This window comes from Battus philenor, unplaced genomic scaffold, assembly GCF_028537555.1.
Source record: "Battus philenor isolate CCGP_79_NKW_IND1 unplaced genomic scaffold, ilBatPhil1.0.hap1 SCAF_3, whole genome shotgun sequence".
NCBI lineage: Eukaryota > Metazoa > Arthropoda > Insecta > Lepidoptera > Papilionidae > Battus > Battus philenor.
In genome coordinates, this window is record NW_027181693.1 from 8,194,095 (window position 1) to 8,316,159 (window position 122,065).

The 122,065-nt window shown below is 31.8% G+C and overlaps 9 protein-coding genes and 3 non-coding genes across 14 annotated transcripts; 6 read left to right on the forward strand and 6 right to left on the reverse strand.

The window, feature by feature from the left end:
• Positions 1–5,753: 5,753 nt before the first annotated feature.
• TRNAW-CCA (transfer RNA tryptophan (anticodon CCA)) lies at positions 5,754–5,825 on the reverse strand. The gene has a single exon. It is a non-coding gene; the product is annotated as a tRNA-Trp (tRNA).
• Positions 5,826–6,581: 756 nt separating this feature from the next.
• Positions 6,582–6,654, forward strand: TRNAR-CCU (transfer RNA arginine (anticodon CCU)). Its single transcript has one exon. It is a non-coding gene; the product is annotated as a tRNA-Arg (tRNA).
• Positions 6,655–7,288: 634 nt separating this feature from the next.
• LOC137926687 (uncharacterized) lies at positions 7,289–16,940 on the reverse strand. The gene is made up of 12 exons (XM_068770363.1): positions 16,845–16,940; positions 15,616–15,790; positions 14,898–15,185; positions 14,252–14,559; positions 13,086–13,271; positions 12,321–12,611; positions 11,620–11,737; positions 10,472–10,611; positions 9,746–10,035; positions 9,460–9,672; positions 8,143–8,332; positions 7,289–7,446 (listed from the first exon to the last, which is right to left on the reverse strand). Exons 1-12 carry the CDS (start codon positions 16,879–16,881, stop codon positions 7,289–7,291), a joined length of 2,394 nt encoding a protein of 797 aa, XP_068626464.1. The 5' UTR covers positions 16,882–16,940.
• Positions 7,999–8,072, forward strand: TRNAT-AGU (transfer RNA threonine (anticodon AGU)). The gene has a single exon. It is a non-coding gene; the product is annotated as a tRNA-Thr (tRNA).
• A 464-nt stretch (positions 16,941–17,404) lies between the features above and the next one.
• On the reverse strand, positions 17,405–20,086 carry PIG-U (phosphatidylinositol glycan anchor biosynthesis class U). Its single transcript, XM_068770534.1, has 3 exons — positions 19,145–20,086; positions 18,377–18,648; positions 17,405–18,288 (listed from the first exon to the last, which is right to left on the reverse strand). Exons 1-3 carry the CDS (start codon positions 19,942–19,944, stop codon positions 18,035–18,037), a joined length of 1,326 nt encoding a protein of 441 aa, XP_068626635.1. The 5' UTR covers positions 19,945–20,086; the 3' UTR covers positions 17,405–18,034.
• A 1,368-nt stretch (positions 20,087–21,454) lies between these two features.
• Positions 21,455–28,192, reverse strand: LOC137926845 (circadian clock-controlled protein daywake-like). The gene is made up of 6 exons (XM_068770564.1): positions 27,941–28,192; positions 26,349–26,518; positions 23,322–23,392; positions 22,754–22,893; positions 22,213–22,362; positions 21,455–21,757 (listed from the first exon to the last, which is right to left on the reverse strand). Exons 1-6 carry the CDS (start codon positions 28,014–28,016, stop codon positions 21,600–21,602), a joined length of 765 nt encoding a protein of 254 aa, XP_068626665.1. The 5' UTR covers positions 28,017–28,192; the 3' UTR covers positions 21,455–21,599.
• Positions 28,193–39,103: 10,911 nt separating this feature from the next.
• On the forward strand, positions 39,104–51,552 carry l(2)k05911 (lethal (2) k05911). The gene is made up of 12 exons (XM_068770347.1): positions 39,104–39,339; positions 45,187–45,266; positions 45,822–46,004; positions 46,424–46,545; positions 46,722–46,876; positions 47,046–47,134; positions 47,242–47,331; positions 48,269–48,441; positions 48,969–49,104; positions 49,647–49,785; positions 50,539–50,684; positions 51,188–51,552. The coding sequence occupies exons 1-12, from the start codon at positions 39,204–39,206 to the stop codon at positions 51,344–51,346; spliced, it is 1,608 nt and encodes a 535-aa protein (XP_068626448.1). The 5' UTR covers positions 39,104–39,203; the 3' UTR covers positions 51,347–51,552.
• A 107-nt stretch (positions 51,553–51,659) lies between these two features.
• Positions 51,660–56,154, reverse strand: gwl (serine/threonine-protein kinase greatwall). Of its 2 annotated transcripts, none has more exons than XM_068770476.1 (12): positions 55,978–56,154; positions 55,597–55,845; positions 55,067–55,295; positions 54,831–54,968; positions 54,599–54,723; positions 54,309–54,511; positions 53,959–54,168; positions 53,631–53,850; positions 52,927–53,087; positions 52,357–52,481; positions 51,913–52,125; positions 51,660–51,793 (listed from the first exon to the last, which is right to left on the reverse strand). In XM_068770476.1, exons 1-12 carry the CDS (start codon positions 56,074–56,076, stop codon positions 51,747–51,749), a joined length of 2,019 nt encoding a protein of 672 aa, XP_068626577.1. In that variant the 5' UTR covers positions 56,077–56,154; the 3' UTR covers positions 51,660–51,746. The 2 variants fall into 2 exon arrangements, with proteins under 2 accessions (XP_068626577.1, XP_068626576.1); XM_068770475.1 differs by having other exon boundaries at positions 54,798–54,968.
• A 1,843-nt stretch (positions 56,155–57,997) lies between these two features.
• On the reverse strand, positions 57,998–59,178 carry LOC137926778 (uncharacterized). Its single transcript, XM_068770477.1, has 3 exons — positions 59,050–59,178; positions 58,185–58,424; positions 57,998–58,099 (listed from the first exon to the last, which is right to left on the reverse strand). The coding sequence occupies exons 1-3, from the start codon at positions 59,176–59,178 to the stop codon at positions 57,998–58,000; spliced, it is 471 nt and encodes a 156-aa protein (XP_068626578.1).
• Positions 59,179–60,069: 891 nt separating this feature from the next.
• Spf45 (splicing factor 45) lies at positions 60,070–64,005 on the forward strand. Of its 2 annotated transcripts, XM_068770349.1 has the most exons (8): positions 60,070–60,143; positions 60,272–60,432; positions 60,514–60,694; positions 60,862–60,983; positions 61,241–61,444; positions 62,686–62,836; positions 63,183–63,280; positions 63,704–64,005. In XM_068770349.1, the coding sequence occupies exons 2-8, from the start codon at positions 60,277–60,279 to the stop codon at positions 63,974–63,976; spliced, it is 1,185 nt and encodes a 394-aa protein (XP_068626450.1). In that variant the 5' UTR covers positions 60,070–60,143; positions 60,272–60,276; the 3' UTR covers positions 63,977–64,005. The 2 variants fall into 2 exon arrangements, with proteins under 2 accessions (XP_068626450.1, XP_068626449.1); XM_068770348.1 differs by having other exon boundaries at positions 60,094–60,432.
• Positions 64,006–66,732: 2,727 nt separating this feature from the next.
• LOC137926793 (gamma-interferon-inducible-lysosomal thiol reductase-like) lies at positions 66,733–68,455 on the forward strand. The gene is made up of 4 exons (XM_068770494.1): positions 66,733–66,983; positions 67,058–67,246; positions 67,773–67,946; positions 68,197–68,455. Exons 1-4 carry the CDS (start codon positions 66,870–66,872, stop codon positions 68,434–68,436), a joined length of 717 nt encoding a protein of 238 aa, XP_068626595.1. The 5' UTR covers positions 66,733–66,869; the 3' UTR covers positions 68,437–68,455.
• Positions 68,456–80,280: 11,825 nt separating this feature from the next.
• LOC137926585 (general odorant-binding protein 83a-like) lies at positions 80,281–86,793 on the forward strand. The gene is made up of 6 exons (XM_068770251.1): positions 80,281–80,352; positions 83,965–84,040; positions 85,438–85,526; positions 85,606–85,708; positions 85,779–85,849; positions 86,723–86,793. The coding sequence occupies exons 1-6, from the start codon at positions 80,284–80,286 to the stop codon at positions 86,738–86,740; spliced, it is 426 nt and encodes a 141-aa protein (XP_068626352.1). The 5' UTR covers positions 80,281–80,283; the 3' UTR covers positions 86,741–86,793.
• Positions 86,794–122,065: the final 35,272 nt, after the last annotated feature.

The following is a 122,065-nucleotide window of genomic DNA, read 5'->3' on the forward strand; positions in this document are numbered from 1 at the left end:
ATATTTTAAGGTATATTTGGAACACACATACATTTAAGTTGAAAGTTGCCATTATGGGGAAATCAATCTGATTCTAGTTTCCACTAAATTTGGTTCTTCTGGCATTTTCTTATGACTACTGGGTACTATTAAAAAACCAACGTGGATAATAAATAACAAAAGTTAATGAGTATGCAACTATTTTAGAAGAAAAACACAGAAACATCGTGACAAAATATTTTTTTTTATTTGCCGACCTGCAGTTATGTATTATTTACAGAATATATTTTAGTAAATTAAAAATGTCTATAATAACCGCATGTAATATATTTAAATTTACTTTTATTTGCATTGACACAGTTTTTGTTTAAATAACGAACATGTTAGTTACTATGCGGTTTACGGATAAAAATAATCACGTGTACATATATACGTATAAGTGTGTGTCAAAAACCTTGTTTCTGAATCAACGTATAAACCTGTTTATAACAGGCATATCTTAATTATTCTATTCGATTATTGGATGTAAAGAATCAAGGACGTTGACAATCAATATCATATATTCACATAACTTTCACCGTATTATATAACTTAAATAGTTTAATTTAGTGAAAAAATAACAAACTTCTCTTCAAAGAAAAACGTAGGTGAACTCAAATCATTAATTAATTTTATGTAAAATTTATTTAATTGCATAAGCAGATATTCAATCTATACATCGTACTATGACTAATAGGCCTTACCATATAAAATATAATTTTTTTTCACTGTCCTTTTCATTTTCGTTCTCTACTATCATTTTTCACATAATCTATCGTTCCATTCTTTCTTTCCACAATTCATTCTATCTTTCTCTTTCGTTTTAATTCTTATTCATACATCGCCTTCTTATTTTTCTATTTTACAATTTTGTTTACATTATTTCACATATTTTATTACAGTTTTATGCTTACTCTATGACACTATTTTACTTGTTTATTTTTGTAACATGCTTAACTATTACTTTACAAAAACAGAGAAACGATTCCCTACTTTTGGCATCTTCTAACACAGAGGCGACGTTTCCTTCTTTTATTTTTACGCCCTACCGGCATTCGGAGTTGACCCGGAGTCCTCCGAATGCGGGTGAGTGGACTACCATGTGGACCACGGTCTGGTCCACGCTCGGTTCACAGAAACACGAAGGCTCCTCCTTGAGCTTAAACCGGTGAAAGTACTCGGAGAACCCTCCGTGCCCCGTGAAGAGCTGGACCAAAACCGGGTCCACCTCGATATTGCGGAGCACGCGATAGGCTGAGACGGCGCCCGTAAAGAATTTCCGCGTTGACGATGCCGTCGTACCTTCCATATACCTCCTATCCCATTTGTCAAGTCCTCATAGACCGGTCTTCTTTTGCACTTCAAGGCCGCGTCCTTAGCCAGTTGATCCGACCTCTCATTCGCCTCCGTCCCCGCGTGCGCTCTCACCCACTATAATCTTACATACTTAGCTGCTTCTCTTACTTTCATAATATTCTGTTTCACTCTTAACGCTAAGGGATGGAGGGTGTCAGATCTTGCGACTGTTTGGAGAGCGGACCGCGAGTCGCGTCGGCCTGTCTTATAGATGGATGTCCAACTACGCTTACCGGTTTGTGAGTAGTGGGCAGGCCACTGCCACTTCAACTTGCTAATCCGATGAGCTATGACGGTTACTTGCATTCGTTTACGGATTTTGCATACTTGATATGATTTCATAAAGAAATCCGGAGCTTAGTGATCGTGACATTGCCTGTTATTGGTAAACATATCAGACAATTTTCTGGGTAATTGTTATCGGTATCGTTAATATGTTAGCGGATGGCTTTTCTTTAAAAAAAAGTTGTAACAGCATAAGGAGCTCGCTATGAACTTTGCTTGATTGAGAAGACATCAAGTTAAAAATAGTAATCATAAGAATGTTATAATTACTGTCATTAAAACCAATTATTACTGAAACAACAACAGTTTCGCCTTCAAATCTACTGGTTCTAATCGACTTGTTCCAGCATCAAGGACGTCTGTGTTTAGCAAAAACACACAATCGAGAATAATCGCACGTGCGTTCAATTGTAGCGACGATTGGCGCCTCGTTAACAACGATGGACTTTATACGTGACTATAAGACTGCAGTCGCTCTCGTTGGATTATTTACATGTGTTTAGGTCGAATGAGGACGCCATTCTTGTTTATTACGAATGGACGATTGCATATGTTATGCCTTTAAAGGAAGTTACATCTGAAAATATTTACTCTCATTATCATCACTTTAACCGCAGGACCCGCACTGAGGACATAGATTGCCATAGGACCGGTTGGAAGCAACCTGCGTCTAGAGTTTTCCGACGACTGTATCAACAAGTTATATAATAAATGTAACACCGGATCTCCTATCAAAACAACTTGAAAAACAATATCAGTAATAATAGTTTTAATTAATAATAAATTGAAAATTGCGTTGAAATTACAGTAATTACAAGAAAACTTGGAATATAATATGTGCTAACTTATTATAAATACAAAACAACACCATGTAAACAAATAAATAAATATTTTATTGAAGCGCAGTAGTGACAATGTTTAATATTAATTTATTATTTAACGCCATACTTCATTGCAAACTAACAAAAAATTGGCATTGCAAGATAAACCTTAAAGATATATAAAAAAGCAAGATAAATAAAAAAAAAAACATATTACGATGTGCAATTCTTCGAACTAATGATTTTTTATTTTGATTACAGACTACAATGGTGTTTTTAACCATTGTATTATGTATTCTGTTTAGCCTGTAATCTTCGACAGATAGTGACATGCCTCTTTTAAAAAATCACAAAACCAAAATAATAAAATACGACATTGCAAATCGTTACAAGAGTGACACGATAAAAATTACTAGTTAAGATTGCAATGTAAAGTGCCAATTGAATACATTGACATCACTCCTCCATTTAGCACTGTCAGATTTGGTCAGTTGGAGCCGGGCTCATGTGGCTGGGTGTTAATTCAACTTATTAACATTTTACGCATGGTGACGTATTACAAATATTTTTTTTTCAAGAATAAGCTTGCACAGGTTTTGTACCGCGAAAGGTTGTAATTTAACATCCACGAAATGTCGTGCTGTTAAATATTTACATATAGTTTATAATATTCAACTGAACTGGCATTATTCTTTTGTGTTGTGTGACGGATCTCACGCACGCCAGCTAGAATGAGGGTCAATTGGACCGAAAAGTTCACAAAAAAACTTAATTGACTATAATCAAAACATATTGGGTGGTGGCTCGATCATTTGCGTCAACATTCGTATTAACGTCATCAAACAACTTGTAAGAAGCACTAATTGAGCGAGAATATGAAGGTTGAAATAAATAAACGTCGCAAACTGAAACTAGAAACAAAGTGTTATAGATAAGAAGTAACGACTTCCCCTTTTGGTTTTATATAGAAGATTTTTGAAAAGATAGTCTTTTGGCGGAAATTTAAAATATGTTATCTATCAGTTCAAGGCAAAATCGTAAGCTTAACTAGAATTTTTTGTCATAGAATGACATTAGTTATTTTTTTTAGTTTGATTAAATTGAATGGCAGCAAAAGCAATTACTAATATAAAATCGATTTGAAAAATTAAAAATTTTAAATAGGTTTATTTGCCGCTTAAAATTAGTACATGACCCGTTCCGGAAAAAGAACTGAAAATGCAGAAGATAATGATAGTTACGCGAACAGAACGAAGAAGGTTGCAGTCAGTGTAGTTTCATAAACTCTTTTCTTGTATTCGTAGTTATAGCTTGTTGATCTCTCCCTAGAAACCATCTAGGAAAATACAAGAGCGTGTGATTGGTGCAAACGAGGTTCTGAGTAAGGTTATGCTGGCTTCACTCATATTATTGGACCTAGTATCCCTAACAAGCTGAATACACTGTTCCATTCGTTATTTTTTTTAATATGTCAAATTATAAAAATAAGCAAAACGTCCATAAAGCACATGCTTTAAGAGGTCATACACTACGTGATATGTTTCCTCTATTATTTTTTAATATTCTTTTTATTCTCCAAGTATGATGTTCGCAACTTATCCTTAGTCCTGTATCCGCATGTTTAATAATTTTTTTGTTCGCGTTAAATGGGTTTATGACGTATTTTAATACTTAAGACAAAACATACCACAGCTCTATCTTTGCGATGATCTGCCGTTTTAATAATGGTTAATGAATGTAATTATGCATTTATTTATTACAGTTTAATATCGCGGGCAATTAATGGGTTTTGAATTTCAATGAATTGTTTGTCAGTTATTTTCCTTTATTGCAACAAATGTATTAATATTAATTTAATAAACAGATTCAACTTAGCAGGGATTCTAACAGACTACAGGAAAATGGGTTGCATAACTAAATTTACTCTTTATATACGGAACCTGTTGGCCAAAATTTTAAATTTTAGATTTATTTTATACATGTGTCAATACTCTTGAAATCTAAGAATAATTTGAAAATTACGTAAAATCCAATGACAAAATCGCTCAAAATAAAACGTGACAATTTTCATAAATAGCAGAGGCCCAAAACTGCTAAGTAATCTAACAAGCACACCTTGTTTATAAAATGTTTTTTGCATCGGTCTTCAATCATCATATTCCGACCTCGATGTACAACACAAAGAAACCTCCGCTCGCACACAAACAAGAATGGAAGGTGTGTTCCTGTACGTGCACGTAACTGGTTGTAGTTATGCAGAAAATCACACAGGCGCAGCTTGCGTGCGTGTGCATGTTCAAGAATGCGATTCATTTGAAAAGGCGCCAGTGTACACGTATGCCAGTCACCTGACCGTCTCGCCGTTAAAGTTCTCAACAACGAAACGACGTTAGCGACATAAAGAGTAATTAATTTGTAATCTTTGAGGCTTGTTCTTTAAGATTCAATACGCTAGTTACAAGTATAATGCAAAATTTTAACCCGGTCAGGATAAAATTGTAATAATATCCTGTGTAACATAAGAATATATGTTATTTTATCTTTCCTTATACGTCGTTGCCAAATAAAACATGTAAATGGTAACGGTAAAAAATTTTTGACGTACTCAAAATATGATAGTTACAGCCACTCCTTTCCGATGATTATTGGGATTTTTAAAAATTTAATTATCATTGAAATTGATTAGATAAACTATATGCCTAATAATGTCTTACGTCGCAGTTTCTTTGGCCAGAAAGAAAAATATTAATATTTTATGTCTAAAGTGAAAACGGCGTTCATTAAAATATTTATAATGTTTAATGTTTTTAAGCGTGAATTAAAAATGATGATCTATTCTAAAATATGGACACAAAAATATTGAATATATAAGACGTAAAGGGTATATGCCGCACTGAATCACTAAGATCATGTCAATTTAGACTCAGACAAAATGTTACGTCGGAATAACCTTCCACGATTTTTCATTATTAAGAAGCTTAACGAGTGCAAGAAGCATTACTGCATGCTTTTGAAAATGGATCTAAAACCCCTCGCAGATTAGCTTTGTTAAAAGGCACATATTCCTCATTTAGTTAAGTAAACAAACAATTACATAGTTACGTCTAAGGACGACGGAAGAATGGCGTTTTAAACAACCACATCTGTATAACAACGAATATTTCAAAGTCCTTAACAATTTGCGGTTAGTTAAAATTTAAGAGAGTTTTAAACATATATGTAGATTTTCCGCTGCATCTAAAAATAAACTAAGTAAATGAAAAAAATGAGATTTGACCCCGACGTGATTTGAACACGCAACCTTCTGATCTGGAGTCAGACGCGCTACCGTTGCGCCACGGAGTCGTTGCCGTTGAAGGCGAAATGATAATATTTGTAGTAATTTAAGTATATAATAATATATTATGATAAATCTAAATATAAATTAATTATATCAATGAATTATCAACCCATAAACTTTCTACATATGTAATATCAAAACTTCTTCTATTTTAAAAGTTAATAAAGCGCCCTCTACAATACAAATAATAGACTAACTTCTAGAAAAATCTTAGTATGAAATACTCTGACATAGATGGCACGTTCCTTTCTATAGTTAAATTTATATTCACTTCCAATTTTTTAATTAAAATATCGATTAATTCACAGGTAAATGTTTTTTAATACTGTCGTCTTATTATATTTTTATTAATTTTATTTATTATTTATATGTTATTATTTATTCATTATTTTTTTGTACTGTATATACATAAATTAAAAATTAGACTAAGTCTGATAAAATGTAAATTTATATTAACAAAGTCTATTTTCAATAATTACAATCGGCATGGTTAAATATTTTTAAAACGCACATTAGCATCATGTAAAACGATTCGAAAAAAAAGGAAAATAAATGAACTAAAGAATTTCTAGTCTCTACTAAAACATTAAATATTCATTATTTACATTGGTAATAAATGTATTCAATATTTTTGTAATATGTTGGATTTTGCGATCTCTGATATTAATAACGATACACATAAAATTATAACATATTTAAATCATTTTAATTGAATGGAAAAGTTATTGTTTAAAAATTGTAATTACAACTTTCACTATATCGCCCCTGTGGCCTAATGGATAAGGCATCGGCCTCCTAAGCCGGGGATTGTGGGTTCGAGTCCCACCAGGGGTACGATTATAATGTATTTTTTGTAATATTCTATTTTGAAAAGAATCATGTTTGTTCTGTAGTTTTGAACAAATTACAACCCTTTATAACCGCAGAACCTTCAAACGTTATTTTCTTACTATTGCAAAAATGCATACTTTACCTTTGCCGGGTTCCTTTCCATGAAGAGTTTAAGCGGTTGTATTCACATTTGTCCAATATATTTAGAGGCAGTCAGTTACTGGGGCATGTAATGGATTATTGCATATATCCTTTTATTAGCAATGGGGGAACTTGGCAAACTTAGCTTTTAAAAAATTAGTTTTATTCTTAGTTGCCACCATAAAAGATAAATTTAAAAAGAACTATAAATATATATATATACATACATACACATATATATAGACACACACATATATATGTATATATATATGTGTTCACCTTTATATATATATATATATATATATATATATATATATATCTAATGCTTATGACATTAGAATGGAATTTTTTAAACTATACACACAAACAGCGGTGCAGGTCACGCGAAGCGTGCAAGGGACACGCATATAAAAGTGACAGAAATTGTTATATTAATCTCCTTTATATACAAATATATTTAGGCAATAAAAACAGTCACAATCTTTAAGTATTTTTTTTAATAATTCAAATACAAAATTGAGATCATAAGAGAAAGTCCTAAATGTACTTTCCAAAAAGGCGACATTGCGGCTCCAGACCCAAGCAGCGGCAAACAGCGCAAACCCGAATGCCGGACGTTGTAGCCTACTTGATTGGGCAGCCGACAGTCCGAATCTGAAAGATAATTAAACGTTATCATCTTAACTAGATTATGCTGTATAATATAATACATGTTTGTTTTATCCATAATAGTTCGTAGAAACATACATAAAAAGTAGAAAATTAATATTAACTTTACCAACTGTCTCCCACACGCTTTTTGTCCGTACTGTCTTTTGTGGATGTTTTTTCAAAAAGTCCATTTTAAATAATTTTTAACACGTAAAAATATAGTGTTTAACTTTTATGCCTATAAGAGCCTCTACTATAACAACATGATATTTTTAAATGATCATCCCTCAACCCCTCTGCGAGCGGAATTAAGTAAAATCTGTTATTAGTTGACATCCACTCGACGAAAGTAGTTTCAAGTCTTTAAGCTTTATGAAGCCTTATGTATTGACTCATCACAATTTCCAAAAACATGTTTGAATATTGTGATCAGTCAATACGTAGGTGAAAATCTGTTACCTATGTGTATATAGATAGTTAGATAAATTATAAAAATAATTGATGATAATAAGCAATGATTATTATAAATTTATAAAATTCACAACGTATTCCAGCGGCGCCGTGGCTTAGTTGGTTAAAGCGCCTGTCTAGTAAACAGGAGATCGGGGGTTCGAATCCCCCCGGGGCCTAGTTGCACAACCATTTTTTTGATATTTTTTTCATATTATATTAATAATAAAATAATATCAAAATTCTCACGTGCACAATAATTTAATGTAGATAATGACGTCACTTCAAAATGTGCAGGCGGACAAAAATCTGGCGAAGGACACGGAGTGGTAACATTAAAAGTGTAAACATCTCGTTCGCTTATGGCTTGACATCCTCTGGACGCATCAGCACCACGCCACGTGCAAACCAATATTCTGCCGTGATTTTGGTTTAGAAACTAAAATTAAGCGTTATAATAATTTCCTCTTAACATTATAGAATATCTAAATATCAAGGTTAACAACATCAATAATATAAGTTTCCTGGTGACGTAAGGTTACGTCTTAAGTAATGTTTTTGCATTTCAAATTTATCATCTTGAATAAAATTAACCTAAATTTATATTTTTTTATTTACACAAATGATAAATATACTTAAATATCTACTATGGACATAGCTGCATAATACTGTTCAGTTACTTTAAAATATTTTATCGTTATAATCTAATTTTGAGAACAGCGACATCTAGTCATAATTATTATTAATAATTTAACGTTTTATGTCTTTAGTTAAAACTCGTTACAAGATGGTACTAAAGTACATCGATTAAAATTTAATTAAAATATTAAAATGAAACTTATATAGTACCTTATTTAACGTCTAGAAAGTCTACTTTCTATTAAAATCAGCTGAAATTTTTACTATAAAACGCCATTAAAATATAAACAAAATAACTGGTTGAAATAAATTTTAAAATGTATACACAATTTTCTACTTGAAGCAGTACCTCAGTCTATACTAATATTTATCTTATTTTAAAGCTACCGATATATTTTTAACATAAATATCAGGAAACGTAATATAAAATAAATCCATTTAAAAAAATTTTATCCTTAGTTATTTATTACAAAATAAAATTTATTATACGTTGGTATACTAAAAAGATTTTAAGAATGGTTCTATTAAATGTATTATTATCGGTTCTTAGATTGATAATATAAAATTCAAATTTACGTCATTACTCTTTTCATGCACGTTGATATTTTTCTCACATTTATTTTCACAAATTGGAGCCATTTTAACAGCTGAACATATTTTTGTTGTACCATTTTAAATCGGCCTCAGACAGAAGAAAATCACTATAGAATTCGATTAGCTTTGGGCGATAAAGCCCTAAGTATATCGTCTTTCTGTTAACATTTAGTTTAACGACATAAAGTGTGGTCGCTTTTCATTTATTATAAAAAGTAAATGAAAAACATCGTAGAATACGGTTAGAAGATACTGAAGAAGCGGCGGATTGATTTTGGGAATTTTAAAACTTTGAGTATCACCTCTTGTGTTGTCATAACTTGCTATTCTTACCTGGACTTGAATGCGAGTTCGCTGCCTCAAATAAAATGGATGAATGCGATATCTCTGTCTCCGTCCAGGCAATACTGCGTCTTCATATAGAATTTGTTCAAACACTGTTCCATTAAAAGAACATTGAGCTCCTATAATTTTTTTTTCAATGTCAAATTTACGAAGAAATTTGTCCATTGAGAGAATAACGTCTCGTACACACGTCGAACTCAACTGAATAAAAAGGAATGAAATATTAATATAAATTTTTAATTATGTCAACCGACACAAAACAAAATAACATTACCGTTATAAACATTTCAGAATAATCCAGGTATTCGTTGTTGATATTCTGAAAATTTGTCAAATCGTTTGCAGCGTAAACAAAATAAGCGTCAAAATAGGTAGACCTCAATGAATGCATAAGTTCTTTCGATCTTTCTTGTTCGTTGCCAGAAGGTTGGTCGCTTGGACTTATTACCAAAACAACTGTATTTCTTCCAGCACTAACTTTGTCATCTATGTCCTGGAGTGTACGGTTCAGTAAATGCTGGCTTACGCTTGTTATTACGTTTGGTAAATTGAGACGGTTGGGCCCTGAAATAATTATTTATTTAAACAAAGATTTAAATTGCGCATTTTTATAATGTTGACTAAAATATCCTTATTAAAAAGGATACCTAAGATTTAAGCAAAAGTTATAAATTATATGTTTACAAGAGAATAGTTGAGTATCCGTGATGCTAGCGGACACTTTATTATACTAGATGTATTGAAATATTTATTTATTTACTCTCTTTACACACATTGTGTAATGGTAGACTGACATTCTCCACCAATCTCAAAAAAGTTTATTATTTTTTATTCAGTAATTTATAATTATGCTCTTGTAAAGCCTCATTTATTGACAATGGTTACTTGACCACACAAAACACCCAAGTATTCCTCCGTTTGTTTAATAGGCAGTAGAATCATAAGCTTATTATTATTTAATAGGTGTCATTTTGGTGTTTATCCTGTTACTTTAACTTACATTCACCAGTGAAGTTATTTATGTGGTCGAAAAAGGTTGTTATCTCACTGGAAGGCGGCGCAATCCATCGCCCTGTGTTGCCGTGAAGTAAAGCCATCGTACTACGTTGTGGGCCAATTTCTAGTGCGTTGCTTAGCCATCTACAGAAAAATAAATTGTCTGTTTTTTTAAATGACATGTATCTTCTTCTTTTCAGTCGATAGATGATTAATGCAAGGCATAGACCTCCTCCAAAGATATCTATGGGGGATATACCATGATCTTCACATTTGGCAGGCGGGTTGACGATCGCAGTGTGATAATACGGTACGCAGAGAACGTTGCGGCCCATCCTCAGGAAAGTTGTGAGTAGTGGCAATCTTGTAGAATTAGGCACAAAGTGTAAATTATATAATATTACATTGCAGAAATCGAATCCACAACTTACTATTGCAAGTCTTAATCCTCTACAGTAGGACTACCACTACTTGTCATATATATGTATATATGATGCCACACTGTTAATTTGTGGATATAGTGAAATTAAACTAGGTAATAATTTGGTTTAGGTTTATAAACTTTCTTCTTTACAATTATGTACGGTATACCATTACTTTTTATATTTTATTTTTCAACGAAGGGACCTTTAGATACTTCGCAAGGAAAGTTGCGTGTCACAAGTTCTCTTAATCTTCGTGACTACTACGAGGTCGTCAAGTATAGACGACAGTCATATAAGATTAAACTCGTAAGTAAAAGCTGTTTCCAGCCCAGGTCTTTAGCTTCGTCGTCAACCATAATTTGACCCCTTAATTCGTCACAATTCTTAAAGCTTATCTATAGTTACACTACAGACAAATAAGGGTACGGAATACGGCCGCTCGCGGTACCGACAATCCTTTTGCTCTTCTAACTCACCTCCGCTGAAGTTAAAACAGTATTAAGTTCTTACATTGTAATACCCGTAGTCAATTAACACATTTACAGCATACTCTATTGAGCCCACTCGGAGTGAATAATTCGTGCCGCCCACCGCGTGCGTCTATGGAGTGACTACTACTACGGCTAGTGAGTTGCAGACAGTCGATAGACCATGAATCCTAATGGAGTCATTTATCATTTATTCAATATTTTTCCGTAAGAATATATTTTTAGTCATCAATACTTACGACATGAATTGTTCGACATCATATCCCTTCCAAGAGCCATCCGTTGTGACTATTAAGTCTAATTCAGGAATATTGTGTGTCGGTACACAATCGCTGTGATACCTCCTGAGGACGGAAGCTAAAAATGTCAATAAAATATGTAATATAATAATTCGGAAATATATGTTAAGACATTATGAAAGTTCTTAAAGGCAGCATAAAATTAACATTTTATCTACAAAATCACTTTTCTAATTGATAGTACAGGATGTGCCTTAAATAAACAACAACTTATATTTCACTAACATTTCTTAGGAATAGAAGTATTTGCAAGTCACACGTAGTAAGTGAAGTAATCAATTATAAAATATATATATATATACCTTTAGGGTAATTAGGAAAATTTAAATTTTTTAGACAATAGATATAACAGGTAAGCAGGTTCTGGAACCTGGTACTACAAGGAAACAAAGGTTAAATAATAGTTAATGTATGCAGCAATGTCTCACAAGTTGACAATTTAATACAAAACAAATGTCATTCATCGCATTCAGATGTAACACTTTTATATGTTTATCAAAGATACAATACTAAAACCTAGTATTTAAGCATGTTCACTCTGTTATTTTATGTTAAAAATGTTTTATTGAATTTCTTTAAAACTGTATGAGAGAATGAGTGTTTCTTTATTGTTTAAAAAGTTTTCTTAATGTTAAACTTACGGACGTAATTCATAAAAGCTGTGACAACGGCTTCACTCATCCTTCGCATTTCATCTAGCGGCATGTAAACGGTGATCTGCGTTAGAGACAGGATATGAGCAAACTTTAATGTCTCGTCCATCAGAATTGAGCTGTCGACGACATCGTTGTACAGTGTGAGCCTGTTGCATGCACGCACTGTGGGCTCGAACGATACGCCTTCGTTGGAATAGTACATATCTAGAACTTGGGACAGTCTCAAAGACTGCCTCTGCTCTAACCACGAAGGTAGATACTTCGCTAATATTAAACCTATAAAGTGATAAGTTGATAAATTTATTAACATACCAATAAATTTTAAGATAGCACAGGAGTCTGGTAAATATCAGGATTTTTAAGACTACACAGGTCAAATAACCATAACCATTACTATTTTATATTATAAACGGTTAAGAATTTACACAAATAATCCAAAAGTCAATTAGTCTTATATTATATTATTAGATGATTTACATTTTTGTTGTATCTTTTGTATTTAATACTATACAACAACAAAATTTCATGGCTAACAGTTTTAAATTTACATGTGTAAGTATGTATAACCAGATATAAATTATTAAACGAAGAATTTTTTAGAACAATTTACGTAATATGTCCTACATAATGTATTTATTTTACATTTAAAACACTCCGTAGTTACTTTCTTCTATGCAGAATAAGGAAAAAATACATTTGCAAGGAAAAATAATGTATTTTTTAAAACCATTAATATAGAAATATATATACCATCAATGCCTGATAAAATTTCTGCATCTGTGAAATGCCAGTCAATGACACTGCTGTTCTGGGGTAAAAGGTAATAATCCCGCGGTAATATTGTGTCATTCCATCTGTTGTTGCTGCCTATCACCATTCGTTGCGATGACGCGCCTACCCTTGGTCCTTGGTTAACTACCACCTCTGCTAAATCTCCTAAAAAGATTATTAAGATTCATTAAACGGAATATATTTTTTAAGATAATAACACTCTCCTCAAGTATATAGTGGAAAACAGTAGGAACATGTTAAAAACGGTGTTCAACTGAATATCGGACTGTCATCATAAAACAGATATATCGAAAAATTATTCGACATTTTAAATTTTGTAGTCAGATCATTTATACTATTCAAGAGCAAAGGCATTTTCATTCTATTCTATATAATGTGACTGTTATATTATCATCATAATGATCCTTAGACTAGGACGTCAACTGCTGGACTTAGGCCTAACCCGTAGTAAAGGCCTGCATCCAACGTCTTCCGACAACCTTTATAATAATCTATTGACATTATGGGGGGACATTCTACGCTGCGCTTGTTGGTCCGTGGTTTACGAAAATATTGTTGACAACAATTTTCGTGTAATTTTAATTATGTTATAATATTATATTATTAATATTATGTAACAGTGTTGACAATGCTCATTGCCCCACAGTTTTGCAACTTTACAAAAATATTAACGCGTCATTAGATAATAATGCACTTCTATTCCTTTCACATGTTAATAAATAATAATCTTTGTTACTCTTTGATATGAGACCAATATATAAATTGTTGTAATTTTAATGTTCACAACAAACAAAAATCGACTACAAGGAATTCTTTTTATTTTAAAAATTGTATCGCTTTACATTTTATTTATTTTACTAACTCGGTTTTTAAACGTAAGTGCCCACATAATTCTTAATGAACTAATCTACGAATACAAGCTATTGTAGACTAAACTTTCATTGAAATTGCTTGAAGAAAATTTCAAGAACTTGACTAAACATTGTAAAACCTGTGATACCAAAAGCATGGCGTTTTCCAGGCAATAAATATTTGGATTTATTTTTTTTTTAAATATCACTGCAAAAGTAAAAATAACCTTAGAAAAATCATTATCCTTTTAAATGATTTCAAACGTGACATACCCACGAGCGTTGCAACCATAATGTTGCTGATATTGAAATGGTCGGTTACGGTTTGCATTCCTTCAATGTTACTTCTTTCATTCTCTACAGTTGTTGATTTTAACTTCTGATTTTCCCAATCTTCTATGGCATCTTCGATCATTGCCTGCGATACTTCTGTTTTGTAAACGTCAGTTCTAAATATATCGGTAATCGATACTCGCTGCTGCTCTAATGATGCTGTTACTGCAGCTACCAAAGTACCAGGCGATGCGGGTCCCCAATCAGTTTGAATGATTCCGTCTTCTATAGGACAACGGCTGTAAATTCTGAGTATAAAAAATGACTTATAAAAATTTGTTTATCTGCAATCTAATATTACCAAACAAATTCGTCGAGTCACTGTTTAAAATTCTCATGTTTAGGTTAATTTGCTCGATTAATAATTAACAGATATGCGACACGAACAATATTACTCTTCTATATATTTTTCTATTTAAGTAATCGATATTCCAGTACAGATACTATTTTTCTAATAGATCTCATGGCATACCGAGCCGATGATGGATTATTACCTATAATCTTAAAGTAATTGACGATTTACAAGTGCGTATAAATGCCTATTTGAATGAAAATATTCTCGACTTGAATTTGAATTCAAACTAACCTGGTAGAACTCTGCGTTATCATACCCTGCCTCTGTTCTGCAGACAATGGGCACGTCAGATTTTCATCTCCTCTTTCCCATGGTTGGACGGCTGAACTTAGCATCTTATGCAATAAACACTTTTCTATTATTGACAGACTCTCATCCATTTCTAAAAAATTTTGGCTTGGCAGAAATAGATCCATAAGCAGTTTATATTTGTGAAAGTGAAAAGCTGAGGCTCTGAACGGTAGTACAAATTCATTTTCTATCGGATTTGTTGCCTGTTCAATGCCGTCCAAACGGAATCTAAAAATAATAAACATTATTCTAAAAAGCAAAGGGAAAATTGGGCATCTATAATAGAATAGTTAAAAAGACAAGAATATAATTTTTATTTAGAAATATTGTATTTACATACTCAAATTTTTACAAGTTTACATAGAAATTAGTTGACTACTTTATGCGACATTTAGCATCATCATAATTTTAACCGCAGTATGCTCTCTGCCAGATATAGTTCTCTCCTGTAGATTCCCAATAAGACCAGTTAGAAGGCTGCATCAGCGTCTTATGACGATCCTAACAAGGTCGTCTGTCCCCCTTGTGGACGGACGTCTTTCACTGCGCTAGCCACTACATGGCCAATTCCAAAACCTTAAGGCCCCAGCAGCAGTCTGTTTTGTACACATGTGGCTTGTATCTAAATAAACGTCTTTACAATCAAATACATACGTACCTTCTTAACAAAGAAGCACTAAACAATCTCATGTCAAGACGAGCAGAAAGTTCTAAACGTCTCAATATTGACAAGAACACGTCCATACGACGTGGAGCATTTAATAGAGGTCCCCCATTACGATAACAAGCAACCAAGTGGAATGGTATACTCGACAATATTTCTGCTTCAGCAGCTTATTCAAAAAAGAGAAGTAAAAGATTGTTTATGTCATACACAAACATCTACGAATCTCACGAGCTTATTAAAATTAAGAGTAAAACAATCTGAGAAATAGATTATGGCTCCGATTTAAATAACAATTAAATAGTATAATTCAATTTCAAGTTCTGATTTTCCTAGTGATTGGAATTATTAATGATATCTGTAACTAAAATTGCACGATAAGAAAAAAAACAACTCATTTCCTCTAAAACGAAATAGGTCTAAGGCCAGATGATATTCTATTACCCTGAAAATAAATCAGATATGAACTAAACTTATAAATTAATGTAACACAACTAATACACTTTTTATTACGTACACACCTTACTACAGCACAGTTCAACATAAGTAAAATTCAAATTGTGCGATGAAGCGTAAATTCGTATACTTATTAGTTAAAGAACATTTTGGGAAAATGTATTCCACATTAGCAGTTATATAAGTACATAAATAAGTTGGCTGCATTTAATTGTGTTGAAAACACAAGTTTGGAACAAAATTTTTGGATAAATAGACATGTCTTGGGTAGAGGTAACTCAACTCTAGTCTGACTTTAGCTCAGAAATATTTTAAAGCTTATTGGTAGTTTATTACTATAATATTTTTCGTAGGTTCTATTGATAATGATTACAATACGTGTTGCTGCGTGCATGCTGCTGCGCTCTTAAGAGCCAAAACTTTTTTATTGCATGCATAATACTAAACTCTCATGAAATTCACGCATATTTTATACCATAATTGTAACTGTAAATTTCTCAAACAGAATCCTTGACTCGTAAACTATTGTTTTTTAATTGACCTATTACATACCATTATTATATTTAATAACCGTAATTAAATAGTTTATGGAAATTTTTAGTAACCGTATCAATGAATCACAATTATAAATAAAACATATAGTGATAGAGGTTAATTTCTTTGACTGTTTGTTAATTTACTAAAAACTGGCACTGAAAATAATAATTCTTGTTTACATACATCAATAACAATAAAAGTTAGGCAGTTCTTGGCCATTATATACTCACAATATAATATAACAAGTAATAATAATATTGTCTTCATTTTAGTAACTGATTTTTTTCCTATTCAACGTGCTTACAGTTAAAACAACACAGTATGTTTTGAGAATCGGGGAGTGCCTGATAGCTGATAGATAAGATAATGAATCACTAGTAAGTAGGGCGTTATATGCCTTTTTAATTATGAAGTTAAATTATTAAAATTATGTCTAATTTTTTGTGCAATCTATGTATATCTAATGTAATCATGTGAATATTCCGTTTAATATAATAATTCTGGATGGCTTACTGGTAAAGAACTCTTGTTAACTGTATCCAATTATTTATATAAAAATAGTAATTATTCTAGAGAAACCCAAGATAATAATATTTGTTAGTAAGACTTCAAAATTTTTATTAGAGCCCTGTTTGCAATACCAATTAAAATTTGTTTTTTCTATACATTATTTCATAAATTAATGAAGCTGATTGTTTTATATAACTAGAAGGAAGAAATTAAAATCCAAAAGTTTATAAAATTAATTATGTTTATAGACAATTACATCTTTTTAATTAACCTTTTACAATATGGCTTTAATTATATCAACACTTGTGCATTTATATAAATATAGATTTATACATTACAAGATGTTTAAAAATATTCCTCACAACTTCATCTGTGACATTTTTAACAGATGCATACAAATTTTACACTTGGAAGAAAACTTAACCATGTCAATAGAATCATTTTACAATATCAAATAATTTCATGTACATTTGTCTTGATTATTGTTTTGTAGACATTGTTGAAGCACATTATTAGCAATCTAATACAAAATATCCATTTTTATTTGGTACTTATTAAAGCAAAACAATTATGTAACATTTTAGTAACTATAGTAACACATATTTCTGTAATGAACATATTTACAGATGTTAATAAGTATTTAAGTAAACATTGATAAAAGATATGTACAGTCATCAAATTTCAACATTATTTCAAAATCAAATTAGATTTAAATTATGCTTTTATTGTCAGTTGAGATTTAATTTTAAATAAAATATTCCATGTCATTTCCAACACTATTTATGTTTGTGTAACAAAAATATAATATGTATGTAATACAAACCTAAAATATTATATTACTGTTAATTACATTAAGAAATGAAAATTATATCTAGATTGTTCTATAATAAATGCAAGAAACAATTGCAGACTATCGTAACACTAACTTTGCAGGTTTTCCATCAATCTGCCTAGATGAACCATTCTTCAAAGTAAATTCTCTTTTTATATATGCAAATAATAAATCTGTTATTAGAAAAATTTGTGCAGTTGCAAATGAAAGAGTTACCCCAAAGAAAAAGTTTGCATTTGCTGAACCGGAGTAAATCCATAGGTGCCATACAGTTGGTCCAAGTGCAGATGTTATGATGAAGGCGCACCCTACGATAAATTTCTGTTGCATAACTGAAAAACCAGAAAAAAGAATGTCATTTATATTATAACACAGTGTAAACATAATAAATGTGATAAATAACAACAAGAGACTACATACATGTGAACAGATGCTTCCACATTGGCAGCAAAGCCAAATAAAATCCCACATCGCCAATGCAGGGATATGACCTGAATATGGCTGACAATGCAATTAAAACAGTCGCCAGCAGTACAGGCTCATTCTTAAATCTTAAAGTGAGTGGCACAATGTACAGTGCTAATGCATTTATCTGGAATGCACACACAAACAGAAGTCTGAAATGTTCAAACATCTCGGTGAAGAAATACCAAAATAAACCAATGTTAGGCTTTAAGTCTGGCACGGCTAATCTGAAAGGAAAAAATATTTAAGTTAAAATAGTACAATAGAAATAATTCATGTTATATATTAATCTATTTCAATTATACATATTACATGTTTTCTGAATTATTGTAATGAGTTTTTTTAATAATTCAAATAATTTATTTTATTACAATATAATTTAAGAAGCATGCTGCTTTAATGTACACATATGGAAGAATATCTACTGAAATCTTTTGAAAGAAAAAGTTAATTTAGCAAAATTGTTAAACATGTTTACTATTTTTAAACAAATTTTGTTGACTGAAATGTAAAAGACATGTTTTATTTCAGCCATTCACATATTAGTAGTTTTAGAGAAATAAAATGAAATAATGTCAGTCTAAAAAAATTGTTTATTTCAAAATCAGGATGATTTTCTTTACCAATTATTTGTCATCTTTCTAATAACTTATTAAGGATAGCCAATGTAACTCACAATGGCATTGTGAACAATAGTAAATACATGCAATAAAACATTCTTACATGAAACCATAAGTATTGTAGACATATTTATAAGATCCATCCATTATGAATGCTGAAATGTATATCAGAAAACCCCAAGACAGCACAAAAATCAATAATGTCCTTATATATGAACATTTAGTACACCCTTTGTTGATCTCTGCTAATAATATAGCAATTGGAACAATTAAAAGAACTGGGTACAGTGCCTGGTGAGTGGCAAGAGCAATAAATATACAAGCTAGAATTTGATGTCCACTGGTAGCACCCCATAATGAGGCTGCAACTAACATATTTTGAATAACTGTTGTAGTCATACCAATACAGTTCAATACAGAGTAAGGATTGTAAAGATAAACTGACAAGACATAATTAGGAATTTCATCCATATTAGAATTACTTATAAGCATTGATTTACTGTCTTCATTAACATGATCCTTAATTTTTTCTTGTGAATTCTTGAACATTTTTATGAATGATTTAGATGTTTTGTACAGAAGAAGACCTGTCATAAGGTCAAAAATTGTAAATAAAAGAGGCATGATATAAGGAATTTTTTTCATAACGAAGTGAATAAAAATTAGCATCAATGGGGATTCATGAAAAGAGTCTCCCTCATATGGATTGATATCATTATCATATAGATATACCCCTTCGATTAACCTCTTCCAGGAATTCAAAGGAGTAGCGATTTCGACCCGGTTTGCTATTGTCTGCCAATAATCCAAATGAATAAGCCAGTATCTTAGTAAGCCGGCAACCAAATACTTAAACATAAGAGCCATTGGATGTTTTTTAGATTGCATTATCACAAAATACATTTGTAAATTTCAAAGGATATATCCGTCAAAAGGCTCGGATACCACGTCAGGCCATTATTAAGTTTATAAAATATCAGAATTGATGCGCTGTATTAACACTAAATTGTGACAGTTTCTCAACAATATTATGTTGATACTGGGCAGAATCGATAACGATATTTATGAACATAACTTTTCTCTATGAATCTCGCTTTGGATGAGTATTGCCATTATTTTCTGTGAGACTGAAACAAAATTATATTTTTAGAAGTAGTAATGATAATAAGCAAAATGTATGCAATTTAAGTACTAATTTTAATATCAAGTTTAGTTATAGTAATATGATCCAGCAGTATAGATACCAATATCGCGCAAGAGTATTATTTTTGAAAATACCATAACTACACTATGATTTAATTAATTTGTACAAACGTTCTGCGAAGAGATATTCCAAAGTACTAATAATTGTGCAATATGAACCTCATGGATTCTCTGATTTTGTATTTTAAGTCTGTGTAAAACAGCGTTTTATCGTTACGGTGCATCACTTAGAAATCATCATCTACTATCACGTAACTTTGTCACTTTAAAATTATCTATAGCCTGAAGAAATTGATTATCATCTATAAAAAAAATAATTGTAAATGTTTTCTAATATTAATTTTTTATTGAAATTAAGAGTTCGTTTTATTTTTGTCAACAATGATTTGTTTAGTAGCGTTTAGCGTTTAGTTTAGTTTGCGTTCACTTTTTCTTCTCTTTTTCGTATATTTAGTAATCTCGAATTATTTTTAAGGGATGGCACCACTCGTATTTTCTTTAACTCAAACTACTTGAGTATATATATTCAAGACATATAGAAGATAAATAGTAATTATTTTCAACGGTATCAAGAGTAAACGAACAAATGAGAGGTATTAACAGTTATAATACTTTTATATTTTTACGCATTATTAACATTCGATCTGTCCTTCTTTGTCATGTCACTCAAAACTATTCATATTTGTTTAAAATTATAAAGCTTACAATTCAAGCCTTTTAAATGCAAGCTAGTCGACAATATGTTGTGCAACTCAACTAACGAATTTACTTGGGTTAACGAAAACTTAATGGACTGAGCCCGTCAACTATTTAAGTAAAGCATGTTACTAGCTTAAAATAATACGACTAGCCCATCCCTGATTTTCATTGACTTCAATTTTTAATCGATGATCATACCTATCATGTCTGGAAAGTTTTTTTTCGCTTAAACATGTGGTATATAAGAACAATATGGCATATAAGAACATTTACCTAGATGGATCACAGAGCACCCAATAAAAATAAAGCCAAATATTTGAAATTTAATTTTGGTAAATAAATAGGAAGAACTTAACTACTAATCCGAAGAAAAACTATAATAACGAATCATTAATATTATTCATATGTGTTATGTTATAAAATTTTGTTTTAATTCAAACACATTTGTATAAAAATCTACGATTACGAATAATATTATAAATTAAACATGTCTGAAGTATAGTACTTTTATTTACATTAGATACTTTTCAAGTGTAACAATTAATTATTTATAAATATTTATGATTCACAATTAAATTATATTTCCTTTAACCATTAACATTAAGGACAATTATGAACAATTTTCACATATTCTTCAAAAACAACAAACACTAAATTTAAGATTTTACGGGAAATAATTTATCGTATGGTGCTTTGAGGAAGATTTTGTTGGCGATACGTGTCCCGATCCTGTTCCAATTGCTTTGTGCCATCGGCAACAGTTCACGATACAGGAACCTCCAATTTTCATTAGTAACACGAATCGCAAGTTCAGCTGAAAAAATAAAATAATGGATATACATTTTTAAAATTGAAGTGTAATAAATAGATTTAATTTTATTGAATTATTTTTACAACTATAACATGGTATTTATGCCATCGGTACCTTTTTATACGGATATCATACAGACTACATCTAAAATCATGAAGGCTGGTTTTAGATTTTTGATTTGATTTTAAATTCAATTATCTAAATAATTAATTTAAGCGTTACAAGTATTGTTAATGAACTTGAATTGAATGTTATTGAAAAAGGTGTAATTAATTTATTGATTGACATGAAATATAAAAATAAGGTTTGTATTTTTTTTACAAGCAAACTTGGATAATTAAATACCTCTTTGTTGCATTTGACATGGATACACGATACACTTAAATGAAATTGAGAAAAAATGTTTTTCTTTTTCTAACGACTTTGTTCTGTATATTATGAAATTGATTTTTTCTTACTTAATTCCCTGCTATCCGGGTTTTCGTTAGTAAGACGAGTAACCATGTTGCCAACGTCGGGTCTCATATAGAAATCTGTGATTCGCACATAAGTATCGCCGTCAATTTTTTCAGGTGTCCCGTCCAGTTTCCAAGTGTAAGTTAAGTCGGCTGCAAATAAGTTAAGTTCTGCAATATTATTCAGTAACAATAATTATGTTTTATATGATCAATGAGTCATATTTTATTTTACATTTATAGCTCGTACTAGTTTATTTCAATAGATTTTCCTGTTATGTCCCAATAAAAAAAGTATGATAAGATCACCGAGATAAAGGCTAAGCCCGAATAATATATATTATAAAGAAATAATTTTTTGCAATGACCCCTACACGAACACAATTAAAACAATAAAACATTCTTTTGTTAAATAAACCTAAATAATATATATGATTTAGGTTTACTTGGCAAAATTGTGTATATTGAACACAAACAGCATCACAACTATAACTAATAACAGAATTTAATTTTTTATACAGATAATCGTTAATAATTAACTAACACATAGTTGTGTTAAATTCTCCGGTCGCATTGATCCGTAAATCACTGTAACTGCCTCCTCCGCTGTAGCGACCTATGCTATATATTTGTTTTGTAAACATGTCAATTTCCATATGGAAGCTATCGTCGTCTGCTCGAAGCCTGTAAATAACGAAAAAATAAATTAATGAAATATGGTTCAAAAATTATATATTTCCGTAATTTCATTTCATAATTTCCATAATATAATTTTACATTTTCCTTGTAGTTGTTTTTCCATTTGTTACGCTAGTACGTCAAACTCTTATTAGATAGACGCCTCTTTTGTTTATTATATCATTATCGTTATTATTTTAGCCGTAGTACATCCGTTGCTAGACGTAGGTCTCCCCACAAACTTAAAAAAAATATCTGCTAGCGGCTTGCATTCAACCTTTTCCAAAGACCTTAACAACGCCATGTATCCACTTTGTAGAAGTTCTGTGCGCTATTGTTACAATGTAAAATTATTATTTACATTGGGAATATTACAAGGCCTATTAAACGAATATTAATACTTTTCGCCTTAAATTTTTTTACAATATACTAACCTTACGTCTTTCACCGTTGAGTCTGTAACTCCTCCTACGTAAATATCGCTTACAACAATTTTTGCACTTATCTGAAAAATGGAATGGAAAAGTTACATTAAAATAAAAAAAAGCCATAATTGAAGAGTCGCCGTTGACCCATAACCTTTTAAATGCGAGTAATGATTAATTCGAACAAGAATTTAATTTGAACAAGAATTAATATTAATATAAATCTAAAATTTGCTAACTCTGTAATGGTGATGTAAGTATGTAGATCTATAATGAAAATTTAAAAACTACACATAGAATAGCATACCCGGTAGTAGTTAAAACGGGCATCTATTAGCAAAGCTGCTTATATAACAAGAATGCAAACTTGTTTTGGAGAAGTTAACATTCATTCTATGCTAATATTTATGATTACATCTGATATAGTTAAGTGATTAATTAAAATGAAACATGAATTAGGTCAATTTTTATGATACTAATGTGTTTAATTATTGATAACCAACGAAAATTATTTAGCAAAACTGCCGCGTAACTAGAGTTTATTAAGGAAGAATTTTTATAGGAAAGAATGAACCTTACGGATAAGTCAAGAATAATAAATGCTATTAACATGCGGAACAATATTTATAATGTAATTTTTCCTGGCTTGTTTTACAAAAAACTTGATTGCTGCGAAGGTAATTTAGATAATACTTACCTATGTTTCTATTTTTGCAAATTAAAAAGTTTCGACGTTATAATTTCATTCCTCAAACGTATTTTTATTAAGTTTTTAATGGTTAAAACGATCTATTCTGTATGCGATATTTATGCAGTTGGAATCGCAGACCGTGCGGTTTCCCAGTCACGATGTTGCAGTGGCAGAGAGAGTTTCCCGTCTAACAACTTTTTAGAGTAATGATTCTTATGTAACTCTTCGTTAATAATTTTGTTAACACTTTGGTATTCGACGCATCAGTGATGGGTCGAGAGTCATTTAAATTCTTTCCTGGATGTAGGGATTTCGCGCAACTGCTTCTGTTACGAAAACCTTACGGCCGAGACCTTGTCGATGTTCAAAGACTTCCGAAAACATTAAGCTGATTTAAAACAGTTAACGTGAAATTTCATAACTTTCAATAGGAAAAGTTTAATCTTACTGTGACGTAACCAAGAGCGAGTAATCATGAAATTTCAAAAACTTTTGAAACTTTGTTGCACTCATACATTTTTGTCAAATGAGGTTTGAGCGTTTTCGCACAGTAAATCCTACTTTTTAAGCGACGCAGCTCAATTTCACTTAAACGGCCACGTCAACAAGCAAACTGGAGGTACTGGTCTCCAAGAACCCGTAACTCTCGACTGGAACATCAAAAACCGTTGCATTGCCTCAAAGTAACTGTGAGCCTTATCCGCAAATAGGATAATTGAACCATGTTTTACATCGAAAATTCTCGTGGCCAGGCAACGAATGTAAGTAGTGAGAATTATTGAAGCATGACTACGAATTTTCTTTTGCCGACCCTGTAAGCTCGTCTATCGTATTCATCACCCACTTTATTTCAACAGGATGGTGTAACTGCACATATGGCTATAGCTTTGATAAATTGGCTTCGTGACGCTTCCTCCTAAAAACTGATCGGTCGCTTTGCGAATATTCCGTGGCCGCCGAGGTCATCCGACTTAATCATACAATGGATTTTTTTATTAAGCTACTTCATAGAGAGAATTTATAATAGATAGCTATTCCTCGGAATCATGTTAATTTAAAAGAATATATATTACTCACATTTGGATCATTCCAGCTTTAAAAATTTAATCCGCATTCACATTCTATCGTTCAATGCTTTTATTAAAACTATACGTAAAATATCACATTTTTATTTGAGTTTCAAAACATAAATCTACCATCAGGCACTCTGTATTTGCGTAATCATGTAACTCAATGACGATGATGTTGATGAAGTTAAATCATGTGACTATAATTACAATTTAATTCATGGTTTAGTTACATTGTGTGCAATGGCCAGGATTACAAAAAATAAGTAGGAATATTCTACATAGGTGGCTTTATTTACGCGAAAGAAAAAAAATCTTTTTACCAAAGCTGCTGTGCTTGTGGTATGCTAAACAGCAAAATTACAGAGAATAGTCAATATCAATGATTATTCGCCATTCCCAATTTTTCCTATCCGCGCTTATGCTTTTGACATTTACTCATCGTGATAATTAAAACAATTAAAAAAGAATGTCTTTACACATAACAGGTAATTGTTGCAGACATTTCTTCTTTTATGGGATTTAGAAGCATATCGTTCGTTTTTCAAATCAGATTTATGTTAAAGAGCAGTAAATTAGTATTCAAAATGTAATCTCTCTAATCTCATACTGATAAGTAATCAAAAAAACTATTACTATATTGTATGTTCAAATATTTAAGTTACAAAATTAAAAGTTGATTTTTGTATAACAGACATTACACAACCAACTAAAATGAAACTTTCATCAAGATAGGCACATGACAATGCATGTAATTTTTAATCGTTGCTAACATGTATGCAGTTGATTTAATTGCTTTTATATAATCTGTGAGCCCGGAAATGCTTTGTATTGGTGCAATATTGTATATAGGTTTCATTTTTATTTTTATCTATGAAATCCAAACTATTAAAACCACATCCACCTATAATTCTTCAAGGATTTTTCCTTCGTATTTGTTGGATTTTTTTAATGATTTGCATCGTGCGGAAACAAAGGTAGAGGATAAATGTAACTTATAACATGTCTAACACAGTATAATCTTTAATTTTATTGTTAATTTATATAACGCTAAGATGTAAATTAATTTTTTAAATATATTTGTATGTAAACATGTAATGGGCAAGAAAATGTTATACTAATATTAGGATGATAGGTTTAAGCAAGTATTTTTGGACGTATGTGTAAACAAATTCAAGTTTGTTAGGTAATTGTTATTACCGTAGTGCATCGTAGAAACCTATATGTTTGCAACCAGTTTTAGAATTCTTTATATATTGTTATAGAAAAAATACTTACCTGATTATTATTATACTCCATTTTCAATTCTTTTTGATGATAAGGATCAATAGGAGGTAACCCTAACTCTTTAATACCGTCTTTCATAGCTACGAGACCTTTACGAACGGCTTCCACCAAACAATCGTTAACCTCGGGAGAATTTCGGTTGCAGACAGGTATGTATTGCCCTGTAATAAAAATACACGATTGAATTTAATTTACATTCCCCAAATAAAGGTTGTATTCTAAATATATTTATGTAAAAGTTTTCTAGTTTAAAAACAGTGTGTTTAATGTTTATAGCACTTTATTCAGTTCTCTATTATAGAATAACTAATATTTTAAATAAATGGTCTTGCCTTGTCTTTCAGATTTACATTATAAAAAATATACTTATACTTGGATTCAAATATTAAGGTGATAAAACATAATAATGCCTAGATTAAAAATTCAAAATTTTTCACTTCAGTTTTTAATGTGACATTTCAACAAAATTAAAATTTAATTACACAAAGTTAAATTTAAACAAAATCACAATTAGATCATAAATAGTGAGTGATATAATGATATAATGGTCTAAGAAAGTAATGAAACAAACAGAAACTGCTAATGTGACTCGTACATTTTGCTGCTTATTTAAAACGATGACGATACTAAAGTTAAAACTATTCTTGTTTTGCATTATTACTATTTTATGTGCTTTTTATATTGGCAATGAAGGCACTTAAATTTACCTATATTTATTGTGATAACTTTATGTAAAGTTCAAAGGTAAATATTAAACTGAATGTATTTAACTACGTTGATTTTATAAATATATAAAGTTAAAAATTAAAATACCTAAAAGAGATAACATCTGACCGTTAAGTTATATTAAAGTTAAAATTAGTCACGTCATTAAAAATAACATATATTTAAATATTATAAATTAGAGATAGTAAAAGAAAGACAACGTCAACTGTTTCTAAAAACGGTATGACGGCTATCGAAACTTAAGCCGTCATCCGAATATAAAACAAATTATAGTAATAACTAATAGGTAATAATAATTCCCATATTCTTTATTTTCTGAATTACATTTTTAGAATTTGCATTTTAGAATTTTAGAATTTTTTCACGCGATTATTATATGAGCGAACTTATACTTTCTAGTTAAAATGGAAGAAAGGAAATGTGATATTATTTTTTTTTCATAGTTTAATAAAATCTTATTTTATAATCGTTTCACACTTTACTAACACTGAAGTATTTTTTGCTTGAGGGGATTTATTTTAAAAGTTTTTTTTTTCCGATAAAAATATTTAAAATGAACAGAACCATTTGTTAAGAATATATTTAAAATAATCGAATGTTTTTTTAATATTCATTGCTTGAATGGTATAATACCATGATTTAAGAAAATTTATATAGTGTTTTGAAAAATTTTAATCTTAGTTTATGTAATGCATCTTTGTACTTAAATAATGGTTTTTGTAAATATATGATGTTGACTTGTAATTCCATTAACTATAAAAAATATTAATTTTTATACATAAAAAGTGACACTTAAAAATGAAATTGCTGTATTTTATGTTTAATTTATTTATTAGAATAGAAACAAAATTACTCACCAATATCAACCGCTCCATAACTTCTTTTTGTCACTGCTACAAGCAAACAAATTGCAAAAAAAACTGATTTAAACATGATTAGTTTTGTGTTAATTTATATGGTAACTATTTAAAATGTTGATATTTTGGATGCGGATAAAGACAACCAATGCATTACAATCCCTCGAGCCAATTGCAAGAGAATTTGCTCAAGCAAGCAAGAGGTGTGGGTCGTCCACAGATCTGAGATTGCATAAACACAAGTCGCGTTCAATGTCGTCTACTCGTTATGATATACTTATGTCCATAAACTTAAACATTTTATATACGTAAACAAACCTTTTTTTTATGTTACCCAAATTATGTATTCTTATGAAGATCGCCCAATTATAAATACATTTTGTTTCTTAGTTTTGCCTAATGTAATGTTTTTGTTGCTTCTAGGGTATTGAAGAAGCCTTGAGTTTTTTAATAACATATGATTTACTACTTTTTTGTTCATAAAAGAGAATATATTTAAAACGAACAAGGTTTTTCATTTATCGTAGCTGAGGTTCAAGGACAAATCAAATGTTCTTTATTATTTTTAATGTGTGTGCAAGAATTAACTTATTTTACGTTACGCTTACAAAATAGCTACCTTGGACGGATAGTAACCTATTTTTTTTGTAGATTGGTACTATAACAAAGTCTCATTGAGCTGATTGTCGTAGGAAAAATAGAGGGAAAAAGACCAAGAGGGTGATCATCAACTCGAGGGGCGGATTCGGTGCATGGGCAATGGCAATAACAGAATCACTCAGAAAAGCAGGTCCTAAAGACTTATTGAGCTTGACCAAGGCTTGTAAGGAAGGTCGCGACCTTCAGCAATGAAGATAAATAACCAAGGAAAAGGATGTAAGAAACCTAATGTTACAATTTTTTATACAACGATACAGGTTGATTAACATAATTAATGAAACAATGATAAAACATTAATTAATGAAACATATTTCAGAGTAATCACATTAGGTAAGATAGAGTGTGATTGGAATTAGGGGTAAAATCTTTAAAGTCTTTTACTAACAAATGTGAAGCTTATACATTCATCCGTTTAAAGCTTTTCCACCTATAACCAATTTGTATAGTTTGTGAACCATGTCTGAGTCAACATTTCCCTCATCGAACATCAATCTATATATCAAAGAGCCACTAGGAATGATATAACACCTAATGAAATGTTTCTTAATCATTTACGCCTTTTTTCAATATCACGAATGTTTCACGGCTAAGACAATAAAATGATAACTCGTTTGTTTTAATTTTGCATGAATATTCTTTAAATAAAAAGAGCGCAAGGTCTCTTTTTTGTGGTCGTTTTATAATTCCTGCGGTAATGGAGTGTTAATAACCATAACGCATAATATACTGTATGTAAAATATATTTTTAAATATTCATAACCTTTAATTTATGAATTTAATGTATACGTATTCAAGTAAAGTTAAATATCTGTTAAAGTACTGAAAAAACCTGTAAGTAAATTTAGTGAAAAAAAATATAAGACTGTCTAATTAAGTATTTTTAAATTCTTTATGTGCCATGCCCCATCTTAAGCTTTCTAAAATTCTTGCGCCCGCCTTTGTAAGATATATTTTTTATATTAAAGCGAAAGGGTTAAACTCGTATTATGTCCACATTCATATTATTATTTATATAGTATTTGAGAGAAATTATATTTAATAATTATTTTTTGAAAAACTTCTTTTCTATAGATGCCTACTGCAAGGCATAAGCCTCTCCCAAAATCACCGCGATATCCGGTCTTGTGCTGCTCGCATCCAGCGACTTCCCGCGTACTTAATTATGCAGTCGGTACACCCAGTGGTACGTCTACCCACCCAACGTCCACAGACAAGTGGTCGCCATTCGAGAACTTTTCGGGTTCAACGGCCATCGGACGCACGAGTGATGAGCCCCGCTCGCACTTCAGACGAACCACTCTTCGGGCCACATCCTGGTTCTTCTGTGGATCTTCACATTTCTGATTCGATTTCGTAGCGAAGCCCATCGTAAGCTACCAAGTCTCGGATCCGTACGTCATCGGAAAACTTGCAGTTAGATTAAATAATAAAATAAGAGAACATGAATATAGGAAAGCCGTTTAAAATTTATTGATTCAGAAATCCAAAGGAAACTCAACTATATCATTATTTTCTACTTTCCTGGTACTGAGAAGTGTGGTTCAAATAATAGAAAATAATTAGAGCACGTTAGTAGCAGTATTGTACTATTAACGTAACGCGTAATATATCACTAGGCATATAAGTTAAGAAAATCATAAGGAAAGTAATGAAATCTTGAAATGGAAAAAAATAGTAATCGTTTGCAAAATTCGAGGTTTTTCCTTATTCTTTAGTAAACATGGTCATTGATATGGAGGTTAAAGAAATAATTTATTTATATTTTAGCCGTGTTTGCACAGAGTACTGTATTGAAAATATTTAAGGCGTTTTCTGTTGTTTATTCTACACTCTGTGAACGAAAGAAAGTCATTTAGATTTAGTTTAAGCAAGTTTATTCACTTAATCTATCCGAGAGAAACAATAACAATTAATTTCTATACATATGATAATTGTAAGCCCCACTGCATCGGATGGCAGTTAACTGTAGCAACAATAAACAGACATGCACAGAACTGATTGCGGCTGGGTTCGAATGGTTATGAACTGGAGACTTTAGATGATAAGCGCAGCGAAGAATGTTCATTCACAAGGTGGACCGACAACTTTGAAGGCTAAATAAATAAACAAACAAAATCGACAAAAATAGAAATAGGTATATGAACAAATTGTAACAACTGTCAACAACAATCAAATAATGTGGCGACAAAAAGAAAGGCGACGTGTCTAAGCTCTGTGAATAAAAGAAACAAAATGTAAGAAATTGTAGTGTAAAAAAGGATAAAGTAAATAAAAAGAGTGATGAAAAATTATTTGTAAACTACTTCCCTGTTTTAACAATAACATAAGGGGAACTTGAGACCTCCAAAAATAGGAGCCAAAAAAAACCTTGTTGGCGATCTAGCAGTTACAGGTGCAGGTACAACCACGGAACCAATATGAAAACAGTTATCAAAGTATATAAGTATTTTCAAGATTAGAGTAACTACTGAGATTGTTGAGCTAGTTGGTAGTATCACAAGTTAATCAGAGCAGATGTAGTATACATGTTATGAAAACCCGAGTAATACTGTACTTCCATATCTGCCTACTTGTAATGCTACCGAAACCGCAGGATCGCGCCCAAAGCATCTTATGGCGCAGTAAAGCAATTTTGGTAGTACTATGCCTGCCGTACCCGTCGGCAAGATGTTATTTTAGCCAGGTTATCCCTAGTAATGACAGCAACATTGCTGGAGTTTCTTTCGACTTTTTTAAAAGCGTATCAACTTCATTCATTTTCCTTTTATGGAACCTAAGTGCTTGGCGGCTTCCTAATTTAGTAGAATTTTTATTAGAACCAAGCCACGGTTCCCGAGCGCGCACTCCAGTTTAGTAGTAAAGTATTGCAAAGAAGTTGTGGCTACCACAGTATAAACTACATACAGTCACATAACCGATATCCTCGTGGGTCTCTCTAAAGTCTTACTTGGCACGCGATCTGCCTTTAAGAACGTCGTCGCAACAAAACACCGCCTTGACAAACTGCAAATACCATTTGGGCAGAGTAGTTCAGCTCTAAAAACGTCTATACATACACTCTGTATGTAACAGGCGTGCAGTTAATTTTTATTTGTTTATTATACACGTCAGGATACATTTAAATAGTTTCATTATAATCATTTCACTCAACAATGTTTTATATTTGTTGGCTACATAATTAAGCGGTAAACCATTTTAAAATAATTTACGCACGTTAAACATTTGGACCAATTTCTTTATCCCAACATTTTCTATCTAATCAGCGCGCCTACGAGAAATTATAAACTAAACGGTGGTAAAGTTGCAATATTTTTACAATGTTGTCATATCAAGCAAAGATAGAGGATGAATTAAATATTTTTTTAATAATGAACGCTCGTAACTTTATTGCTTTCATAAATAGCAACTGTGTTACTGAAAAGGAGTTATGGAGTTTACAATTTTTTGAATACTAATCTTGACAAAATAGGTAAGTGTTTTGTAGTAAAGATATGAATACATTAACTAAAAAGCAATTTTAAGGCAATTATTTATCTTTGTGTTTTAGTGACAAAAGAGTCGGATTTGAACTGAACAAATGTTGAATAATAATTTCTATTTTATAAGGTATTAACGTTGTTTTTATCCCAGCACTTTATTTGAAATTATTGATTATGTATTTATTTGTCAAATTAAGCCTAACGTTTTCAGAAAACTCTTTGTTTTAGATATTTTCATTCACTGTCTTTGGTGGTATTTTTAAAATATGTGAAGGCCAGATCGCTTACACAACCACAAACTACATTAATAAGAAGTGCTTATAAAAGCTTAGTTTTTTTAACGCATACTTATGAAGTAAATAATGTTACAATTTTTAAAGTTTAGGCATTTCTGACTCAATTTTACATATGAAATTTTGGATAAGTAATAAAAAACGCCTCAGTAGTTACAGACAGTCTTAACAGTTTGAACCTCTAAATAGACTTCAGATACCTGCTACCTGCCAAAAGCACTATTTTTGTGGGAGCAAATCCTACATGAATTAGTCCTCTTCTGTGGGGACAAAGGGTTATACTGGATATATACCGAACAAAACCCATCGGTCATCTTCGGCGCCTCGTGTCCAAGCTATAGCAAAGTTGTAGTTCAGTTTCCTTTGTCAAGAGCGCAAGGCTTTGCAACATTAGTAGGGTCTTTAAAGAAAAAACGACTTTTTATAATGTTAATGTCCGCGAGGAATTGTTTTAATTCGTTACACACATTTTAGATATGATAGGTCCGATAAAGGTTGCTATCAATCTATAATACATAGGAAAAAAAACTTGGCATACCTGAGTGACTTCGGATCTTTTAAAGATGGCCTAATTAAAATAAAAAAAATCATAAAATAGAACTCTGTTAATATTTTGACGTTATTAACATTATTCTATCATTATTCTGTCATCACATTTTTTACAAATTGGCGCCAAAAGTGTGTTTCAATGTAATTTTGAATTTAACACGTCAAAATTCGTTTAGTTTTACGATTTTTTTGATTTTTGTTTCGGTCTCAGACAGCAACAAAGTCACGATTGATATCGGTTAATTTTGGTGATGAAGCTCCATCACGTACTAGAACTTACAACTGGTTTAACAAGTTCAAGCATCGTTATATTTATCTCATAGGTGATCCGAGTGAAGGATCTGCTTCAACAGCAGCTACTGAAAATAACATCTAGTTTTGCGGCACATGACGAATATAAGCCATTGAACGATAAACTAGCTTTTAAATTTTTGTTTATGTCATCTGAAAAAGTTATATTTATAATTGAATTAAGATATTAATACGTAACTCTTTTACAGAAAGTGGTTCGTGGTTAATATTGGTCTATATGCATTGTACACAAAACGGGCTTAAAAAAATAAACGATTTACAGCTTTTGATTTCATTTTAGACAATTTTTTTGTGTAGTTATACGTGTTTCTTCGCCTTTTTTATTTCTACGTAATTGTATATGCATGTTTATAGCAGGAATGTTATGCTATTGGAAAATTTTCTTGGCTACATTAGCTACAATCAAACGTCTAGTGGAATAAAACAGCTTTAAATTGCTGCAGCTTTGAACCACAATTTTGCTTAAATTTTGATTGACTTGATCATTCATATTGATATTTAAATAAAACTTCTTTCGAGTACGGTGCGAAAAAAATCATTAGGAGAAAATAACTTTAGGTTTTAAAATGATGTGATGAGTTCATATACTAAGGTTTTTTTTATCCAATAGTATTTAAAAATACTACAGCATGTAATGTAGGACTTAGCTGTTCTTCAATATTTTTATATAACTTATGTTGAACAAGGAATTACAGACGTAGTTTAACAGACATTAGACTCAATATCAAACTTAAATATCTCAGGTGATGACTAGCACTTCCGCGCACACTATATGCTATCGCAGTATTTGTCAAAGATTGTCATTAAAATGAGTCTTTTTTCGTTTCAGAGGGTGGTTGATTATAATATCATCCTTAATATTTTTTTTGCTTAAGATTTTCTCATAGAGTTTTAATATTGTTGATATATATTTTTTTCTATTCAACCAGAATAGGTATGTGCCACGGCAAATCGACGCAATCACATGTTCATATACATGTTATTAGACCGTCTGATAGCGATCATTGGATTGACATAACGGTATCGTTGAAGATTAATGATGATAGAGTCTTTCGTGTTTAAATTTGCTCTTCTTGTTTGCGTCGCTTTATAAAATGCGGAGTTAACGTACCGATATAGTTTTTGTATATAATTCTTTAGGTATGTTTGTAATTATTAACTTCTTGTGTATGTAATATTTAATGAAACACACTTATGGATTAAAACCTGTTAGACAAAAACCTAAGTATTTTAAATTGATATTGAACTCGTTGTTATGGTCGTTTTTAGCATTAGCTTATATTAATAGATGCCATAAGATATATTTTGTCACGTAGCGATGCATGAACAAATCATTTATAACAACGATTATATTAGATTAGTATTTATTGTTTGCAATATTATTCTTGCCAACGTTATAGGCGCCAAATATAAAAATTAATTTTATTAGTGTGCATTCGTTTGTCCAGTGTTATTTGAAATAAGTTTCTTAGTAAATAACTGAATTGCAGTTTGTTAGTAGCATATTTAATGATTAAAACTAGTTTTTTTGTTTTTAAATGTCATGTAGTCCTGAATGATTTTCATGTGTACACATGCTTTTTCGAATCCTAACAACGTATTGTTTGCAACCAAAAATTGGACTTACGAAAGAAAATATAAAAGATATAAAACATGTATTTGATTCATCGACATAAAATAGGTCAGCTGGTTTATGATAACTTTATTTGCATTTTTATTTCCTTCTTTAAGGCGGTACGATGTTTACCTTATTTACATAAAAAGTTTAAAAAATCTTTTCTAACGAAGTTTTTTACATTTTCATTTTATGTTGGACAATATTATAGCCCTTACAAATTTTAATTACGTTATGATTTTAAATAAATATTTTAAATCAATACGTGATAACCAAAACATGTTGGCCTCTTCTAGTTATATTATTCACAGATGTGTTGTACTAAACGCAATGCTTACTACTTTTAAAATTAATGAGTCTCTTTATTTACTAAGGTCATCCACCTCAAGTTAGGTTGCTTTGTGGTTTCGTATTCAGTATGACTGTGATTACGGTATTTTATCAATCACATTCGTATCTCTGTAACCGCAACAACCTAGTACGAAAAGATATAAAACTGAAGGGATTAATGCAAGATAAAAGTTTACTTTGAGGAAAAAAGCTTCTTAAAACTTTCATTACTTTGCAAAAATTACTCTTGGCCAGAAAAAGTTATTTTTGCAAGGTAAAAAGTAGTTAAAAAATCTTCTATATATACGATTCATTTAGAATGTGTTTAAGAGATGGGCTGGACGTAAAGGTACTAAAACAAAGTTTGCAAATCAAATAACAAAGTAAAATGGCTAATGGTCAACATGTAAAACAAGCTTAAGAAGGCAAAGAAAAAAAGGCTGATCGACTTATAGAATACAGCAGAAGATGACTGGATAATCGAGGTCACAATATGCGAAAAGTGGTTAACGATAAGAAGGTTTTTTCAGGCATAATCTAGAATTCAATCTTGCATACGCTCGCAGAATGCCCGGCATGGCAGTTGGAGCAGGGGTCCTGATGGACGAGATCAGACCGAATTTTTCGTTGGCCGCAGTTGTGTTGACGATCCTAGGAGAGTTCATCAACATTGTTCATCAGCTTGGAAGGCCTTTGCCTCCTTTGTGAGATACACAGTCCAAAAGGAAGCAGAAGAACGGGATCGGCAGAAAATAGATCCCGCATGGAGACTACGCCGTTTTAGAAACATCGAGCATCGTGACGGTCCGGAAAATGATGACGATATCACAAACGAGGCCTTCGAAATCGCGAGTGCTTAAAGTGGGGGCTCTAAACTCACACTAGCTTCAGCAATTGTTAAGCCGATGATGGTGATTGAACCTTTGTTGTGTGCTCCGGTAGTTACCCTGGATGGAATTTTTGTGGGTAGAAATAACTTATATACCAGATGGCTCTGCGGGAGGTTAGGGTTAGAGCAGGGAAGTTAAATTTGAAGGCAAAAAGATTTCGCTCCCGAAACAAAAAAAAATATCTCAAGAATGACTGAAACCGGCAAGAATTAAATTGGACTCAATAAATAAGTAGACAAATAAAACTATTGCGATCCGATGTTTTTAAGAAATAGCAACAATATTAAAAGTTAAATCGACCAGCTGCAAAGCTGGTATAGCTATCATCGCGGTGTTTCTTACTGTCTCATGAAAAGCACTAAAACTTAAATTTAAGAATTCTGTGAACTAAACCGGACTAACGGCGAATAATACGAGTTCTGCATAAACACAAGCGTTATCTTCTGTCACATATCCGAACATTATTTTATGATACAAATTAGATACAGTTGAGTATTTAAGTACTCAAGAGGAAATTTAAACATTACAAGTAATTGTTCGATATCACGTCGAAAATTTCCAAGTTGATGTATACACAATTTATTAATAATTTATACAAATTTATCATGGTAGTTACTTGTACATAAAAATTTGAATGTAATATGTTTGATTATGCAATTTTTTTTCGACTCTAAAAGTTGAATTGTTATTAAAGAATTGATGATTCATAACCATTGCTCATAGGTCACTTATAAATATCGAATCAATCTAAATCTTTCTTAGTAACCATTAAGCTGTATTAGGACGGGCATGTGACATTTTATGTACCTTTTTGCCATTTACATCTGTCTGGTAAGATTTTGAGATTAAATATTATTTCTTTCTTTGATACTACTCTGAGAAAAAATGTGTAAACGTGTCCTTTGATATAGTAAATATATCTATTTCTAATGATGTACTATTGTAGGTACGTAGATTTAACCACAAACCTAAAAAGAAAAGTCAATGAGGAAAATTTACTACTTAGATAGATTAATACCTGGTTAGGCTAGGTTAACAAACTTGAGGTCTTAGATCATGCGGAACATGGTCCTGGATGGAGTTTTTATCTTTCTCTTTTCATTTTTTATTTGCTGAAAGTTTGCACCGATAAAGATATCTCGTTGAATGTTTCAACATTATAGTACATATGTTTTTTGTGCCTAGTGAATCTAGCTAGGTAAAAATTCTGTTGAACTGCACCATTGAAGCTATTATTGTGATACTAATTTCTTTTCGATCTAGTTATCACTTTAGCTTACAGCTACTTTAGCCACACAAAAAGACTAAAGCCCGTTTATGTACAATAAAAAAGAGGCAAGTTACTTAAAATGTAAAGTTCTTAATTTAAACGTAACTGAATTTAAGACCAGATTCAAAGTCAATTTATAGTTTTATTAATTCATTTCTTTTGTTTTTAATAAATTTTTTTTGTTTAATAATGTGTAAGATGACAAATCTATTATCAATGTTCATGTATCAACATAATGAATGTAAAATTAAAAGATGGATAACAGTATAAATAAAAATATATGAAAAAGATTGTCAAAATTATTTCATCTTAACATATCGCTAATATTTATTTCCTTTATTTTTATGGAAGCATAATCGCACCCTAAGTTGTTTACCTGCTGCGCATTCATTTCGAAAGGTCCGAAAAACCCAAAACAAAATTTCCATCTCTTTATTAAAACAAAATTAGGGTCCCACAAGTGACAAAATAATATCTTGCATTTTATACAAAATATTTTACGTGTAAACAAATTAAGTAATTAGCTTTCTCCAATATTATTACACGAACAAACACACTGAATTTGTAAAAAATAATCAGTATTATTAATTACAATAGCATTCTTCCCAATAAGCCGATAAAGAAAAATAATGCAAATTGAAATTGAAGTAATATATTTTCTTTTTCTTGCCGAATGAAACGTATTATTTATAACCATGTTAATACAAGTAGTGGTGAGAAATATTTATTTGTTAAATAATAAAATGTAGATAAAGCTACTTTAGGGATTATTTTGAACTTTCTTCATAGTTAATATGAAAGTTTTGTCTTTCAGTAACTGAGATTGTATACAGCATGGCTACCTAAATCTTTTAAAGTCATTAAATTTTTACAATTTAAACCATAAAACACTTTATTTTATGAATAGTAAAGGTTTTATAACAAAACAAAATTTATTTCAAGTAAGAATATTCTTTTGTTGGATGATATTTACAATATACAATACATAAACAAAAAACTCTATTAATTATACACATAAAGGTTGCATTATTTGTTCTGAGTGATTTAAATGTTGTAAATATTGCACAACCTAAATGCGCACTCTGGTTGATTAATGTCCAAAAGAAATAATATCTGGACTGGTTATAATTTGTCATTCAAAATTCTTAAAGAGATGTTTTTTATACGTATCCCGTAAAATTAGGTAATATTTATTTTTCTTAAATAAATATTACCTAATTATGTACCTAATTATTAGACTCAATAATAAAAATAAAAAACATACCATACCATCCTAGATAAAAATATTAGTATAATAACTATTCGATTTTTTTTAAACTTACTTACTTGTGCAGATATTTTTCCATATTTACATGTTCAGCAATCAGATCATAGTGTGACAGTTTTGATAAAAAGTTTCTCGATTTCATTAAAAACCCTTCAATTTGCTGAGTCAAGGACCTCTTCGCGTGTTTCATTATTCATTTCTTAAGGTAGGAATGCAAAGTGGTTTATTGATCTCCAAAATAAGTTATGGTATTTCTTTTATGCTCTTACGACGCCGTGTGAACTTTGCAATATTAAGGACTATCAATCTGTGATCAACTTTTTTGGTGTGGCGAATGTCATGTTTTATAACGCTCTAATATAATTGTTCGCAAATGCCAGCGTCATACAAAAAAGAAAAGAAAAAATGTTCTGTTATCTTTGAAACCTAATGTAGAGCGTCTTTTGAAAATATTATAAAGGCGCAGAATCAAGATTCCAAACCATTTTGCGAAGAGACTCCTTGCAGGACGTACATCCTTACGTCGCGCGCAGAATTTTTTTTCAATTATTTGAGACGCGTTAAACTTCTGTGAATGTTTTAGATTTTTTGAGCAAAAATGTTAATTAAAATTAAATCAATAGTAGTTTGGTTTGCAATCACAGCTACGGTTTACAGTAGTGCTTTTGATAAAATAAACGAATTTTCGGAAACCGACGGCGCGTTTTACACTGAAGATGCGGTCATTATTAACGGTAAGAAAATTAAAACTAATTACAATAATATGACATCTTCTATGGAGATTTCGTTTTGATTAATAATTGAAGAAATACATGTATCATTAAATTGTAAAAGTAATATTTTTATATTTTTTTAAATATTTTAATGCAATATTTAATAATATTAAAAGTTATAAATTGATACGTCGAAATACACCGACACCGGCTAACCACAGGCCAGAAAAATATTAAGCATTCCCACCGTGCGCTATCAAAACAATGCCTTACATGTGAATATGAGGTTATGGGGCTAGAGAAAGTAACAATTTTGCATTGAGATGTCCGAAAAAGGAACAAGAAACATTGAAATGAGTAGTTGTTGTTAATTTTAAGTCAAAAACAGATTCACTTTTCATAGCTGTGAATTCGTTTTCATGCAAAAAATCTTTATATTTTATTGTCCACAAAAATTCTGATCGTTAAAGTAGGTGGTCATCAACCCGGGCCGTATTTGTTGGTCGTGATGATGTCGACAAGATCGATTCAATGCAAATGTCCAAACGCCTACACGCAAACGAGAGCCACATCAAGTATTGTCCCGTCGACTCTAACCGTTCTCTAATAGTACCCGCTTGTTACATTTTTTGCGGCTCATACCAAAGGCGTTAATTAGATCAAGTCGCACTTGACTGTTCCAGTCGATACCGCTGACATTTCCTTACAATGAAGTCTGAACCCGGAATCCAGAACACAATTTATTCTATTTATTACTTACACAACTTGTTTACATTGAAAAATATAAATGTTCGCAGGCTGAAAATGTGTAAACTACATACTTAATGCTAATCAATACACATATAAAAGCAACTTAATCTCTAAAAAAAATTGTTAAAAAATAATCAATTTCTTAACATTACCTGCAGGTATGCGCGGTTGTCCGTAATATAATATAAGTTATAATATCTTTTTAATCTTAATGTCTTTAGTTTCAATAAGCATTTATTTTAGGTTTAGGTATGGAAATGAATACTCATCTCTGTATGAGCGGCATTCCTGAGCATCTTTTTTGAAATCATATGCTTACCAAATCATTCCTACTAATGTTTTACGTGTAACAAAACCACTGAAAGGAGAAATATCTCGTCTATTATACTACTTCTCGCAATAATTATTGCGAGAAGTAGTTACTGAATTTTACCAATGTAATTAAGTTAGTAAAATTTAGTAAAAATATTTATAGTAGGTTTCATATTCCAAAAACAACAACTAAAGGGATTATAAATACGTTTTGCATTAATAATTTTTATTTTAACTTCTAACGTATATTACGTTGGAAGTTAAAATAAAAATTATTGATGCAATGTTTTATATCTTTAATTATTATAAAACAATTTAATGGTTCTTTCATTTCATTGTATAAGTTATACTTTTTAGAAGGGGTAAAGTTTTAATTGACAGGAACAAATAACGTATAATGACATTCAAAAAGCTATACGTAAAGTCAGACATTTGATCGATAGAGCAGTTTCTTTTTATAAAGTTGATATTATACATAAAATTATCTACAAAAAAATAATAATAATATGAACAATAATTTGCCATGTAGTATATTATAAATGTATTGTTATTATATTCTAACGGCTACTGCTTGTTAACAGTCAGAAATAAATGTTTTAGCATTAATGTAAAAAAGGAATAACATGATTTTGTTAAAAGTTATAATTTACTCTTTTAAAAATGTAAACAGATAATGCATTGGCTGGCCACTGTTGTGATCGTTAAAACTTAAACTGGTGTAAAGAGTAAAATTCTGAAATATACTATTTTTTGTACAGATTAAATTGTTGCATTTATTTATGTTTACCAAATATTATCATAACGATAAACAAAATTCTCTATATGTATAAATTTCCATTTTTTATTAAACGTTTATACTTTTTAATAACAATAATCTCTTTTCCATTGTTCATTATTTGTTCCTTTGAGAGATAATTCAGCCAATACATAAAAGACGAGTTAGAAGTGCCACCGATTTCGAAGAAATTGAATTATATTTGAACTTTAAAATCGGGAAGATTGTTTAGAAAACTTTGACATTTACTATAATCAGTATTTTGTATCTTATATTACCACTATATGTGTTTATATACAATGAAATATAAAATGTACTAAGTATCAATACTAAAACAATAAATAACAATTACTTGTATAAAACTTTAAACTAACACAATAGTGAACTACTGAACATGTACTTAATATGTTTAAAATTGATGTCTGCTCTAGACTAAATATATTGACGAAGCCTTTATAATATAGCTAAAGTTATCGAGTAAACTATTTTTAACGAGATAAAATCCAAGAAAATATCAAGCTTTAAGTGTATGCAAAATGTTCATGCCTATATATCATTTGACGTTATTTTGACATTGTCCCGCCCATCAGGTTATTAAAGTATTCAACGCTACAGGCTTACGCCTAAAGTTTATTATCCTATATACATTTTTTGTTTGACGCACAAAGCAATGCACTTCTTAAAAGTTGATCCTAGGAATTTTTAATACCAGTACATCATTAGCGTCGTCTGAAATCCGATTTAATAACTATGAAGTGTGGGTTGCAATTTGTATGCAGTAGTCTCTTTCTCAAAGACTGGTTTTTTAGCTTACTTATTTTTACGTTTTATGAATTCATTTTGCTATTGTTCTGATGACGTTAATGACAATGATATTTTTCTTTATTTATTACTTTTATTAATGTTAATCATAATATTTATGATGCAAAAAATTGTAGCTAATTTCGTACAATACGAACCAGTATATACATTATACATTTATCCATAATTATCGATTGTAACTTCACAAAAGCGATTTTTAAATAGATTATACGTGTACAGTTATTCGTGTTTGCGGTAAATTACAGCGGCAAAATAAATGTATAACATTTTTAGAATATAATTACAGTATTTTTCTATATTTTGTCGAACAGTCGTTGTTCCAAGAAAAATAAAAGACGCGTTCAAAAACTGGAGTTATCTTCTAACTTACTCGACATGATAGAACAATTATACGTATTATTACACGGTATCTCAGAACAATCCAGCAACGAAATAATTGGATTATTTGTTTATTTTTATACAACGAGCTCGATTTATTCTTACATTTTTAGTCTTCACTAATAGTCTACTTGGGAGACCAGGGCTCGTTTCTCAAACTTGCGTATTTCAAGAACAGTCGAGAGCTTATTCGCTATCGTCGGATAAGTCGACTTCACTATTTGCAAAACTGCAGTTGCACCTAGTATTGTCAATATCCTCTTATGATTCCTGGAATTTAATGTTACTTAAACATAATATTCAATACTCATCATGGTCATTAAGAAATGGTATGGACTACAGAACACATCGGATCGGTTGCGAATTCTGTAAGCTGACAGCTTCGTGCATTACAGTGCTATCAAAACCGTTGTTATTGTGCCTTAATAAGACGCGGCGGGGTGGAGCCTGAGAAAAAAAGAGCATCAGGGTGGCGCCGCGATCGCTGTTGATGGCGGACTGTGGCATACATTTCAAGGCTGATTGCAAATTGTTGAAAGTGGAACAAAAATAATCAGGTTCTACTATCGTTCTGACTTAGTTTTGTGAACTTAATGTTAAAGAGATATATGACTACGACATTATTTAGTAGTAGTAAAATTTCTGACTTACTTTGGCAGAAAGCGACCAAACGTGTAAAGATTTACAGAATACCAAAGTTACAATTTGAGTCGCAATGACGGTGTAATGGATTTTGCTGCTTTATTTAACGGAAGATCATATAGATAAAGCAATTACGGCGAATTGGGCGCGCTCTATAAGATGATAAACATTTTTCCATAGAGAAAAACAGCGCGTACCGCTTAAAACTCGCGAACTCTACTCAAAAAGTGATTTCTTGAAAGGGTGATATTCAATAGCCACCACTGAATTGATTTAAAACCACTCAAAAAACTGTTGTGGAACTTTTATTTAAAAGTATTGTCTACGAGATTTTAATAAGATATTCTTTTATATGTTTAGAAATTAAATATGACTCCGGAGAAATTTCTTAACAAGTCTTCGATATCTCCCGCAAAAGGTTTAAAGTGCCATCAACAAATGGTTGTTTACGTAGTGTTATGTTTAAAAAATAAAATCTAGCTTTTTGTGCGTTTTGGTTTTCAAAAATCAAATAATGAGTATTATCAATATTTTAACAGTGTTCTTATTAGTTGGATAATTCTGAGAAACCATGTATATCATTATTTGGGCTTACCCCATTGATTTCCAATAAGACCTGTCGAAAATCGCCTGCGTCCAGCTTCGTCCAACAACCTTAGCGTGGTCGCTTTGTCTTATCGACCGTTCATAAGAATCAAAAATATTTTAATGAACTACAAAACTACTGTTTTTATGATAAAATATTCTACTAGAATTGAATATATGATAACATGCCTTTACACGTTAATCATTACCAAGTCATAAATCAAAAATTATCATGAACTATATAAACGGTTAACTAATATTACTATTGAATGTATAAAAGTACTTCAACGCTTTAAATATGAAAAAATATTAAGTCTATGTGTGAGTATAATGATCTTTAAATGGAACTGTGACTAATGTTAAAGAAATTTATTCTCGTCGGACATGTTTAATATTTATTGCCTCGCATTTTTATGTCAATTATACGTGACTTTCACATAGACCAAAATAATTTAAATAGATACCGGGTGCCAATGCGATGATTTTATACAAAACGGTAACCGTTATGCAGCAATCAAAATAACTTGTGTATATGTTGAGACCATTGAATTTTAGACGCCGGTAGAATAATCAATAAGTGTCGCTTTATAGTACTATACACGGCCGTTGTATCAGATACGTTTAGTAATAAGCAGGTAAATGTATGCAGGAATTCCATGCAAATGTAAATACGGCTTTTAACACCTGTGTGTTGTAGGTCCACATTTGTGTTTTTGTTAATGGTTTTTTACAAAATAAGATGTTTTTGGGCAACGATTTAGATGTAAAATGCAAAGCTATCTACACGATTTTATAAATAACAATGCAATAGTATCAACTGTTATTATAAATTAATATATATTTAAGTTATCGGGAATACACGAGTACTGTATTTGAGTGACTAAAATGAGTTTGTTGGCAATTAACTTGAAGTTGACTTACATATGTTTTTCGCTTGATATTAAAATGTTTCATTAGAAATAATAAAGTCATAATATGATTTTGAAGAATATATCACGTATATTTATTAAACATATTGTTTTTTTGTTATACAAAAAATTTAAAATTTTGCAGTTAAGGTGTATTCTTGATGTACTTTAATGTATACCAGTTTAATCATTTTACACTGTAACATCTGTAATTTTTTTTTAAATCAAATGAAAATATAATAGATAGCTATTGGATTTTACTATCGATGATTGAAGTCATCGTTTATTACTAGGCTTGATTGTTCAGGTTCAGGAATAAAGGATGTTTCACATAATATGGGTATCACATAGTATTGCAGGTTTATGTCTTCAAATAAGTGAATATAAAAAAATTGATCGTTTTGAAGAAACAACTAATTTCCTACTTTTTTATCGGTTATTGATTGATATCAATGCTTCATTTTATATTACTTTTTGTATGAAAGATTGCAAAATACAACAGGGATTTTCAATAAGTAGAATTCTCTTACCGAATTTAAGTATATTGTAGTATTAGCGTTATGTACCAAAATAACAAGTGTACAATGATTGTGTCCTATATTTTTGTTTTATTATTTTAAGATGTTGATTTTATTATTTTAAGATTTATAAATGATATGTAGAAAATAAATAACTTGTTTGGCCAATTCATTTTAGCGGCAACGTCGCGTGTGCGACGTGAGGCAGTAAATAATACCAGAGAAGCGAGACAGGCCCTTTTATTGCAGTCTAGGCTGGTAAGTTTGATAATCATTTCATCTAGTTACAATTTTAAATTCTTTTAGTAAAATTAGTGTTTATGTATGTGTATATATATATATATATATATTTAAATATATATAAATAAATATGTATATATATATATATATATATATATATATATATATATATATATATATATATTATTGAGTCAAGAAATATGCTACTCAAGGCCTATTTTTTAAAGATCCAATAACAAAATTCTAAAAAAGGATCTAATAACAAAATAAAGCGATATAGTATTTACTAACACATATACGGTATTTTAAATGAACGAAGTACTCGAAATAACTTACAAGAAATCATAATAACCATCACAATAAGAACTATAGTTAATTTACCTGCGTAGTTTCGATGTTGATAATTGACAGATGTTGAGATTTATGTATCCAGGAAGACCAAACATTCAATTTTGATTTTGTTTTATACCAGAAGTTCTTATTGTCAAGATAAGATTGTTCTTGTTACTCATGTATTTTATTTTGCTTTTTTGCCTCAATGACAATAAATATACATTTTGACCCAAATATCAGGCACAAACCAATGACGATGGTGCTTTTGGATTCAATTGTGAAACAAATATGGGAAAAACCGGAACATGTAAGAGTTTTCGTGATTGTTACCCACTTTTCAAAGTTGTTGATCTGTCAGGGTGGGACGGATGGGTGATGGGACATTACGACACTTGTAGTTACGTCAACTCTAACAACATGGAGGTAAGTTGTTTTTATTCATTTCTATCCCTACAATTAAAAAATTTCAAAGTCATAGATCAAATTCCGACACTTATGACGGCCGCTTGTGTCATTTCTAAGCATTTGCTCTAAATAAAACTTTCAAGTGACGGACATCTCCGTCTCATGACCAATAGTAATGAACACCAATATGGTAAATTTCAATATGAATAGTAAATAAAACAATATATTAAATCTGTACTATGTAAAGGTATTTTTTGCCTTTACAGTTCAATCTCACATCGCAAACGAAACAAAATAAAGCTACTTGCTTGATTACACGAAAAGTTGCTCGCCTTGTACGGGAATCTTGACACTTATTTTTTCCGTACAACTATTGGAGCTTAATGTGGTAGGATTTATAACATTTAAAAATCGAAATGATACGTGTCTTGCTTTAGGTATTCGGTGTCTGTTGCACCGAGCCGGTGGGCACGCCCCCACAGCAGGAGCCAGATGTCCAGCGACTTGGAGTATTACCTCAACTGATACCAGAACACGCACGGCTTGCGCATTTAACCGGGTACGGAAAATTTTTGAACATTTCGCAGCAATTTTATTAATTACTATTTCATATAAAAATGCGTAAATCCTTTTCATGTTATATTAAACCTACTTCTCATTTTCTTTACACAGTACAGTTATACATTCTAAGCAAACAGTTTTTGAATCTATTAACGGCGATATATCATGTTGTAGGTTTCCAGGACGTATTGTATCAACAGTATCAGAGCAATGGTCATTTGGAGACCCTAATCGAGTCCGACAAATACCTGAAAACTGGCCGCCGACCATCCCGCCTTTGCCGACTCACCCACCTGATCACTCCGCACCTACACACCCTCCTTCTTTAGGTACATATTAATATTATTATTAGGAATGGTAAATACCCCTTTGAAGACAAAGTATAAATAAAGTAATATTTTCACATGTTACTTAGATTTTAGCAATTTATTAATGTTATACCAAATTTAAAATATTTGCTATTTGTGTAGGAGAACTAACAATACGCTTGATTTACAGTCGCAGGTAATGTAGAACCTACAAGACCAAGTACAAGCAAACCGACAACAACATGGGGCACAAAGCCTCCAGCTAGCACTACGAAGCAGGTAAAATTACTTAAGAAATATTAAAACAAAAATCAATATTTTTATACGATGTACTGGTTAATCTCGTAACATCGACAACAGTTTTTGAAAAGTATTTCTTATTTCAGACCTGGCCACCTATTTATCCTACTCAACCTTCCAGACCAACTGGTCAACCTGCTGTGGATAGTTCCTGTGGTATCAAAAATGGACCACAGGTAATTCTAGTTATTTTTTGGATTCGAGGGAAATTTTCTGTAACCCTGAAACCAGATGGTTAGAAGACAGGCTTGAATGGGATTTTTATCACCTTTGTATGCCTTTATATGTCTATATATGTATAAGCGAGAACTTGTTATAAACCATTTCACATAATTATTAGCTGTTACTTTTCCAAAGTGTAAATAATGATACCTGCTACGCACCTTCGAATATGAAATTACACAGGATATAAACAGGTTCTCAACGCCTCCTTATCTGCCGACCTCTGCTCCCCTCTATCACAGGCTAGGACACATGAGCACTAAACTGCCAAATTTCCTTATACTACATATTTAAAACAAAACCTTATGTTATACACCAGAGGTGGCCAAACTACGGCTCGCGAGCCACATATGGCTCTTTGAACGACTATTTTTGGCTCCGATTAACTGTCCAATTATTTTAATATTTAATACTATGTAACCTATGACAGGTCTTGGGGAATCGAAGCAAATTACTGGTGTGAATAATAATTATTATTATTCCAACCATAAAATTAGCGAAATTCAAATACTGATCATAATTGACTAACCAGCATCTTAAGTATTATTAGGAGTAAACATATACGTGTGCCATTAATATTTAGTATTTTTGTCATATAATTTCAATAAATATATTTTTGTAAAAAAAAAATTTCGATCGCGTGTTAGATTACGGCTTCGGACACATTTCAAACTTCGAACTATGGCACGAACTATCAAGGAGCATGGCCACCCCTGCTATATACTAATTTACAAATTAATCAAATTATTTTTCAATTATATTTTTGTATATTCATACAAAAATATTCAAATTAAAATTAAAATTTTCAAATTTCAAAAAAATTCAATATTCAAATTCAACAAATGTATTCAAACAAAAACATTTTTCAATAAAAATATTTTTCGTTTGCAGACTTACGGAAGTACTTCAGAGTTACAGGACGAGGAAAGAATTGTGGGTGGACATAACGCAGAATTAAACGAATGGCCATGGATCGTCGCGCTTTTTAATGGAGGCCGACAGTTCTGTGGTGGCTCCATCTTTGATGATAGGCACGTTCTCACAGCGGCGCATTGTGTTGCCCAGTAAGTGTACCAAAATAAAAGGTTACCAATTCTAAATACACATTGACATTAAATGCCGTTCGAAACAAAAATTAACACATATATGCGAAGTTGATCACATTGCCTTACTAAAGGAAATGTGTTCCCAGCAGTGAATGACACCAGGTTCTCTCATAATTCACAGTAAAACCAGAATCAGGTGATTGTGCAGATAGTAGCTAACACAAGAAAATAATTAAAATTATCTGTTGTTTCAAGCGTTTGGTTTGAAATAAAAGTGCAATTTATTGTTCAAGATCTGCCACAGCTTTCTATTTGTCGGTACGTACGCCACGAGCGTTGACGGCAGACCGACGGAACGAGCAGTACAGAGGTTTCGGTAGTACTACCGTCACTACCTACCCTATAACCCGATTTCGGCATTGATTTATGTGATCATCTTTTTTGGAAAATTAAATAACCATTTAATATATCGAGGATAAATGAAATAAAATATTAGACTTCAAGTGTTATTTACAAATAAGGACGATCACTAATTTTATTCCCAGCATGACGTCATGGGACGTGGCACGTCTCACTGCACGCCTCGGCGACCACAACATTCGCACTAACACAGAGACTCAACACGTAGAAAAGAAAATTAAGCGAGTTGTGAGGCACAGAGGTTTCAACATGCAGACATTGGTAAATCTTTAACATTTTCAATTCTTAACATTTTGAATTTAGTGATAAAACACTAAGACATTATTAGAAACATTTCGAAATGGTATAGAAGACATGTTTTCTTACAAATCCTGACATGTTATTGAAAGAATGTCCAATAAACTTTCTCAGAGAAATTTTCATACAACAATGTTCTACGATATGCTCTGTAATTGTTCAGTCTATAATGATTTAGGGTAAATACACACCAAATTTCGTGTTTTTACACTAAAATTTTATAGAAATAATGACAGACGAAAGACGTCGCAGTATCTATGTTCTTTTCGGACTATTTAAATTAAACCAGGAAGTAACCGCTCCACTTATGTTGCACCATATAACAATTTTAACATATTGCATAATTTCGAGCGCTAGGGTTAAGATAAGTTTAGTAATTTTTAATCAAATTTTTTTCTATACATATGTTCAAATTTTAAAATAGTTATAATAGTTAATACCTTCTTTGCTAGATAAAAATGTGTGGGTAGACGACAATTAATAAATGTTGCAACTTGTTTTTTTAGTACAATGATGTTGCGATACTTACCTTAGACCAGCCAGTCGCATTCTCAAAAGCTATTAGACCAATATGCTTGCCTGGCGGTAATCGGGCCTACGCAGGGCAAATGGCCACTGTAATTGGTTGGGGCAGTTTGCGAGAAAGTAAGTATCCGATATAACAGTGTCTTCTATAATATGCATAACGTTAACGGACAAAAATTGCTTGCAAGCAACGCTTGTGAACATTTAAAAGTAATTTACTCAGTCACGGCTAAATTACCTGTTTTTGCCAACAGCTACGATAGTTTCACGAAGTTCATTTATTCAAGAGATAAGTAGCTGTGAATATCAGCCATCAATACATTGATAGGAGTCGATCGAAAAAATCACAAAAAATTTAATAATATGGATTCTACATTTTTAACAACAAAATTGGCTATCATGATCGTGGCATATTATACCATTACCATTAAATGTCTTTCCACGATTTAAGCAAGTGTCCAATGGCTTCCCACGATTTTAGCTATTGTTTTCCGACGATTTCTTGACATGCGGTTACTGGTCTATACTCCAGAACCGTAAGGCTCCAGCGGCCATCTGTTCTGCTCGCTACTTAATGTACACTCTGTCACATCACGGTCACTTTTATTCGTCTGTAATCTCTTCTCTCTTCTTGCCTACGAGCGATTACCAACTAAGCCCGAAATAAAAGACTACATTTCTGTTAATTGGTAGTTTCCATGTCATTGTTAAGCTCTGGTAACTAATGCAAAATAAACTATTTCAAAGAACTATACCGGTTTAATCACAGCCATGGATGTTCCGCCTCTACCTTAGTGAATGTTTTGGTGTAGTTTAAAATAAATTATTTTATATATCCACCTTGAAAATTATTTAAAATAAATTATTTTCAAGGTGGACCACAGCCATCAGTTCTACAAGAAGTAACAATCCCAATATGGCAAAACTCCGATTGCCGTTTGAAATATGGATCTGCGGCACCTGGTGGAATTGTCGAACACATGATTTGCGCTGGCAAAGCTAGCATGGACTCCTGTAGCGTAAGTATTAACTATCATTGCACTTTTTGCAATTTTTTTTTGAATAAGTCATTTAAGAAAAGAACTCTGAATTCCAATTAACTTTAATAAATGCCCACTCCATGTATTTGGGATACCGTAAAAGAATGCTAACAATGGACTATATATCTAATGTCTTAGGTATATTTTGATCTGTTTGTATAAATAAAATAGGCAGATATTGAAATCTTATACTATAATGTATTATTAACTCTTAGCTAGTTTTCTTGTTTTGCATACATACTCATTCTCACTCCTTCACATTATTATCGATGTTAACTTTCGTGACGATATTTTTTTTAATATTTTAGTTTTTGCGTTTAATAATTTTTATTGTGTTAATAAACCTTTTGCCTCTATGTTCCTATGTGGTGATAGAGCTACAGAAGTTAACAATTACCTACCAATCTGTAAGGTGTTACATTTCCATGTTACCCTTACACTAGATATAATATTTGCCATAAAATATGTTTTTATTTTGGCAGGGTGATAGTGGCGGCCCATTGATGGTAAATGAAGGCGGTCGCTGGACCCAAGTGGGAGTAGTCTCTTGGGGCATTGGTTGTGGAAAAGGACAATACCCAGGAGTATACACACGCGTTACAGCGTTCTTACCTTGGATACAGAAGAATTCTAAAAATTAAACAACACACCCACGATTACAGTTTAACACGAAAAAACGTCTAATGGAATGTATAATCAATTATTTTGAAAAAGACAACGCTTATTTCTTGTCTTTATTAATAAATTGATTAATTCAATCTGAAAATAGGCATGTAAGTAAAAATTCCTGAACATGTGCCAAATAGAATAAGTTTCGTAAATAAATGATTGACTTGTATTTTTCTTCATTGACAATTATAAAAAACACACAACATATCTCCACTCTTGTCTTTCTACAACTATGAATTAATATACTGTAAAATATCTTATTAAATATCATTTATTAACCGTAAAACAAACAATAGTAAAATCATAAGTTAATATTAATTTTGGAACAAGAATTTATTACTAATGAACTAGACTTTCATACTTCATTTATTTTTACATGTCAAAATTAGAGACATGTAAATTTTGCAAGATGTTGCGCGCTGAAAAATAAAATTATATTGAGAGTTAATTATGTGAAAAATCGCAAACTTAATACAAAGTTACGGGATCGGCAATGAATATTAAAATACGAAGATTAGCAGTAACTGATTTTTAACACCTTGAAAATATCCAGTATCATGGAGATCGTCTGGAGTGGGCACAAACGGTGGTTGTGTATCTAGTTGATTATCCCAATCGACGTTGCGGAATAACGCCATGAGGCGAACATCTCCAGCTACAGGCCGTTCAGAGGGTTCCATAGTAAGGAGTGCTTCTATTGCACCTATTGCCTCATTCGATAGAGCTTCGTCTGCTTCTGGCCATTCAATATCTGTGTTTGAAATCAACTTTCAAATATAAAATCACATTTAAACCCTACCCAGATGTTATTATGCTATGTTAGAACCTAGTTTTTTAATCACAAAATCAAACAGTTAACTAACTTACAGTTTAGCCTTAAAAAAATATATATTTTTTAGTATAATGACCATTGCAACAAGTGAAAATAAAGAAAATAAATAAATAATTAAAAAATAGTTAACAATAGAAGTAATCGACCCACTTCTTGATAATATGTTATTAAATACTGCCTGAGGTGTTTCATCATTAAAAGGTGGTACTCCAGTCATAAATTCATAGAGGCAAACTCCTAAAGCCCACCAGTCTACCGGAGGACCGTGGCCTTTCCTGAAAATCATATTCAATATTAAATACTGCTAAAAACGGATTATGGCTAAAAAAATCAGATATAAGTCTCTTAATGTAATTCTTGTTTTACATAAGACGGTTCCCCAATGCTGGGGGTCATGAACAAGATATGATTTTTTGTTTTCAGTAACAAGCACCATCTGAAATAAAAAGAGCATGCCAACACACAACAAGTACATGCCTCCTATAGTTGAAATTTTTTCAGTAAAAAATCAGGTAATATTTTTTTAAAGGAACACAAAATCATCAATGGTTAAATACAAATCAATATATATGAACCAGTTTTTAACTCTCATTTTACATAAGACAGTTCCACAAAGTTGGGGGTCATGGCAATGATACAATTTTTGGTTTCAATACCAAGCCAAGTACATGGTGTCCTGGTCTCAAATGATATTAAGGTCTCTGAACCTAAAAAACTTACTTTAAAAGTAGTTCAGGTGCTAAATAGTCAGGAGTGCCCAGGATTCTTTGGTCTGATATTTGATTACCTCGTCTTACACTCTTAGGTGTTCTGTATGGTGTATGGGCTGTGATTATTGGTGTTTTACAAATATCAGTTGGTGATAGTTTATTAGCCTCACCCTACAAAAGAAATGTCTTTTCAATATGAGTATATTAGCAATTTATTTATTAAGAATTGCCAACACAATTAACAATATTACATACAAAAACAAAGCAATTAAAAATACAAGATTAATTACAATTTCAACCATTTTAAAATGTAGCAACAACATGCACTAGATAAACAAAAAAAGAGTTTTTGAAAATTTAAATCTGATCAAAAATTAATCTATTTACCTACATATCTACTATTATTTAAAAGTTAGTGGGTAATTATGATTTTTTACTATAATTATTTACTATCTTTAATGTATTAATTTTAGAATGTGCATAACATTAATATCTTCTAAGTCATTTTGTTTCCACAAAGATAAGAGATTATAGTAAATATTTCAACTATTTATTTTTGTACACAATTGTTTATAGAGAGCTGATAGCTGATATATATGTATATGCAATAAAAATGTTTTATTACAAGAACTATACAGAGGATCACCTGAAAATAATATAATCACAGACACTTTTAATATACTTATAAATGTTTTACAAAAAATGTATATTTACCTTACTTAATCTCCTCATAGGTAATATCTCTAAGCTAGTAGAAACATGTTTACTGAATGTAAAGGATTTTTCCTTGTTACTAGATAAAGGTTCATCAACAGGCAGATTAAAACGTGTAGCTTTTTGCTGTTTTTTACAACCCTGTGACTTACTGTTGGATACGGGTGTTGAAAATATAACACCTACATTAAAGTGGTGACTGTCATTTTGAGAAACCCATCTATAAATATAGGAAAATGGTAATATAAATAATAGATATTTAAGAGTACATTAACAATTTTTATAAGCCATAGATATCTGAAATAAGGAAGAGCAGTTTCAAACTAACCTTTTTTTTAAAACACCTTTTATAGGATTTTTTTTTCTTTCAGGTGTAGGGTGAATTGATATTCTTTTGGGTGTATTTTGACTAAGTTCTAGGGCCATTATTTCTTGAGTAAGACCGCTATGGTTTTCTATATTATCTAAAAGACTGGTAACACCAGTTGGTGTATCTCCTTCACAGTCCAGAATTCTCTTCCTCTTTTTTGCACGAAAGCTAAAGCAATGAGTGATCAAAAAATATTAAATTTTAAGTTTCTTCTCTATGGAATAATAACAACATATTGTTTATAAATATGTCTAAATAATATTAAGAACATTTTAAATATGGAATCTTTGCAATAGGAAAAAAAATACCTAGGTATCCTTTTTAAAGATTTTCCTCTACATAGTGGAGAAGTTGATTGGTCATGCTGGGAATCAGTTAGCACTGAAGAACTTGTTGAAGAACCATTATTACTGCTTAAGTCTGTTGACTTATTACTCTTTGAGTTTGTACTGTTTTTAGAACTTTCACAAGTGTGATAGGAACTTAATGAGTCTGAACCAGAATTTTCACACTAGAAAAAAATTAAACATTCGTTAAAAGATTGGTTCTGCAAAAGCTAAAAATGTAAAGTACATAATATTAATTGTTAAATACTTGCACTAATATCATCTAAGTTAATACTTTCAGCACTCAGGAATGGGTGGATCCCTGATAACTGTGAATGGTCCACCAATGGCAAACTTTCTAATCCAGAGGCCCCATCCAATGGGTCCTTCAGTTTACCTGTGATTAAGACAGATTAGTCTCATAAATATTTCATACAGCGTTTAGGCAATACTGAAATAATATATTCATACTAGTCTCCCTAAGTTCATCAAGAAGGTTCTCACAAGCATCAGCAACAGAGTTGGATATGCTTTCTCCTCCTCCTGAACCAAAAGACAAATGGGATGTTAATGACAGCAGTTGACCAGGTGTTCGCATGTTTATACTAGGTGTATTATTGACAAAATCTGATATTTCCAAATCTGAAAAAATATAACTTATAAATTAGAATTTACAGACAAAGAGAACCATTCATATGGTTTTCTCTCAATATATGAATGTGAATAAAATGTATATATACCTCTGTGAATTTCAATTTTAGATAAACCAAAATCAGTGAGCTTTACGTGACCAGTCTTTGATATTAACATATTGTCTGGTTTTAAATCTCTGTGTACAATGTTATGTTTATGCAAATAGTCCAAAGCAAGAGTTACTTCCGCTGCATAGAATACTGCCATAGATTCTTCTAAAAATCCATAAACCCCCAAGAGGGATTTTAAATCACCACCAACCATATACTCCATAACCTATATAAATATATATAACATTTGAATTATTATGTAAGATAATAGATATAATTAAGTACATGTTATTATCAACCTACCAATAAAATTATTAACTCTTTTAATAAAAATATCACTTCTATATCATCTACATTAGGGACTTTAACTTAAAATGCAAAGAAAATATCATTTTACTCAGTACATAACAACTATGTTATTCACCAAGTGTGTACTTGAGGCTTTTAATCAATGTACTGTCTTACTAAATTCCCAAGAAATAATTATAAAATTAGAATTTTGATTGTAGTAGCTTAAAAAGTCTTACCAAGTATACAGAGGACATTGACTGCAATGAATAAAATAAATGAACACAGAAAGGACTTCTTGATAACGCCAATGCATTTCGCTCAGTAACAACTTGCGTGACCATATTTTTATTTATCATGTCCGACTTCTTCATTACTTTTATGGCAAACATTTGGTCTTTATTACACTTTTTGTGAGCGAGAAATACTTTGCCAAAAGCTCCACGACTTATAGGTTTTACTATGGTAAAATCATTGATGTCAGGTGCCTAGTAAAATTAAGCAGAAATTTATTTTTATTTTAATTCATATACTTATTTCAGATAAAGCTCCAAAAATATTCCTTATAATCAAAGTTCGTTTTGATTAATACCACCTTTTCACCTTAATTTTTTCCCCACCTTATTTTTATTTTCATCCTGGATATTTGCATTGATCTTTTCTAATATAGTATGTCGAAAAGAATTATTATCGCCAATTTTTAAATCATTTGAAGTCATGGTTTAAAGTTGCTGAAAATGATTGTACTAAAACATTTTTAACTTTTGTCGACTCAATAACCCTTCGATAGTTTTGAACTTTTCAACTGTTACTTTATGTCAACGTCAAATCAACAATTATCTCTTTGTTTTGACGTTTAACTTTTCGTTAGTTACTTGTTAAACTGTCTGCGAAAGCTAAGATATACGAAAACAAGCGATTAAAAGTAAAATAAATTTCACTTCTTATATTTTACACAAGAATTAACACTGAGAATTATCACAAGAATAATTGGCATTATAACGAACTAGAGAAAAACGATGAAATTTAATTTTAAGTTGGCGCCAATATACCAAAATAAATTATATAATGATCTTTCGCTGTACATTACATAATTTCAGCGTCAGTATATATATATATGAAACGTGAAAATTTGCTTTACAGCCTCAGAGCAATAAGTCACTATAGACTACGGTTAACTTTTGTTGATAAACTTCACCTTGTTACTATTTACAACTAGTTTAACAATCAATCTCAAACGAGGTCGTTCCATGTAATTTTAGAGATGATCCGCATGAAAGCCATTCTTAAACAGCGGTTACGGCCGTTAACAATGAAGTTGTACCCCTGTTGTGTTGGTCAAATTCGAATAAGCTTGAGTATTTGTGTGAATCAAATTAAAAATATTTTAACACGTTTATTTATGAATCAGAAAATTGCGCTGGATGAAAATATTATATATTGACCGAAGCTCAAAAACCCCGTTCCATTAGTACTGTGAAATTAAATTGAAACAAAAAAAAAGTAGGAAAAAAAGGATCGTCTCGTTCTTTGAATGGACGGGCTAATACACTATTTTAGATGGTTAGTATGCTGTTAGTTTCGCAGCTTTCACAGCTTCGTCACATAAGAAATGCCGATTCCGGTTCCGCACATAAAACAAAAACCCTTACGCAATACATCGGTGTCTAAAAGGTGTGTGTATTGTATATATCGTATGTAGCTGTTTTTACGTAATAATTAATTATAGCAAAGCTAAGGACCCGTTGTAATTGTATGATAAAACAGTACTGGGCGGACCCCTCCTGACTGCCCTCCGTATATGATGACTGCCACGGAACGCCATTTGTGTACCTGTGATGTTTGTGACGTACCGAGCTGGAGAGTAATATAACCGGTGTAACTGCAGTATTATTTTTTGCGCGTGCAGTATTATGCTGGACAGACTATTATGTAACAATTGTTCTTCAAAAATAAAGAAACAGTAACAGCTAATTGTTATACTAGCATTTACTGGCTTGATATTTTGGAAAAGTTTGAGAGCAATGTTCATGCAGGATTCCTCTTCGGAGAGAAGACAACAGTTGACACATGCCAAACAAATTATCGAGTATTTGGCTATGGCTGGTATTAGAATTGTAGGGTTGTCATTTTAACAGCATCAATCTGGTGCAAATCTTATCTATACAATTATAAAAGAAAAAAATCAATGAAAAGAGTTTCCAGACGCTGAAGAAGTTATAGTTGCGTCCGACAACGTCAAGTTGACAGTTTTATTAATGGTATTCTAAAAACTTCCAGTATCTCCCCGCTCGTAAAATATTAAAAACATTATTTCTTGTCTGGTTGTTGCGCCCGCATTTGTTCGCAAGATTTAAAAAATCTTTTCAAAATTATTTAACTGTTAAGCTTCAAATGCGGTTTTTAAAATACAGCAAAAGCTCCATCATCATGTTATTGATGATTTAGTTTTGCTTCGACTTTAGAAAATCAATCAAATAAATCAAGAGGCAATGAATACTCCTTTCATAAAAAATAATTTACAGTTTACGCAGATTATGCTACACACCGACATTTGGTTTACATGCTAAATTACTTTATGGCATACAGGAATCAATAAAATAATGTTGTTCTAAATATACGTTTCTATTTGCCAACAAGTTATTCGGGAACTCTACAAAATTCTATGTATTCATTGAATGCTTGGACGATTGGTGAACATACCAGAGATTGCCGGGGATTATTTTCGTAGCATTGTAATATCTAGACAATTAAAATTGTTTATTTTACAAGTGTGAATTACTATGCCCTCAATTTCTATACATTATAATAACGTAACATGGTATACCTTTGCTCGCCAATTAAAGCAAGGTTTAATTTTTTTAATCTTATCGTCAGTAACTGTAGGTTGGTTGTACAATTTATTTGCATTTTCGATAGTTTTTTCGTATTCCGTTTCAATAATTTTGGATATAATTTGATGTTCTGTTTTTAAAGTTTCAATTCTCCCTGACCAATATTTTTGCTCTTCGTCTTGAATTTTTTTGGAAGAGATTGCATCCTCAAATGTTAGATCATTGGCACATTCCTTTGGAATTAAATTCATGAGAAATTAATTAGATACTCTATATTAACCTTAAAATACCATGGAAATAACGCCTAAAATTTCCTACGAAATATTACTACCATACCATCTTTTGTGCGATGTGTTTTTAAAATTATTTAATGTGTTTAATTATATTAACATTTCTCTACAGTTCTTCCTTTAAGTAGTAACTGGCCAATTTTTATTTCTCAATACAAAAAGTTCTTAAACTAAGAATTCTTTGTGTGTTTAACAAATCCATGTTGTAAAAATTTCATGGGTTCGCAATAAGAATGGGATTTCTTTTGGTCTAATTAAAAAATCAGTAATGTCATATTCGACAGCAATAAAACATGATTCAGTTTTATGAATATTATCAGTAGTTTTTTAACAAGTAGTATGTTTTTTTATAGGAAAACCTTGGATTTTTAGGGAAATGGATCTTAAAATCGGAAAGTAAGTAAAGTAAAAGAAAAGCCTATGAACATAGGTACAGTAGAAGTGGCAAAAGTTTTAGTTAACTATTAAAATGACTTGTATATGCAAAATTCCAATTCATTCGAGGAAGTAAACTTTATCTAATAATACATTTTAAATATCTAATCAAATACCGTATGTATTTACTCACTGTTTCTAAATCATTAATACCAAAACTGTTTTGGTCTTCAATCGACTTTTCAATCAAAAGTGCCGGATTAATTTCAAAAGTGTTATTAAAACTGATTCGTCGTGTATCTTTGCTTATAAGAGTTCCCATTGCTTTTAAATAAAAAAAATGCTGAATTTACTTAAAAATACATTTAAAATTTATTATTAATTTGTTTTATGTCAAAGTGAAAATTTTCTCTTGGTTTTATGTTTTTTAAGCGTGGCCAGATGTTTTAAAATAAACATTTTCACATAACATAAACATGTTATGTGTTAATGTAAAGTGTCCTAAATAGCTTAAAAAAAGTTTGCTTTCGTTTTAAATATCATAAATATATATTTATGAAAAACTTCTTTTGATATTTCTAAATTTTTAAAAGAAAACTTAAATGGTATTACCAAGATATTTTTCGGACATTGAATAATTGATTATATGTTTTTTCTTTATTTCCTTAAAGATTGACTGCCATATAATACTTTTAGTGTAACTTATGTCATTGATGATTCTATACAGCACTTAGGAAACAAAATGATACCTACGTTAAAATTAGATGGTTCTGTGGATAGTAAATTTATTACGATTCAATGTTAAAATAATAAAGTAAAAAGAATATAAAATGATTTTAAATAGGACGAAGAATACTTTTTAAATGCTATCGAAAAACTAATAAATGCTTTCCATTTTTCATTTACGTGAATAAATATAATATTTTATTGAATGCAGACATAGTGTAGGTATTTCCGTTTTCAAACATTTGGATAATGTTTTATAGTTTTGCATACCAATTACATTTTTTACAATTGTGTAAGAAAAATATTCCAATAATTGCTAGGGTGGTCTATCTATCCAGTTTGATTTTTGCATTCAAAGCTGTACTAAAATTTTTATCTAAAGTACAAAAATTTTATAATAATTAATAATTGTATATGTTATTATTAATAATTAAATATTCATTTGGCAGAGAAGTTATTACGTTGTCTGTGTGTCAATAATAAAAATGAAATTGTCACCGTGTGACAGATGCCGTGATTTTATTAAGACAAATGCTGTAAATTACATTAGCCCGGATTAAAGTTAGTTATTTAAATGTAAAATGTCCTGAGCGAGTAAAAATGAATAGTTTGAAATCGCCGCCTAATAAATTATCCTAACTGCCACTGGAACAATGATCTCATGATTAATAACTTTGCCCACATTTCAGTCATCATGTCTTTATACGACGATTTAGATACCATAAAAGCTCGTACTACAGAAAAAGTCGCGGGGTGGTCATCGGGAATTAAGTTGCTACAATCACAGCTACAATTGAAAAAAGCTGCCGTTACACAACCAAAAAGAGAAGCTTTACGGCGTTCGACACAGGTACTTCTATGTACATTCGGGTACAACTAGGTTGTAATAGTACTATTTTAATTTTTTATTTTTAACAATCGATCTGCCTAGGTGCTTACACCAGTGATAGATTTAAAGAGCAAGCAAAAAGATGATGAAGAGTCTAATTCAAATAGTCCAAATTCTCAATCTAAAGCCTTTACACCTTCATTAAATGTTACTGATTTTGATTGGAATGTGGCGAATGAGTATGATCCAATGTGGCCTAATGATTATGAAAAAGTAGCTAAAGGTAAGATTATTTCATTATTTCTTGCAGTCAATTTTAATTGATTTTAAAAGTATTTCTTATCACTTTTGCTGTCTTATATGTGCAACTATTTCTTGTTTGTCATTACATAAATTTTATCTAACAATCAATATTAAAATATGTTTACATGTAATTTTTTTTATTATTAGAAATGCAGGCTAAAAGATTGCAGCTTGATGGAGGAGATAGAAATGAGAGATTAGAACGAAAACGTAAATCAAGGTTTGGTGATGAAGATGACACAATTCCAGAAAAGACACTCATTCCATTTGTAAATATAACATTTTATTTAGCATATGTTTAATATAATCAGCTTAAAATGCACTGGAGCTCTATTACTTACTTAGTTTACTTCTCTTTTCTTCAGTATCAACTTAAACCTACTCAATTTATGTCAAGTACATAATTTAAACTATTTAGTTTTAAAATTTATCTCCAGATTTGTTAATTTATTTAGATACTCGATTAAATAACCTATAATTTAATGATACACATTCATTTTTATCAATGAAATTATATACTTTCTAGCAACCAGAGGAAGAAGAGGCCGAGGAAATAACAAAAAGAGCTGCTGGTGCAGCTATTGCACCTCCACCATCATTAACCGTTGAAACATCATCACCACCATCACCTCCTTCTGCACCAGCCTCGGCTGCTTCAGTGGGTTTCTCTATAGGTGGCTATGGGACCAGTTCAGTTGCTGCTAAAATTATGGCTAAATATGGTTTTAAGGTAAAGTATAGATAGCACTCTATTTGAAGAGAGACTAGTTGAATTGCTAACCAACAGTAGCAATGTTATTAACGTTATATAGGGTGTCTGGTGGCAGATTTATGTTTTCAAACTAATATAAAAAATTAACATAAGTAGTAACAATTTGATATATAGTTTCAGTAATAGCATTGAACAATATAATAGAATTGCAGATTTCATTTTTAAAGAATATGTCATTCAAATATCTTGTCAAGTTACACACACCATTCAAAAAAAGGCCTGGTGCTCTGTGCTACACTCGGCAGTAAAGTGAGCCTGAGCAAATTCATCATAGCTTTGACCGTATATACAGTCAAAATAACCTGCTGGAATGATGTGTATGATGAGTGTGATGTATGAGCTCGCAGATTTGGAAAATTGGTATCTGTTATCTATAATAATTCATTGTATTGAAATTTACTCATCTGGCCCCACGCTTTTTCGAAAAAATAGCCCAAAGAAACCATTTGTGAGTGGCCACATCCAAGAGTTCCCCTGGGGAAATGCAATGGTTTTTAATGTTTCAGTTGAGAGACGGGTTCTCTGTGATTGGTAATGGCAATTTTGTTTTTTGACATGCTTTCCACCAGTTGAATGTTTTAGGGAGTCCTTGAAAATTGACTGGGCACTGGCCATAGGGTGTTAATAGCCGAAGCTGTTGTGCAGAATTGTTGCTTCCAGGAATTAATTAAATTTACACTAGGTTGATTACTTTTCCATTGAATACTGAAGAGTGAACAAAATTGTTGACAAGCAGTTCATAAGAATCAAACCATTGCAATACTGTGACTAAGAAATCTTCACTGTCAGTAATTCCAATGACACAACCCTCTTCCCCTCCATTTATTACTCTTTGAAATAATCATATTTAAAAAAATATATCTGCCAAAAGACATCCTTTCTAACAAGGTAGCAGAAAAATTTCTGCTTCAATACATATAATAACATATATAAAAATAAATTACCTTACCTTACCAGGCTCCTCTTGAGGCCTCCAAAATTAGTTACTATAAAGAAGACTAGATAAAGCACCTCCCACTGCGCTTCATTCGTCACTTTAAGCCTAGTGTCCATGATAAAGAAATAAGCCCTGTATAAATTATATTTAAATAAGATCTCAATAACAAATAATTAATTTTCTTTTCAACATTTTACCCCTATGTATCTTTGTAAAATAGCTATTTATTTGTAACAATATGATATTAACTTACAAATTATAGGAAGGTCAAGGCCTAGGAAAAAAAGAACAAGGAATGTCAGTAGCTTTGCAAGTTGAGAAAACTTCCAAAAGAGGAGGCCGAATTATCCATGAAAGAGATGGTAATGTTATGCCTCCTCCTGGTTTTAACATGCTTCCGCCTCCTGGGCCTGGTAAGTTTTAATAATAATTTATTTTCTCAGTTTGTTTTGGTCATTGACTACATATTTGTAGAGCTGCTAAAAGGTTTTTATTAATATTTAATTGCATATAGAAATATTAACTATAAGTTTATATCTTATTAATACCTTACCGATTAATAACATTTATTATTGCCATTCCAGGTGACTATCTATAGTGAATGGACAGTAATTTGCCAGTTCTGTGTATTCTTTAATACAATTTGTTTTTATGGACTAAATTTCTATTATTATTCCAAAATTTTAACATAAAATTTATTCTGCTTGGTAAAACCCATTATGTATTATGTAAATGTAATAAATGACAAATTTTTTACAGATTCACCAAATGCTTCCTCAAATTCACCCCAAATGTTAAAATCAGAGCCTTCAATTACAGAAATTATGAAATCACCGAGTAAAGTAGTTTTATTAAGGGTAGGTAATGTTTTTCATTAAATTTATGTGAAGCAATTATTTTCATACATACCTCTTGGCCTTTAGCAATGGGCGACAAGAAATGAAAACCAATTATAATTTCCTGCTTATCTAAATTACAAATACTGTTTCCAGTACTTAATTCTAAATTTATAGTCAAATCACCTATAGTGCCTAAAAATGCCTCTAAAAGGCTCTAATCTCAAATTTCAGCTCATATTTACTTATTCTATTATTTTATATATTCTCATAAATGATGATATGTGAGAGAAATAATGCTACAAAAATATAATATTTTACTACCCTTACTCAGCATCTATAACACATATTTTGCTTAAATTGCGAGAGAATGTCTAGTGTTAATTCCCCATTTACGCTTCATGTGTTGCATGTAAAAAAATTAAATAACCACTTGTTTTGCAGAATATGGTAGGTCCTGGGGATGTTGATGACGAATTAGAGCCTGAAGTAAAAGACGAATGCAACACCAAGTATGGAGATGTTATTAAAGTGTTGATTTTTGAAATGCCCAATGCACCCAATGATGAGGCTGTAAGAATATTTGTTGAATTCAAAAGAATAGAGAGTGCTATTAAAGCAGTTGTAGATTTAAATGGAAGATTTTTTGGTGGGCGACAAGTAAAAGCGGGATTCTATGACATGGAGAAATTTAATACCTTACAATTAACTGAGTAACATAAGTGTGATATAATAAATTTAAGATTAATAAAGTTCGTTTTCTTTCATTTCCATATTTGTTTTAAAAAATTCTGCGCTGCCTGTATTGACTCGCTTTATTTTATTAAAGTAATAAAAGTAAGTATAAAGCATCTTTATTTTTTAAAGAAACAACCGCAATTCGTAAATTTTAATTTTTCGACAAATATTGCAGTCATTTTGGGTATATATCAAATGTAGGTATTTTTTTTATTTTCTTTACTCATTCCCCTATCTTTGGGAAGGACAGAGTCGTTTTTAGTCTTATTAATTTTAATTTTCAGTCCTTTTCATTTTCGTTCTCTACTATCATTCTTCACATAATCTATCGTTCCATTCTTTCTTTCCACAATTCATTCACTTTTCTCTTTCGTTCTAATTCTCATTCGTATATCGCCTTCTTATTTCTCTATTTTACAATTTTGTTTACATTATTTTCATTTTTATTACAGTTTTATGCTTACTCTATTACACTGTTTTAATTGTAAATTTTTGTAACATGTTTAACTATTACTTTACAAAAACTAAGAAACGATTCTCTACTTTTGGCATCTTCTAACATAGAGGCGATGTTTTCCTCATTTATTTTTACACCCAACCAGCAATCGGATTCGAGCCGGAGTCCTCCGAATGCGGGACAGTGAGCTACCAGGTGGACCACGGTCTGGTCCACGCCCGGTTCACAGAAGCACGAGGTGTCCTCCTTGAGCTAAATGTAGGTATAAATATATTTCAAAAATTTTTTCTTAAAATTGTGGATCGGAACCATAAACAATTTAATTAAGTAATAAATATACTGCCAGCCTATTATAGAAATAAAAAAATATATTTGATTTGTTGTACTATTTTAAGAACCCAGAATGACTACATCTAAATTAAAGAGTTGTTAAGAAATTAATGAGAATGTTATTTTAATCAAATAATACATCATTTCCTTCGAGCACTTAATGTCGTTTATACGAGGGTGGATTGAAAAGTACTCGGCCTAACACAGATCTATTCAATTCTAAAAATCAAATCTATCCACATTATTCAGTTCAGTTCAGACTAGTTCATTGTGTGAAGTTCGAAACGTGTGCGATAATTAGTTGTAATTTTATAAATTTATTAACAAAGTAATCGGACATAATTTCCGCGAATGGAGCAAATCGAGCAGCGTGCCGTCATTAAGTACCTCCATAAGAAGGGGCTATTATCAAAAGCCATCCATGATGACATGATCAGTACATTAGGCGATTGTGCTGTCATATTCATCCGTCAAAAAATGGATAGCAGAATTTAAGCGTGGTAGAGAGAGTGTGAAAGATGAACCCCGCTCTGGAAGGCCTTCGACGTCAACTACTAATGAAAATATTAAAAAAGTACTCGATTTAATAACGGGAGACCGCAGATTAAAAATTAGAGAGATAGCCGAGATTATAGGCATCTCTTATGAACGAACTCAAAACATCATTGTCAACGAGTTGGGTTTCCACAAGGTGTCTGCGAGGTGGGTTCCGCGACTGCCTTCAGTTGAACAAAAAAGGATGCGATTGACTATTTCACGCGACTGTTTGGAGTTATTTGAAGCCGATGCAGATGATTTTTTGAATCGTTTTGTTACTATGGACGAAACATGGGTTCATTACTGTACACCGGAAACAAAACAACAATCAAAACAGTGGAGAAGACCTGGTTCACCACCCCCTAAAAAGGCTAAGTCGATTTTGTCGGCAAATAAGGTGATGGCTTCAGTATTCTGGGACTCGAAAGGTGTGATTTATGATTGATTATCTTGAAAGGGGTCAGACTATAAACTCTGATTACTACTGCACCTTACTACGTCGTTTACGAGAAGAAATAAAAGAAAAACGTCGAGGAATGCTCAGAAGAAAAGTCCTGTTTCATCAAGATAACGCCCGTGTTCACACGTCAGTACAGTCAATGGCTGAAATTCACAACTGTGGCTTTGAACTGTTACCGCATCCGCCGTATTCACCTGATCTGGCACCATCAGACTTCTTTCTGTTCCCTAACCTAAAAAAGCACTTGGGAGGTCAAAGATTTTCGAAAACGACGAGGTCAAAGCAGCTGTAGACGCATATTTTGACTCTAAGGAAGAATCATTTTTTTTCAACGGTCTAAATGCTTGGAAGGGGAGGTGGCAAAAGTGTATTGAACTTGATAGTGATTATGTAGAAAAATAAAAATATAATTGATTTAGTATGTGTTTATTTTCTTGGTTAGGCCGAGTACTTTTCAATCCACCCTCGTAGCTATCGTTCTAATAATACCAAATTGACATAATGAATACTGTAGGTAAATAAAGTTTTGACGATTTAGTCCCTGGAGTTTACTGAGTTAAGAACCCTGGCCTTAAAGTTAAAAAGCTTATAGGCACCTATATTATATGTCTCTCAGATATGAACAAAGACTATAGGTATGAATAGGGGTTGGAGCCTTCCTAGAAAATTCCCACTAATAAATCTATAATCTTTTTGAGAAATGTTACAAATAAATATTAGATAATTTTAATAAAAGGTCTATGGATCAGCAATATAGCGTAACTTTGTAAAATTAAGATGTTTATTTTTAAGTAAAAGTAGTAAGAAATGCATTCGTGCAGAAAATGGTATCTGTTAGATAAATATTAATAAATTGCAGTTTGAACTACTTCTTGTCCTTTACGTAACTGGTAATAATCAACTAGCACTGTCACTTCGAGATATATTTTTTTATCATTGACATATGATTTATCCGCGTCTGCGTAAATGATGTTAACTATTTTGATATTTAAAGTTATTTTAAACTAGAGCAATCTAAAATACTATAAAGATCATTATGTTATAATTGATCTCTTTGTACTTAATATATTTTATAAAAAAATTACCAAATGGCTTTTTATCTTTGTACAAGGTATCGATTAATTGTATTGCTAATGCTAATACTCATTATGTGGCAAATTATGAGGTTAATTCCTGATAAACCAACGTCGCTTACGTCCGGGGTAAACAGAAATACCTTTTTATTTTTCGTTTGTAATCAATGAACGGGTTTATATTACATTGTTTTTATTTTTAGGCAGATAATATAGTTGCATTGGAAGATGATAAATATAATAAACATAAGCAGGATAAAATAAAAGTGCGTGTATATTATGAAGCTCTATGTCCAGATTCAAAACATTTTTTTATTAAACACTTGAGTCCAGTCGCCGAGAAATTATTAGAGTTTGTTGATGTTGCATTAGTTCCTTATGGAAAAGCTAGTGTGAGTATATTTATAATTAAATCAATGTGATATGTTATAAATAATCTCGAACTCTGAGACAATTCTATACACATTTAAGATTCCCAGCAATCTAGAAACTTTAAATTGATCTTGATATATATGTAGATAAATCTATAAGGATTTAATGTGAAATATATTTGGTATTATGGTAAGACCACATTGATTTTTAGGGAAGTTAATACCAGATAAGTGCTATTTGTTTATGTATGGTAAATGGTTAACAAATTGATGCAATAAAATTTATTGATAAAGTTTTTGATTATGGTTTTGACTTTCAGGGTTATTGCTCTATTTGTTATCATAGATGTCACATAATGCTATTAAATGTTTTTTACACTATGATAACTACAATAAACACTGCAAGTAATAATTAATATTTAATTATGAAACCATTTGTACTACATTGTTTGCATATGATTCATATGTTATGATGCTCTATTATGATAAAACTTAGGAATATGAAAATGCAAGGCAAAAAGGTAATTCAATAATTTTTATATTACAGACTAAAGTAGAAAATGGAAAATATTATTTCATGTGTCAACATGGAGAAGAAGAATGTTATGCTAACAAAATACACTCCTGTTCTATTGAAACATTAGGAAATATAAGCTTGTCTATAAAGTTCACCGAGTGTATGATAATGGACAATATGGATGCTGATGGGGCTCTTGAAAGGGTAATGCAAACATTCTTTTTTCAAAACATCAATATGGTTTTAGTACTCAATCAATCAAAAATATGAAATGGTAATAATGCACAAATAATGACAGTTTTTAGGTACTTCATAACAACTAATACAGATTTTTCTAGTGCTGTAAAATATTGTTACTGTAAAAACCTAATTTGTTTGATAAAAATTAAAATTTATACTTTTTTAAATATCAGATGTTGAAAAAATTGTTAATTACATGTTGATATAATTTCAGTGTGCCAACCAAATGAAGATTGATCCAAAACCAATAACTGAATGTGCATTGAATGAACATGGTTCAGCATTACTAAAGAAACATGGAGATGACACCAATATCATAAAGCCAACTTTTATTCCTACTATAACTTTAAATGGCTCTAGGGGTAATCAACCAGCTATTTTAAAGAATTTCTTGTTAGAAATCTGTAAACTAATTGATATGCCATTGCCTCCTCCATGTTTGCAAAAAAAGTAAATCATGTGTTTTTATATTATCATTGCTTAATTTATTTTAACTATCATTATATTTATTTTTAAAATACAGAGAAAGACGGTGGTATTTGTTATAAATTTTTTCAATGAATTGAGATATAATAAAGAGATAAAAAGGTGTACTGTAAAATGTAGGAAAGATTATTATCACCCTTGTTTTAAGGTAAAACAAATAGTTTTATAGACAACTCATATTTAAATGTTAATAATAATAAATGCTCAAAAGATCGATAAAGTGTACAATAAATTTATCTAAAATAAATAATACTTAAGTAATGGTAACAAGACACCTGATGCTTGCATATCATATTATTTTTAACTATCTATATTAGTCTTTATACATTATTAGTCACAATAAAGCTCATGGTTACAAAAATATAATATCATTCTAATTCTTGTCAAATGATACTATTCATGTTGTTTGTAGAACAGAAAGAAGTTAACTCCAATTATTCGGTACTAATTTATTTCCTATGTTATTGAAATTTAGAAATTTGTTTTACACATTTCAAACTTTTTTACTAGGAATTCACAACTTTGACAATACAATGCATTATTTACATAATGGTGAGTACATAATTCACGGATTCGGAAAGTGGTTGCTTACGTCGAGCCTTTTTAGAAGGCTGAAGCTCACCCATAGAACAATGGAGAGGGCTATGCTCTGAGTTCCGCTGTAAGATCGAAACAGAAATGAGATCTGCAAAAGAACCAAGTTCACCAATGTGGCTTGAAGAATAGCTCGTCTGGCAGTAGGCGGGGCACGTCGCTCGTGCAGCCGATAGCCGTTGGAGCCAAAAGAGTTATAACAACGGGTGGAAGCAACGTGGGTAGGCAACCCAATAGGTGAACCGACTACATAGTTGTGGGAAGTCGCTAAAAGTACATGATAGCCTTAAGTTTCACCAAGTTGTTCCACTAAGGTTATTCAATTCCACATTGTGTTTAGTTTTGTGTACTTAATATGAATGGTAATGTCAAATCAAATATAATTTTTTGTAGTAAGAAACAGCATAAATCAAGACTGATTTTGATTAAAATTTTACTAGCATTGCATTATTTAGAATACTAATATACATGTAGAGTTAAAGACACATATTACAAAAACTAATTAAAATCATACTACTAACTGTAAATAAATATGCAATAGGGTTTATTGCTTGATTGTTAAAAACATTAATTATTCTAAAAAGGTTATTTATTTATCTATTTCAGCTATTTTAAAAACTTATAATATTTATACATATTTGATTTATTCTGTAACTTTGATGTTGTATGTCACTGTGATTAACTATAATGATCCAAAGTTGTAACATTTGGTTTTGGTTGTGTTTAAAATACAAAAATGTAGTGTAATGTGTTTTTTTAGTATGATAAAATTATCAATATTACAATAAATGTTTCATAAAACACCATTTTTATGTGTTAATGTTGATGGAATTTTTGGGTAAAGGTAATAAATTTCAAATGCTAAAATTTTTTACTAATTATTTACTCATTATTTTTTAAAGAACAAAATTATTAAAGCCGAAATTAAAAGGTTAGTAGTACAAAACGTGTTAATAATTCGTTAGTTGCTTATTCAAAATATAAAATGAGATTGAATGATTTGTTAATTACATTCTATTTTACAATGTGAATAAAGTATGTGGAATAAACTACATAGTAATGTTTAGTCTTAACAAATATTTTGTTAATTAAATTTAGCATTTTTTTTAAATGATCATATGTTAAGTAAATAGCCTATGAATGTTTTATTGTGTGGCTGTTATTGTAGTTTTTTTGTTGTCTAATCTATAAATATCTAATCTATAAATATTCTAAGATTTACTTAGCTAATCTTGCCAAAATATTTTTTTATTGCTTGTTTGTATAAAATTCTATCAACGAATATATGATTGAGTTATATTTTTTGTAAAACCTGCAATATATGGATAAAGAGAAAATTATGTTTCTTTTAAACATTCTGGATAAGTTCTACACGAGTACTACATGGTGTAACATTGTTACCTTGTTGCCCAGTGTTAATTAGTTGCTATTTTGGAAGAGGCTTGACCTCTATGGAATTAGTACAAAGCCCAGTTTTTCGTTAACCGTTGAAGTATATTCAAAATAATCAATTTAACATCAATAATTTATTCAATTTGAAACATGAGAATTAATTTATGAATCCCCAGACTGATAATATTTCAGGATCTTGTTGAGTTTCATATCTGATAACGTAAGTACGGTTCTTTTGCTCTGAGGGGCGTTCATTACTTGCTGTCAATATTTCAAGACACTGAATCTAGATTTACTCCACGCCATATTAGGCAACGACCTTATTGCCAGCTTTTCTTTTATTAAGAGAAACGAGCTGTTAGGGAGTGAAGAAGTAAGTTAGGAAAAAGTAATGTTGCAAAAATAACTTGTGGAGTGCTAGAGAAGATTAGATTTTCTCATGAATTGATGACCTGAACATCGGAGGAGGTTACCGGACCTTCTTACAAACCCCATTACATTAGCTATGGCGGCGGGGTTATGATTCAATCTGCGTGAAATTTATTATAATGAATGAGGAGTTTAAGCTTTACTTTAAGTCGCCGACACTTAATGTTACGTTGTTAAAACCGCAGTAGTGTGTAAAACCGTTCTGGTAACTTCGATATTACTTGTCAAAAAAAGATAAATATTGATCCTAAAGGAATTATAAAATGAGCCGAGGACATTAGTTGCATTTTCCGATTAGTTTTTTTACCTGAATGTTATTGGTAGGTTTATGCGTTTCTCTACATTGTATATATTTTTGTCAAGATGGCATTTTAGTAAGTATATGCTACTTGACGTTTTCCTGACATACAATGATAATTTTGATGAGATAATTTTCTTAGAGTCCTCTAGATGGAGCTTAAAACCATCTGTGTTAGCTTTTTTATCAGTACATAAGTTACAAATGTACATTTCAAATTTCAATAGAAAGTAGCCTAAAGGTTGAGTCCGCTATTTATTGAAAATAGTTACAAGAATAGAATCCAAGATTACTTATATCTCTATATGTATACAATATATTCATCTTGTGGCAATAAAAGATTTTAAAATCGCTTTTGATGTACTTTTTAACAATAGTTTATGATGGAAGTTGTATGGTATAATATTATAGTTAAAAGATTTATTGATAGTTGGGATATACCAACCGACAATAAGTCTTCTGAAATACTGTAGGAGCAACAATATGCCATCGTCAGTGGCGTATCGAACAGAGGAATCCCACACCGGATAAAGCAACGATACTACCTCATACTCAGCGAATTTACAGACGTCACCCATTCGTTTTCATTCAAAGAAATACCTAGGCATCAATTTGAACATTACATCGAGATAACAGGCCCACCGCTCCATGCAAAAGCTAGATCCATGTCACCACACCGTTACTAAGCTGTCAAAAAATAATTTCAGAGAATGATGCAACAAGAATAAGCCGCCCCCGCAAGAGCCCATGGTCAAGCTCACTCGTCGTCGAAAGTGACAGTTGTGCCGATTTCTCTCGTTTATTCCAATTTTTATTACCATCATCATCTCAGTCGATAAACGCCAACTAGAAGAAATAGGCCTCCCCAAAACATAGCCCCGCTGATAGGTCATAGCAAAGTATAGCATAGTACGGCATAGCATATCACGGCAAAGCACGGCATATATGGCAGCTGACCGGAGAGAAGTAGTAACTACTCAGTTAATTAAACAAAAATTAAATTTTCCTGTTATGTTAAATCAACATTTGAAAATTATGTTACATAAAATATATTTGTAAATATTTGGACAGTAACATTTAATTCATAGGTGTGAATTTTATAACAGTAATCTCCTCTGAATTTAATTATAACTGTTCTGAAAAATAATAAAAGTGCTACGTCACCAACCATTTTGGTATACATATTATATTGTTGATAAAGGTAAATTATAGTTTTAAAATTAAAATTATTTATAATTTAATTACTTACATTTAACGGACGGAAGTAAACATACTGATATTCTTCGGACCGGCCCCTAGAACTAATGGCTAATTAGAACCTGAGGTGAATCACTATTTCGGTAAAGGCACGCATGCAAGGGGAAGTTTGCTAGAGTATAAATTAGCGCAAATTGACTAACTAAATTTTCTGTTACAAACAGCTAGTTGGAACCCATCTGTTGAAAAGTAATATCAAAATACTCGATGAAAGCTCTTTTACATTCTGCGTATTGTTGAACATATAAAAATAAATCTGCACAAATTAAATGATTGATAACTATCGCCATTAATGCCGATGTGTTTTGTATACTTTGTACAGTACATTTTACTATCCAAAAGAGTTCACAGTGTTGCAATTTTAAAGATTTCCAAAAACTTTGTGGATTTTTGAAATAGATATATATTCATACATACTACCATATGTATCACTTAAAAATCTAGTTCACGGGCCTTTCCGCTCCGTGAACTCAGTACTGATGAAGCTGTAAAAGCCTTAGGGCTAACAGCATTAACATCTTCAGAAACAATACAATACAATCACTAACGACATTATCTTCAATGTTACGCGGTTATGCGTGCTAAGTGCTACATTAATCACTGAGACTATCGTTCTTAACGTAAATAAGAACCGAAATTAGCATCTCTCCTCATAGAGCTCTGGTAGAATGTAAACAAGAGTCTTCAGTCAATTCAATTTAAAGCTCAGTTTGACAACACCAATTTGCTCCCGTATAAATGGCTACCTTTGCTCTAAAAACCGTTTCAAACACAACAATAAATCTTCACTGAAATCACGGTCTAATTTCGTAAAAGCCCTGTCTCGCTTTGCTAATTAATATGAATGGCATTTGCATCCGGCTTTTTCTCGCGTAGACCATTTCCAACTATTGTTTTGCAAAGATCCTCACAATTTATTCCTATTTTTACTCGACTGCATCGCGACGGGATGGTTATTGAGAACAATAAAACATCTGCTTTTTTTGGTTACGCTAAGATGAAAAAAATCTTTTGTATTTTAAGCCAGAAAAATTAAAATATCAATTTTTGTGCTATACAATATACTATACCATTATCTATATTGAAACAGTTATATGCTTACATTGCTAGTTTAAACAACTCTGCTTTTGATTAAAAACATCTACTGTGATATAATATTTTAAAAAGGATTATTCTATTTATAATTGAATTAGTTGAGGTTTTAGTAAAAATATTTATTAAAGTTAACTATTAAACAAATATTAAATACTTTTCTACGAGAGAAAATTTTTTTTCAGACCTAAAATCTTATAGAATACAGAAACTATAGATGGTTTTATAACAAATTAATACAAAAGTGATTTTACTGAAATTGTTCAATATTTGAAAGTACTTAGCAAGTTTATAGGAATTATACCCATTAGCCTCAAAAAAGCGTAAAAACCTACTGGTCGAATCGAATACAAAAAATAAATCCTTTTAGAAACAGTCTGTTGGATACATTTTGCAAGTTTTCCATTTGGAGTATTGCTGTGTTATTAATTTATTTTCTAACAGCGCGATATTTTAATCAAAGCGTTATACATTCGTTCCATACCGAAAATAGAATAAGCGCGATACTTAAATTTCCATTGTGTGTTGGTTATATTTGTAAGAGCTTTATAGGGATGAATTTGTAGCTGATTTATCTGCAAAAAGCTTCAAAGTTTTTACACCTATCTACAATTACCTTGTATAAATTGATTACTCTGAAACTCTATTTGAATACGCTACGCAATTAGTTCTGGTAATAAAAAGTTGACAGTGTCAGAGTATAAACAAAAATTAATTTTAATATGTAGTTATCTGAATGTTTTAAAGGCTTTATTTAATTATTATTAGGTAATAATCTGACTTTTTAAACAATTACTCATTACATTATGTATTATTTCTGAAATCATTGATTTTTGGATAGGGTTTACCCTACATTAATTGATAGCAAGTAACAATCTAGTTCACGGACCCTTCCGCTCCGTGAACTCAGTACCGATGAAGCTGTAAAAGCCTTAGGGCTAACAGCATTAACATTTTCAGAAAAAATACAAATAAACATTCACCCACTATAGGTTTCACCTCTATAACCAATTCACCTATATAACACAGAACCGTCTTCATGAGCTAATAAAGAACACGAGTTATCGTTTTGTATTTAGTGTAATTGAATTAAGTGATAAAATACATTTACGTATTTTTGTCCAAAACTAGCAAAAACGCTGTAACGGCTTTTGTAATTTTTGTCATTCTATTTTCCAAAAAAATTAATGACAACGTTAGCTTGCTTTGCCGTCCCATCCCATATTTACCTAGATGCTACAAATATTGTTATTTAGTTGGTATAAATATTTAGCTTACCTTTTATTTAAGTAATGCAGCTAATAGTTACTGAATTATTTACTCTTACTTGAATAACAATAAGTCATGAAGTGAGTAAATTATTCAGCAGGCTCAGCATAATTTCCAAGAGTACAAATTAAAAACAATACATATACACAAAACAAAATATATATGTATACATATATATATGTATGTATATATATATATATATATATATATATATATATATATAATATATGTATACATATATAAAACTGTACGGATTTGGTTAATTCTCAATAATAAAAGGCTAGATTATTAGAAAAACTAAAGTTACGAAAATTAACACCGTGAAATCACGTCACATTCTCTTTGTCTTCTAGCATACATTTTATTGGAATGGTATTTGAATATACTTTTATAACAAGTTATTTTAGTTTATCATAGTTTATAGTTATTCCATATAAGATCTCAGTTACTAAATATAGGCCTCTAAAGATTTCTCCGTAGGTGTCTAATGAAACTGGTAGGTTGGAAGTGACCTGTATCCATCGACGCCCGGCGACCTAAAAATAAGTCTGTACAAGGTGCTCTTTATCCTTTAATAAATAATGACAAACAATAATTAATGATATAGAAGATTTAAAAAAATGAATGATGTATTTATTAAAAATGAATCAACGATATTTTGTTAAACATAATTACGACATATTCGGTTCTCGCGTGGTGACCCAGACCGGTAGACGCAACACGGCATGCCCACCACATCGATAACATTGTTTAGGTCCCGGGAAGTCGCTGGTTGCGGACCTGTCAACGTGGCAATCCTTCGCGGAGATCTACGCCTTTGTAGTGGGCGTCTATCGGCTGATATGAAAAGGTTTAAATTCATTACAGAAATAAAATAGGCAATTATAAGTAATTAAAGTGAAGCATCGATTCATGGACACTGGTTAAATTTAATTAAGAAATTAAAAAAAAAAAAAAACAGAATTATAATACCTTATTAAAAGAAATGATGTAAATATATTAGTAGATAATCAAAATCAAATAGTTGATCGTGAAAGCTAACAGGCACCGTTTTTAATATCTAATTCGGGAAAAGTGTTTGCACATAATTCACCTATATATACTTGTAGGTAAGGTGTACTGTCTGTCGGCGGAGCGCGAGCCGTGTACTCTCATTAAAACTTTCCTCAGGCTGGGCTTGCACGTGTTTTTAATTTTTATCGAGAGCACTCGTCGTTAGCGGAGGCGAGCGATGCGCGGCGCGGGGCTCTGCGGCTTTGGGTGCTTTGATTGCGGTAATGACGTCTCTCAGTCCCGCTTTCCTCTCCACTCATTTCTACTCACTATCTTCGAATAATTATTTCTTTACAAATTAATGCGTATCTTTTTAATTACTCGACTTCATGACGTGTTTTATGAAACACTTGTGACATAAATTACATATGTCGAAAAAAAAACTATTATGCAGCAAAGTCATTAAAGACAAATCCTAAATTTTTAATTTTGATATATATTACTTTTTTACTTAAAAATATTTCAACCTCTTACGATTGTTTATTACTTTAATTTGTTGCAAAAGTATAAAAAATGTGAAACATGGAACTAAAAGCTAATTTTCATGACATAAGAACAAGTTTAGATAAGTACATAGATTTTGATTTTCACTCTGATGTTTATTTACAAATTTATGCCTTGCTGCCTTGATGCCGTCGCTTCTGCTTTGTCGGCTAAGAGTAAATTCTTTATGGAAAGTTGCTCTATCTAAGTTATCTAATAGACTTTTACTAAAAAATCTTTATTAGTACGTGGAATCACTGTTTTGTATGATACCTTCGTTTCGCCAGATACTCCTTTTATGTTTTTCTAAGGTCTGGTTTTTAGTAAACAGGTACGTAGCACGTAATATGTAATACAGGACCAACACTGTTGTAGTTTCAAGATTTTCGAAGAAAAGTATATACATTGATCACTGGTAGCCCAGCGGTAGAGGACTGAGTCTTGCGAGTGTAAGCCGTGGGTTCGATTCTTGGTATGCTATCTTACACAATTCACATTTTGTGCATAAATTATATAGATAAGGAAGAGGATAGGCAGCAGCATCCTCAGCGTACCATAATACCACAGTGCGATCGCCAGCTCGTCTGGCCGGTACATCCTCACTTAGATATCTTTGGAGGAGGCCTATGACGTGCATTGGACTATCAAACTAATAAATCAATCGGCTGAAAAGATAGATACTCATCTTTCTTGGTGTATAACAACAATTTTGTATTGTAATATTGAACGTCTTAATTTACCGTAAATTTTTTTAATGATTAATCTAATATATATTTTTAAAGTTTGAAGCAATATTTACGTTACTATCTACTACTGTATTAATAATATTTTAAATCAGACCACAAAAAACCCGGTGTAAATTTGTTGTGGGCTTTTCAGATCAGGGCGCGTTTGGAACTCTCGTAGGTTTGGTCTACACTGAAGGCTGCCAATATATGGGAGCTTAATCTGATTCAAATTTCTATCATCATGGTCACTAAAAATGATCCTGTGTCGGTTATAATATTTTAGCGTATCGTACGTGATATAGCTGTATGTGTCGAGCGGCAACCGATAATCATTTGTCGATTGCCTTTCATTTTCCCATATTTTGCCTCGATATCCAGACGTGTTCTTTTATATTTTATTCTATTTAAATTTATCTAAAAGATTTTTATTCGAACCTTGTAGACTATTTGGAAACAATATGAATAAATATTTAATTTAAAGGTCAGATATTCTGGATTATAATGGAATAAATATAACCCACTCTACAACCTTACTAAATACTTATTATGTTTGGGCTTTTAATACGTAAAAGTTTATAGAATACCAACCGTCGGGATGTCAACTAGTAAAGGCCATAGTCAAAATGTCTATCCCTCTGATGTAATGGATAAAGCGTGTGTTTACGTCCAAAGGAGTACCTAACTTGACCTTTTACTCCAAGGCATAGTAAAACAATAAAAGTATTGTTAAATATACGTATATATGTATATATGTTGAGAACCGATGCATCAGACAGCAACGCACCAAATCCGCTCAACACGGTGATTGGCTACGCGAGCCTGTTTGCTGACGCAAAAGACTCTAATGGATTTTTCATGTCGATTGAACACGGTATAGGTACGCGTGCGAGATTACCAAAACGTTTAATACATATTTCATAGAAATAAATCTAAATCATTTTGTTACCACTTTTTCAACGTCGATGTTGTTCTTTGATTATACAATATAATTATTTTCTTATTTCTAATATAATAAACAAGCACTATAATAAATTTACATGTTTACTTAAATTTGAATTGCTGCTCCTTGCATCAATAAATATAAAGTTATCATAAAGCTAATTATAGCTATAATTATTTAAGCTCATCTTTGCTATAATTTATTTAACACATTCGTATCTTGATTTATTATAAAGAAGAATTGCTTTCTATAAGTTAATATAATTATGGTCGGGGCTGTTGTACGCTTACTATAAGCAAACATTTTTAATTTTGTACTTTGTTAAATTAAAGTAATATAAACTTTAGTATTAATGTGGATGTATTTACAAAAAATAAATAAAATTTAAGGGCTTTGCAAAGTGTATGGATTAGCTATGATTGTATTAACCCTCTTGCGTAAGTTTTAATTTTGTGTTTATGATCAAATACTGCATTTTATAACATTAATCGAACATATTACCTGGTATATAATATAGCGTTATAAATAGATTAACTACGAAACAACTTCTCCTATAACTATAAGTGGCGTAAGACGCCGACCAATGTGCTTTACCAGTGGTGACTTGAAAAATGTGGTCTCTTCTTCTTCGGACCTCATTGGTAATTTCACTGTCGTTCAACGAACCATAGAGCAGACCAACCTTTCGATTTCTTCACAAGATTGATCAGAAATTAGTAGATTCGTATTTTAATCAAAGTCACTGACATAGCCAAGGCATGATGGCGCAAGGCGTAGCGCGCAGAGCCGATGGCCACTGAAGCCTGAAGGTTTTAGAGTGAAGATCACGGACTGGCAAACGCAGTGCCTCCGTTGTCTGTTTATCTTGTAGAGAGACGTGAGGACGTTTCTCTACAAGGTGAACAGATGACCTTGTTAAGGTGAGTCATATGTTCAGCCGCAGACGTCCTATGATAACGATGATGATGATGACTGAATCATGAATGTCAAATAGATTCATGTAATCTTTTTTTATTTTGGTATCTCTAAAAATATCCAAATCCGATTATCAGGCATTGCTTATGGGTTGAGTTATTTGATTTGCTGTCAGGTAACTATTAATTATCGTTAAAGCTGATGTGGGTTCTGACGTATAAGGATTCGTTAGGGGAGTAAAATTTTGACGTTGATGAAATAACTAATTACCATTTAGATAACAATAGGATGTTTATTAATAGTAAATATTCAGAAAACAAATATAAAAAACTTGCACGTAAAATCTGCTTAAATTTAATAAACGTGTGAATCATATCTATTGAAATGCGGTATTATAAGTAAAAAAAAAGTTACTATATATTTTTAGTTTTAGATGGAGTATTTGCAAAAGTACAAACGCTTTAAAGGGGGCAGGAACTAATCATGTCGGGCTCGTATCAACCTCAAGATGTAACATCTTTGCTGCTGTGAACTATTGGCAAGGAAACGTTTTTGCAAGCACTCGCCACGTCTACTCGTTAAGACTCTTCTCCCTACTCGTTCTTTTCAGGTCTCTTTAACCCAATGTGAGAAAAGTACTCTCTGATTCTGCCACTTAGAAGGCAAGGGCGCTAAGAGAGTTATAACTCACGCGTGGTCTTTTAGCTCCTGCTATTAATAGTACCTATCCTATCACATTACCACCATTTTATTCCATTTCAACACCAGCCGCCGCAACTGTGGTCCGATACCGATAATACGAGACGAGTTGAAAGTATATCGTATTGTACTTGTTACTCATATATTCCAAAATCTATGCTATGACCACATTCTTACCGTGGGAGTGGAAACATAGCGGGGACATGTATTCCTCCTCTCCGCGGCTTACGTAGGAGCTTATTGAACCCACTCTATCTCAGGCAAATCTTCGGCGGCCATGGTTCGGTCACATTCCTTTTTATTTTACCAAGAGTGACAACGTCATGACTAATTAATTCCTACCTGCTAAAATCATTCATTATTTTCGATTAAGATCTAAAATGATATAAACGTAATGTTATATTAATGATATGGTATTGGATCATTATTGTCTATAATTTTATGGTGTAATTATACTCCCGTGTACGGTTTCCTGCTAATTCATGCACTTAGGACTCATCCCGTGATTATAGCTTGTGATGCAAGAGAACCACAATGTCTCATTAATGTCTTAATTGTCACCTTAAACTGACTACATCAATTAACAGTTTTCGTATCGAGTTACGTCACGTAATATAAGCTTTAATTCGAATGGTAAGAACATTAGAACAAAGGCAGCGAGTCGCCATGTCCACAGCGACACTGCCAGTTTTTTGTATTTTTATTGCTATTGTTCACTGTGGAAAAGAAAAACTTGTAAGAATTTTATTTTTCGCACATAGTCTTAATTAATCGTTTTTAGTTTTTGTGACTAATAAATTTTATTATAATAATTTTGAACACAGTATAATATTTTGGCTGTGATTTATAATGATATGTAAGTGACAAAAGTGTACATGTGTAGACATAAATATAATTAATAAGAAACTGGAACTGACATAAACCTCTTAAAACGGCGGCATGAAATATGTAATACTATGTAACTTATAATTTGATTTATAGTAATATATTAAATTTGGCTAACCAGAGGCACATAGTAACTCTTAAATAAAGTAAATTTTTCACAAAAAGGAAATGTGTCGCGTACTCTTTGAAATGTTTCTGTTAGAAGTGTGAGTTAGGTGAGGGTTGATAGATGAGTGGCGGCAAGGGAATATAAGCAAGACATTATTACTCATGGTAGTCTCTGAACACTATAAGCATAACATATAGTATTTACCGTTTCCGTTTTCAAATTTATTAGTTTGTAAAGATTTACAATTAACGGGAAACTAGACTTTCGTCGAGGGCTAAAACAATCTACTGTGGGGTACCACAGGGTAGTATTATTGGTCTACATTTTTTTGGCGTACACGAATGATATTCCGAAAGTCACAAATAGTCTAGTAATTTTATTTACTGTTGATAGTACTGCTCCTACATTTAAAAACAGTATCAGCCTTACTTTGGAACATGACTTTAATGAATCTGTCTAAATCTAGAAACAATAATAGAATGGCTTAAAAGTAATATCTTTATTAATTAATTGAAAGAAAATGGTTTTTACGAACTTTTTACATCACCGAAATATTAATGGTATAAACCTAACTGTTAAGTATAATGACGAAGTTATTACTAAGATGACTAACTTTTAGGAAATCCACCTTGATTTCAATATGATTTAAAAGACGCGTAAAAAAAAATTTTTAATTCTCTTTTGTTATTACTATATTTGACATTTTTTACGAAATAAATGATTTGGCTTGATACATTAATTATTTATTGCATATAATTTAATTTACTGTTTATAAGAGCATTAAAATTTCACAGATATATCAAGAACATGTTATATTACAAAACGATTTAACTTTTATTTTGAGATAGTTGTAAAACTACTGAGTTCTCAGCACATTTTTTGTGCCGTGTTTTTTCGTGCGTAATTATAATGAATTGCATAGGGCTGGGATCTTTTATTATTTAGTTTTGCACATTAACTGGGTTTTACACTGAGATTGATATAGCGACATTTCAAATTTTATGACATATAGTATAAATCTTGCTATTGCTATGACAAATTAAAAGTTGACATAATTTTAAAAGCTTAATTAACTAAATGTTATATTGAATTAAAATACTATAGATAACTTGTTATTAAAAAGCAATGGCGCTAATTTTCTCCAAAATTTAATACATGTGCAAAGAATATTCTTAGACGACAATGGAGACAAGCTCACGACGTTCAAATTAATATTTAACGTTATGATACAACTTGATGCGCATTGGGTTGGTCCCCATGGAATCTCGACTTAATAATTTTTCTTTGAGAATGTTATCTCATTTTTAATATTGAAGCGACTGCTTTCCCCTCGCGCTTTTCACAAAGGTAACGTATGTAGATCATGGTTAGGCAGACTAAGGGACTGAATAATGAAACTACCTTGAATAGACGTACGAATCATTTTTAGGGGTTCTAAGCGGGACTATCTCGAGTTTTTCTTTCCTTTTTGGCGAGATTAAATAAGAAATTTGTTAGCGCAGTGCGATTTTATGTTATGATTTTTAACAATTGGTATTTCGTTATGTTATTATTACGTTTATAAATCTTTCTTGTTTTAAAAACAAAATTTAGTTATAAAAAGTATGAGAGATATCGAATGGTTAGAAAGACAAATATATTGGACGTTCACGGCTGCGATTGCTGTCACCAGCTATTCTTTTTGGAATATTAATATTATTAATAAACAAACTTTTACTTTTTAGCCCAGCTATATGTCTTATTATTTTATTTTATTACATCTTTCTTAAAATTTATTAATTTAATATGGTAAATTTAGCATTAGCAATACCATTTTGTTTTTTTTTAAGATGTAGGAGTGGTCGTGGTACGGTAGCTTCTTGTGCTTCGGTAGTTCGTCGGTTGTATCTTGTTCGTCGATTGCTTCTTGTTCGTCGGTCGCTTCTTGATCTTCAGTTGCTTCTTCCTCTGTTGACCGCACCTCCGCTAGCCCTTATAATGAGCGCGGAGACTCTCAACAGCGCGATGCAGATTTTCGTTGCGTCTACTGTGGCGCCATCTGTCATGTATCTGTTTCACTGCCGCCGCCGCCATGCGATTGACGGTCACGTGGGTAAGAGCTTGGTGTTTGAGTGGCGCGCGATATGCACGCCACAAAGATATTTAAAGATATACCTTGAGCAGATAAAAGATTAGAGGTTTATCACTTTTCTTTTATGTCATAATAAATAAAACTTCATTTTATAATCTGACATGCATGCATGTTTAATTATAATTAGAACAATTAGATAAAAACTATTTTTCCTACTTTGTATTAATATTATTTCAGTGTTATATTATATCACAGTGTTATATATTACATCATATCAGTTGAATCATTGTATTTATACCATTAATTTTTGAAGTGTTATAAATGTATTAGTTTAGCTGGTCCCTTTATTTAAATAGAGATTAGGAGTTTTTACATTTGATTATATTAGGGAAGCCAGTCCAGAAGAGAGGGAGTAGTGACAATAAAAAAAATAGTTAAGTTGCCATGCAAGCATAGTTGTGGATGTCACATAACCTTCAGATATGTTTGTAAAAAGTGTTGTATGACGCACTACTTACTGTGATCAAAAATAAGGTGAAATGGATAATTAAAAATCCGGCGCATTCGGAAGCCAGGTAATTTTTTTGTCCTAGGTTGGTAGGAGTATCCATAACATTTGTCAGGCTTCTATTTGTCAAAACGATTACTACCGAATTACACGTATTTCTGTTAAATGTTTCAACTTTTTGAACGTGTGAAGTCTCAATAAAAAATTCAAATAAACTAATTCACCTTACTATTTAATCACCGCATTAAATTAGGATCGCACTTGGTAGAGATCGTACTGAAAACTAATAAAACTATCTCTTCCAGAGTCTTTTGTATATTACATTATTTACTTTATAAAAAGACATTTTCGTACTATTGTATATGCAATAACATATACGTTTATTTTATAATACATTTTTACATAATATTTATGTTTATATAAACATTCATATATTTTTATATACATACGATATATATTATTATATACAGACGAATACGTCTCCCGCTCGTTTTGCACATTTAATGAGCGCCTCAACCTCAACCTTGCTGGTGCGATTTTGTAAACTGAAAAATGCTGACCTCTAATCGGCGAATGTAATATTCGGACCAAATTTAAAGTCAACCTTAGTTATGGCTCCAGTAAAATTGGGATGAGATTGTTCATACGTTAAAATCTTATTTATGTACATAAATAGATTTTAATAGGTATTATAAAAAAATGCGCCTTATGATAGCAAAGTAACATATTTTACTCAATGTTATAAAATATTTTCCTATTTTTATGTATTTACAGGAGCTGAGTGATGAGATCAACGAAATAATCCAACATGTTCACAACGAATGCGTCGCTAAAACCGGAGTCGCCGAGGGTAAGATCACTAAAGAAAATTTTATTTCCGTTTACCTTTGTTCTATACTCGCATGCGAATGACGTTGAAACATTCGGCGCGGCTACAGTGTTAGGATTTTTTTAGATAGATCGTGTATTTATTTCACTGATATTTAAAAGATTTTTACTACATTTATAAGATTTATTTTAATTTGTAAATGTTCATCATAATCATGAATTTTATTTAGTGCAACAATTTTATTTGATTCATATTCGACAGTTCTATTAGGATATTATAATAAGCGACTACGACCGGGTAGACGCGACGTAGGGGTTTACTCTACTAGGTGGACCGACGACATATCGTTACGATCTCTGAGAGAGGCCTGTGCCTTACATTGGACATCTATCCGCTGACATTATAATGATGATTAAGAAGTAACGCCCCTTAACCCTTAAATGCATAATAATGAAAAAGTGTGTACAGTAAAAGTATGTATATATTTATATATATATATATATATATATATATGTGTGTGTGTATACATATATATAACACTATGCTATATATAGTGTTGTATATCTGCAACATAAGGTTTCTATTTTTCCCTGCATTGTAGTGTACTGCAAGATATATATTTTTTAAATTTATGTCATGCATTTAAGGGTGAAGCCCCCCTTTCCTTTAAACAGTTAACAAGTGGCGTCATCGTTTCAACGTATTTTTTTATTTTTACCACGTGCCACTTAAACATTCTGTTTGTCTTTTCACTTAAAATTATGTATATTTAGAATAACTGTAAATACGCTCCTAATAACGTCGTGACGACCGGAACATGTCGAATCTGTTATGTTGTTATTGTGGTAAGAGATTCAACACTCTCCGATACTTTCTAGTAAACTTTATATTTGTATATAGTATCAGTAGTATTTAAATCCGTCGTTTCAATAAGCCCGACGTATTTTAAAACATTATTCAGGCTCTGGTAAATCGCAGGGCCAACATATCTTTTTTATTGTATATATACTTTGTTTCATGTCTTATTAATTTGGTTACTTTTAATATACTTCGGTTTAACTATACGCAAATAGGATTGTTATAAAAAGTTAATAATGGGTTAATACACTGAATTTGTTATTTTTTAGTTCTTAATAGTAACTTATTATAGCGCAATTCAACGTTTGTCATGACGTATTTTTTTAAGTATTTATTAACATAATTAGAATTTAATTATGTATATCTTCACCTACTTCAAATGTTAAAGCAAATTTCATTCATTAACATTTTTTCTTGTAATTTACATAAATCACTTTGATAATTTTTCTTATACACAAACAGGTTTATGTCGCCTCTACATGTTTCAGATTACCTTTACTTGTGAAAACATGTCTCTTATTTACGTATATTTAGAAGTCTTTATTCTTGCTTGCCCCCAGAGGATATAACGAATTGTGAAAACGGCATATTTAAGGAGGACCCGAAATTGAAGAGTTACATGTATTGCTTGCTGGAGGAGGCGAGCCTGGTGAGTCGATAACCTCTTTCTCATATTCTGATTTAATCATATAATGATCATTAAAAACTTTTACTGATATTATTTCTAGATTGATGACGACGGTAACATAGATTACGATATGATGGTGAGCTTGATCCCCGACCAGTATTTTGACAGAGTCCACAAAATGATTTTTTCGTGCAAGCATTTGGGTAATTATTACTTTATTGCTTATCTGTACACTTAAATCCCAGTCGAATTTATTGACATATTGTTTTTCAGATACGCCCGATAAAGATAAACATCAAAGAATATTTGAGGTGCATAAATGTTCATATGAAAAGGATCCTGACGTAATTATATTATTAATTAACTATTAATTATTTTTGTGTTAAGACTTATGACATATTTTCGACAAAATTATTAAAGGCGTCTAATTTCCAAAAAAATTATATGAGCTTAATTAGCTTGTATGCGGTGTAAAAACTTAAAGGGGTGACTTTTAGTACTATTTCCTATCAACCACAAAGCGCATCACTGCATAAAGTGATCACTCTGAAATATATAACATTAATTTTTTTTAGGAATGCGTCATCTTTCTTCTGGCAGTACAAAATCTGCAAGAAAAAATAATAAAGAATAATTGATTTTAATATACAGTACTCCGAATTTTGAAGTCTCTTTTTCTTACTAATCATTACGTTTTTTATTGTTTCTGAAACCATAGATTTTTGGATAGTGTGTATCATACGTTAATTGAGATAATAATCTATACATTCACCGTTTTCAAGCTTTTAAACCTATAACTTATCATCCTGTGTATTAATGAAAATTTACACAAGAGCAAAGTTTGTTCGACAATTTGCAGCAGTGTAGCACAATGGGAAAATGAATATCTTTAACCAACAGCAACAAGTCCCATTTCGAAGTACTGTATCTTTTAATTGGTTAATATTCAGATTCAGTTGTGCAAATAATTCACTATATGGTTTGATGGATACGATAATTGAAAAGAGAAATATCAATAAAATTTCTCACTAAAATGCGTTTTTGATGTACACAACGGTGTAGTATTAAAACCTCTTACTAAATGGTGTATCAATGAAAAATGTGATTTTTTAATATATTTAGTATTTTAACAGATATTAACGAACGCCCTGAATGTGTGTACTTTGTAAGTTTTGTCAGTTTTTAATATATTTTAATAATGTGCTATCTTGTTCCAGTTCTATTTCTTATTCTAAGGATGCAACTTAGCTGATTGAGGGAGATAAGTAATGATACGAAATAAATTTTCATAAGCAATAGTTGACTTTAATTAAAAAAAAATCTAATTTCCATGTTCCAAATACGATTACGTTGTGTATAAAAATAAATATCGTATTATTTGTACGGTAAAAATGACAAGAACTTACGTAAATTGTGCTATTAATTTCCTTTGTGGTATTCTAACGCAACAATATACTTTGTGCAATATTTACAAATTGAACTTCAAATAGCATCTTCAAAGAAATCTCTTGGTGATACTTAACCTACCTTGAAAAAACAGTAAGTACTTATAAATAACGACGTAATTTGGCGTTAGCCGCGGGCACTCTGCTCGTCTACTTTTTATGAAATTTCACCCAAGTTTATTCAGATTTTGAAAGAAGTAAAATGCTAAAGAATTAATTTGCTTCACGAAAAATAATTTCAGCGAGCAATATAAATGAGTTCGAATGTTATAACGTATAATTGTGATCTTTAGTGAAATGAAATTCAAAGAAACTCCCTCTCCGAGTAATAATTCTAAAAATCCAGTTTTTGTTTGCTTTTGTTACTTGAGTGGGCACTTAGGAAAGCTACAATATTGAAGTTAGAAATTAATGTACATTACTCCATTTAAATAGGCGAGTTAGGCCGGATTCTTTTCACAATATGAGTTGAGTATTGTTCTTTGTACGTAGTAATTTATTTCTTAGTATCTTTCTTACTGCAGATAATTTAAAATATACACTAATTTTATTAATGCAATATATTAAATAGTTTACCATAGTTTCTTGACGAGTTTCCATCATTTGCAAACATTAAGAACAATTAAGTATTAACCATTATTAAAATCAGTGGAAATGCGAATGATTAACAACGTTTCATTCCTAATATGAAAAGTAATAATGAACCTTGAAGTTGAAGGGACTCGAACATAAAGATTCAAATTACAATATAAGACCATGTTATTTAACAGCAAAATGACATTCAAAAGACGGAAAAACCGAGGGTCGGAACATCTGCACATAAAGAGGCAATTTGGAGATTGCCAGGGGCGCGCAACCGCCGTTGAGAATTGTACTCAATGTATTCAAAAAAAATTTAAAGAAAAACGGAGGAAATATGACGTGGAATTCATTGCGGTAAAATAAACAGGAGTGGCTTGTTACTGTGGACAGTAACCGCACCGGGACGAAAGAATCTCCGCTGTTTCCTTCTTAATTGTGTGCAAGAACATTTTTATAGGACAGGAGCACACGAATACAACAGGTCGCGAATAGGGCGCTCTCTCGGCTGTAAATGAAACATCCATACTGTTAAAGAATTGTGACAGAACTTATACATACAGAATGATTGGCTATGCTGTAAAAGCTTTAGAGGGGTGAATACATACACACACACACAGCTCATTTATTAGCAAAAAGCTTTAAAGCTTTTACATCTATTTCCAATCATCCCGTATAAATTGATCGCTCTTAAATATAGCATATTAATATTTTTTTCTATTAGAACGGGGCAGGTCGATGCCGCCTGGCGCTACAATGTCTGCAGGGACTGATAGTAAACAATAATTAATTTCAATTTGTAATAATCCGAATTGTAAAAACCTTTTTCTTACTTACGTTACTTATTAGTTTTGAGACTATTGATTTTTGGATCGGTTTTACCTTACATGAATTAATAGTAAATGAGTTATATATTTACTCCTTTACAGCTTTTGGTTTAAAACCAATCAAATTGTCGAAAACCTGTATAGACGTAATAGTTTAAAAAGTGTTATTTCTGCCCGTAAATTATTTTTTAAACATTTAAATTGCATAATGACTTGTAAAACTTGAAATTTAATGTCTACTATGTAAATACGTAAATTATTTGATACAATAAATTTACAACTGATGATATCACTGTATCTGAACCATTCTTACGTGACCAGAGGCGCGTGAACGTGTTTTGCAGTTGAGAGAAAAAAAAAACCTGTGCACGTATTTATTCTTTCTCAGGTAGGCAAATCAAAGCCAGTTATGATCTAGTGAAACTATAGAGACTATTTATAATCATGTATTTTACCTAAACGCAATAGTAGCGACTTCCTCGCTATTAGCGTCCGAATTTAAACCGACGTTTGAATTTGAATTCAAATGACTCTCGCTATGAGTGAAAAATCAAGAATTGTTGAAGAATTATTTATTAGTAGTGGCAGTGGGGCCAGTCACATCCGTTAACATCATAACCGTCGGCCAATGAGGCCTAAAGGTTTTCAAGTGGAAACCACGATCCGGTAGACGCAGCGTGGGTAGGACTATCATATAGTGGACCGACGACAGAGTTAAGGCCACGTTAAGGCACTAGACGCGAGCAGCCCAAGACTTAGGTCATAATTCAGATCTTTGGGGAACGCTTTATCTTGTGGGGATCTATCGGTTGACATGAAATTTAACTAAACAAAAATTGTGGCCGAAGAGGTCAGCAATAGTAGTTGTCACATGAATGTGCACACATTAACTAAATTTAATTAAGCTGTTATATTTGTGCAAATAATAAATCACAAAAGAATTTGGAAAAATTGATGACAAATAACGCAATGTCTTGTGTCCGACGTAAGACGACGTATATGAAAGTGTGCGCTTACTGCTCAATGTTATTATTTTTGAATATAGATATTGAAATCAACAAATATAATATAATAATTTTTGAATTTATTCATTCGTGTTGTGTTTCCCCTTAGTATTTAAAGTATAATAGTATTATCGAATTTTAAATTAAGCTAATTGAATTCTCGCTAAATATTACGTAAATGTTGTTTACGCTAGTAAAATATAAATGGTATAAAAACTTACTTAAGAAAAACAACTAATGATAAATAATAGTACAGAAGCAGTTAATTTAACTACCCAGAGGTAGCTTGAAAGCAGGCTGCGGATGTCGCAATTTGGCACCAAGCCGCAGTAATGACGTCCGACTTGTGGCTAGCTGGACGGCCGCGTACGTGCATTCGCTGCGCCAACTTCGATAATCTTTGCTTACTTTTTAATACAACACGATAATCTTAAATTTTATTTGAGTGCGTTTAAAATTTGTTTTATGTTCGCCTGTATTATTTTTTTTATTTGTAAGATCTACCTGCTAAACCTTTGAGTATACTTAAATATTTGAAGGGAATTAAAAAAATTAATCTAGTTATCAAAATATCTTCATACAAGTAGATATTAACAAACGCTTTTGAAAACTGTTTTTTAACGGACCGTCATCAAATTCTTGGATGCTGATAAGATTTATTTAACAATTTTTAAAGTTAAAACTAAGAAAAGGAATATATCATATTGTGAAATTTTACTATAATATGAATATTATTATTATTAAGTTTGACAAAAACTTTGTTGATTAAATTATATTTTCAATATCTGAGACGCAATTTATATGTTAATACAAGAGACGGGGCTACGTCGTTGCTACGAAGTGCTACAGAAGTACTTGTAGATTTCGCATGGTCAACGTGCAGTTGCGGGACCTTCTCTTAAATTATGTTGTGAGGTTAACTTAACTAACAATAATACAATCAATAATAACAGGGGTTTTATTATTTCTTAAATAATTCAATCCATTAATTATTTTAATATTTGAAATATAATGATAACTGAAATAAAATAAACAATAAATAAAAATGGTTCAAAAAATGTTTCAGCGTTGTTATATTTTTAGGTTAGTAATTATTAAATTGTTTTTCCTTTCTTTTTGTTTTTAAGTACCTGTTCACATATTTTAAATTTTTATTAATTAATTAGTTTTTCTTAAATGTTTTATCATCATTTCATGTGTTATCGTCCTTTCTTTTCTGTACGTTATTATTTACGTTTCTTCTCTTTGTTTTTTTAGGAACATGCAATACTCTAATGAAAGTATTTTCAATAAACAACTGGCTATATTTGGGATTTATAAATTAGTGTGCATATCATTCACCGTTGTCATCACGCGTACGTCCATTGAGTATAAAACTAGTTATGATGTATTCGTAATTTATTCGTTAAAGCGAAACAATTTATTGGCATGGAGCACGTTCGTGAAACAAGCCAATTATCCAAACAAATTGAGTTAGCGTCTGCTCGTGCCCGTCACAGTCACCCGCTTCATAGTTCTCTTCAAAGGCACCGTGCTGCTACTTCGGCAAGGTGTTTGTTTTGGAGGCGCGCTGCAAAATGAATATTGATGACTTTATGGGGGCCGGAGATGATTCGCTAAAAAATTAGCTTCTTTTCATCGTTTTATTGCTTTATGACGTTCGCAGTGAAAGCGACCGTGATGAAGACTAATATCGGCGTTAATTATACTTTGTGTGACTATAAGAGAAAAGATCTATCACCGCCATTAAGTTGTATACGCAACAATGGCTTAATGGTTTAATTATTCAAGTAATATGATAATATTTGTGTAAAACATTTGTTTTTACGCTTTTACTTTGTTATATATAACACAAATATATGAAGTTCTACTTTATATAAATAATTAAATATATGTAATCAATATAATCCAACGGACTGGCAGGTTTAAGTGACAGTGGGTAGGGCATATAACGCGAAGAACAAATGGCCACTAGGCGTTAAGGTTAAAGAGTAGCGACCACGGATCGACAAGCGAATCGCAGGATGTCCACACATCAGGTAGACAGATGACTTTGTTTAGGTGGTCGGAATCTATAGGGAAGGTTTGTTTGTCCCATTTGCCATAGGTCGTCCACTGATGGGCCTCTATGCCTACGGCCAAAATTACGATGATGTTGAATAGTCCATTAAATTAATTGTCTGGCGGTAAATTAATTTAAATCAAAGAACGACTGCTTGGTCGCAATATTTCTACCCGTTATTAAAATCAACGAATCATTTAAAAAAATATCTTTGCATTAAATTTACCCGTAATAATATAAGATTTTTTTTTTATAAATAACTAATAATGTTTTTTTTTAAATGTTAGTCAATGCATGTAATAATGGAATGTCGGAGGCGGACACTCGCTGACGCGTGTCATCTTGGCGAGCTGTCCGGAAGATACAATTTATATGCAAATTGAACACAAGATACAAGCCAATGATACCGCCGCCAGTCGCCAGAGAGCGACGCACCCCGTTTGTATTAACACTTCTAAAATTACTTTCGCACGCTGAGTTCCGTACATATTGTTTTTCGTATATTTCTTTTGACTTCAACGTGACGACAGAGAAAATTGCGCTGTACATTTTGATATACTTCTATTTGACGTGTGATAAATGGTTAAAATATTTATTTACTTGTGTTCACAGCAAAGAAAGTTTTTTTTTGTTAATGACATCTGTGGATATAGAATAATTAATTATAGGTATGAAAGATTTAAGGAGTGAACGTATAAAACTTCTTTGCTCTTAATATAAGTTATACCATAAAATCCAAGAGTCAATGGTTTAAGAAATAATAAATAACGTATTGATAACAGCAAGAATAAGCGTTTCAAAATTCGGATTACTGCCTATAGAAATTATCTAGTGTTTACTATGTGCTCCAGCAGACTTAGTACTGCTAAAAGTTATAAGGTTGTTGCATCCCAATAGAAAGAAAATTAATATAACAATTTTCAGAGTTACCTAGGTTACCTTACGTAGAGTGATTTAAAATAGGTTTAAAAATGAGAAACTTTTTGTTGATAAATGATTTATATTTAAAGCTTTTACATCAATTATTTATAATAAACCTAATCACCTCATCATGTATATGTTGTAAAAAAAAAATTATGTGGCGTTGTAATTTTCTCATCTACGTAAATGAAATATTATTTTTGTATTTTATGAAATTTTTCTGCTATATGAAATAAATAACGAGTTTATTTTAAAGGAATTGCAATACTCTAAACCACCTGCCGTATATTTAAATTTTCTTTACCGTTTTTCATTTATGGAGGGTAAATAATAGAGTATGACTGTGTTAGCTTTTACCTTACGGCGCTTTCAAAGTACTCGAGGTATTTCATTTTCATTCTAAGTGTTTTTTTGTGATATTTGCATCTCATGTCTTATTTATTAATAAGTGTAGTGGTGTGTTCAGAATAAATTATTAAACGGTTATCTAAATTACAGAATAATATAAACCACTATATAGGCAAACGATGATTATGCGGTTGGATTATCATTACCAACATTCCAGTACAAGGAATTCTACTGCTGGTTTAAGGGAAGTTTTCCTTCTTAGAACCCGAACCAGATGTTGTATAGCAACCGAAGAATAACAAAAAAATGTAGTTACTTCTATTAATTAGTTTAAGTGAATTTAAGTAATTGTTAGTACATAAGGCACGCGTCTAGTTACAGTGATTGCATCTTCATTCAGATGTCGCCTTCTCCAAATGCTTTTCGAAATAGCTCATTTGATTAGCATTGAAATGGATGAGGCATTTCGAAATAAATAAAGTTACTAAACATCTGATTATGAATTATTATTCCTAACAGTTGTTTTTATATCAGTGTAAATACTTAACAGCTGTCGGTACGATAATACAAAACGCGGTTTTGATTTTAAACTTATATTTATGTTTACAGAACAAAAAAGTATCCTTGACACTGCTAATTTGGGATACCAAAAAATTTGTTTAATGACATCACAGTGTGTGTAATTATTAAAAAGTGAAATTAATCTTTATACCTGTATCAACCTGTATTAAGACCTGTATCAAGATGTTATACCAACATGATTTGTGCTGAATTAATATTATTTGAATTACGAAAAAAATATTAAAAAACGTATTCAGAAATACCTTATCCTCTTTTCGGGGCTTCAGTGTTATGGCGACGGCGACCGCTGGCTAAGCCAATTAGTGTCCACTTGGGTAAACACCGGCTCGTTAGCGGAGTTGTGTGTTTTATTCAATTCAATTTGCCGACTTCACTACCGCTTATTAATAGGACATGGTTCCTTTTAGTTTATCAAGATTCGGAATGATTTTAATAACTCATCCAGAAAGGAGAAAACAATATAACGCGTAAGTAAGTAAACGTCAATCATACAACTTCATGTTAAATGTGAATTCTCGACACGAGTTTATATAGTATATATTAACAAGAGAACGCAAGGCAGGCAGAACAAGCTTACTGTCTAAATACATAACAGATAGGAGTCGGATGTAAGATAGGGTTTATCAGCATCAATAAACACACCCTTTAGCCGTAGTGACAACATTTTATTTAAGTTAATATATTAGACTTATATTAGATAAGTCATAATTGAGAGGACAGGACCAAGCTCGGGATCCGCTCACAAGCGACAGCCCAGGGCGCAGAACAGGTGACTCCTGGAGATTTTGAAGTGATGACCACGAAGTGGTATGCGCAAAGTAGGACATCTACCCACAAGTTGGAAAGACGACCTTGTTAGGTTCATCAGAAGACATAACGCAGCTCGCTAATAACTGGTCTTTTTAGAAATCAAATAAAAAAAAGAAATGTAGTTGATGACGGTGAAGATAATTTATTTACTAAGAAAAGCCTATTCATATTATATTTCATCGGCGGAACGAATTCATTTTTTCCTGTTTCTATATAAAAAATTATCTCTTATACTTTATTTTTTGGTCTCATGTATTTATTGTTAATACCGTAAAAAAAGAGGTTTGTAAAGAAACTAAAATAAAATAAGATTGTTATTTACACGCATTTGTTTTACTACGGTTAATGTTTTCCACCATTTGTATATAACGGCTCAGTTCATTTAACCTTAAAGCAATACTTCTGGTTTGATTTATCACTACTTAATTTGCTTAAAGTTTAATTAAATTTTTGTGTGGAAACATTTTGTTTATTAATAAGGCATTTAAACGGCTGTTTAAAGATCAATATGACTAGCGCATTTTAAACGCAGCGGGCGATTCTGAACAAATTTGTAGAAAAATATTAATATTATGTTGCGTATGATTACCCTACAACAATGACACTTTGTTATAAGTACAGATAGATCACAGATATAATAGAACACCAAATATTTGAAATATCGCAATAATTTTCGGGAATCTTTGTTTTCAATGAAATAGACAATTAATAACGAACATTGATAAGAGATAGCGCGTAATTAAACACGTGTCCGATGTCTCGATAGAAAGAATGTGACGACCGCCGCGGTAATTCATTCTGTGACTTGCAAGTAAAATGCGCGGTTTATTACCACTTACTAATTTCTTGAAATTATAAATTATTTTGAATTGCCATTACGTTATCTAATAAAGAGACATGCACTATTGTATCCAATTCTTATTATCCATACAATTTATTTAAGTGTTAAAGTTATTCTCTGCCCTTTGTTCAATAACTAATGTTCAACCAGAATATACTTGTTTTATTAATTAAATGAAAAGACAAGTTAATAATATATATCCCGGGAAGAGATCATTTGCAAGACATCATTTGCCGTACATAGACCTCCTCCCAGAGATTTCCAACAAGACCTGTAATTAGTGGTTAGCATCCAGCGTCTGCAAACGACTTTTACTGGGTCGCTTGTCCATCTTGCGGGTGTTTCTCCTACGCTGCATTACTACTAATACTCTAAATCCTTCAAGCCCTGCGGTCTATATTGCTCCAGGGCCATAACGGTCTCTATTCTGCTATGTGTGTGTGTATGTAGCCATTATCATTTGAATTAGCCCATCCACTGAGCAATGTCCGTTACACTCATTCGCGTATGGATTTCTTTATTCCAAACCGTAGAAAAGTTCTGACTGTATTCATCTCCATCGCTCGTTGAGCAACTGTGAGCTTGTCATTTACCCTGAGTGAAAAATCACATTTCAGTGCTGTTTCATTTTGAGTCGTCTAAATAGTTTATTGTAAGCAATATCTCATAAAAATACATAGCGAAAATGCATCTTAATGTCCGAGTAGCGTAAGATTGCGTTCGATGCAATCCTAAAATTGTTCCTAAAGAATAGCAAATAATTAATATATTATATGTAAGGAATCTATAATATAAAATTAATCATCGCAATCTACGTTAAAAAGCTGAATGCTATAACTCAATTTCAGGATAAATAAAGACGATTAATTTTCATATATTTACGCATTATTTTCAGTGAAAAATACTACAGTTTGTCAGTAATAAAACATAAAGACCTTTTTCGTATCTAACCAGCACGTAGCTTTTATTGAGTAGAAAATTATATGCAAAATCACGGCGGAAGTCACGGTCCGACGTAGAGGTAAAGGGGAGGTATAATTAATGTTGCAGCTACCGGGACCTTTTTTTTGTACTACCGCGTTGATAAATATGCTAACGGATTGCCTCTTAGTGAGCAGATGGATCCTTGGAACTAATTTATTGTAATGAACAGGTTTAACACTTCAATTCTTAATTTTTCTTAGGAGAAAACGGTTTTTATGGATTTCTGCTTTAAGAAACCGGTAGTATGCTATTAGTTGTGATATTCTCAGCCATTCATAGAGAGCAGTATTTGTCTTTTAAGAGAGTCATTCCCTTTAGTTTAATAATTCCATATTAACAGCTCGACTAGTCAGTTTTACAGCAAAGTGGCATCAACAGTGTCTAAAAATGGCAACGGCGTGTTTTGGAATAAAGTATTTTCATAACAGAAAGAACAAGGTACACATTTCTGTGATTTTTTACAAGGTTAATAATCTGTAATGATAACTGCTTAACAGTTACAGATTCAGGTTTATTTTATTGCGTTACAATAGGTAAGATATTCAGACGTTCCGTTTGGTTTAAAAATAACGTACAACAGAATGGACTTCATATCACGCAACTTTGCCTTATCACAGTGGTATAACTAACAGCAAAAACTTGATCTCGTCATCTAGTTAAAAAAACTAGTAAAGATATGCAACATGCTAAGCCTTGTTTCCCTTAATCACTTACCGGCTCTGAGAAAAGAATTAAAGCCGTATATTAATTCGGCCATTGATAGAAGAGCTAGTAAACAAAATTAAAATTTGTCAAAACGGAATAGACAAAAGCACACTAGCAGTTAAAAGGAAAGATCTAATAAAATCAAAAAATATCAAAAGCAAAACAAATTTGCAAAATTCATCTACAACTTTTATACAATTAAAGTTGAGATGAACAGAGCACATGATAACAGAGAAGAAGAATATTAACACGAATATTAAAAGCGTGATATCCACGAGACCGCAAAAGAGGTAGAGGTAGACAGGATCACAGATAGGAGGATGACATTATAAAAATAGCGGATCCAACAATTATGCACATAGTTCATAGCAACACAACGAATGGAAAGCTTTAGAGTAGGCCTTTGTCGGCAGCCAAGTTCAAATGATTTACGACCGTTTGCCGATATTTATATTACCTAATTGTTATTAAGGCGTTTTTAACTATAAAGGCCATTCTATTTATTTATTTTATGTTTATCATACCCGATACATTGGAGTTTTGGGCGTCTCGGGCAGAGATCAAATATGTGCAATCATCATCATTGTCGACGTACAACTTCCGCGTCTACTACTAGATACCAGTCTTATTGGGAATTTATGAGGGGCCTTTTCATAAACCGGTTGGAGGTGACATTAACTCGACTACTAACTTTACTTTATTTGCTAACTGACTAGGAAATCTATGTTTCTTTGTAATGCTTTTGTCGGCTGCGTAATTTCTAGTGGCAATTTACGTTGATGTCATTAAACTTGTGACTGCACAAGCAGTAGAAAGGGTAAAGAGTTTGTCTGTCAGAGGACAGAAACCACAAGCGTCTCCATCAATTTATGACGTGTAAACTCGAAAGGGTGCCGTCTTACAATGCTCTCACATCGATATCCTTTACATATATAATTAATTGAAATAAAACTAATTATATTAACAATATGTATTTATGCACGTATAAAACAATAATTTATTCAGATTACAATGCTCGCTGTTTTATTACGTGTCACCTAACATGATATTCAATATCTAGAAAATAATATGGGTTAAGTAATCCATTGATTCGTGTTTCTGTCCAGTTCTCGCCGACAGAAACTTAAGACTATTAGATATATATAGAGTCCTATATTCTGTCTTCATGTAGTTTTCTGTTAGTGAAATGTATTCTCTTTCCTTTTCCAAAAATTCTGTCGCAGATAGTTTCCCTTAATAGGAAAGTTTAGCGTAGCCGTTTGAAAAACGTGGTGCGTTCAAAATGAGTATTTTACCAAAGACGCGACAAGTGCACCCTCTTAATCACTTAAATCATTAAATTTATTACAATTCATAGCATTTATTTCCAAGTTTTAATGGATTAGGTTTTATATAAAATGGTAACAAATATTAATATATTTTTTATAAATATGCGATGTGAAATAGCTAATAAGATTAATAATACAACACGTTTTTGTTACCAGTATGTAATAAAAGCTGCGCGGTAAAACTAAAAGAGCGCCGCAAGCCACCATTGTTTCATTAAATTAATTACCACTTGAGCCCCTTTTGTTTCCACAGGATGTTTAGTTCACTAAAACTTTCTTGAGCACCTTCATGTAAAAATAATGCACTTGGTGGTATTGCTTTAACAGAACTGGCATTATTTATATTATGTGGCAATTAATTTTTAATGGTCAATATTACGTTCCGTGTACATTTTTTGTTACAATTTAGTTTTTATTTACTTTACAAAGTAAAATTAAATAAAATGATATAGTTTTTGAAAATTTAACTCGACCTAATAGTACAATTACGTAGACGAGAAAAAGTGCATTAATTTTGAGTGTAGATAAAATGATGTTATACATGCGATTGGTTATAGGTGTAAAAGCTTTAAAGAGGGTAAGGCTCATTTGCTGTCATTAAATCTATGGTACTCATGGTGTTTATAGTATCTTATCTAAAATCAATGGTTACAAATATAATAAATACGTAATTCGCAAATAGCCCTTTAAATATTTGGATTTCTACATATTAAAATTAATTGTAGTTAGCTATTTGTCCCTGTAGACTTTATAATAAAATGGAAATAAAATAAATTAATGCAATATATTTCAGATTGATCACTTTTTACAGGATGATTGAAAATACCCTTTAAAAATTTCAAACTTATGCTCAATTACCTATATAATTATGTTTTTGTTGTTAAAAATGTCATTTTAATGAAAATAATTAACATAAAAACTAAATAAAACTGTTGAAATGTCTAATAACGGGTTCGCTGGGTTAAAAAATAGACGAGACAACTTAGAAAGTAAACCAAGAGATACTTACTAGTTTAGTTATAGACGCAGAGTGGCGAGGCGACGAAGCGATGCGACGCGGCTTGAGGATGCCCTAACAAGTAAACTGTCCCCGACTTGCAGTGAATAATAACGTACAAAATCCTCCGACGACAGTGCCTCAACAAACAGTAACGACACTCGGAACTTACTTTATCTTTGAACAAGCACTACCGTAAAATGCGAGTACTGGAAACTATCATTTTATACCGGAACCGAAATAATTTGTCATTATAAAAGCTTATTTTGTTTGTAATATTTATGCAGAAATTTTGTGAGAGATTTTTCTCATAAATTTTAGTGGGAGCTCCATTATCATTATTAAAATTATATTTAGACATTAGTAATATGATTAAAATGCATTTTTTTTCTTTTTACATATGTTACGATATTTGGGATACGGACGTTAGTATTAATTACCTAATTATTTATATAATTCGTTTAGCTTACAGTTGTCACAATTTTACATAATGATATTAAAAGTAATTATCATTTTAGCATAATTACATAATCAATTACAAGTTACCACAGAACGCAAACAGTATAAAAACAATAGAAGAAAATAAAAATTAAACGTCTCGTAGCTTAATATTAACTTAAGTGCAATATGCGAAAGTGTAGTGTCTGTTTCAAGGCTTCTTAATAAAGTTCAATTTAGGTGGTTACAAGTCATTTTATTGCGTGTTATCTATTTATAAAATTTCTTTCCCTTTTTTATTGGTTTGCAGGATTTTAAGATTAATTAATTTTGTTGAGATCTTATTAGGTTTTTATGCACTTGTGTATATAGTACATTACATAAACAGGTGTTTTATTTTGTATATTTTGCGCACAATTTGCGGATTTCGGATCCTCGAGCAAAGACTCATAGCGTCGACATCAAATCGAAACCACAATGTGAGTAGGTAATTAATGTTACTTATTGCACTTGGTGCTTTCGACTCATTGTTAGACTTTACAAAGCATTAAAATGCATCATCTTGTTAGTCGATAAACGCCCACTTCAAGGCATAGGCCTCGTGCCTGCATCCAGCGATTTTCAGTTATATCGTCGTTCCACAAAGTGAGGTTTTATCTACGCCATCTGTACCGCCCCGTGGTCACTATTCGACCAAGAAACACGGGTCGAAATGTTATGATATACAATCATTAATTATTAAATACAAATATAATAGATCATGCAATTTTAAATTTTTAAACTCTCCCGGTTTAATTGAAGAATTATATTTTGTGGACAGGATTGTATGCGGCCGAAGACGTCGCCTAAAACTACAATAATATCGAGTCTCATTATAAACAATAATTTTTTATTTCATCACTATTATTTCAGCCATAGGAGCTCCACTGCTAGAAATAAGTCTCTCCTAGGGATTTCCAATGGAACTGGTCTAAAGTGGCCTGCATCCAATATTTATATATAAAATGCATTCAAATATTTCTAAATTCAATCATTATAATTTAGTTATTCAAATTACCTAAAATTACAGGATACGTTTAAAAGATTAAAATATTAATAGATGAATTTTAAAATTTAAATATTAGAATACAATACGCACATGCTTATTTTAGTTTTACAAGAATTTCGTTCATACGAGAAGTACAAGTTGCGCAGAGTTTTTCAAAAGTTTTCTTTACTTATTTGAGGACGGTCGGAGCGAGCGTCGAACTCCCTAACTCGTGTTATTGAATTTAATGTACCCCCCGCCGTACTCGCTCTTACTTCCTTTCAATAAAATCACTTGGACTTTGCTGTCAATGTTAATGTGTGATATATCGATAAACAAGTAATGTTTACGACGGCCATAACAATATCTTAAAGCTCTATGCATGTTGTAACCAGTGTTATAAACCTGTCTATGATCTCTTAAGTAATTGAAAGTATTTTTGTTTTCTTTGAGGCTTTTTGTCAATATACGGGAAGGTTTTCGAATACTACCGTAGTTTCAACAGCAACTGAACGTTGCCGCAACGTTTTATAGTGGAACCCACTCGTTATCTATAAAATGCAAGCAGAATTACCTTGTGTACCACCGCGAGGCCAAGACTTGTGGTGGATCATTCTTAATCCAACATAATAACCTTTGACGGGAGTTGAAGGAGGGCATTATATAACTCGTATATGATAAATTGCATTTATATTATAATATTTAATTACATTGTCTTGGACTTCATGCTTAACTCTTACGGTGTGTTGCCAGGTTTATTTGGGACTTCCACGATTACTTTTCTTTTGGGAAATCCAACCGTCGATTTGTGGCATAACTGTAGACTGGAATTGCCCCTGCTTTAGTATTGTAATAATTTTATAAAAGGTAGTTTTATTTTTCTTAAATGGCAACGCTACTCGAACCCGTCACTCTTTTGTGACAACTTCCGATAAAAGGATTGAGATTCGTAGGGTTGAAACACCGTTTTGATTATTGAGTCGGGAGCTTGGTCGCTCGTTCGATAACCATCGAAGTGATAAGTTATCTAGTGGGAACTATGCTAATTGGCCTGTATGAGTATTAAAAGTGGAATAAAAATACTTACTGTGCTATGAATTAGAGTTTTTTCTGATAATATATGCACACAAATCCTACGTACCGTTTATACAATTCACGGTTGGTTACATCTAATATTGGACATAGGTCTTTCCTATAGATTTCGAAAACGAACGTTTGGAAATGGTCTGCATATAGCATCTTCTTAACTTAACATGGTTGTCTATTCGACTTGGGTGAATGTCCTGCAATGAATTTGCCAGTAGAGGTATACTCCGGGTGTAGGCGAAATAAAACGTAAAATCATTTTAATTTTAAAATTAGTTTCTACACTAGGGTTAAGTTTTATATGTTTAGTAAACATACATATACCATAAAAAATTGTCGCAAATATTTTATTACAGATTAAGTAATGTGTTGAAAAAATCTTAATCAATTTGAATTTCTTTTAAGAGGTACATATTAACATATTCACATCATTTATATTTGCATAAGCAACATTACGTTTGATATTTCAATACATCAAACGTTGGAAAGTAAATAAAATTCGAACTAAAGGCAGTTAAAGTGCAAATTTTCTTTGGGTTTGCCGCAAAAGGTTTTCTACAGCTAACATTTACATTCGATGCCTCGATGCCGCTTTGCTCCGTTCGGAGTGTTTGTGGGAACGCACTTTAATCACGGAGAACAGGTGGGAAGAGCCGATGAGCAATTTTCGTATTGGCGTTTCTTATGAAATCGCAATTTTTCAGTTAGAGGGAATGGAAAATCGTTTTTGATCCTAGTTCCTATATAATTGACTCGTTTTATATACGAAATAAAAATTTGTGAACTTTATTTGAATATATTATTGATTGTACCCTAAAACAACAATAAGAGTATATCTAAAAGGAAATGTAATAAAAAGAGTTAAACAATTTATGCAGAGGAAGTAGGTACAAACGACGGTCTTATCACTTCTACCAGACAACCTTTGGATGGAGATGAGAGACATGAGGGGCAATTAAGATATAGTTTAGCATTATTACTAAAAAGGTATTACATATTTTAGAATATTATATACAGCACATAAACATACATATATCTTCTTTTAATAATAATACAATAAATTCAAAGGCATTCAAAGTCTTACTAAATTATTTAGCGATATTATAATTATAGATTTATAACTTGCATTTTTTTATGAATACAATTTTTATACTTTTAATTTTGATTCTACCATCAATATCTCGAGAATCAATTTTACCTAGTTTGTAACATTCAAGTAAAATATATTGTTGAATAAAGTCACTTTATACAGAAATTCCATTACGCAATTTTGTAAAGGATAACGTCGCTTCTACGAATACCTGCACGTTTTCAATTTACCAGAAAATATTTCACGGCATCGGCTTGTAAACTCGCGCGTTAATTGTGGTCACACTCTTTTGTTCAAATCGATTCAGCTGAATGTTAAAGCCTGGGCTATTATAACATAAGAAGGGGAATGCTGATATCAAAAATATTAACATTACTGCTATCGGTACTTGTTTCGTATCAATATCCGGATTAGGTAGAATCAAATTTGGTTTGTAGGAAGAGGATTTATGCAGCGCTCTCAATTTCCTGCGACGACAGCGGAACATCCGGCATGCAGTCACTCCCTCCTCCCTCTATCGTTCGGTCCCCGCGAAGCCCTCCGTAGTCGGCGGCCCAGCGTAAAATGAAGTTGAGCATTTGCATAGCGACACTGGAAGCGGGCGCAACGGCAAATTGTTGTCGCATCGATGATTCGATCAATATGCCATATCCATACCGTATTGCTTCGGGTTATGTACGCGCGCGTGTGCATCGGACTGCATAAACCGAGTTTCACTATGATGGCTCCTATTCTCAAAACGACAAATACACACCCTTAATTTCGATAAAGGTAATCTTATCTCACTTGATATAGACTACTTATGTAAAGGATTATGCAATTTATACATATCTTTTCAAATCATCTCATCTCTAGATGCATCTACTTGTATATGTCTTTCTAATATGAGATGCATTTCTCTATGATATATTATTTAACGAAATATTTGTTTTTACTACCAATAATATTCATAATAATACATTTATATATCAACCAATTCATTCATAGCCAATTAGCCATAATCATTCAAGGAACCCGAGAGCCTCTCCTAGATTCAGTAGATCAGATTACGTGTAGCGAAAATGTGGATTTAGTCCGCAATCTACGCCCGCGCAAAGCACTGGGATCAGATGGCATAACCACTAAGGTATGGTAGTAACCAACAGATTCTTTCCAAAACAGTGGAAGACTGGGAGGTAACAGGGTTCTTAAAGCCCTCGAAACCCGCAAATAACTCTACGTCCTTTCGGCCCATTAGCCTATTAAAGACTTTTGGGAAAATATGCCAAAGATTATTCCTCACCCAAATTAAGAGATTCATGGAGGCAGAAGAACTTACAATTTCCGAACATTTTGGTTTTCGTGCCACACAGTTCTGTACCTATCAAGTGCATCAATCACGGAGCATCTCCTCGCTAAGCGAAATAAGTGTTCTCTCACGGGAGCCTCGTCGTGGCTAAACCGTTCGGCAAAGTTTGGCATAATTGGTTTGTATACAAGTTATACGATTCTGGCATGCCGGACCATCTCGTATGCAAAATACGAGACATTTTGAGCGATAGAACTTTTCTGTATTGCGTCGGGGGAGTTCGCTCCCGACCGCGCTCTGTACGGATATGCGTGCCCCTTAGGGCGTATATCACTCCTAGGGTCAGTTCTATACACGCTCTATACCAACGACTTACCACTCGTGAAAGGAGAGAGAAGAGCTTGTCTTTTTCGCAGACGATACCTGTATCCCCATTTCTGGTATCGGCACCAACACCATCACCAAACACTTCTAGACTTCAACTAACGTCCTAGGATAATGGTTCCAGAAGTTCAGTATCGAAATCAATCTCAATATAAGTGCGGCAATTCTCTTCTTGAAGCGCAACTGCTGCCTTCGTTCTAGGTCGCGTCTATCCGTTATTAAATCACCGGAGTAAAATATCATTTTCAAATAAAGTGACATTCTATAAAAGCTTTAATCAGACCCGTTGCTGAATAGGCTAATCTGTACTTCGCGTGTGATTCGCAATCTCCAAGTCATGTAAAAGAGGTTAAAGCTCAGGGCCATGGTCGCGCCGTAGTACGTGCGTAATGAGGATCTGCACATAGACTTGGAACTGCTAACGATTGCTCAGTTCTTAGAACGAGCATCGATTCATTACATTCACTGTGCGCTCAACAAACTTACTATTTGTGGGTGTCGTCAGTTCCAAAAAATTTAGACCCCGCCCCATCCTGAGACTGAGACAATTCCTTGATTGATTGACAAAAAATTTCACAGCCGTCCGAAAACCAACCCTCCTCGTCGGATTCGAGGACAGGAACATTCTAGGTAAAAGCGTTTCTGGAGTTTCTTCCACCACTTCTTCTCCCAGCGTTAAAGCTTTTTGAAGTAGCTGTAATACTAGTTTGGTAATAGCTACCGACCAAGTCCAGGTTCGGCTTTCTCGGGCGCCCTTGAGTTGAAATCCTAATACTGCTGAATGATAAAAATGAATGGTACTATCGACGAGTGAGAGCCCGAGCCGTGGCGCCGAAGGGTGTCCTCGAGTTTTGCTACCTAAGAGGTTACCTAAAAAAACAATCAATTAAATTTTATTGTCCTTGCTTTTGCGTTAACAAAGAAGGATTATATTGACCTTATATCAACAGAAACCTATCCTAGGGAAAGGCAAATCTCACCTTTTCCTGCCAAGAAAAGGTACGGTTATTTGGTTTTTAACACTACTTTTCTTCCGCATTTCCTTCTACCTCCGCAGGAAACGAAGCACAGACAATATGTGTCATTCCCTGTCCCTCCACAAGATCAACTCATCACCTCGAGACAGCTACTTCGAAATCTCTTTCTTGTTTCGGAATCTCTTCCTTTAAAATCAATATTCATCATCATTTCACATCTCCTATAGATTTTCTGAAGAAACGGATGGAAGCGGCCTGGATCTAATTGGCAAGGTACAGGACAAATAATACCGGTAATATCTAAAATTATAGTGAAAAAGTAGCACTTCATCAAGGTATTCGAATGCTTTTCTTATTTAAATAATAAAAGGGAAATAGTCTATTTTTAAATATTATATTTAACTCGGTTTTATCAATATTTGATGATTACTTTACATATTACGGGGACAAACAATATATGCAATCCTTTTAAATAAAATTGTCTTTTGCATATGCATTTCTATTTAATACATCTAGCCTGTAAACACAGACGGAATGTTTAAAGGGTAGGTAAGCGGGGTCAGATATTCCTGAGCCAAATATACAAAACTAAGAAAAGGAGTCATGTGTCTTCCAATTTTTATTAAGGTATACGTTGGCCAATCTTTTTAACATTCCGTTTGTAGATTGAGTTTTAAAACACATGTTGGCATATTCGAAGATTGGTAAGTATTTTATTTCTACTTTTATAATAGTTTTCTTACTTTTATTCGCGATTGTAAAAAAGAATTATTTAGTTGATATTGCATAATCTCAATTACAATTTCTTTAACTTATTATGTCTAATATTTTATCGAATTAAAAATTTAATTCAATACCTGCCTAGAGTACTACATGCAATATTTTAAAAAAAAATACTTAGAAATTAACGTAACCATTTATTCCGGTAAAATGTTTCATTAAGGTCGTAATTTTATCATGTGATTGAACACATTGAATTGTTGATTTTATCATGTGATATATCATAAATTCACAGCAAGAATGGCTAAATAGTATAATAATAATAATAAGCTAAATAGAAAATTTATAAAGATTTCTTTGAATAAATCAGGAAACGTCGTGTTTGATTTCTATATGTTTAGCCTCGTTATCCGGCACTACTGTTTTACCACATAAATGTATAGGGCTGTCCTAAAAACCAGCATTAAATATAAAATTAACCAAATATCAATTTAACGCTTTACTAAAAATAATATTAAGCTAGATGTAACTAAAAAATCACCCAAGGTAATTGTTTTGTAAACAGTATAAATCAAGAGCTTTTAAAGTTTTATCAATGTGTTTTATCGCTTGAGACATCCCTAAATTCAATGTACTATATGCGTTCAGTTCGCAGTGGGGGTCGATTTCGGTTCGTTTAAGTTTGACATCTATAACGCGACTGTTTGTGGAGCTGCTCTGCCGTGTATGCCGCACGATGACAGAATTTGCAATGAAAATTTTCCCCGAGTCAACGTGCATTGCAATTGTGATCTGACGTTTCGCATGAAACGGCTTAAATCCACTGGATTCATTTTCCATGTTCGTTGTTGCCGTTGAAATTCCCAAGATTTTTTTGGTTTATTTGTATTTATATACACGACTAAGTGTTACGGCTTTTGTATACTTGCACAATAAACCTGGAGATGTATTTGCAGATTGGGGATGTCTCTCCAAAAAAAAGCATCTTTTTATTAAAAAGTGCAGCAAATCATTTATATTTTTTGTCTCTTAGAGAGTGCCTTCAAAATTAGTGTAATAAAATTAAAAAACAAAAAAGTGTTTTTTTCCTTCTTTTTCAAGTATGCATTCATAAATTAAACTAAACAGTTGGACATCTATATAGATCTCTCAATACACAATTTTTAGTCACCGTTCCATCGGGCATCATCACGAACATCTTGAGCTTATTTCCGACGAAGCTACAGAAACCGCAAGACTGACGTCACAGTACAAAAGACACCGAAAGGTACGACACAGAAACAGCAGAACTTGTAAAATATCTTAATGTTTATTTAAAGGAAATCAAATTTTCAAGCGCAAAGAGAGATAGACTCGCAATACACAATTGCTACTTTTTATTTAGATTAATTTCATTTGGGATGATACATTTATTATCATGATCAATTCGGCCATAGGACATTTTATGGTGGATATAGGTCTGCCCCTATAGATTTCTAAATAGGGCCTGTTTACAGCGGCCTACATTCAGAGCCTTCCGACGAACTTAATCAGGTCGTTGTTAAGCGCTAAGGTTATTTTAATGTTGTATACTTTTTATTAATTTAAGTGACAGCGTAGGCGTTATTACCTTGTTCATTCTTCTTAGTTAAGTTGTGGTATCGATTTTTAAATATATTCCACTTTTGTTTCTTATAAATATTTGTGATTCAATATTAACATACACATAATTTTATTAGTACTGTACCATTCCTCAAAATTTCATAGATATTTTGTGAAAATTTTATTCAACTCATACAAATTATTAATTTTTGTTCCGATTGTTTTTGATACATTTCGAAGTATGTATATTTTAAGGGTTTTAACTAAAGAAATAAAATAATAAAAAGTGTATCTTTAATGACTTTAAATATTTGAATTTTTTAAAATTTTGAATTTAATAATTAAGATAAAAGATTCTTGTTGTCTTCCTGAACTAAACATATTTAAAAATGAGCTTAAAGAATATATCTGCCCTTATAATTATTGAAATCATTGTAATATGTAAAAAGAGTAAATAAATAAATGATATAATTAAATATTTTAACTTAGGAAAATTAAAAGTTGTGGCAATTCATTAAACATAATTCATAACTTTTGTATAATATCAACGTTGCATTTGCGGGAGATGACTGCCAATTTGTAATGAAATAGGGGCAGAGCAAATAATTAAGGAGCGCGAGGGCGGTCGGCCGCACAAGTAGAAGTGCTTAAGGGAACCAGCTGTTGCGACGGTTGCGAGCGCAAGTGTGCTGATGCGGTGTGCATATTTATAGAGCTTATATTTCTACCATTCATTAAATTTGTTTTTACACTTTATTTTTCATTACCTCCAATTATCGAATACAAATCGGATGGACAGCGTGCGGGAATCTACGAAAAATCTTCTTATTTAATATCCCTCAGAGTGTAAAGGGGAAGGTCTAAAACAATTGTTGGTTACCAGTGATGGTTTGTAGCACAGAAACATAGTCACGTAAACTTTAGGCTTCAGTGGCAAGCTGACAGCCGCTTAACAAGACATGAAGTGATCTTTTTTTTTTGTAAGTTTTATTTACAAGGTTTTCTCTAACATAGTCAGAGCCTCTATTTCTCTCAACAATTTCTAGACGGAGGAGGGAAATCCTGCATTGAAGTGGTCTTTATTCAAGATTTCTCTACGCCATCGATTCAGGAATGAGGAGATTCATAGAGGAACGAAAGTTGCTGACATGGCCCAGCGAGGCAAGGTGAGTGGCGGTGGGGAGGCCGGTATAAGGTGGATAGGTAACGTTTATAAGGTTTCATCCGGTATTATCTATGGGTGAGACCAATACCTAACGGTGGACGTACAACAGCTGAAATGATGATTTATAGTTGAACCAATATTAAAATAATTCCCCATTTACATGAAAATCTACATCGATCTTTAAAAAAAAGCAACAGACAAGCCTTTGAAAATTAAACCACGTGTTATCGGGAACTTCGTTTGCTGAACAGATTATAAATCCAATTCTAGGTTAGTATGACCGTTTTTCTGAAATTTTTATTAAAAATAGATATTGTCATTGATCTACAACGGTATTAACATCTTAATATGTTGTAAAGTAACAATTTGTTTATAAATTCTTTTATATGAATATAGACTATAGTAGAAATACATCGACTTGATAAGAATGTTTATTATCAATAATATTTTTTTGTTATTTGAGTATCTGATGTTATGGTTAATAAACACTAGTATTTACTCTAAGAGTTTAAGTATAAAATTGCTTTCTAGTTATAAAAGACATATTTAATATTTTTTGTACAAAAGTTCTAAGATAAGCGAACGCTGAAATTTTAAAAACGTTATGAATGGTTGTGTAATCAGCTCAGTGTAAATCCCAAGATGGCAGGCTTTCATTAAAATCTTTCGTTTCCCTGTTATATGGACGTAGCCTCTGAATACCAATGCACGTAGGATTGCACAACTTTATATTAATTTACTTGAGAAGTTCAGGATTGCTTTCACTGATTTATGATTACTCATTAAATACATAGATTAATAATTAAAAAAAAACTATGAATAATTTATGTGGACAGTAGGATAATTGTGGTATTACAGTAAAAATGTTGTTAATTGGTAAACATCGTGCAAACTGCGAACCTCCACATAGGATTATCATAGAAAGTTTGTAAATTAGTTGGCTTTTATTAAAATGGTAATTGGGAAAATTTAATTAGCGGAAATAGTTTCATCGAGTTGTTCATTTTTGAGGTTGGATCGCGGCGACAAATCGTGAGAAGCGGCGAGGACCCAATTAAAAGCATAGACTCTACAGCGTATTGAAAAGTCGTGTCGTACCTACAGCAGACGTGCCGCGTATGTTATATCTGTGATGCACCGTCGTGTAGGGTTGACAAAACCTGTAAGAGAAAAGAGTTAACGAATAAATTTTACACATTTATTATTTATTAATACGTATTAATTTTCATTAATCAATGAAAAATTATCATCATCATTTTATCAGCCGATGAAATCCAACTGTAAGGCATAGACCTCACCCGAAGACCGCCACGACTACTGATCTTACGCAGCTCGCATCCAGCAATTTCCCGCAACCATGATTATGTCAAATTATAAAAATAATTATTTCTACTTTGTATTTACTTAAGTATTTAATTAATGGTAATTACTTAAGTATTATCGTCTACATATTGTTATATAAATTGATTTATATTTATCACCATATTTTTCCAATAGGACCAATTGACCTGCGTGTAGCGTCTTCAGTTAGTTTTTTTTAAATTAAATGAAATATAATTATAGTACATAAGTTTAGTACATAGGCTGAGCAGTGGATGCCCACTAGTAGAGATCTGAGACTTGCGATTGTATGTCGTGGGTTCGATTTCCGGGATACACTATTTTATATTTTAACACTTCGTGCATTAATTATATAGGCTTGCTCCTGCTCACAGATGATTATTCCAATGGATGAGAAGCCGCGTCTGCTGTGTACCATAAGAGCAAACTGTGATCGCCAACTCGCCCGTCAAGTATGGCAATTATTGTATATTCCCTGTAGATATCTTTGGTACGTAAATTAACGATATTTCATATCATATAAAAACTTTAAAATAGACAACCCTACCAATGTCGCTCATTGCATTCATTTTTAATTTGATCCAGTCAAAGTTTGGCACAAAGCGCGTGCGCCTACAACGTGCGGGGAATAGTCATGCTCGTTCATAATTCTGCTTACATCTTATTCAGCACTCAATGGCATAAAACTTTGCAGAGCATGGTATGAATTTTACAGTGATATCGAGCTTATAAACAAATTCATTCATAACTTCTTAAAAATATATTTCGCCACCCATTAAATCGTCGACTTGTACATATTTATTAAAATGTAGTGGAAGCGAGATTTAATCTAGCCTGTTTCTCGCGGAGAGCGTCCTACGGCTGAAATGATCATGGCAATGATGATGAAAGTGACCGCCTTGAGAAAATTCAGTATCCTCTTTGGTATAGTGCCATCTTAATAATTATAATATAGCTGTATAGCTAATATTATTTTAAAATATATTAAAGAAAAAGATGATTAAATTGTCCTTTACGGAAAGACGTTCATTATTTATCGAAAACAATCTATTATATATAATAAATTTTAGTTAACTTAAATTTGTTTATCTAAAATTCTAAAGTAAAATTTATAATGCTATCACAGATTAGTATAAGAATCTATGTACAATAAATCCTCAAATAATATTATAATAAAACATAGTCGCGAAGAATTCGAAAATGAACATTGAATTTCTTGTCAGTATTTCCCCCGAGTATAGGTTTCCAATCGGCGCCGGCAGGTCAGTCGGGAGTCAATGAAAAGCGGTAAAGTGGTGCCGCGGTGCTGATTAAAGCCTGAAGCAATCGCCTCGGAAAGTATTTATAGGTACACCTGTTCGTTAGCGGAGCGGGTCTGGGCCAACTCCTTGATTAGGCGCCGTCGGGCGTTGGTACTCTTTAGCAACAAATAAAAGTATTTCATTCTTTACGGCCAACTGAAGAAATCACCTCGAGAATGGAGCGAGTACAAAATGGAGTACGGTTTTACGGTTTATAAATTGTATTACACGGCGCAATTCTCATTGCACGTACAAACACGTTTTGGTGCGGTTAATTTAATTACTCAATTTAATATTTTTATATTGGTTACATAACAACTCACTGTACTTAAAAACTAATTGCATAAGAAATACTTAAATGGTATGTTATTTTTATTGTCTGACTTTTAATATAAATCCGCGTTATTTAAATAGTTCAAAAGATAACGATAATAAAGACGATCAATGTTCTTTTATAAACCATAAATCACAAAAATCTTGTTGCTCTACTATAATTCTACCAAAACAGCTGTACCGCGCTTTAGGAAAGCGTGGGGTGAGGAGGAGACTGAGGAAAAAGGAGCAAAAGCGCGGCTGCGGCCTCAAGGGTTGCCGAATGTCTGACGGAACTGGGCATCAGATACTCCTTCCGTTACGCCGTGCAGTTCGATAACACTATAAAGGCGAATGGCAAGTCTTACTGTGGGTGAAAGTTATGCTTAAATAGTTGACATTTCAACGACGAAAGTTTTGTAAAAGACATTACTCCCAAAACAGATTTCATGAACCGCTTCCATAAGCGAATTGAATACAAAAGTATATCATATCTTATTATCATTATTATTTTAAATATAGAACATCCACTGCTGGAGATAGGCCTTAACCAGAGATTTCTAATAAGATCAATTGGAGGCGGCGTTTTCTGAAGACCTAAACAAGTCCAATCTGTCTGTGGCCTTGACTTACAGCTATCATATAATCTCAATATAATTATAAAAACGTATAGGTTATGAAACTCAATTATTCGTAAGTAGCGCTGACAATGTAACATTTCAGTTTGGAGATTATATTTAATATTAACGCCAGCACGAGCTTCAAGGAGTCTTGTAATATAACTTTGAAAAGAAATCTCTGTCACAGTAGATTTAGTGATAGCTACGGAATGTCGCAAGGAATGCCGTGAGTAGTTGATTTTGCATGCGAATGGGTTGGTATTCGTTGCACGCGTGGTGCGTGCGCGTCTACCCAGCGCGCCATTGCAAACCCGGTCACGAAACCCCTTAATAACATCACGTTTGATGCGCCTCTATTATTATATTTTCATCTTCAGCAGGTCCCACAACTGGGAGTTGCGGCGCGTAACTTATACATTTATTTGGAAAGTCTTTGATTTTTTCTGACACACGTGATTTTGGGAAAACTTGATGTGGAGTGTAGTTGATAGGAATTTGAAATAAAAAAAACATCAAGGTACCTCTAAATTTTATTAATTTTGATTACTTTTGCAATAATTTTGTATAATGTCATAACTGTGAAATATGATAAATTAATTTAGTTTTTGTATTGAAATGTTACAGGCTTCTGACTGTACAAAACCTGCAAATTTGGACTGTACACAACAATCAATTTTAATATACTTCGAGTATCGTATATTATCATTACATAATTTGTCATTCCCTAAACCGTTGATTTCCGGGTAAGTTGCACATTACATTATTTGACAGTAAAAGACTAAATTTTTACCCTTTCAAAATTTTTACACCTATAACCAATGAGTCCGTATGTATAACTCTATGTACCTTGGCAAACTTTACTTTTTTTAATTATGGTTAACTTGGCACTGTTATCGTCTAATTATACACACTCTTAAAATTAAATAAAGGAGGCTTATTTATTCATGAATTTATGATCTAAGAAAGAGGCGTCGGATACACTACTACGTTAATAACTGTATCATCTTCTGATAGGAAAGAAGATGGTATTCTTTTCTCAACTTTATGTTCTTATAGAAAACATAAAATATCTGTTAAATATGTTGTTAATGAAAACTGTCACGCATGCAATTGTATCAACGGAAACGAAGTACATGTTTTATTACTATGAATAACCCGATAATGGGTAGTTCTTTTCAGGCTGAACGCAGCGCGAGAGCGCAACGTAACTGACATAAGGAAAGCTACTCACGTCTTTGAGAAGACGCTTACCTGAAACTTTTCTACCCTTAGCACGTTAACCGACTGATGCCGGCTTTTACCGACCCTGTGGAACTTCACAAATTCTCTGTATCAAGACAACGTGTGTGCTCTGTTACAGGTTGGGTATCTTACATGATTGTCATATAAAAATATACAAATTCACGCTTTGAAATGACACATTTTGAGTTTTCATTTTAATAAAAGTACATATATTTTTATTTATGATTAAGTTTTTTTTTATAATGCTAATAGTTATAAAATTATCAAAGATGTTTTTAAGTACGAAAAACATCTGTAACACTTTTTTGTAATCGTGTTATATCTATCTTAATCTATTTGACTGGACCACAGAACCGATTTTGCACATATTCGCCGTCCTGTCAGCGACATTCGGCGAAGGATTTCCCCGAGTCTGTTACACAGAGGCTTAAGAGACTAAGGAAGCGTAAACTCGTCATCATAATTCTGCCACAGAGGCGGTTTTAAGCTCTTATCACTGCCAGATAAGCGGTGTGACCCTTCCTAAATGCAGAGCATCAATATATAATGAAAAAGCAAAGTCAGATGCTTGTCTGCTCTGACGGGCATCTGTAAAGAAACGTGTCTGACTATTTTAATAGTTTGTAGTATTACGTACTTATTTTAGCGGCTTAAGTCGCACTTACCCCTCTTAAGTGATAAAAATTTACTTGTAACATAAGGAAAAACCCGAAAACCAAAAAAATTTTAATACTTTATTTATTTAACATGAATTGTAGGTATTTTAAAATCCTCTGCAGTACGTAGGTGAGTTTAAAAATAATGTTATCGGTATAAACCGTAACTACAATGAATATGTAGTAAATTTATAAATAATGGTTGTCTGAACATGATATAATATACTTAAATGATCAGGGGGTTTAATAAATGCATATAAACTTTCGTTACAAACCACAAAACAAATAATACGCAGTCTGTATACTTTATTGAAATAAAACAATAGAAACGTAAAGAGGAAAATAACTCGCATGATAGACGCAACGTTCAAAAGGCTGTGACAAGCCTTACTATTGTACACCAGGAAAAGAATCTTGCTGTTTTTGTTGGCTTGCGTGTATTTAAACATAAAGTTCACAAGCGTACGATAACACAAAATAGATTTTTTTTGTTCGTTATATCATTTTAATAATATTAACGTTTTGAATGTGATTAATTAAAGTTATCACTGGGAAAACTTTAAAAATAATTTATTTTATTTTGGTAATAAATAAGCAATAAAATATATTTTAGGCGAACGAATTGTTGTCGTAATGAAACGATTTTAATGACACTGAATGATAACGGTCACAATAGTGATTCTGTTCATATTTCCAATAGTCGTTTATTTGCCACAATTAAAAAAATGGCAAAAATTCGGATATATAATATGACATGGGCATTAAACTTGCCTTTATAAATATTGTAAGAAGGGTGAATTAATAAATAAACAAATAATAAATATTCTTATTATCGTTATATGTTACGTCATTGTCCTTCAGTGTCAGTCGCGACTCAAGGAATAATCAACGAAATGTTAGCGACCTTAGTTCCTTGGAATGCAATTAAAATAATTTTTGCTTACAAATTTGTTTTGAAACACGAAATGGGTTTCGAGTGGAGACAGAATGTAAAATATCGGTGTGTCGAGTGCGGCTCTCGCCAGTGGCGTGAAGCCCGGAGGAGCAAGCACCGGCATCATTACGTGCGCCTCGCTGACTCCGCGAGTGACACCAACGAGCCTCTCCGCCTCTCCACGACCAAATCTCACCCGCTAAAGTGTATTAAATAGAAAAAAAAAACACCTTTTCAACTCTCTCCATAACTTTCAAGTGGACAGAATAACGTCATAAAATTGTGAGTAGTTTTAACAGAAAAAAATAAAAGTTGTTAAATATTTTTGGCACATTTTGGCAAATTTTATTACAAATTCTGATTATAGGAATTCATACGGTATTATAAATATTGTTTTTTTAAATCACTAATAACAAATGATTTTACTATTATATATAATCAACTGAAAGCATCTTATAAAACATAACGAACTTACTAACATTAAGTCAATTAAAAATATCACTATCATCTTTTTAGCAGTAAATCCATCACGGTTGGACATAGGCTTCTTCGTAGATTTATGACATGATCGGTTGTAAGCGGCCTGTGCGTAGCGTTTCTCGACGACGTTAATATTTCTGTCAATGGTGGTACATAAATTGATAAATGTAAATTTAAAAAAATAAATCCTAACATATAACAAAAGAAATTATTAGGGAGTTTATAGGGAGTAAACAACACAGCTTATCACCTTAACCTTTGCATCACCATAATCTGTACCATGTCTGGCGATGTTAAGAAACAAAAAACTATTTTCAAATAAATTTTCGAGTTCTAATTACATCGGCAATTACATGTCACTTAGAATATTAATTAAAGTACTGTCAGTATTCCTTGAACGAATTACTTAGAAAGGCGGGTTATCGGAGATCGCTAATCACCGCTGCTGTCCGATGGCGATCGCCTCCGGTGGTTATTGCTCGACAAGATCGACGTTGATATTTAGCCTTCCGTCACGTCACGTCAGCTAATTCTCATTTCCATCAAAAACGACCGGAAATTGGATATAAGGATCTCCGCGCCCGGATCCGGCTACGTGACGTTTGTCGAACACGTCACTACACTATGTGGTAATTTCCGCTCTACGCTCGCGGAAAATTACTTTAGGCAGCATTAAATTTCCGATAGCATAGAAATAAAAATATTAGTGAAATTCTGGTAATTCTAATATTGAAATATATTTATTTATTTATTTAGCATTATAAAAAATGCCAGCAGTGGAAGTCTTACGGCTGAGATTATGATGATAATCAAGAAAGACATTTACAATTTGAAGAGACAAGACACCACTTAGGATTATATTCAAATAGTTCAAAGTGTAATTATTAAAATATCTGCAATTTAAGCCGTGTATTAATGAAAAAAAAAGAATTATTTATACAAGGATGTAAATATGAAATTAAATTACTATATGTATATATGTAAGACAAACATTTAAACAAATGTTACATCTAGATGTAAACGTATAGTGCAGGGATATTAGGGAAAAGAATAAATAGTCATTGCAAGGTATTTACGTAACAGTCAATGATACATCCTCCAGTTTATCATTATTGGTTACCTTGTTGTACAAAATGAAAAAAGATTTGTGATTTCAGTAACCATGTACAAATCTAATCTGACAAACTCCTGTAAGAGATATTGCAGCATAGAATAGTTAATATTATATTTTCAACATTTGTATTAGGTTGAGCGATCATTTTTATTCATGTTCAACGTAGCATGAATTGGATATTATATTTAAAATAAAAATGTAAGTTGTAGTAACATTAAAAATATCTGTTTATTCATTAGCCGTCGACATATCTAAAGTAGACCGCGACCCGACGCTAGCTGCTACATATAATGGCGCGTTTTCCGCGCTTCATGTCGCCGAACATGTCACAATGTACAACGATGTGGAAATAGACTTGCTTTATTAAATTCTGGTCGCGGTACCAAACAATTTTCGGATGATTTTATTTATACAAAACCTTGTTAATTGAAAAACATTGTTCTTTTAAAGCAATCTATATTCAAAATAATTCTTTTCAAGCGTCAAATGCAATATCACAATATGGTGTTTGTGATTCGAAAATGTTTAGGTTAAAAAATATAATTTTTCTTTTTTAAAGAAAAAATAACGATAAAATATTGTTCGAAATCTTGTTCGATTTGTCAATAATAAAATATACATTTCTTAGGTTCATTTTTATATTTGTACGTATATACATATAAATTTAGTGGGCTGTCTTTTAGAAACATTTAAATCAAGTTTATATGTTGATGATTAGTACAGGTGTTTGCAGCAAATAAGCAAAGCTATACCTATGTCGAAATGAGTCGTCGACGGTTGTGTATTAATATTGCTGAAACAAAACAGGTTTCCCAGATTACCATAATTTGCTTCGATGCATTTGAATAATGAGATCGTGTTTCGCTCCGTTCCTCTATTTGGCATTTAGATATACATATAAATGTACAAATTTGTGAAATTTAATCAATTGTGAAATGTGCTATCATTGGATTTATTGGATGGAAGAATGAACTTCTGAATCTCTACGGACAACATCGATTTGATTGTGTTTAGATCCTTGCTATAATTTTTTTATTAAAAATCATGTTTGTCTTGGTACAAGTAACCTTATTATTCGACAAAGCGATCTCGTAGGAGTAGTAAAGAAAAAAGTAAAAAAAAAATCACTGTACGCAAATATAGAAGCGATTAAATATTTATTATTACAGTATTTACATAATTATGTAATACTGTGTAGAACTATATTAACATTTTTTCAGCAATTCAATATACGCCAACAATCACTACGCTACTATAGTATATAGTTGAATAAAGTTGACTTTGGGATGTAGGGAGAAAATTAACCTTTCCATGCTCTCATATCTCATGAAAGTCAGAGTTTTAACGGGGAATTTGTACCCATATAATCTCACTGGATGGTCGATCTCAAAGTTGATATAATATATCACGGGATCTCTTTTATAAATGTAAGCACGGCGCCATTAACGCTCTTTTATTAAATATACTCATGAGGTCGTTATGAACGTCCTCCGCGTGACTTTTTCTGTTGTTTTTCACGCTATCGGGAGTTTCTGGTTATATTGAGCATAATATCTTAAGAATTGTTATCAAATCTATCTAAAACATCTTATACCTAATAATATACGTTTACGGTTTTGACTATCCACCAGAACGAAGTTAATATCTAGTTTATGAGACTTTGTTAAAGCGTATGTAATCATAGAACCACAACAAAACAATGCTTCGTACCATTTTACAGCAAAGGTTAAAATAATAAAAAATGTGTCTGCATTTTTATTGTATTCATATTTATATGTTTTTTACGGTATAGTCGACAGTCTATAGTCTATAGAGGCAATATTTTTTACTGTAATATTAGAAGAAATATCTAATAGAAATAGAATACGTAAAGGAGTGGGTGGAATTTAATAGGTAAATATTAAAATAGGGTATTGGAATGAATGAATATATGGTTTAAGTAATTGCGTTCAGAAATATAAGTATTGTCATAATATCTATATTAAAATGAGAAAGCGAGGTAAAAGCACCTATCAGCGATATACAAAATCGATATATTATAATTGATGTACATGTAATAGATTACACACTTTATATTCTTCATACATTCGGAGCTAAATATTTTATAAAGATGTCAATTCGACGGTATGTTATATCGCTTCACTTACTAATGCAAGTGAAGCAATGTCATGGCTGCGGGAACGGGTTATTGTGATATCGAGAGGTCTCATATTGCCAGCGAGATTTATTGAGGGCCAGCCGTAGCGTTACGTCTCGTGATATCTACAAAACCCCATGTCGTTACCTATGTATCTAGCTACAGTACAATCTCTACTTTCATGAATTACTGCATATAAATCAATTTGAAGAAAGTAAAAGAATTAAAGTTTTTTAATCCGTGTCGTATAATATGTCTTAATTTATTTTGGAAATAAGTTTTAGTTTTTCTAACGTTTCAAACAATTTAATTATGTATAGTGTTATTACTATAAACGATTTATAAATAACATTGAAACTTAAAGGTAAGTAAGTACATCCTGCAAATAAATATTTTTTTATGCTTAACATTAGCGATGCCTGCTTCCGTTCATCTGTTGTAGGTTCTTTACCAAGTTAAATGCTCTTTATATAACAAAGCGGTTACAAGTTTTGAAGTACAAATCATAAGGACGGTTTTATTATCTTAATGCTTATTTTAACTATAGTGAGTTTTAAATTGGAATATATAGGGCGAATGAAAAGGCGACATAGAGAAGTATATCATTTAACAATTATTTAAAAAAAAATCTTTAATAGAAAGTCGGCTGAAAAGAAGAAGATACTATATGATATTAAATGGCGGCAAGGCGGAAAGAGCTATTGATTTTATGTATCTTATTTCAAAAAATAAATAACAAAAATAGTTAAAAACCATTAAATATTTTATACCATACTTCTTTTAAGAATCAGCATAGAATGTCTAAGAAGTATTTTGTTGTATTGAGTAGCCCTAGTATAATCTAGAGTAAATTCAACTTTAATAGTTATAAAAATCGAAGTACAGATATTTCGTACAAATTGAGATACACATTGAATATATATTGTCTACATGAGAAAATTGCTTTAAAAAGTTTCATAATACTGTTGTACAAAAGATTCAAATGGATGCCATTACTGCTTACGTCTATTGAGTTCAATGTGCAAAGTTTTCGAGCAAAGCAAAAATTAGGAACAGAAATTTTAAAGTATTATTTACATTACAAGAACATTGTTATACGGGATTCAGTTGGCAGAATTCACGACTGTATAATTTAAACTAAAACACGATCAGGATTTTATGTAAACAATCCCGCTGTTTGCTAAGCATATTCTCGTGGACGTAAAAACTTAATGTGGAAACTTTATCGATAACACTTCAAACTATGGACTTAAAATACACTGCGGTATAAAATAGAAATTAATTAAGTTTTATTACTTATCGATAGCTATGTCCTAGATAAATTTAAAAATTTTTAGACACTGCCGTATAATGCTTATTGAAAAACATACGTAAAAACGTACGTTTTAAAAAAATAAAGGATGAATTAAAGTTGACATACATAATCAAGATCTTTTCATAGAATGATTATTATATAGTTAAATTTAAAACTGTTATTGCAATATTAATAGTTTTACAAAACATAAAATATTTGGCTATATATATTGCCAGATATTATGTTATTTGTAATAATTTTAAATAAAATCCACCAATTAAATGTTACGTTGTAGTTGCCAACAATGTGTTTTAAAGTCATTATATTAATGACTAGTAAAATACTTTAATAATAATGGGTAGAAAAAACATTTTCATTGCAATCAACTATTAATAACTAGAGAAACAGTAAAAATATTGTTGGCAAGTACATCGTAAATTTGAATTTATGATTTGATTTCAGTTTCTGTCATTTTATCTTGTGTGTGTGTATGTTTGAATGAGTTTCTCTCCTGTTTAAATTAAAATATAGAAACCATTCTATGAGCATCTTCACCGTTTTAGTATTTCCAAACCAACAATCTACCAACTACAGTTCGCAGCAAATATAACTACGAATTTAAATGGTACAGAACCGATAAGCAAAATATTGCCGTGCGCAAAGCAATATCGACCTACCGAATAAAAGTTTAATTGCAAAAGTTGTTTATAGTGCGCAGACGGCGCGGCGACTCGTATCGGCCTGCTCTTACTAGCTCTGAACGACGTCAGCTGACATCTCCGCTTTGCTACAGATTTTTAGGATAATTTTGTGTGTAAATTGAATCTTGATCTGGACTTTTCCTTCCTCATACATAATTCAAGATTTTTCATAAAAAGAATTAATAAATTCAAATTAGTTACTTTATATAAGAATAGGTAAAAATTTAAAACAAATCAAATTATATTACAATTAGTAATTAAAAAAATAAAGACAGCAAATTATATACTATAATTATATTTATTCTATTTATTCGTTTATATATGTTTTTACAAGGTATAACTGCGAACTTAATGCCCAAGGCATTTTGTGCCTGTTACCCATTAGGACGGTGCAAAGATAAATTAATCGTTGGTATAATAAGTAAGTAACATAAAAGAGGAAAAAAAAAAAACAAAATTATATAGAAAAAATACGTGAAATGAAAAGAACATGATATAAATATAGTGTACTAACGACTAGTACTAACAATTATGCTATAGATATATGTCCTGGAATATACTTATTGAACTACATATGCAATTATATTTATAATAACGTATACATAATATAATAACATCCAATTATTACGAAGATTCTGTCGGCTTAAGAACAACAAGTTTCGATTTTTTATGTAGCAAAATAATAGTAGGCCTTTATAATTTATATAGTTGTTTTAACAATATCTCCAGGTTTAACAATTTTAATATTGTTGTATTTTGATGAAACTCTTAGAATTCCGCTGATGCGCAAAACATCTATTATTACATCAAAACCCATAGCAACTTTCCTTTTTGAGACTTCATCTTATGGTTGTAATGCAAAAAAAAAAATTGTCTAATACATAATACAATCTTTCCTGAAATTAATAATTTTGGACTAAATTTATATGAGATTCCGTTTGAAATGGATTTTATTTCTTACAACACATAGTCAAACCTAATTTCTCTTACCTGAATGGGTTGTGTTAAATTATTACAATTAATGGAATGCGCACAACATGGGATATTTTCATTCATCTTTTGGTTTGTAATGCCACATATCTAATTAATATTCTTTTTTAAATATATCTCATGAAAAATATGTTTTAATTTTATTTTTTCTTAGTTTAATTTTTTAAGTATACTAGACGATTCCTTGCGTCTAGTTTTGCCAGTATAAATGTAACATCATGTCAGCTGTTGGACATTGCCACTAGATTT

Bases quoted from the DNA above. Each gene is read 5' to 3' on its own strand.
- LOC137926585 (XM_068770251.1), top strand. From the start codon at position 80,284: ATGTCCACAGCGACACTGCCAGTTTTTTGTATTTTTATTGCTATTGTT. The intron at 80,353-83,964 runs GTAAGAATTTTA...ATGTATTTACAG, and splicing joins ACTGTGGAAAAGAAAAACTT to GAGCTGAGTGATGAGATCAA. The intron at 84,041-85,437 runs GTAAGATCACTA...GCTTGCCCCCAG, and splicing joins TAAAACCGGAGTCGCCGAGG to AGGATATAACGAATTGTGAA.
- LOC137926845 (XM_068770564.1), bottom strand. From the start codon at position 28,016: ATGTTTAAATCAGTTTTTTTTGCAATTTGTTTGCTTGTAGCAGTGACA. The intron at 26,519-27,940 runs GTGAGTAATTTT...TTTTTATTACAG, and splicing joins TTATGGAGCGGTTGATATTG to GGCAATACATACCTGTCTGC. The intron at 21,758-22,212 runs GTAAGAAAAAAT...TTATTTTTTCAG, and splicing joins CCCGGATAGCAGGGAATTAA to CTGAACTTGCGATTCGTGTT.
- Spf45 (XM_068770348.1), top strand. From the start codon at position 60,244: ATGATTAATAACTTTGCCCACATTTCAGTCATCATGTCTTTATACGAC. The intron at 60,433-60,513 runs GTACTTCTATGT...CGATCTGCCTAG, and splicing joins CTTTACGGCGTTCGACACAG to GTGCTTACACCAGTGATAGA. The intron at 62,837-63,182 runs GTAAGTTTTAAT...AATTTTTTACAG, and splicing joins GCTTCCGCCTCCTGGGCCTG to ATTCACCAAATGCTTCCTCA.
- gwl (XM_068770475.1), bottom strand. From the start codon at position 56,076: ATGACTTCAAATGATTTAAAAATTGGCGATAATAATTCTTTTCGACAT. The intron at 55,846-55,977 runs GTGGGGAAAAAA...TAATTTTACTAG, and splicing joins AGGATGAAAATAAAAATAAG to GCACCTGACATCAATGATTT. The intron at 52,482-52,926 runs GTAAGTTTTTTA...TATGATTTTCAG, and splicing joins GCACCTGAACTACTTTTAAA to GAAAGGCCACGGTCCTCCGG.
- LOC137926687 (XM_068770363.1), bottom strand. From the start codon at position 16,881: ATGAAGACAATATTATTATTACTTGTTATATTATATT. The intron at 12,612-13,085 runs GTATATATATTT...ATCACTTTATAG, and splicing joins AATTTTATCAGGCATTGATG to GTTTAATATTAGCGAAGTAT. The intron at 9,673-9,745 runs GTAATGTTATTT...CTTTTTATTCAG, and splicing joins ATTCTGAAATGTTTATAACG to TTGAGTTCGACGTGTGTACG.
- LOC137926778 (XM_068770477.1), bottom strand. From the start codon at position 59,178: ATGGGAACTCTTATAAGCAAAGATACACGACGAATCAGTTTTAATAAC. The intron at 58,425-59,049 runs GTGAGTAAATAC...TTAATTCCAAAG, and splicing joins GTATTAATGATTTAGAAACA to GAATGTGCCAATGATCTAAC. The intron at 58,100-58,184 runs GTATACCATGTT...TTAATTGTCTAG, and splicing joins GCTTTAATTGGCGAGCAAAG to ATATTACAATGCTACGAAAA.
- PIG-U (XM_068770534.1), bottom strand. From the start codon at position 19,944: ATGTATTTTGTGATAATGCAATCTAAAAAACATCCAATGGCTCTTATG. The intron at 18,649-19,144 runs GTAAGAATGTTT...TTTTCCTTTCAG, and splicing joins TACAATACTTATGGTTTCAT to ATTAGCCGTGCCAGACTTAA. The intron at 18,289-18,376 runs GTATGTAGTCTC...CTGGTTTTTCAG, and splicing joins GTGGAAGCATCTGTTCACAT to TTATGCAACAGAAATTTATC.
- LOC137926793 (XM_068770494.1), top strand. From the start codon at position 66,870: ATGGCTTTTTATCTTTGTACAAGGTATCGATTAATTGTATTGCTAATG. The intron at 67,247-67,772 runs GTGAGTATATTT...TTTATATTACAG, and splicing joins TTCCTTATGGAAAAGCTAGT to ACTAAAGTAGAAAATGGAAA. The intron at 67,947-68,196 runs GTAATGCAAACA...ATATAATTTCAG, and splicing joins CTGATGGGGCTCTTGAAAGG to TGTGCCAACCAAATGAAGAT.